At 39.2% G+C, this 128,843-nt stretch overlaps 1 protein-coding gene across 2 annotated transcripts; it reads left to right on the forward strand.

Annotated features, from left to right (window-relative positions):
* Positions 1-38,797: 38,797 nt before the first annotated feature.
* On the forward strand, positions 38,798-121,639 carry GADL1 (glutamate decarboxylase like 1). 2 transcript variants are annotated; one of them, XM_040083078.2, is made up of 15 exons: positions 38,798-38,877; positions 50,059-50,228; positions 51,032-51,158; positions 52,838-52,928; positions 53,531-53,637; positions 55,081-55,196; positions 61,965-62,044; positions 62,168-62,222; positions 65,602-65,718; positions 71,716-71,780; positions 72,017-72,098; positions 79,042-79,241; positions 83,477-83,528; positions 86,560-86,649; positions 118,878-121,639. In XM_040083078.2, the coding sequence occupies exons 1-15, from the start codon at positions 38,871-38,873 to the stop codon at positions 119,049-119,051; spliced, it is 1,533 nt and encodes a 510-aa protein (XP_039939012.1). In that variant the 5' UTR covers positions 38,798-38,870; the 3' UTR covers positions 119,052-121,639. The 2 variants fall into 2 exon arrangements, with proteins under 2 accessions (XP_039939012.1, XP_039939021.1); XM_040083087.2 differs by lacking the exon at positions 118,878-121,639 and adding an exon at positions 89,933-90,034.
* Positions 121,640-128,843: the final 7,204 nt, after the last annotated feature.

Below are 128,843 nucleotides of genomic sequence, written 5' to 3' on the forward strand. Positions count from 1 at the left end.
GGAACAGAGCCCCTCTGGATCTCACACAAGTTAAACAATGCAAACCTCGGTAGGCTGGCTTTATTGTTCCTGGAAAATGAGGACTATTTTGATTGTGCTTGACAACTCATCTTTTTCTAGTGTGAAATAAAGGAATCAGTCTTGTTTTTAAAACAGATTGCTCTGAATTTTGAGTATCTGAGCAGGTTAAAAAATACTGGTAAGTGGGAAGGAGCTGAGGAAGAGTAATACTTGGTTTAAAAGTAAATTTCATTGTGACTATTTGCTAATTTCCTATCACATGAATGCTTAAGAAGTCTGTGGGGAAACGGGATGAATAAATGTGAGTGTTGGAGTTTATTAATACTATATCTGCCTGGGATAAAAGAAGTGATTTTTATAATTTTCCTGATTTGGAAACCTGATCCAAATGGCTATTTTTTAATTTTTTTTTAATTATATTTTTTTTTTAAATTCCCCTTCGCACAACCCTGTGCCTCTCTGATCCAAAGCAGAGGCTGATTGTCAGCAGTGTCAGTGAAGGAATGACAGTATCCCTTTAGCTGGCCATTGAGTGAGAAGAGGTTCAGCAAAGGGGAAGTGAACCTTGCAGTTTTCCAACACATTCAAGGTTCCCTATTACAGTAGCATCAACCAAGGATGAACAGGGAAGTTTTTGGCTCACTGTTGGACATTTTCTTTCTCAGATTTGATCTTTCTCTATGGATGACTTTTACTTCTAAGAATGTTTTTTTGGGTTTTTTCAGATTTTAAAACCAGAAAGACAAATAATGCTCAAGAATTTTAAGTCTGGTGAAAGGTAGGATGGTAATTTTCAGTATTAATGTGGTACCTGAAAACATTTTAATTTCTGTTTGGTACTAGAAGATAGGCTCTGGCATGGACTGGTGGAAGCTTGCATATCTTTCCTGCAGTCTATGCTGGGAATTAAAATTGGCAGATAATTTGGCTGAATAGCTCTGCAAACTGTTGCAATGTGATGTAATATTCACATGTACATTGTTCCTTAGTGTTGTGTTTTGGCTCATAAGAGCATTCCTCAAAAGCAGCATACTCAAAATCTGTTCACATCTGTCCCCATCACTTGAATCACCCCTTCTCCCTGTGGATGTTCTGTACATTTTTACTTGTTAGCCCTTCCTTGGTGCTCAAGTGTTGTGTGTAGCTTTGTCTCATTTTGTGAGTAATTGTTGGTTAAAAATAAAATCAAACCTAGTTCAGTCACTATGTTTTAGAAAGAAGAATATATCCTAAGAATGCTCCTTAGAACAGAAGGAGCATTTTTTCATGAAAGAAAAAGATTGTAGCAACTGATTTCACATATCCAGTTCAGACACTAGGTATAAATACAAGTTATAAGCTGTGTGACTATCTGTTCTGTCCAGTACCTTGTATCAGTTGTTTTTCCTGCTCTAGCTTTAATTTTGCTCCTGGAAGGATCAAAAAAAAAGATAATTTTGCAGTATTTATTCATGATGGTGGATACTGCGATTCAGAGAAATAAGTTACACCTTTCTAACAAGGAGGATAATTATTCACTGGATTAATTATCCTATTAATCTACATAATTTATGTAGAATATTGTTGGGTTCTTGAAAATTTATAATGTAGAAAATCAGAATTCAACACTTTCTTTTGAAAGATTTGTTCATTTTCAATTGCACACAATCATTGGTCTTGGTGCAGGAATTAGTAAATGGAAATCCTATGGCTTTTAATATTTTGAAGTTCATTAATCATTAATCCAAAATAATTGGTTTATTGCTAAGAGGAAATAGTCTAATAACAGTGTCAGAATACAGTCCTTGCCTCTCAAAGCCAAAACCTTAAACTAAAAGGTATTAACAGGATCAGAGATGTATTGATTAATTCTATACTATTCTTTTAAATGAGAACCTTTCTCTATGTAGATTGTGTTCTATTTATAGTATTTCACTGCTGTATGACTCTTGCAAAGAGGCTTATTTTCTCAAAGTAAGACTACTTTTATCAGTTATCCATCATGACCACATCTTTTTAGACAGGACCTTTTGGGGATACATCTTGGTGTGTCAGTGCAGTCATGGGCTTAGAGTACTTTCATGTCCTGAACCAGCAGAGGAACTCTGCAAGCTGAGTGACTGCACTAGTAAACGCCTAGTTATACATTCTGCAGGGGTACATGTAGCTTTACATCATGAATCAGACAGAATGAAGCTGGTCATTAGAGTGCACTTGATGTTAATTGAAGCCATGACTCATTCATTTGCATTTTTCCTTCCCACAAAGAATATTTAAGTAAGACTCTTTGCTCCTTAAAGTCTGTGTCTAGCCACATATCTGAGAAGCTACTGATCCCTGTGGTTGATCAGAAGATCTGGTATCATGGGCATGTACAGAAATTTGAAATCCAGTTCGAAAGCTGAGCAGGATTTTTGGGCAGCCTGCCTTTCTGTAGCACAGTTGTGGGATATTATGGCTGCTGGTTACTCCGATTCTCTTTGCCCAAGACCTGCTCCTCAGTCAAGTTACTCATCAGGAACCCACATTGCTGAAGTAATAGGCAACCAAAGAGTTTTTCACATTTCTCCTTTTTTTTTCCCCTGCTGAAAATGAATTAAAGAACAAGTTGCAATGAGCACACCACTTGCCTTGTTACTGTAAATACCTGCAGTAAGTGACTGTTCTGGGATCATTTTCAATTTGAATTGACTAGGTATCTGAAGGACAGACAGGAAAACATTGCAGACAGTGGCAGAATTAGTTGTATGTTACCCAGCAGGCAGGCTCCAAATAAAGATCCTGTCTCCACAAGGCAGGAATGGGTTGGCTAGAATTCCCTAAATATGAAAGCCTTGCAACAACTGAATGTTGTTATAAAATGTATCCTTTTTTTTTTTTTTTTTTTTTTTTTTTTTTTTTTTTTTAAACCCTAAGAATAAAAAATCCTGTGGTGTTGTGTAGTAAGGACATAATTTTCAACCAAACTATGCAGTTTGCTTAAAGGTTCTTCACAACATTTTTTCCACTTTTCTATTAGATTCTAATGGACTATAAAAACTGGGGATTAATTTGGCCCATTAAATGCTAAAAGATTAACACTTTTGTAATTTTTCTAACAATTTAGAAGTGAATTATATAGTTGCACTGCAGTCATTCCACTTAATTTTACTTTACATGTCATTTTTCTCCCAGAATTAATTTTGTCCCTGTTGCAGCATTCAGCCCAGGATATGTCTCACTGCAGTCCATTATCTGACCAGTCGAGCCTGCAGAAATGGGGCATCTTACTTAATTGGGAAAATGCACTGATGCAGAAAAGGTACATGTAACTTCTTGCACCAGCTATACCTTTTAAAAATGCAACATGACAAAGATGACAAACTGCCATTGGTTCTTTGATCTGAAAGATTTTTGGGAGCTGCTGGAGTCAGAAAGTAGAAGGACTGAAGCCGAAAATTCCTTTCATGTCATATTATGGAACAGATGTACAAAGAATGACTGTACTGGGAAGCACCAGGTGAGAATTTTTAGAAGCTCTTCAAAGCCATCAGTGAAATCTGCTTTAAGAGTCCTACTTCATTCTCCACTTACTAGTGTTCTCCAGGTAGACTCTATTCCAGTGTGCTTCACAGAGTTAAATGATATAGCTACCTGGATAAATAACAGTAGGAGTAGTCAGCCACAGCAAATTATAGACTTGGGAAACAGCTGTTTTTCACCTGAGATTTAAAATTAATTTGGCAAAATTGCAGTGCATTATTCTACTCCACAGCAGCCAGTGGATTTTAGCAAACTCCACCACACTTCAAAGATATCAAATATAAAGCAAAATTAATCAAGAAGATAAGAGGAGTGGCTGAAAGAATTCAATGACCTGAGCCCTACTGACACGACCTCTGTGGAAAATGAACCTCGCTGACACCAGATCAAATGTAACGTGACATTAATTTTCTTCTTTCTGACCTTGCTTGACTGAACGTGCTGGAGCATTTAATTATTTATGCTCGCATTAGAAGGACCTAATGGGAGAGTGCAGTGGTAGCCAAGCCCTTCAGTGGCCTGTCCAGTAGCGCAATGTGTGAGCTTTGGCAGTTCACTCCTGGAGTAGGGTCCAAAGTTTGCCAGTCCTTGGTGGTTGGAAATTGTGAACTGTTTTCCTTGATTCTGATTTCTGAGCATGTTTCCAAGTCACCAGCTGCAAAACCAGTGTTCTTCTGGAGGTGAAAAGAGCAAACCTCAACCTGAAAAATACAGTAGAAATATCTCAATTTACACTTGTGAGAAGTATGATAAAGCAGCTGTAGCTGATCAGCTTCTGTATTCATAGCTCAGACACAAATCATAATCAGAGACAGTTTTAACATTTTGAATAGTGTGGGGAGAAAAAGATGGAGATACATACCATAATATATTATCTGTAAAGGTCTTGTAGGCACAGCCATCAGCTGCTTAAAGATTTCACCATTCATATATCTTTTTTTTAACAGTCTATTTCTTTCAGAACCTGTACATTTTAGATTTGACACACTTCAGGCAGAGAGGTGATACCACTACAATACCGTATCCCAGGCTAAAGAAACACAAATAATGCTATAAATGTTGCACACATTCTACCACTGGCTCATTTTTTTTACTGCAGAAATGTTGATTTAGTTAGATCCTTAACTGTCTTTTCCCTGTAGTACCCTAGCATCCCAGTAACAAAAAGCCATCTGCTTTTTCCAACCTCCATTTAACACCCGAGCAGGAGGAGTCATGCTGTGCCCAGCATTATTTGCACTCATGAGGAAGAAATTGAAATATGGGTTTGCCTAACAGCTTTGGAAATCAGTGGCAAGATTCACCCTGATGCTAGGAGCTTGTACATATATATATTGTTCATCTAAAACACCATATATAAGGTGCTCCCCATAGATTTCTCCTTGCACCACAATAAAACTCACAAGATGCACTTCGCAGAAATTTGGAGGAGTAAAGTCTCACTCTAGGTATGCTCTGTCCTAATTTTAGAGCCTGATAAATGTTCAACAATGCAAATGAATCTGCAGTTATTTTGTGGGAATAGTTATTGTGTTAATACTAAAGACTCATATGGGTGAAGGATATTAATGTATTAATGTTACATTTGATGAGAATTTTACGAGAACACCTATCTTTGTTAAACTTAGTGAGTTGGTGTTGTTAATGTTATTCTGGGACTCAGAATTTGTAGGGAAAAAAAAATCATCTCTATCTGTACCCTCTGCATCTGTAAATGTTCACTTGTAAGGAACACGTTCAACATTTGAGCTGCTCTGCTTTGTCATTCCTGCAGTAGAGCTTTACATACTTAGGCCTAATTAATTTTTGGTTTAATCTTTCTGAGCTTGAAGATACATGGACTAAATTTTGCTCATCATCCCACCCACTTATGCCACTTGTGTCAGGTTTGAATATGAAAAAGAAATCAGTGTTGTACAAAATGGATACAGCATGACAAAAAATACTGTGCAGCAAAGGATTTTTTTTTTTTTTTTTTTTTAATATTAGGGCTAAAAGGACGTCTGTTTTGCAGAAACATGTTTAAAATTATTACAAGATGAATGCTCTGCTCAGGAAAATGGTAGAATGCAATTGGAATCAAAAATATAATTTCAAGGGGATAAAAATCACAGCAATGCTTAATGGAAATGCCTGATGAATTACAAGGAGACTAATTAGCCATATACTATCTGACATTGCTTCTCATTGCCCACTATCTCAGAGTCTAACATTAGAAAGGTGTGAAGAAGTGGAGAAGATTTCTAATGCTACATTGTGAGGATCCAGTGGGTCTACCACAGGAGAAGGAAAACTGATGTATTGTAGGTAAGTGTTCTACAGAACTGGTAGCTGAAAACAAGGTTTTAATCACCATCTGCCAGCAAGCACAATGTTGAAATACACATGGTGGTAAACAATTTGGAATCCATAAGTCTTTCTGGGCTGCCTTCCTAAAAAATAAGGAAAACAATTTTGATGTATGTTTAGCTGGTGAGCATTTGGTCACCCACAAAGTCATCTGCTTAAAAATGTTGTCTTTGCCATTGCTAAGTGTCTATGGGAAGTGAATCTAGTATGGAAGTGCGTAGAGGAAGAGAGATATAGATGTCGAACCAAACTTAACATTTATAAGTAAGTCATGCGTAACGCCTAAATTTTCTGTAACATTGCCCTGCACTTTCTTTGAGGTGAGTAATGAAATGTAGGTGAGATTGGCTTTTTCCAACTGTGAAGCTTGCAGGAGAGTGACTGTGAGAACAATAAGACCCCTTTTTTGTGTCAATGTTGGTGGTAACAGGGGGAGGATATATCTTCAACAGGCCGTGACACTGTACATAATGGAGCTGAACACAGTGCTCATTGAAGCTTATCCAAAAGCCCTGTTTGCCAAAAACAGCCTTTATGTAAATATTAAATGCATATTGAAAATATGGTTGTGATAAATCTGTATTTTTAGCAATGGGAAAGCAGAATAGAGAACTGTGTTGACAAGATATATGTACTATATACTTTTGGAATGGATTATTATCTTCTGAAACTACTGCAGAAATTTTATGTTCCCATGACTGAAAAGAGAGCACTTTTTAGAATGTTTACATTGGGAGATAAAAGTTCTGGTCCCAGCTTTTGCATGAAATTAAAATAATCTTAGTTCCAGTAGTTCTTAACCTACCCATCAACATCAAATTGGCTCTTAGACTGCTTTTCCCTCCTTTAAAATTGATAGCCTAAAAAGATCAAAGTGTTCTGCAGGAGTTCAGGAAATAGACATCTACCTTTATTTCTTTATTTTTACTTCTGTGAAAACTGAGTCACATGAGTATGATAGTCTGATTTTCCAAGGACTCCACTCAGTAAGATGGATGTCAGCATCCAGACGGAAAAAAAAAAAAAAAAAAAAACCAAACCAAAAACGACCCCAAAAGTATTCTATGACACCAATAAGCTATGTTTCTGGGTTTGCATTAGAATATCAAAGTTGTTTTCACCTATTATTTTATTCTCCTCTGTACATTGCCCTCAGCAAGAAAATGGCATCCTGTGGTATATACAGAAACAACTAAACCAAAGATCTGCTGTGAATTGTTAAAAGTTCTCAGCTCTGATTTCACAGTTACCAGGTATGGGTAATTTTGTGGCCATTTGAACGCTGAGTATGCAATGTGCAATCTGGATATATGGGTGCTGAGGTAACACAGACATTAACTGGTGAATGTGTTGCCAATGCAAGCTTGAGTTTTCATAATGGTGATAAAATCCAGGCTCAGGGAGGAGGAACACTCATGAAACCAAACTGAGAGTGCGTAAGAAACCCCACATCATCAAGAAAAGCTGCTGTAGCAGAGCAAGCAGGCCAACACGATTCCAGCTCCTAGTGCTGCTCACTGGTGTCCGCTGGAATGTGTCAAACGACTGAATATGAATGGGCTCCAGTGGGAGGGATGGCCTTTTCCGTGCAAATATTTCTTCAGCTCTTAAGTTGCCCCGCAGCAATAATGCTTGGCTTTTTATAGAACACTGCCTGATTCATTGGCAACCTTTAGCTATTTTATTGATTTAGCATTTCTTCAGAGATGCAGTGAAATATATGACCCGTGGACAATGTGGTTTTTTTTGAAAGCCGATGCTGATGTCAGGGGTATGTTGTCTGGTTCAAGCTCTGCTGCCTCTGGAGTTCATTAGAAGTTGTTTTAAGTATGCTTTCTACCCTGTTTATGAACTATATTTCTTTTTCCACACTTGGTAAGGGTGCTGTTTTACACTGCCTTTGGTGTGTATTTCAAATCCTCTTGGCTGAATTGAGTCATTTCACGGTGAAGTAAGCGGAATGTAAGAGAAATATGCCATGGTTAGGACACTGTGGCTTAGTATATCAAAAACATTAAAGAACGAGGAAGAGACTGGGAGGGCTTCTAGAATCCATTTTATTTATTCGTTAGAAGTAATGAAGCAAAATGTTTATTGTTTGTGTCCTCTGAATGTTAAACTGCTCAGCGGTTGAAATCACAGCGAGAGGTGATAGCAGGCTCTGATGGAATTGTGTGTAGCTCATCTGAACACAAGGCTAGTTGGCAGGTTGCTGAATCAGAAGCTAATGAGCAGGCAGGGCTGGGGTTTGGGCTGTGGTGAAAGTGGGTCCACCGCACGAGGGTTTTAGGAGTAGAAGCACAGGCCTGAGCAGCTAGGTTTGTGTTGAGACATGGGCAGGTTAACTGTGAAAACTTCTGAATCTGTAACAGCCGCCACTCACCATTTGATGCCAAAGTCTAAATGTAGCTCTAACTTCCGGTTTCTATTTCTGAAAACTGACCTACGTCTTTGAGAGTTTGTAACTGTTGCACAACAGAGATAATAATGTTCATTGTCCTTTGGCAGATGCTTTGTAATACCAACATGTCAGGCTGAGCATACTTCAGCTCCTCTACCTCTGTGCGTATCAAAAGATGATTCGATTGAAGGAACTCCTATTTTCTCCGTCCTCCCTCTTCCTTATACTCGCTTTATCTCTCCAGGAATCCCCAAAGGTATTATGACTGCAGCTGCTGCTGCTCAGCTGCTATTGCTGCACAGTTTGCATTTCTCTTTTCTGCTGCAGAGATGGAGCAAGAAGACCCTTGATAAGCTTAAAGTTGCTTCTAGTCCACTGAAAGCTTGATCCAAGAAGCTCAAAGACAACGCAATATGGCAGCACCACTCCACACCATGCAGGGCATAGCTCAGTGACAACACTGAATAGGCAGGAGAGAAGCCTGGAGTTGATGCATCTGGATTTGGTGGCACAGGCAGTAGTTGCTGTTGCTACACGTGACCAGCAAGATGTGAAAATAGCCTCATCTAGAAACAGAGGGATTTCCAGAACTCATGGATCAGGCTCATGCTGGAGCCAGCAATAGTGTAATACAGAGTGAAGGCAGCTGGTCTTTCCAAATTCTGTCATGAGCTGTAAATCACGATGTCCCTCTTCTCCTGTAAACAGACCTACTGTAAACAGACTGATTGTAACAGACCTACAGCTCATCTCTGTGAAACTTTAAATAGCCAGGCTGAAATAACTTCTGTGTCACTCCAGGTTTGCGCTGATGCATAAAATTACACTGGGATGGAAATACCATGGTGAACCAGACAGGAGCACAAATGGTTGTGACTTTTTCATGTTTCCCAAAAGCCAGGTGATAGCTGGTTCTCCAGAAAAACAGAGTATAAGTGCCATATTCTTCACCTGGCTTTCTGCAGTGGCCAGCTTTTATGGCTGGTGAGGACTGCTACATTGAATAGTTGGTGGGTGGATTACATTTCCCAAAAGAAGGTCTGATGAAACCAAAACTGCAATCCCTCCCCATCCCTTCCACCAGCAGAGGCCACAAAACTCAGGGTTTGGTGATTGTGATTGGCAGCAGGTGTTACAGGCTCCCAGGAGTGGCTCAGAATTTGTCTGAGGAACTCTGCTGACACAGGTATCCCCTTTCCCTTCCTAAAAATATGGTGTCTTAGAATTCATTCTGATGTTTTAATCCTTAAAGCAGGAAGCAGTGAGAGCAATAAAATTTAATCAACAGAGCACTTGTTTTATCAAGTAAATGGATAATTGTGACATTTGACATTCTTACGAGGCTCTGTCTCTTGAACATTTGCCTAATTATCTCCCCCCTTTAAAGATTCTGTTCAGGTTCCTGCTTAGCAGTTCACTGCATAATCAGATTCAGCTTTTCTGAAGCATTTTGTTGTTGTTTTTGTTATTGGTTTATAGTGCATTCTCTTGGAAATGTCAAGTATGTTGTCAAATATTGTACTAATTTCAGTTTTCTTTGTGTCAGAGCCCTGGACTTTATTAAGGAAACACATACTGTGAGTAGGTCATTCCAGTAACTAGCTCCATCCGAAAGAGCAGTGGCATCACTCAGCTGAGATGATGAGAGAATCTCTGTGTAGTTGAAGGGGCCCTCTCAAGATCTCTTTTAACCATATTTTCTGTGTTCCTTGGATCACCCATTTAGAGCAAAGGTGTCTTTGCATTCCAGAAGCATGATTTTGGCAATGCAACTGTGTCACCTAGCTATAGGTGTCAGAAGTGAGGCTTTCATTAAGCTCCCTTTAAGTTAATGGAGGAAAGAACATCTCCATGAAGTAACTCATCCCCAGCATCTGCAGTAACTAATCTTATGATGAATGGAATTTCCCTCTGAAAACCCTGCTTCTCCCAACTGATAGACAAGCTGTAGAAAATGGCCCAGACCAGACATTCAAGACCTATACAGCAACAGTTAGATAAAAATTAGGTCTGCCTGGGTGAAATCTGACAAGTTTGTGCGAGTTTCAAAAGTGACAAATGCATGGACTAAAAAATAAAAACACATCATCAATAGTTCAGGAAGCTGTATAGTGCTAGTGGTTTCCATCCACTTTTGGATGGCTTCTCTACATGTTAATGCTGTTCTGTTGTCTTCCTTAAACATCCAGTTCTGGCCCCTGTCAGAGGGGATTCCAGCAGGAAGGACCTCTGGACACAGCTGCCGTCAGCTGCTACTACATTCCTGAGCTCCACCTACATGGAACATTTCTTAGTGTTTCCTCAGGTGTAGGTACAAGGGATAGATGTTGTGTGTGTTTGGAGCAATAGTGCAAGAACTCTGTATGATCTGAGCTCCCTTCCTGCTTCAAATAGTCCACAGACCATGTGCCAGCCCTCGATGTGAAGTTGGCATTGAGTCCACAAAGTGAGCTGGTTTCCTGAATAGATGAGAAGGCAGGTGGCAGGCCAAAAAAAGCTAGTTTAAAAGCCTGTGAATGGAGAAAGAAAGGCACAGATGTGTAAAGGAATACTCATATTATAGCTCTAGACAGACTTTAATGACATTAATGTGTACCCTAACTATCATACCAAGGTTATTAGCCCTTGCTTGCATGCAAGACAGATCTAGTTTGTCCGGCAGTTCAAACTTTCTATTAATTACAAGATTGATGCCATTGCCTTTGTCCAAAGAAATGAGAGTTGTTCATTATCTCAAGTTCTGTTATTTTTTGTTCTCATTACTGTAAAGGTAAAGGTGCCAGTTAGAGTTGGTTAGAGTTCGTTTTTATAATTAAAGCTTTAAAATTTAATAGTGAAGTCGATGTTTTACACTTTGGCACTTCTGGTTGCTCCATCAAATATTTTGTGTGATCTTCATATGAGTATGAATACAGTGGGGTGCTGAAATACTTCAAATAATTTGTCCTCGAGATCTCCTTCTCTTGATCTCTGTTTTTGTTTTTAAAAAAAGTTGTCCTGTGAGGGAATGGTTTATGAAGTTTCAGCAGTGTCACCCAGTAGTGCAGAGATTAGTCCTGAGTCCTCCACAGGATAATGAGTCACAGGTGTATGTTATATGTGGCTGGCACTCTGAATCTGCCAGCATGTCTGTCAACTGTCCCAGGGCAGAGAGTAAGGATGAGTGGAGAGTAAGGATGGCTCATTTAGTGTATTGATGGCAGGTCAGCTGGAGCTTTTCACTCATTCAGAACATGATTTTCCTTCTTGTACAGCTCACTGGTCTATCAGAGCAATTTCATGTTGAGGTTTTTCTCACAGCTTCCAATTTATTCGAATTTATCTCTAAAAACACCAGGAAACATTTTGGTCCTGCTGGTTTTGGTGGGAAGAATCACAAAGGTACTCCAAGTGAAGGTACAAACATCTCTTCTCTTGCACCTCTGACCTGGTAGATGACCTTGTCCTTTCTCCTCTTCCTCCTCCTCCCTCCTTTTCACATGCACTCATGTTTTCTTGCCGGTGTTTCTTCTCCCCAGCATTCCCACAGATGCCTTTCATGCAATAAGTGCCCACCTGGTGGTGGTTTGTGTCAGAGGTGTTTGCTCGCTGCCCGGTGTGTCCTGGCAGGTGGAGCTCCTTCTTCAGAGGGGGGTGAGGAAGCACTGCTGTCCCTGCACACAGAGATCAGTAGTTTCCTTACCAGAGGAGCAGTGGCTTTAGTGCTCCTTCATTGCCTGCCTGCTGAGACCAACAGTTCAGGTTATTGTGTACTTTCAGGGAGACATGGGAAGAACATTACAAGTTCCTTGTGCTTTGGAAGTTACTCCGTTTACAACTCTGCTTCTTCCAGATAGGCATGACTGTTTATATGAAGAGAATAAATAAATATGTGTTTGTTTTGAGAAACATGTTTATTTTGAGAATACAACATCGCCGAATAGATTTAATTTCATTGTAACATTATCAACATTGATAGCAAATATCTTTAAGGGAGAACAAAAGGGTAATGTATTTCTTCTTTTCTTCTTATCACCTTTGTATTGTTTTTCCTTCAATTTGATCCTGCTGCTGCAGTCTGAGAACCTTTATGCAAAGCACAGAGACAGCTTAGGCTCTCATCAAATTACTCATTGCCTTGCAAAACTGGATTTTAATGGGTACTTGATGTCATTGGAAAAATATTCTTTTGGGCTGCTCCATGACATTATTTTGATATTCAAATCCTTGAAAAAAAAAAAAGGTGCTTGCATGCTGATCGGGTTAAAAACTGGATCTCACGTTTAGAGGATCTATGATTCTTTTTAGAATGCCCCACTGAAAGCATTGATTATATGTCCAGCAAAATTAGCATAACTTTTTAACCAAAAGAGGAATCTCTGTTTAACTGCCCTTTTTTTGAAATAGCACCAGTAACACATGATGCTTTTGGTGATTGTGTTTCTGTTTTGTTCTACTTAAGCAGTGAAATGGAATAAAAAGGAGTAAATACTAAAAAATCCACGTGGCTTTTATGGCTGTGCCTACCAAGCAGTGAAGTGGCACAGCATGAACACACTTACCAGGAAGTATCACGTACACTAAGGGCACTTCTGCAAGAGTGCAGGAATTCACAACACCTCTCTGTTTCACTAAAAACCTTCATAAAAACAACATTTTGTTTTGCTTACCTGTGGCATTTCTGTGGTTTTTCAGAAGAGTATTCATATTTATCCTAAACCTTTGGGAGGAAATTTGGCTCCATTCATGAGGCAGAAAAAGGTATATATGACCATTATCCTTCACTTATAGCCTTGTTTTGAAGGCTTAAGTGCAATTTTCTGCACAGAGATGAATTTCATTCTCCAGTAGTTCTAAGGATGCTGTTAAAATTTGCTATATGTCACACTAAAAGGACAGCTCATCTCATGATCCCCATCCTTAACCTTTTTTTACACATACACAACCTATAAAATATCTTTACCCAAAGCAGAATTGCATCCTGCCTGCTTCCTACCTTCCTTACTTCAATAATAAATAGGTCGTATTTGGTTGGTCAGAATAATATTTGAATTCGATATTAATTCAGCAAATACTGTTGGCTGCAACAGCAGCAGCAACAACAAAAACAACAACAAGAATGAGATGGAAACGTTGACAAGAATAGTTCTAGTATTTTCCAAACATGAGTATTTTCAGGATTAGAATCACAGAATCATTAAGATTGAGAAAATCTCCAAGATCATCAAGCCAAACCATCAGAGACTTAATTCAGAAGGAAAATTACAATAAAGAAAGGGAAGGTATCATCCCATTCTCCATTAATAGCCTAAAATCCAGTGGTTCTTGCTTGGACTTTGTATGAGGAAGTGTTAAATCTAGGCTCAACCCAAATTACAACAGTGGTTCTCACATTTTGGAATGGCACTTGTTGTCTAACTCAAGGATGGTGTGTATTGACTCTTTTTGACATAGTATTTTTAAGGTGCATAATAAAGAAGCATTTATTGCAGCAGATGAGACAGGCCAGAAAGGTTCCTTTATAAAAGGCCTGAAGCTATCCAGAGTGTTTTTCACTGTCCCTCTCTGGTCAAGCAAATATTTGGATATGGTTTATGCTGAAGATAATACTCAAATTGAAAACAAGTAGGTTAGTGTTAAAATATTTTTCCATTTTGTGGTTTGGTGTGTGAACCAGAAAAATTGGATTTTCTTTCAGTTTTACTCATAACTGGGAAAAGCTTCAAAAGAATATGCTTTGAGTAATGTACACATTAATTATTATATGCACGGTTAAGTGTTAGAGCAGGAAGCTTTAAGCAAGTCAAACAGATGATATTATACAAACATGGCTGTTGCAGTTGCAAACTCCTACCAAAGGTAAAACTGAGTAAAATCTTATAGATATTTTATTAATATGACATAGCTGAATCACCTTAATGAATTGCAGGGGTAATCTGGCCTGTAAAAATTTGCTGTGAATCTTTTCCCAGTTTCCAGGAACCTGATTGCTGGAAACAAACCAATAAGTAGGCCTGTTAAAATGCTTAATCTGACTAAGTCTGAACACCCCTCAGCTCAAGAGTCTGTGAAAATTGTGTTGCTAAAACAACAGGCTGGAGGAATGACCATTAATTTAATAACTGATCATTCTCTGTTGAGCTTTAGCCTCTTTCATGGTTTGTCAAGGATAAGATTGAATTCAGTGGCCAAGAAATGGAACTGGCGATGATAATATTTGAAAAACAGCATTGCTGTTTCCTTTGCAACAATCCTGCTATGGGGTAATGTTTTTCAGGTCCCCCAGAAGTATTCCTTTTCATATAGAACTTATTTTTGGTGCAGAATCTATATTTTTCATATTGTGGCTATGGAAGTTTGTTGAAGTAGGACAAGTTACATGGCTTTTTAATTTTTTTGTTGCTGGAGGAATGTGTCCTGGAAGATCCTCGAAAGGGTGTTCCTTAATATAGGCTAAATTTCCTTCTATCTCTGGCATTTACAACACTATATCCAGCCAATTTATTATGTTTAAAATTAGACTTCTTCTATAGTTTTGGTAGCATGACCCAGTTCTCTTATAAGATTTCCCCACATATAAGGCATCCTCTTATTAACAGATGTATCAACTATCTTACACCAGCTTCTCCTTCCCTGCCTGACACCCTCAGGAAACAACACTAAGGGTTTCTGCTTGAATTGTTACCGTTTCTGTTGGGTTGCTAAGCACATTTTACATTTAGGCTGTCATATTTTAGTTTGCTTGCTTTTTTCCTCCTCTCTTTTCCCCCCCCCTTTGTCTCCAAGTCCATTTGTGATATATTTGTGGAGTTGCCCTTCAGCTTCATTAAAGCATTGATTTTTTTTGGTTAATTTGTCTAATTCCCAGTCAAATGAGGACATGGTACTTGTAAATCATTTAGTTCCTCATTAATCTTTTCCAGTGCTGGTTCCATTTTTCAGCTGTCTTCCAATTTACTATCTCTAGCGAAAAATATCCACTGTTCCCATCACTTGTCACAAGTAATGTCACGGTTGCTGTGGATCCATTGGCCTGAATAATCAACATGATTTTTTTTATTAGAAATCAAAATATTTGCTGCGGCTGTAGAAAGCCGAATCTTTAATCCCATGCAAGGAAGTTCACTAAATGAAATGCAATAAACAGAAGATCTAAAGCTTGCCCTGTTACTTTGTGCCAAGTCTTATTCGTTAGTTTTTTTTAACAATAGCTGTAGAATTTTAAGATGCAGCTGAGAACAGCAGAAACCCCAAGAACTGCATCCTTATGCTTTGATACGTCACTGGCAGAAATCCTGTTGAGACAAGAGGAATAAGGACTTCAGCATTCACTTGAGAGTAGCAAGTATCAGCTTAGTCAGAAACCCACAGATAAAGAATTCTCTGCTCCAATCCCCGACTATAAAACACTGGTATCACATCACATCACAAGCTGCTTATAGGTAGATTGGCAGGACAGGCAGGGTGCCTGCTCCTACAGCAAACTGGCAAGAAAATAATTTTCTTCTGAAATGGAACAGTGCTTTTAAGGGCAGTAGGTGATACTCTCCCTTCCTGGTCAGCACCAAACACTGCCCTAGCAGAGTAAGAAAGAGAATTAGACTGAATTCCCTGCTGAAGGGAAGGGCTGTCATTGCCCATAACTGTTACATCAATTTTATTGTTGAGGCAGAACAGACCTCACCTTTAATGCTCTCTGGCCAGATCTATCCTTCAGCTGTATAAGACTTGACTCATGTACCCTAACACTGCTCTGTACTGTATGACAGCTTTACAAAGTGGCTTTCCCTGCATTTTGGATATTTGCAGTGTACTTTGGTGTGAGCATATATATATACTTTGTGTTCTTTACGACATTAATCTCAACCACTGTTATTATCTTATTTTGAAAAGAGGCAGTACACTCTTGATGTCACTCATCCTGACTTTTTTCAGAGTCTTTGTGCAACAGTGACTGAAAACAACTTCAATGCCATGATTATTTTAGTTGCCATCCAGTGACTCATCTTCCTGTGGCTGTAATGGGATTTAAGGAGCATTTAATGTTCTTTGCCATATATGGGGTAATTGCCTGGTCAATAGAATGATAAGCATCTTCAGCTTACTATAGCTAGAGATGTTAGACTGATGGGAAGAATTAAAATATGCAGGCATTTTGTATTTGAGACATCAAATAAAAAGCACTGCCTTTCCAAGAACAGAAGTTCTGCATAGGGAAAATCAGGCCACAGTGTTTCTTCATATGGCAAAAAAATACCAGAGGAAGAAATCGGTGTAGCTTTGTTTGTAAAGTATGTACTGGTTAAATTGCTGCCCCTTGCTGATCTGTCTAATCCTTTTAATGAGGCCAGGTAAGCAAAAAGGAGGCAGTAATGATGCTGATGACTCAGAGATTTCTCCGTGTGGAAGAAAACAAGCAGAAGATGATTGTCTAAACAGAACAGCACAGTGACTCTCCAGGTGTCCTTTGCACCTGTAAAATGGTTGCTGGCTGGCAAACTAACCAAGCTCAGAGGCTCCCAGTGTTCCTGGGTACAAATGCTAGAATACAAATTTGTACATTGTGAGAGTGTGAGATTTGCTGTGTTTCAGCCACCTTTCAGCTTGCAGGATGCATTGTTTCTTAAGCCTAGATTTGTGTTGGTCCTTTATCTTTGAAGAATGAAACAGCAGCAAAACAGCTCAGAGGCAACAACAAGCACACAGAGACACTGGGGCACTTTGTTCTGCTCTGATGAGTGGAATTTAACCCAACTTTCTCACTGAAACTGCCTTTATCTGAGGATAAGGGATGGTACTTCCTTTACACTCCCTCATTCGTGGTTTTTTTTTGTTTGTTTGTTTGTTTGTTTGTTTGTTTGTTTTTGGTTGGGATTTTTTGGTGGTAGTTTTTTGTTGTTTGTTTAAATAATGAAAGATTTAAGGGGTAAGCCTTGATTCCTCCATGTGAACTTCTGGGACATCATCCCTTCTGTTGACCTGTTTATTGCAACTTTTCATTGCAAAATTTGTAATAACTCCTGTTGGCCAGGGGCTGCAAACTCCATGGAGAGAATCCTGACCACTAGGTGACAGAGTTAAGTTACTTTCCTTCACTCAACGAGCTTTTAATTTATCATGCAAATTGAAGCTAACTCAGCCAGAGAGATTGTAAGGGCTTCTGCCCCATAAAACAGGCAAGCACTTGTGGTAAGAGAAGTTTTTGAGGGGCCAGTTGAATCCCATCAGACAGAAGACGACTATAAATTTGTGTTTTCACTTGCTGAATTTACCACTAGATTGTGGTACAAAAAAGGGGAGCCGTGGTTTGTCTGCTAGCTGTGCTTCCAAAGGCAGGAATAACACTCCTCCTTTAGACAGTCCACCAGCTGGATCACCCCTCAGATGGAACAACAACTGGTGGAACCCAGCAGGGCTTGGCACTCCAGGTGATGTTAAGTATCTGTGTGCATGGCCAGAAGGATTCCAGAGACTCAAGGAACACTCACATTTACGCTTGAGTCCCTTGAGGGAATTCAGGGTTTATATGCCAAGAGGGGAAGGAGACAGCCAGCACTTTTACGTATCCAAACTTCAGGGTAGGGTGGTAAATACAGAGAGAAGTGAAATGTATATGCCCTAGCCCTTCTGTGCATCTGGTGCTTAGTATCTATTTCACTTGAACAACATGGCCTTCTGCCATTGAAGCCTCGTGCCAAGGAAACCACAGTAATATATGTTTGGTGCCAGCTGTACAAGTTACACAAAGAAAACTAGTTAGAGGAAAGTTTAGAAAGTTTAGAAAATCTGAATGATTTCTGCGGGGGATTATTTTTTTCAGCTGCAAGGCTTAATTAGTAGGATTCCAGATTGTAACCATGCAGTGCTTGAAAACATGTTGGATTGCATTGAGACAGGTGTTTTTTTTTAATGGGATGCAAATTTTGATGATATAGTGAATTGTTGAAATATCCAGCAGCACTTCCTCAGACAGCTCCAGCTCATGCACAGTGCTTTGGATATTGGAACCCATTTTGTTGCAGGCCAGAAAGTTTCACATTTGACTTATTTTTCTTCACACATTTCTTACATCAGTTTTATTTTTGAACTTATCACTATAGAAATCTACATGATCTTTACCGTAATCTTGAATAGTTGTAGCAGGGTCAGTACAACGCATGCTCAAATGTACAAGGTACATGAGAATGTCAGAGGCAGCACTGAACATCCCCGTGCTTTGCCTGGGGAGCTGTTACCCTGCTATGCACAAGAGAACAGAACAGACCACAGTGCATTTCACAGTGCAGAAGGCTAACCGAGCACTGCCTAGTATTTTTCACTTTCTAGCCATACACTATAAAGCAAAAATGTTGGTATACATATTTCTAGCAACTGTGAGTTTTTACACATTGGTAAATACCATATTTCTCTTCTGCTTGTCAAGATGTGCTACTTTCGAGTGTGGGGCTTCAAAGGAGGCCATTTAGAAACATGATTTTCCAATTTGGATTGGCAGTTACATGCCCCCCTAAAAGCGAGTCACTGAGACTGCAGTTTTGAAATCCTGCTAAAAAAAGTGCAGTATCTCTCTCTTGACATGTCTGTGCACTTACTCCTGGAAAACAGTTAAATCAAGGGAATATTTATAGCACCAGTGGGAGAATAAAGTTGGTCCCTTAACTGTGACAGAGCCCATTTCAGTCCTGTCAGCTGTCTCTGTTCTTAGCTGAACATCAGAAAGCAAGTTCCATCCAATGGTGGCTTCATGCTGCTCTCTGCTGCAAGCTGAAACTTCTGTCAGTGTTAGTGTGAGCCTCTTATTAGACCCTTCTGTCTGTACTGGCTGCAGATTCCTGCTTTTGATCCCTGGTCTCCTGAATCTAGCATCCACTTGTCCTCTTGATTGTGTAATGCTTCATGGAAGTTTTCCAGTCCATCTGTGTGTTGGAGATTTTAAGTATATGCTAATTTAATTGTAAATTATTGACAAGATGAATACGGAAAGATCTGTTTGTATGCTTTTGATACTGGAGAAATCTGATCAGAAATTTTCCATCAAAGAAGCCTCTTGTCCTGGTTTCCCCTCTTTGTATGCTTCATTGAGACTTTCTCCTGCCTGGCAAATGGTCTGAGAAACTGAGAGCTAGTCCCCACAATATCCATAGCTGCACATACATGAGGGGTGCAGTCAAGTTTAGGCAGCTCAGGCAGACTCATTATGTTGGTGTTTGTACTTTTAGCTCTTCAGTTGCAATCATAAATTCCTTCCCTACAGTTTAGGATACAGAGGCTCAGTGAATGTGTGGTGAGACAATGCTCAAAAGAGCCCAAATAGCAGTTTTTAAGCCAGTTGGATATGATTAATTAAAACCACAAGTGAATTTCCTTAGCTAAACCTAGCAGCAATCCTTCTTTGACTTTTCAGTTATTGTGGGTTGTAATTAGGATTATTTTTAGGATGTTATTAGGATGATTGTCACTACGAGTAACGGCCCGAAGCTTTATTCCTCCTAAAAGGATAACATGCTCTTTTTATTTTAGATTAGGGAAATAACAGTCATGTCAAACTTGAAATTGCCCAAAGGCTCCTGCCTGCTCCTGCCATAGCACTGCATCTTATTTTTCTCACCTGACTGTCCTTTGCCTTAGCCATTCACTAGAAACACCCTGTCCTTTCTCCTGCTTTGTGGAGGCTGATGCTGAAGGATGTGCATGATGCATGTGACCTGTGATGTGCCTGTTGTGGCACCTGATGCATGGGCAGGTAGAGAGGCAAGGCCACAGCACTACATGGAGCACAGATATGCCCTCTCATCAGATCCAGTATTCAGGAGCCTTTTGCCAGGATATTTCCCTAATGTGCTTTGTACATATCCCTGCTAATTGTCTCTGTTGTAGAGAATATAGTTTATATTTCCATCCTGCAAACTGATCTTGTACAGACTTTTCTGACATAAGAAGGTCCAAAAAATATTTTTTTTCAGGTTCAGAGACTGTAGTGCTGAGACCCTGAGTTCCTCCAGTTAGCTGCCAGAAATTAAATCCAGGCTCTTTGATTCATGACCATGTCTCTTTCCTATTATACCTGAGCACTGATACCCTAAACACTGAATTCTGGAAATTTGATTCTGAGCTTCACAGTCTTGGCCTCTCCATCTGTTTGCACATACCCAATGTCCTTATATGCTCTGAACTGGTATCTTGGTTTGGGGATTGCTGTCTAATATTTCTGGGACTTGGAATTTGCTCTTTTAGATTCTTGGCAGAGAGACCCAAAGCTGTCCCTTTACTTTATTATTTTGGCCTTTAGCCTTTGTCGGGATATGTTCTTCTTTCCTGAGACTTGCATTTAGTTCAGCAACCTGTGAGAACTCTGTGATTTTCTCATCTTTTGTCCTCTAGTTTTGTAGGGACTCTGACCTAGTTGTGATCTGCACAGGTCACTGATATTGCAGGGAAGGGGATCTCTGAGAAATTTTGGTCTTGATCTTCTTTTTTTCCATTTCCTTTCCCAAGTACTCAGCATCTTTCTTTTTCTCTTAGCCTTAATTTAATATCTCATGCACTTCACACTTTGCCCACTTCACAGCATTTTATCTACTTGATGATATTGAACCAATTCAAAATGTCTTGCAGGTCCTTGGTTCAGTTGCAGCATTACGTAAATATCATTTCCTGAAGAGGAATCAAAACAAGATAGTGACATACTGTCTTATTATTGTTTTTGAAAGCACTATATATTTGGATCCATTGTCCTTGTTGGAGTAAACATTGTGGAAAAAAATCATGTGAGATCATTAATGGTTCCAAAATGCAACAGCTCTTTTTATTTACCTTCCTCCCCGGGGGGGGCGGGGGGGGGGGAAGTGATTTGGTGACTAAACTTTGATGATCTGAGCTCTTCCAGTGAAAGTTTTACAGATTTTCTGAGTAGTGTCAAATGACCTCTATTGTTGAAAAGATGTTCTAGTTTTATCACATCTAAATATATTCTATTTCAGAGAACTTTTTTTAAAATAGCCCCTCTTGGCCACATGTCGATGATTAAAATTGCTTTAGTCTCACTGAGGAGACTCAGTGAGCTCAGAGTGAGATCAGAGCCTTTCTTCTGGTAGATAAGCACACCTGTAAGTGTACTACAAAGCCTACAATGCATCTGAGATCAGCTTCCCTCTCTGTCTGTCATTGGATTCAACACCAACAAATGTAGAGGGCTTTCTAGGTGGCAATTTGGCCTTAAGACGGGCCTCTGCTGCACAGTACAGTGAATTTTGTGTAGCAGCAGTGTCTCTAAAACTAGGCAAAGCTGGGGCCAGTTACTGTAGCTTAGTTCATTTTCACATGGCTAAATTCTCTTTCCACCTTTGAACGTGATGACTAAGCCCAAATGCCTTACGAAGAACATGCCAATGCTGTTCCACCCCAAAATGGGGCCCAAAATGGGAGAGTGGGAGTCTGGATGGGTGAGACTGGGCTGGGAGCATGCTAACACATAAATGGCATCAATGCTCACAGTCCAGACCTCAGGGTAGCACACAACTGTGCTTATTTCATAGAATCACAGAATCATCAAATGGCTTGGGTTGGAAAAGACCTTAAAGATCATCTTTTTCTAACCCCTTGCCATCAGCAGGGACACTGCCCACTAGACTGGTTTGCTCTATGCCCCATCCAACCTGGCCTTGAACATTTCCAGGAATGGGGCATCCACAGCTTCTCTGGTAAATGTGTCCAGTGCCAGGCCAGCTTCAAAAGTAAGATCTTTCTTCTGTATATATATTACAGTATTTCATTATTATGATTTAACTTCTTGAGTGTTTTATGTTCCACTGCAACACATTATAATGATGACACCTGTGATGGTCGTGCCATAATGAGGCCAATTAGCAACAAAGCTGACCAACAAGGAAAAGAACCTTTGCTATGAATGCCTAACAATTTCCAGCAACAAGAGAGAAACTTTGAAAGTGCGAATACTAGTCCACTTACAAAGTCCATTGTGTTTGAAATGGCTACATATTCTGTGACTATGCATGTTCTGTTACTATGCATGAGTAAGATTGTTCCTTCAAGGGAGAAAAAACTTTGACCACATGGTCCTTTTGCCTTAGAAGTGTTGCCCCACTTTGAATTCCAAGTAGCTTCTTTTTGGACCAAAATAGTTTATTCCCATGGAAACTCCGCATTTGCACATCACTGCTGTGAGCCAAGTCCTTTCAGGCTTTTTTCTCGAGGTACTCTGTCCTGTGCAATTCTGATCATGTAGTCATAATCCTGTGCTTTGGTACATGCTTTCCCTTTCATCCCTAAAAATGCATGGGTTTCATCTCAGTTAAAGGGTGACCTAACAAAAACCTGTCCTGTCACCTCATTTATTTGTTTAACGGTCAGTGCAGCCCGGCAACAAATGTCAGACCTTTCACTCTTTGGCTTTTGGCTGCAGGTGGAAGAAGCAGAAGTTCAACCTGTGGCGTGTCAGGGATGGACAGAGAAGCATAGGCCTAATTAGAATTCTGTAGCTGATTTTCATCCTGTTCACTTTTTAAATCTTGACAGGACAGTACTGTTTTCATAGGTCTCTGATCTGCAAGTCATAAGTGTCAAAATGTATCAGTGTTCTCTTCCTCTGTGTTGTGACTGTTAATTTACTTTTCTGCTTTTAGAAGAATAATGGCCGTCCACTCAGTTTGGTTAAAATATAAAGTCATCTGGGAATCCCAGGTAATTTTTTTTTTCTGGAAAACTCCAGTTAAAAGGCTTTCTGATAAAGAATGAAGTTGATAATATATTTGAAATATATAGGGGTGTTTTTATTTATTTTTAAATTTTTTTCATGATAATGAAATAAAATATCATAAAATGATATTTTATCATTTGGAGGTTAAGTTTTATTTATCCAGAATAAGGTATGAGAAAAGAGCTTATTATGGCATCACGTACTGGGCAATTGTCTTCTGGCCCCTGCAAGTTGATCTTGGCAGAGGGATTTATCTGAGTACTGTACAGAGGCACTTGAGGTCATGGGGGATGTTTGTGTATTAAGTAATGAAACTCAACACTTGGACCTCTGGGCTATCTCTGGTCTGCACTCCCACATGCAGATGATGCAGAAATGCTCACTCAGTGTTCTGCAGAGTCCTCCACCAATCTACTATGCCAAAAAGCTTCTGGCTATGACTGATGGCAAAAGGGGTCACTGGAGTGAGGCTTGGACTAAAAAGGTTGGTAGGCAGTGGTCTGCAATGTGTCACCCTGAAGACTTATTCCCAGCTGAGTTGCTCACAGGAATGGCTGATGGTGTCAGATGCATGGGGATAGTCCTGCATAGAGGTTTGGCAGGACTTGTTTAGTAACAATTAGCAATAATTCCTTCTGACAGTGGGGAGGCTCCTGACAGGCTTGGTCAGAGACTGATGAATTGGTTATTCAGCCTGTCCCTAGGAGAGAAGAGGACAGGAAGGTGTCCCACTGGGAAACCACACAGCTCAGTCCTGGTGGTGAACCTGAGCTGGATGCAGCCTTTTGACACAGATACCTCTACTCAGACCATGGCCAAGCAAGGGAATATGACAAGGGATAACAGCTTATCAGCCCATTTGGTGAGGCTAATAGAACTGTGTATTTGCAGTTAAGGCTAAGTTGGCTGCTAAGAAAACAGCTGCACAGGTTTAAGATCTTATAGTCTCCTTGCTGACTGCTAATCTGCCAGTAGTTACTACTGCAGTGGGAAACCTGGCAAAAAGAAATGTGTACCCATGCCTCTGCCATTTCCATCCTCAGTCTGTCATCTTATACATGTCCTTTGGTAGTGCCAACTGTCAGGTGCCTTGGGACATCATGGGGTTTTGTTTTAAACTTTTTGAAACTAACACTTCATGCTGAAATTAAATTAATTGAAAATCATGTAAAATAATGCTCTTTCATTGTCAGATTAAATCCTCAGATTCATATCTATATGCTCAGAAATGTGAGCAGTTGTGCAGTTTTTGTTTTTTTTTTCTTTATCATGGAATTATAAATTTGTTGCAGACTGAAATAATGGATTTTGGTACTTTGCCATCATAGATGCATGCTACTTGAATCTTTATTGCAGCAGATCAAATTCTTCTATGCAAATGGCAAAAATGAAATCCAAGAAAACTGCCTTCATTAAGGTATAAATGATACCATTTGCCATACTTACAAAGACATTCCCAACCTGCTTTTGGCGTAAAATGTGTCTTTTACAGCTTATCTTGGCACACACATCTTCTGCTCCTAATTATGAATGCCTTGGGGTGACACCAAATAAGCAATAATTCCAGCTGCTTCTGACAAAAGAAGACACTGCTGCACTGCATTATTTCTCTGATGAATGTATCTTCTCAATAAGCTGAAGCAGACTTTGCATCAGCAACATCTGCAACAACAGGGAACTAGAAAGTGGGTCAGGTATATTGATAGTTTGGAGAAGGAGAATGGATGAAGGAGGGTGTGTATGAACGTGTATCTGCTTTTGCCTTCATATTTTCCCACAAATACTTTGTTAATTTGTTTAGGTCCTCTGGTAGCAGCCATTGGGGAAGCTTTCCATATAAAGTGCTTTACTTGGAGCTTCAGTAACCACAGCTGAAAAATCTGACTTTGTTATAGTTAGTAGCAATTCATTTTCTTGATGCATATGGGGACAGCATTTCTCCTTGTAATTCCTAAACAGGTTGAGGACAGGATCTAGGTAGCACATTGATTATGCTGATTGCCCCCAGCAGTGCTCATTACTACTGGCTCTGGAATTCCGTATGTGACAATGACAGCTTGAGGTGAAAAAAAGTCTAAAATAAGATGACAAATTTCATAAGGGAAGGGATTAATATCTGCAGCCAAAGGGTTACAATCACCCAAAGAAAAAGGTAGATGAAGACCATGTATTGTTTTGAGCCTTGTGTTAACATACCAGACGGCTGGGGTGGAGGATGTATTGTGGAAATATCTGCAGTGCAAATTTTGGTGCCCTGGGGTAAGAAAGGAGATGGTGAAAGCAGCAACAGCTGCAGTCAGACTGATAAATCTCTGCTTTTGCTGTTTATTTTAACAGCAATATTGGGTTTATGTTGTGTTGATGGCTCTGGAGAGGGTCTAGCTTTCTTTGTGCTGACTGAGCAGGTCGAGTTTGGAGCACGCTGCCTTTGAGCTGCACATTAAGTTGCCTAATGCATAATCTGTAAAGACCACCTAGAAAGAAAAAGAATCTTGAAGGAATCACCTCAGCCATCAAATATAGTCTTTTGCAGTAGCAGATATCCCTGTGATAAATGTTTAATTCAGGTAAGTCAACAGAAATGCTACTCTGTGTATACCCTGGGAGCCATAGAACTTCCCCCAAACTCATAATAACAAAAGGCTATAATACAAAAGGCAGAAACACAAAAGCACACCACATGACAGGAAAAAATCAGAAGAGACTGGGGCAATAGCAGTGTGCTCAGACTTTAAAGTACCAGGAGAATTTGTCCTTTAAAGAAGTCTAGAAGGTCCTGCAAAGTAAACAATCCATCATGTTATTGATAGATACCAAAACCTTCCAAGCCTTTCCTTCCAATCTAGTTTGGAAGAATATTTTGGCTTCATTCCTGGGATCAGCTTAACCCTTGGTGCCTGAGCAAGATGCGTCTTGATTTGGACAATTGTTCATCCTCCATGTCCGTTCTGGTTTTTACTGGCCTCTGTCTTCTGAGACAGCTAATTAGATTCTGTGTTAGTATTGATGATCCCAGATATAGTGATAGTGAGACACACCAGATACTGCACACAGACTTTCAGATGCATCTTACGTTGACCGTTAAACCACTGTTAGAGAGATTGTGTCAAATCTTGTAAAAACAATATTCTGAAAAAAGGTAACTATTGTTTTTTTAATGTTTACTTGTTTTTCTTTTAGACCTTTCTGCAGGGTGAGGGAGAAGGAGCTCATTAGAGACTAGCACAGGAGTCTTGTAGGCTTGTCTTCCTATGTTGTCACTCTATGTGTCTTTCTTATTTTTCTCTGTTGTTGTCTGTAGTAGCACACATCAGATGGAAAATCTGTCTTTTCCTATACATTTTTTATAAATTAAACTCCTTCAGGTGGGACTGCTGTCAAACTAGGTTAACTTTTAGAGTCTCTATCATACACAATGTCTGTTAAGATTACCCTTTGGGGTTTCAAGGCCACTAAGGGCCATATGCTTCTAGCCTTTAAACAAAAGAGAAGAAAGCAGAAGTGTTGACATTGTAAACAGGAAATCAAATGAAAGCTTCAGCACATTCTTTACACCAAGAGGTTGGATATTGCACTCTGGAGCAGGACGCAGAGAAGAGGAGACTGTGAAAGAGGCTTTAGTAGTTATGCCATCCTTAGACAGAAAATGGCACTGCAGCAAACAAATACCAGATAGTTCCCAAACAGACAAACTCAACTCTGAGTTGCAAACCTTTGAAAAGTCTCATGCATAGTTCCCAACAGATGGGAAAGATTTGATTTATGATGCCTTAATATACTGAAAGTTTCCTATTCCTTTTAGTGCTGACTGGAATCTGGAAACTCCCTGAATGGGGTTCTGTTATTTATCATTTTGCTGCAACATATTTATTGAATAGAATTTTTTCTTGGACTGGTAAGGGAGAAATACTAATTAACTATCTCCATTTTTGATAGCTTGCCTAATTATGAAACTAATTAGTGTCTAATTTTTATTGTGAGAATTAGAATACTGAAAAAAGCCTTAGAGTAACAAAATGATAAATACAGGTTTTTCCTAATGATTCTGGACTGGGTCAGACATTTAGGTATTTCTTCCAACAAACTTATATATGCTTAAGAAAGAAAAAGAGGGTATTCTTTGGGATATTTCTCTTATTATTTCTTAAAAATTAGCCTCTGAGAAAATGAGAGCAATAAAGTGTGCAAGATACTCAGGGCTGGGATTGTCAAGCAAAAAGTCCTGTTTGCTGTCGAGAGAGGTTTTCCTTGAAAACTCTAATGGCACAGTTACTACATCCATTCTAGTACTAGGAATAGTCAGGAATGTGTTTGACATCTGTAAAGATGGCAAAGGCATCCAAAATAGAACAAAAGCCTTTATTGTCACTCTGCCCCTGTAAATGAACTGAGTTAAAAGAAGCTAGGATTAAAGAGTATATTCATGAATTTACAGAGAAGGGTCAAAAATAGTAGCAGAGTTGTCTTATGATGGCTAAATACTGTAAGAAAAAGCAAATGGCCTTAAAGAGTCATCTTGTAAAAGTGGAAGTAATCTGAGATACCTAATTTTGCTACAGTAAGTCAATTTATATTAGGGAGCTATACTATTTATTGAGAAGTTCTAAACTATAGGGATTGACCTTTGAAGTGAAATCAAATATCTACACGATTAAGAAGAATTATCTGTGTCAATATATGTAGCTCTATTTTAAAAGACAATGTGCTGGTTTAATCTAGTGATTTAACACTTTTAAATACCAGTGGTAAGAGAATCCGTTTCAGTGGTTGTGCTGGTTTTTCTATATCTGAACTGATGCACTGATACCTTTCAAAATGGGTTGCTTATGTGCAGGATGCAGCACAGAGGAAATAAAAAGACAAATTTTGGTTTTAAGTTGCTCTTTGCATTAAATGTTTGAAGACAGTTATCATTCAGAAGGGAATACAATCGGGTTTAATGTACTATAGTTGGTTGTGAAGTACATAACTTAATGGCGTCCTTCTAAATGTGTTATATATTTCTCTGTACTGCTTTAATGTAAATAGGTACTGAAAGAATATGTTGAAGTGATGCATTTTCTCTTTATTTAATTCTTAATAGTATGTGTGTTCATACATCTTGGTTTATATATTTGTCAGATATTCTCTATAGTTCAGTTTATTTGTAAAATATTACCAGGGTCTTTTCTAAAACAAGGTGGAAGTTCATTTTACTTTCTTTCCATTTCACTGCTGACAAGACTTGTATTTTATGACTCATTTGGCTCCATTCCTTCTGGTGTGCTTGTAGAGTAAGTCTTTGTATTCTTCCATTTTGTCAAGTAAAGAAGACTGTGCAGTGTTGTCATCCCTACTATTTTTAGTATAACTGGTTGAGTGACCAGTCACAGTTGGCATTTTTATACCTGTGAAATCCAGAGAGATGCCAAGAGAAAAGATGTCTTGGCAAATAATGCAATTAAAGTTTGAATGGATGATGTCTCAGGAGAAAATCAGTTCTAAATTATTGTCTTGGTTTTGAAAGACAGTTGTCTGCCAGGGAAAACTAGCGCTTCCCTTTGAAATGGAGAATGTAAACCCCTTTCCCTCCAAATTATTATAATTTTGCAAGTAGGGGCTTTCAGGCAAAGATATGGGAATAGGAGTAACAGTTCTTTATAAGGAATATTAAAACAACAAAAAACTTACAAATGTAGTAGTACAAAAAAACCCCAAGTAAGCAAGCAAACAAAAATCCTGGAAAAACCCTGACAGAGTCAGGGATACAACCTGGCACCCTGTTGGTGAGGGTGTTGGAAGCAGTCAAAAAAAATCTTCCTGGAGTAACAGATGTGGTTCTGTGGAGTAGAGATGGTCCTGTAGAAAGTCCAGCGGTGACGAGATGGGTCTGGTCTTCCTCCAGGAATCCAGTGGAAAAACTGGATCCCATGTGTCCTTCAGTCCCAGTTTTTATCTAGCTAGGAACAGTTGGTTCCTCCCCCACTGTGTGGAGCATCTCACAATGGGATGATGGAATGTGTCATGTCATTGGTGGGCCCTAATGGCCCATTATCAGAAGATGTCCCCTGGAGGATGGAGGGGTGGTGAAAGAGATAAGAAACACTGCCCCACTTGGATTTAATGGCTGGGCCATTATCAGAAGGCATCCGCCCCTCTCCCCACTGGAGTCACAAAAGATAAGGAAAAAACATCTCCCCAGCGGCTTTTAAGAGATAAATAGAATACACATTTTTTGGTTACATAACCCAAGATAATAATTAAATTAAAAAAAATAAAAGTAATGGGAATAATGATTCCTCTTTCCTGCCTGAGCAGCCCAATACCAGAACATCCCATGAAGGAGTCTGCATAACTGAAAGATCCAGGACTTTAAAACACTTCCCTCAAGTTGCAATTGTTGGTTTTCAGCTAAGTTTATATCTATTTTTCTCCCTAAAATTTCTCAAAACCACTGTGCGGATTGCTGTTTTCAGGAGACCAATTCACACAATCCTAATATCTAATAGTGCTCCAAAAGCATTTGATGGCAAAAGAAATAGTGCACAGCTCCAGTTTAGCCCTTCAGCTGTGAGTGTCTTTGCCAAATTGGAAATGTAGCTGAAAACAGTGAAAACAACATTTTATATATAATTTTTCTATTTTCTCATGTTTACACACTGCCATTTCTACCTAGAAACTCCAGGTGTTTTTTTTTTTTTTTTTTTTGTTGGTGGTGTTGTTGTTGTTTTTTTGTTTTGTTTTGTTTTGTTTTGTTTATATAATGGTGATGTTACAAAAGGTCTCCAAAGGTATCCATGTCAAAAGGATAGAGTCGAGGAATGAAGTTGTGCTATACTCATCAGATGCCAGATCTTGTATCAGTACCTTCCTCAGGTAAGCTTGTCCTAGGTTTGCCTCAGCTCAATCAGCAGAAACATCTGGCACTTTTCATGGTGTTTTCTTTGGAGGAAGTGGTCTTCTGAGTCCTTGAGAAGCAGAAAGAGGGATTAGAGTATTTCAGCAACAAGAATTTGGCTTTTCTCCTAGTTAAGGGCTGGGACTTCCACTTCTTTTTTGCCTTGTCATAATTTAAATTCACTGGCTCATTCCCAAGCTCGAAGTGTGAAATGTGCTCCATGTACAGGGATGCAGGAGGTGAGAGTTCAGATCCTTGACCTCTCAGGAGTATAGTAGCTAACTTTCAGCAACACCTTGGTGTTGCTTTGACCTTCCTGTCCCCTATATTGGATGCATGCAAGGCTGTTTTCTTTAATCTAACAAAGGGGACATTTAAAGTTATATAAGAGCTTAGAATGCTAAGAGGAGTGAGCTGCTTAGCATAATTCTTGGCCTGAGAGGTGCTTTTATTTCTTGTTTATCTCCTTTGATCTCAGAAAAGATGCTTTGTCAACCAAAGCAAAGATGCTTTCTTTGCTAGAAAAAGGCTGCCGGAGAAATAACAACCAAAAGAAACAAAGAAGATTTGCAAATATTACTGATATGCACTGCACAGTGTCCAGCTTCCAGTCATTTCTTTCCTGGTCTTAAGCTTGATTTTGTAAGGTCAGCTTGTCACATATGCTGCCTGTTTGCACCAGGGGTACAGCGCAGTCTTGTGAAAGCTATGTGGAAACCAGATGCAGCAGGGCAGACTGGAATCGCAGTTGAATGTGTGTCCACTGGAAATAAGTGGTCACTTCCCTTTCTGCATGGGGACTTGGATATCAGAACCACTTTTAGTTATCACAATCACAGTGTTTGGTGTAGCTGTGCTTTTTAGTGAAGTGTATACTCACACAAAAACGGGAGCCATTGAAGTACTTGACTTCTGCCTGTGCTAGCATGAGAAAGCAGACATAGGCCAAAAGTCCCTTCATGGTTTCACATAGCTAATACTATGCTGAAGTGATGCCTTTCCCTATTGCTGCTCCATTTCTCCTGGAAGGCTGAAAAGTAGTAAGTTACTTCACTGAAACCAGGTCTCTAATCTACATGCAGTATTTACATCACCTAAACATGCTACCATTAAAAAACCCCTTTGTTCTGGGTGTGGGAGGATGACAGCTAAACAGCTTCTTGTCTGTTCCTAAACTTTGCATCCCAGCCATGACATCAACTGTTATAATCCCTGTGTGCAGCAATTTCATTTTACCTCAGATTTCTTTATTCATAACAGGTGTTCACACAAAGAGAAGAAATTGTGCTCACTGCAGTGAAATTGTCGAAGGTCAAATCAGGTTTGAAGATGGCTCAAAGAAGCTTTTTTTTCTGTCCTCAAATGTAGTTTCATGCTGCTTGGTGTACATTGTTTGTACGCGGAATTCTACATTTTCCATGGAAGTGAGTGTTGGGAGTAATTTCATTTGCAGAACCCACAGGCTAGTTTTTTTGCTAAATAACATTGCTCAGTGTGGTTCTGAAATCGCCTGCTGCTTTGCATCCTTTTTAAATGTTATGTGGTCTGTGACTCTTGTTTTACAACAGGAAAGAATTCATGTAAAATCTGTCTTGAATTGATATAAACTTTGTTCTTTCCTGAAGTTTACAGAGATGGGAAGCTGAAGCATTAACTCTCCTTAGCATGGGTACGTGCTCTGGAAGACAATGGAGATTTCTTTCACTTACAATCCGGTGTCTCTATCTGCTTCCAAATGGTTCCACACAATGAGCTGCACTGGATGGAGTGCTAGACCTGTTTGCTAGCCTTCTGGGGGCTGCCTGTTACCAAGGACATAAAGCTTGATTCTAGAAACAATATTCATGCCTTTTCTTTGATGGCTTGCTAATGTGAAAATTACAGCCTTTGCTGCAAAGGTATTCCAGGGTGGCATAGACTTAGCCTGCTCGAAATTTCCCTGTTTTATTTTCTTGGAAAACCGCAAAAGATTTTTTTTTTTTTTTAAGGTATGGAATAAACATGTGAATTACTTTATGGGAAAAAACTAGTTATCTAGAATTTTCTCAAGATTCTTGACACTTCAAAATGTAAAAATGAAGAGTTTACCCATTCTCTGCTTTGTCATGTCTACTCTTGTGTCCTTCAGTCTCAGGAATATCCAGTGAAACCTGATTCAACAGGATCTCTCAAGTTTTAGGGAAAGAGTCATTGTGGGAGAATCTAATTGATGAAGATAATTGAAGAAAGAAACCCTGTCTTTTCTAATTTAATCTTCAACTTTCATAATATTCCTATATGGATTTTATCTCCTAACTTCCAAGATAACCTAAGGACTGATCTTAGATCTGTTCAGTCAGCACAATCATTTGCTACCTTCCTGTGCAAGACAGCGCTCCAGTTGAAGCACCGTGTGGCTCCAAGTGGGCCACGGTCCAAATACCCAGCCTTGAGCAGGAGTCTGCAGCTTGCCCTGAGCATTGTGTTACTTTTGGTACCTCTTTAGCAATATCTAACCCTGCTGATTCAGAGATAACTCGTACATGCCCACACTAGCTGCAGTCGAGTGGTATCTACTGTTTCTCTAATTTTTTTCTATCCCTCTCTGTGATTCCTTTGGCTTAAAATAGGTTAAGATCCTTGCATTAAAAATAGAAAGACAAAAGCTATGTTCATATCTGTGTATTTTTGTTGATTAAAATAAATCAAATACAGACACATAATGAGGGTGAAAACACCTTGCTTTTTTTAGCCATTTCCACCTAAGCTTCTGTTTCTAAAACACAATGAAATAGCCAAATAGGGGTTATATATCTATGAAAATATTTTGGTAATATTGTAAACCGTAGCAATAAAGCTTGTCTAGACTTCTTCTTTATAATCAATGAGATTTTGAGATAAAATTAGGGTCTTAGATTTTAAGCATCCTCATTTTCACTGCAATTTTTTCAACACTATTTCCTTATTGTGCCTGTCCTCTCTTTGTCTGATTCAAGTGGCACACAGAAGCCTTGCTCTAATTGGTTGTTTGTCCTTTTTTTAATTTGCTGGAGTGATTTAATCCTTCTGAATTACAGAAGGGGCAAGCAACTCCATAAACCTGAGTAATGAGATTTGTTAAGCATTATTTCACCATGAGGATATTTCCTAGAACACACATCTTTTCCAGAAAAATGTTTGATTAAAACATAATGGGTGAAACAGGATGCTGATTCCCAAATCTCGAGAGGTTCCTCCCCCTATGAGATTTTAAATTCTTTCACCTCCCACCAAAATCAGCATTAGAAAAGGGATATGACATGACTCGGTTTGCCAGCATTGGTCAAAGGACAATATACAAGACACACTAGTTATTCAAAAATAGTATTACAATTGTGAGATCAGGCAGTCTACTGTTTAATAATATATCTTGCATGGCTGCTTTTATTAAACAAGGGAATAATAACAGTTAGATCTGTAATTCTCATTATTGACTTGAATGAACAACAGTCAGTCTTGAAAGGTTATAAACAGACCTATTTGGATTACTTTTTTTTTTTTTTTTTCCTTCTTCTTCTTTTCTCCAACAAAATACAGATGCAATTTAGAAGATTTCAATATGCAACATGGGTATCCAAGCTGGGTCTATGAAATCATAAAAGACTTGCCAGCAAGTGGAGTAAATTTCCATTTGAGCAGCAAGTGGAGATAAAACTAGCAGCATGAGGTTGCCACAGTCCTGAGCTGGATGTCCAGCCAAGGCCTGCAGTGGAATGCTGAGAAGTCCTTTTGGTGCCTCTGGCTCTTTCAGGCTGATGTTTCCTGCTCATCCTGCCCCTGGCACCACCAGCAGGGACAGCACTGAGTCCTTGCATTTGTCATGTCCTTGCCCTGCCTCGTAATGATCCAGGAGATTTTGTCTGTGAACTGCTCCCTGTCTTTCCTTCACCCAGTCTTTATTATATATGTGACCTCTGGGCAGCTGCAGATGTGCTGTCCAAAAGAACATGTGGCCTATTTGTGTGTCAAGGGAATGACATTTGTTCACCTCTGATTTGCAAAATATCTTCTCCAGAAACTGTCCCGTACTCAAATTCCTGCTGGCTTTGTTGTCTTTGCTGATGCCTTGAGGGTTCAAACCTTGGCAGCTGATGATTTGTTGCTTTGATGTCCTGAACAACACGTTTTGCCAGCCATCTAATGCCATATTGTTCCTTTGAAGGCATCAGATGCTGCAACTCGAGAACCTAACTACTTCTTCACTTTACTGTGTAGAATGATCAGTCTTCACCTTTGGGTGGCCTCCACTAGCAAGGCAACATTATTCCTCTAGGCATCAAAAAGGTAATGAATGCCCTTCAACTCCTTAATGCTTTTTCTTCCCTGTCTCAGTTACCTGCACCAGACTGCTAATGTTTGACTTTCGTAGGTGATGTTGACACCAGTGGAGCTAACCATGACACTTCAATTATTAATGCCTCAGGATCTGGATCTGATTGTCATGGGCTCTGGGATCCTGCAGCTTTTTGATTATCATTTTTTTAAAATCCATTTGTGAATTCTTTTTCATTCGAAAAATGGAGCCCACATCTTCCAGGGAAAAGACAGAGGAAGAGCTGAGGCCCTAATTTATACACCTTCCAGGTTAGATTTGTATATGGTAATTTTAAAAGCTTCCATCTTTAAGACCACCTAAGGCCCCTGGCATTTTTCTAAACAATTTCTAAAAATCAGGACAAATCACATGGTATTAGAGTTTGCATACCAATATTAGACATTACCAAATTTTTGAGCCTCTTTTGGATAAAATTAAGGGGGGTTTTTTGTTTGGCAAATACCCTTGTTCTGAATTTTGGAGTAGTGGATTTGAAAGAAACTTTACATCTTATCTCTGAAATGAACTTTCCCTCTTCAATTCTTTCTTACGTCAGTAAAGAATGAATTGTTATTCTAATTTTCTGTGTTAACTATTTGCTTACAGCACTGGTGTTCTGCATAGTTTAGAGGAGGTTCCTGACTTGTTGAAAAGGTTTTGTGCTCAGAGAATAAACTTCAGGCAGGGGGACAGGTAATGAGATCAGAAAGGCTACTGAGACCTTTCAGCTTTGTAATATCAGCAAGTGTATGTTGTAACTTTGCTGTATCAGCTTGGTAAGCAGCAGAGAGAAGATGCAAGTTCACATCCTGGCAAATACAACAATTTAAGAAGAATGTTAGTTCATTAATATTTTAATGCAGTTCTCAATAGTTTATGTGCAACACAATTCAGTTGTGTGGTCCTGGCTGCTTTCAGAGAGGTAGGCATTACTCGTCATGTCAAACCTTTTAGTCATCACTGAATAATAGAGCTCATTATGGGGGATCATAGCTTCAGGTGAGGTAACTTGATTCATTTCTGCACAAACCGGGCAAGAAATTAATAAATATTTAGAAATGATGTATATTTACCAGTGTAATATTGCATATTGAATAAGTTGTCTGGTTTGCCTGCCAGCATATCAAAGTTTGTGTTTAATTATCACGTTACCTAAATCTGATGGCCAGTGTTTTTAATGGATTCATACTGCTACCCTTTCCTTCAGCTCCTCCTTAAGCTCTTCTGAGCTCCTTTTTGACACAAATAAATTGAAATCTTGTCAGCTTAGTGCACTGACAAATGAAAATAGGTGACTAATGTTGATTGTCTTTTGGTATTTCATATTGTGCTTGCCAAGAGTATGTCTTATGTACTGATAATTTAGAATCCTACACACTCAGGGTAGTCATTTTTTTCAGACTGATTGCAGTCAGTTGACAAAGAGTATCATCTTGAGCAGATGCTCACCAGTAGCCAACCCTTCTTATAATTACTTAGCATAAGAAGAAAGAAAAAAAAAAATAAATAAGACACAGAGGACCATTTAGTGATATGGTCTGATTTCTTCTGTATCACGTGTCATTAAAATTTGCAGATGTACAAGCAGTGACAGCAGTAGCAGTAGCCTGCATTTGGCTGAAACCTGTCTTCCAGAAAGGCATCTTGTCCTGGCTGAGGGGCATAAAACCATTAAAAATTTCTTGGTGCCTTAATTAGCTGCTCCAGTGATGTGCTGTCACCTTAAAAGGAAAAATTTTGTGCTACATTTGAATTTGTCTGACTTCAGTTTCTACCACAGCTTCTTGTTATGCCATTCTCCACTAGATTAAAGAGCCCTTCAGAATCCAGTATTTTTTTTCTGCATCAAGGTACTTATATGCTGTAATCAAGTCAATCTTTTTGATACGATAAACAGATTGTGCTCTTTACGTCTCACTTAGCAGCATTTTTCTTCAACTCTCAAATCACATTTTCAGCTCTTAATCTGCCCCCTCTGCTTAATGCTTTTTCTTCCCTGTCTCAGGACAGGGAAGAACGTTTTTTTCAAGACATGGGCAGGAACACAGTATGCAAGATTGGTATAATCAGCCATAAATCCAGAGAGAAAACTATGTTCCCTATTTCCTACTCCCTCGATGCAGGTTAATCCTTCCGTTTAGGAACATCACAGTCAGTGTTTGGGATGAGTTGGTGACTACAGCCCCTAAATCACTTCCAGCGTGTGCCATCACCTGCTCAGTACACAACGCCTACAATCCTTCAAGCTTATTACAGGGATTTAGCTATAGTAGATGTATTTTGTTTGACAAGGTCCAGTTTGCCACTCAATTCAGACTACTTCACTTGGCTGCTTGGTACCTTTGCCATTTTTCTCCTTTTGGGCTCATTTTCAGGGAAACATACCCATTCAAAGAAGGTTCTTGCAGTTTTTGTTGCTTTTTGTCATCAGTCATTTAGGCAAGGCCTAGTCAATTTAACATCTGCTTTAATGATATCATGGGGTACCATGTTTTCTTTCAGACTTAAAATCTGAACCATCAGTATGCATGTAACCAAACAAGCAATCTCTTTGAAGAATGAATTTAGAGAAGTTTGATTAGACCTTATCTTCATAAAAAAGACTGGAATTATTTCTATTAATCACTTTGAAATATTTTTAAATTAAATGTTTCTCCATTTATTATTTAGGTTGCCAGTGTTGGCTTCTATTTTCTTCTCATTGCACTTGCTCATTTTTTGACTACTGGTATTAAATTAACAACACCCCTTTGGAATTTCACAAATAATGATTCTTATCTTTCTTAATTACTAGCAGGTTGGAGCAGTTCTTCATAATCCCTTTGAGATACATCTACTTGTTTCTTTTGTAGCACAGAAGTACTTATAGAACATGTTTACATTTTACACATCAGCACAAAACAACTTATGAACTACATTTACTACGTGGGCCAGTATCATCACTTGGTTTTCTTTTGTTCCTAACCCACTTTAAATGTCCTGTTTGACCTTAGCAATAACAACCATGGAAATTTTTTCTTCCCCATTAAATTATTGATTTCTGATATTGTAACCTGCAATTTATAACAACTGTAATTTGTATAATTCCTCTTTTTTCCATTTGCTTTCTGACTGCCACCTTTGAGTTTTTATCATAGAGTTACTGCTCTCTGTGATTACAAAGTCACAGTCTTTTGACCATTTAATAGAGGCTTTATGAGAGCCCCTCTTTTGATGTTCAAATGAAATATGTTTTTCCTTGTCAGCTGTCCCTTACTGTTTTTCTCAGTTTGGGGAAATTAGCTCTTTGAAGCAGCAGAAATGCATAGTTTTGATTGGGGCTGTCTTTCATTTACCCATGATTAATACAATCAGACCACAATTGCTTGTTCCTAGGCAACTACAAACTCTTAATTTAGTGATACCAATCCCTTTTATCTATCAAAATGAGGTTCAAATACTTATCTCTTGCAGAGTAGGATATCTATTGGGCTACAAAATGACCTTCTCCAATTGTACAAATTATTATTGCCTTGGTAGAATCTGCTGTTAAGCTACAAAAGGGCTACACTTGTTTCCCCCCAGTAAGAAAAATTAGGATACTACTGTGGATAGATGTTTAATTCACATGTGAATAGTTCAATACTTCCAAACATCTCTGTCACATCTTAACCAGGATTGAATTTTAAGGGGAGACATAAAATTTTGGGGGCATTGGTAGTTAATTTTTGGACATGTACAGACCTTCCTGCAACAACAGCGCTCAAAACCAAAGCTTGTTTACCTTTTTCTTTTAAATGGTAGCAATTAGGAGGAAATTTATTTTAAGAGGTAGTAATTAGGAGGAAATCAAGGGATGAGGATTAAGAAGGCCTATGTTGCTCTGAATGGGGCAGATGTCTTGGAATGAACTGGAACAGGAATGTCAGTTTGGAGAAGTAGAATGAGGGGTGACCTCGTTGCAGTTGACAGCTTATTCGTGGGGGGAAGCAGAGGGGAAGGCACTGATCTCTTTGTGGTGACCAGTGAGAGAACCCGAGGGAATGGCCAGAAGTTGTGTCAAGGGAGGCTTAGATTGGGTGTTGGAAAGAAATTCTTCCCTCAGAGGGTGGTTGGGCACTGGAAGAGGTTCCCCAGGGAAGTGGTCACAGCACCGAGCCTGACAGAGCTCAAGAAGCGTTTGGACAGTGCTCCTGGGCACATGGTGTGATTCTTGGGGATGTCCTTTGCAGCGATAAGAGTTGGACTTTATGACCCTTGTGGATCCCTTCCAGCTCAGAATCAGTCCTCTGTGATTCTGTGAAAGTTGCCCTCGGCGGGCGGCGGTGCCCGGCCGGGCCGCTGGCAGGGACCGGGACGAGCCGCGCTCAGGGCTGCCCATCGGCAGGGGAGCCCCGCAGCCCCGGCGAGGGCTTTCAGGCACCGGGTCAGGCTTTAGGGGCAGCGAAACAAACCCGTTGGCACGGGCAGTGACCGCCGCAGCCCCCGGGTTTGGCGGCGAGGGCAGCGCCGGGCATCGCGCCGTACGGCAGCCCGGGGCCCCGGCTGGCAGCCGGGCCGGCCGTGCCGTGTGGCCCTGCCCCGCGGGAGGGGCGGCGGCGGCCCGGCGGTGCCGAGGGTATTTATAGCGGGCCCGGCGGCTCGGAGGCTGCGGCAGCGGCCAGGGCACAGCGGGAGCGGCCCCGCTCCTCTCCGGTCCCAGCGCGACGCCGAGATGGAGGGTAAACGCTGAGGGGCACGGCCGCCCTGTCCCTCCTGCCTGCCCGCTTCGGCCGGGCTGCGGGCGGAGGGGCTCGGGACGGGCCGGGAGGAGGGAGGCGGCTTCGCTCTCTGCCCCGCTCGGGGCTTTTAACGCTTTCCTCGCCTTGCGGAGGCTCCTGCAGCCTCCCCACCGCGGGTATTGGCCGGGAGAGGGGCCTCGGGGCAAGAGGAAAAGAGGTCGGTGTAGGGCAGGTGTAGGGCTGCCTGCTGGGGATCCACCTGTGACCCGCTTTTGTTACAGAGCAGCAGTAGCGTAGCCAGGATTGCTTAATAAGGTACAGACTTTGCAACAGTTGTCATAAAAACATTGCAGAGCCGTATTTTTTTTGTTGAAATAAGTCATCTTTAAAGAGGGGTGCCTTTAATTTTTTTTTTTTTTTTTAATATTTTTAAATCAGGCGCTGGAATCACATAGTGATAAATAGCAATATAGTGATTTGCTTTGGAACAAAAAGTCTCAGTAAGAGAGAAGTTAATCCTGTTTTAGAAAGGTGTCGTCAAGTTCTTTACCCGCCTGATGAGGAAGGCTTTGCATCATTAATGAAAAGGGAAAGTTGACCCTATGTTAGTGAAAGTTGGGACTGTGGATGAACTGTGGCTAATACAATAATGACACTGCCAGAGGAGCTTAGAAAATGCAGAGATTAAATTTGCAAAGTTAAGAAATGAGGAAGTCCTTAGTGTTGTGAATGGAAGCTGATTGCTAAGTCAGAAAATAGTCAAAGTGTTTGCAGATGGCTCTCCCCATCTCCCACAAGATCAATATTCTTGATAACAATTACTTCACTTATCTCAAATTGTGACCCTCTTATGAACACTATCAGAAGACTTGAGGCCTAATAAGTTTCTTTTATATTTTACCCTAAACATGGATGAAACAGTGAAAAAGCTTTTATTCCCAGGTTGAGAAGTCTCTTCTTACATCCTTGTGAGTGATCCAAATCATTAGCACTATATTGGTTAAAAAATCTCTCAACAAAATGATATATTTGAAAGAAATCTTCAGAAACGTAATATTTTAAAAACAGTGGATCCCTTTTTCTTTATTTGATGTAGACTGAATGAGCATTGCAAAGTTACATGGCAGTTCTGGTGTGTAGTAAATATGTTCTGGTGCCCGTAGTAGTTTCAGGTTGTACTGTAAGGACAGCTGTACTACGTGAGTAGCAGGGACAGTATTGTATGAGTGACAGCAGCTCTCAAAGTCATTTGCTTAAGATGCAGCTTATATTTACATCCCCTGCCAAAACAACACCAAAGACACACTGCCAGCAGTCACTGAGACAGGGATCTGGTGGTTTAGCTGCATAGTAGTGTTCTTGTTCAGGTATCACCTGTTGTATGCTACCAAAAGTCCTAATTTCCTTCCAAAAACATTGGCTCATGCTGGTAAATCAGAATGTGTCTAAGGTAATGTGATCTCCACCCTTGTTGCTGCAGGTTTCCCAGTCTCTCTACCGTATTCATGAGTAGCATATGTTATTTCTTTGCACTTTCCCTCTTGTGAAGAATTCTTTACTCTCACAGACCTCTTTTATTAATTTTTTTTTTTTAATTTGCTGTGTTTTCTGCCAGGTTCTTTCTGGTGAATGATCTTCTCTTACAGGGGATGGTGAATGAAGTTAGGCTACATTGCAGCCTTCTCTATAAGCTCAGGTTATTGTAGAAATTTGGCTCTATGGTCCTTGAGGTTGTACAACTTTGCTGCCTGCTGAAATATTTATTATTTTTATAAGCAAGTGTGAGTCCAGTGTTAAAACTAAACCTTCTGGGCTGATCAGTGCAGTTCTCATTTCAGTACTGATATTATAGGTATTTATCTTTTAGAGTCCTATTGGAAAGCATCTGGGAGAGAGACTAAAGGCACCTGCCTGTTGCAGCACTAGCATTGTGTTTGCTTTGCACAGCTGGAACAGCTTGCAAAGTGGAGTGAAGATTTGAATGTGGTGATCACAGTGGGAGCACTCTGAGGGGTGACACTGGTGTGTTTTCTGTTGTTGTTGTTTGGTTTTTTTTTTTTTTTTTATTTTTTTGTTCTTTTGTTTTTTTTTTTTTTTTTTTTTTTTTTTAACCCCTTCAATATGTCCGAAAGCAACCACTTGAATTTCATCTTGTGATTCCTAGTTGAGGCTCATTTCTCTCAGACATCACCACTGTCCACAAGGGAAGCCTTAATGCCTATGCAGGGATGAGTCAGAGGATTTTTGGTTTTGGTTATGCTTCCATTCACACAAAAGACAGCAAAATCCCATTAATGAGAGGGGGCCAAGTTGTAAATTCATGCTTCTAGCTGCAGAAAGGGTTCTTCACTGCATATATATTTCAGTCATTAGACATCAGGGTGGTTTTCCAAGGTTGATTTGGCATGGAGAAAGCTTGGCAAATTCTGTATTTGGAGGAAAAAAAAATAGGTGAGCTGTTTTCTTGTGGGGCATAAATCTGAGTGTGTTAAGCAGAGTTTCAAGCACGTTGCTAGCTCATCAACAGAGCCAGAGCTGGCAATCATGGGAGCAGCCAGCATTTGTGCAATATGCTGCTTTTTAACTTCTGAATTGCTGGTGGTTCAGTGTGTATTAGGTATGGGGAATTACGTGGTTTTATGCCACCAGCAGATTGGGGAGATGAGCTAGCAAACATTTCACGTGAGGTGTGTTGCCGTGTTGCTATCTCAAACAGCTGTAATGTGAAGCGTGGTAAAGCACCCTGGAAGCTAGGGAGACTTTAAGGCACTGGTAATGTGACACTCAGGTTAGTATTTTGGTCAGAGCAGGGGGATAGGATCTCTCCTGTGTCTTAAAATCTGATCTGATAAAAGAGGTACTCAGATCTTTTCTAATATCACTTCATCAGAGGAAGGGAGGCATCGTTTTGCAAGAAACGAAGCTTGCGTCAAATAAAACTGTTCTGTGTGAGTGCATTAATGGTGCTTTAGAATTAATAAGAATTTCTTGGCAGTTAATGAACATTTAGTGAAGAAGCTTAATTTGACATTTGAGAAGTTCAATAAATAATTTTTCATTCTTGATTAAGGCATCTTTTAAACTGTCACTTACACAACCAAGAGTTGTCACTTTTTAATGCATTATGAGATCTTGTTGCATACTGATTCAGCTATCATTGCCTATGAAACAGTTTAGGTTTAATGTGCCTTTATTTCCCTGCTCTTGACTATTTTAAGCTGCCTGCTTCTTTAAAGATCATTTATATTTGCATAAGCATTTATTATGTATTCAAGACAGAAAAAATGGACACACTGAAGTACGTGTCTTTGAATTTCTGACTTCCTCCCACTTTGTGGAACAATTTGAGATAGTTTTTTATGCTCATCCCAGATGTTTATGGAAACTACCTCTTCAAGCTTAGCAAAAATCAGAAATTAAACTTCTTATGGCGTTTTTTGCTTTGTCTTGTGTCACGAACTGCAGAGGTTGTAGGAGGTAGTTGTTGGTAAAGCATCAATAAGTCCAGGATACTCAGCAGGACGTGGCTAAATTTGGGCTGTTTCCTCCCTTTTCTTCTCCCATCTGTGCACACAAGTAATCTTATTTTAGCATTACTGGTGTTTATACATGTGCAATGAGGGAATAATAAATTGAAAAGGCAAACTGTTGTTGCTTTGTAGTGTGTCAGTAGTGGTTGTTTCTGTTGATAATTATTGCCAGGCCTCATGTAAGTGTAACAAAAGGTATCTTTGACCTTATTCAAATGTATTTATGTCCATCTCTGTTACCATTTCTTGACTATATGTGATCTTTATTTTTTTAATGAAAAACTTGTCAAGTGTCAGCAAATAGAATTGTCTTTCAGAGTAAAAGCCACTGGACCAGAAGCTTTTCAGTATCACGAATGTTGTGAGAAAGGTGGCTCTTAGTGACCGTGGTCTTTTGTCAGCAAAGTAGCAATGACTCTACAAAGTAGTTGGTTAAATCTAGATAACTTGGAAAAGCTTGTGTCTCTAAAGCTTAGTTATCTCTGCCCTTTTTCACATTTCATCTTATGTATGCTGATAAGCCTTATAAATATGATGTTATCCATTGGCAAATGTCAGGGTTTCAACAAGAAAGATTGTCTTTAAGTGGCTTGGCATCCCTCTGCTGGTTACGCTGCAAGACAGCTTGCAGGGTCTCATTGAGCTGCTTAACCTAATTTTTTGCCAGCAGCCCTATTCCATTGTTCAGGGATTACGGAGCCCTCTTTGGGGCCAATATATCATGTTAAAAAGCTCTGGCACTAGCCTGAAGTGGAGAGAGCAAGTGACAAATGCTGTATGTACCTGATATCTGATTGCAGTGCTAGTGCTGAGGTCAAGTGACTGATTCAAGTTTTGGCATGGTCCAAACAAACAAACCCCAAACGAAATAAGGTGTCCATTTTCTGCCTTCGATAGAGGAAAATGGAAGACCTGGGTGCAGTCAGATTACAGGCAGTGTGGTGGCTCTCTTTGGGTCTCTTTCAGCTTGCCATTGCTGAGCCTTAGCATGCACAGTAGGATCAGATCTGTGCTTCCACCAGGCACCATCCAAACTGATGCTCTAGAAAAGGACTTCTAGGGTCTTCTGCTGGCACCTGCCAGTGTCATGCAGCAGCCTGGCTTCTTGCAGCTCAGGAGTGGTTTCCCAAAATCAGGTAGTAAACCCATGGCAGGCATAACTTGAAATGGTGTGTCCAGAGTCCTGCTGAGTCCCTCAACTGTGTCACTGATCTCGGCTGATGTGACCACCAGTGTTACAATAGCCTGGGCAAGGCAACTTGCTCCGTTTTGAAAGTGCATTGAGCTGCTTTAAACTCTTTTACATTGAACTGATAGGCTAATAAATTATGAATATCTATGTAGGAACTAGTTCAGAGAACCTAGTGGGCTGGAAAGTTACATCCTGATTAGCTATGCAATAGCTTCCCCATGTTAGTAAATAAGGGTGTATCTCGGAGTTGTGTTGTGGACATGAGTTGTTGAATAGCAGTTGGAAATCCTTTGTAGGAAGCAGAAAATATGGAAGTGTTTATGATATGAAAAAAATGAGAGGACTTGTTTTGACTATAACTTGAATGTGCAGGTAAAACTTCCTAAAATGAAATTTAGACTTTTTACCTATTTCTACATTTTAACTTGCATTAAATCACACAAAACTCAGTTTTAGTAAACTACTATGTGCTTAGTTGATTTTTGAAAGACTGGAGCTAAAATTTGATTTTATATTATGATAAAATATAGAGTTCTTGCAGGAAATTGCAGACTGTCATGAACCCTTTTAAAAAAATTTGCAGAACTTCCATTTGGGAAAAAAACTCTTTGTGTTTTCATTTAAACTTTTTTTTTTTTTCCACTAGGAACCAGAAAAATCTCAAGGATTCTGTATGTTCTGTGTGGGACACACCTATATTCATAATTTCTGTTTGAACTCAGCCTCCTGTAGTTAACTTTGCTATCCCATGCACAGTGTGTTGATTGACTTGAATGTTGCAGATCCAGTCACTTTCCCACTGAAAAAAGAACATTTATTAGATGTTCATCATCAATACTTTTAATTAAAATGAGAAGAGTTTTGTTTCTTAGATACGTCTTACACTGTTAGCAGGTGTTAAGAATTAGAACATCTAAGAAAGAATCTCACTGGGGTCACGGAGTTGGGATTTCTATTTCATAGTTCGCATTTGCCATTTCTCAGTTTTGCATCAAGGTGAATTCCGATTCTCCACAGCCCTTCTTCCTAATTGGAAATGTTACAGCCCGAATCATTCCTGCACTTACTTGGTTAGGGCATTGCAGATTTGTTACAAAAAATTAACATCAGCTCCTGAGGATTGGCTGCATAAAAATGTCTGAATCTTATTTGATTTTACCCTTTTTTTTTTTTTAAGCGAGTTCTGCCTACAACCATACAGCATGACATGTTATGAGCAGTCAGCTAGAAAGAGCGCCCCTTCAGAATTCAGGAAATACCTCTGAAAGCGGGACCTCTGTCCTAGTGTGGTCCTCACATTCCGTAGCATGGTCAGATATTCATCCTCTCCTCGTTTCATTCTCCCAACCTTTCCTTTAGGAAAGGGAAATTCAGGTGTGGGATGGAGAATAGGACCCATTTGTTGTGCTGCTTCTGTTCAGTGCTAGCAGTGTGCTCAATGAGTCTATTCAGGGGTTTTGGAGCCCAGACACAAGCACTTTTGTTTTTCTTGGGTCCTTCTCCATAAAGGTCGCATTTTCCTTTTCGCAGTCGGAGGATTCCTGTGTGGGGGTGGCTGTTCCAGACCTTCTGGGGGGAAAGCACCCGGCTTGCTCTTTATCCACAGGAGTGGTCCATAAATCTGCAACACAAGAATATGAAATATAAGGGGAATTGCCTAAGCCCTACCATACCCATGCCTACTTATTTTTTTCATATGGATACCTTTTCCAGGATAACAAGTAATTTTATGTACTGGATTTAAAGAAAACCGCCTCTCCTTTACTTGGTGACAGGCCTGGGAGATCATTTTATGAAGAAACAATGTATTTTTGCCTTAAACCTGGAGTGGCTTTACTATATTCATACGTACCAAAAGCAGTGATTAAAGAAACAGAAGCGGCTTTAAAGACTATGTATATCAAAGGACTCAAATATCTGCATAGTGTGGAACAAGTATGTGTTTTAATGCTTTGATGCATGATATGGCACCACAGTAATTCATTAAACATGGTTGTGTGGAGTCTTGACACTGAAGGCATGTATTTTCTTTTGCTGGACACACTGAAAGAAGACCCATGACTAAATCATACAAAATGATTTTTTTTTTTTTTTTTTCCCCTGATTAATGCTGGCAATTACTACTGCATTTGTTACAAAGCAGAAATATGTCTTAGGTCAAAGCCAGCTTTTTGCATTCCCTTGAATAGTCAGTGGTGCTAGTAGAGTATAGACTGAACAGGATTTGGCTTTGGCATTCAAGCACAAGCTTGAATTCTTTCACAAGAACTCCCTTCTGTTTCCTCATTTGCCTTGGAAGCAGTAAATCTTTCTGGTCATGCTACTTTCCCAAATATTGTTAGAATGGGCCAAGTACAATGTTTCAGTTTCTTTTTGTAGTGCAAGGATTTAGCAGTCAAATGTTGAAACACAGACAAAGCTTCTAAAATATATGGTAGTACTTACATAAAGATATAGAAACATCTGAAAAAATGTTGGTTTTTTTTCTGTACATTATTCCAACTCCAATTAATTTATATTTGCTGCTGGGAAAATAATATTGATCATAAAAATGAAATGCTGGTTGGAAATAGTTAGGCTTCTGTAATAGAATATTTCTTTCAGGATGAAATATGAGAATTATGTACTCGATTTTGCTGCTGCTGAAGCCTGTGGCTGAATGCCCAATTGCCTTCAACTGGAGCAGAATTGAGTCCTCTCTTTTGTGGAAGGATATCTTAAACAGTCAGTAATTCTTAATCTCTGTGTTAAAGCACTTCCATTTGCTAAATTTTTAGTTCTGTTTCAAGCCTGGAGCCATTTGGCTGAAATTGTATTTGATGTATTTTCTGGATGTCTGTTTTCTGAGTCTGCTTCAGAGTGTGTTTTTGTATTCTCAAATAGGAAAGAACATATTTATTACAGTCACAATTCTAGATGGTTTCCCTATCATATTTGGAAACAAAAGAGGTGTATGTGACAAGATGCTGTTTCTATGAAGTGGGCTTTCCCACTTCAAAGAAAGTGGTGTTCCTTTAGTGCAATCAAGTGTGTTTGAGACAAATAAAAGGCCCCAAATATTTGTAAAATAATGTTGTGACATTTGATGAATGATTTTATTCTTTTTATAAGAGACAACATGTATCAGCATAGTGAGCTTTGAGAATGTGTTAAAGGCATATATTTAACTGTGACATGGAAAGTGAACTTGGAATCTTCCTGGAGGTTCACCTCTAAAGCAGAGTAAATTGGTCATTGGCCTCTTTTAAAAAATGTGATAAAAAGAAAAAATTGTGTAGAATTTCAGAGGTTTATCATCTACTTAGTTTTCCTCTTCAGTGTTTTACTACAACCAAGAGGAAACACATTTATTTTTTGGTAGAGAAGAGTTTGATCATCTTATAAGAACTCCAGAAGTCAGACAATTACAAGCAGAAGATTAACTGTTGTCGGCTGCAGAAAGATCATGAGGGATGAGAAGAGTGTGTGCATCCAGTAGTGGTTTCCAAAAGCTGAAGACTACCTCAGAAAAATGTGTGTGTTTGGGGCTTGATTTAGCTCCGGATTGTGAAATAACTGTGTCTGCTAATTCCAAGTAATGGTCTTATGGTATATTCCAGGGCAGAATTTACAACAAATTCAGATTGAAATTGAAAGTTATAACCAAAGATTTATTGAGGAAGTGGTAAATAATTGCAAGGAGTATTATTCTATGAAATAAAATATGGGCAAAGTTATGAACTCTTTGCTGGAGCTTTACACAGGTAAAATGCTGTTGAAATGAAATCTGTCTTCCATCCTTTCCTTCCTTTCATCCCTTCTTTCCATCTGTCCTCCATCCTCTCTGCTTTGCCTCTCTTTCATAGACTGTGTGCAAGCTCCAAAACAGATGTGGGGAGTAGGGGTAAACTATCACCCATTTTCCAGATCATATCTTCTTCCTCAGGATCCACAAAGCATCCTAGGGAGACTGTAGAACTGTGTGTAGAGGTGAACAGACCTGCTTCAAACAGGAAGGTCTTAGGCCCATGGCTCAATTCCCTAAAGACCTGGTAGAAGAAGTAATGTAACGTTCTGCTTTTGCAGAATTCCTGTAAAAAGATCATTGTAAAGTCATGGAAATACCAGAATCTTACCTCTGTGCAAAAGTGACAGGAATAGGGCTAAGGGAGTTACCAATAGAAACCTTTTTCTCAACTCTGCTTCTAGCAGACACCCGAGAAGTTGGAGAACAAAAAACCCCAAACCAATCCACCAAGCAACAACAAAAATAACCCAAACAAACAAACAAAAAAGGAGTTGAAGAATTAGTGAATTCTCTTGCTCCACCATCTATTCTGTTTGTAACCAAAGGAAGAAGTATCAATATCTGTGCACTGCAATAGATATTAAGCTCCCACATAGTTTTTTTCAGATCCTGCCCTCTTTTTCATAGAAACAAAATACCTTTGGCATACATAGAGATCATAGACTCTCCAGGTGATGTTAAGGTTGAAATTCTTTTTTATGTTTATGTTAAACTCTGAATAGTACTTAAGGTAGCTACTTATGCATCAAATAACTAAGTCTCAATACAAAATTAGTCTCTCTTCTCTCTGTCCAAAGTCCTGATGCCTCCCATTTCCTGGTGATACCCAGGGTTTTAAATCTTGTAAAGCTGACCTACTAGCTTGTGTTTCCAGAGATAAACATCTAAGACTTTTTCAAAGCTGCAGTTTCTTTACAGTGCCTCTGCTATGGTGTGCTGGAAAACATGAGGAGAAATGACATTTCTGATGTCTGTGATTTTCCCTTTTTGCCTGTTGAAGATTTAATACTGTTTGCCTACTTATTCTCCATCTTTCCAGTAAGAACATTTATGCTTTCCCTATAACAATGGGATGAAGGCTACTCTGTTCAGAAAAATTTAGTATGCTGCCCATTTGGATTAAAAATAGAAGTAATTTCAGAAATGTGTGTGTGGGGGTGCTTGATTTTTTTTGGCAGCATTATGAGAAGTGTGAGGTCCCATCTCATGTTAGAATTTCTTTCTTTTTTTTTTTTTTTTTTGTCATATCTCTCCTGATAAGTGAAAGTGAACTGAATTGCTTCTCTGAGTCACCAGAAAATAAAAGCTCATGGGATAAGCAGGGTTTCTTTCAATCAATATACCTTGAAGTGATGCACATTTCTAAGCAGCACTGTTGTTCTTCTGTGTCCTCCTGTGCATGAGGAGCTGTAATTATGATAAGCATGATGAATGTGTCAGACTGCAGTGCCTGGCAGTCCTCTGGAAATTCAGTTGTTTAGACCTGTGAAAGAGCCACCTGTCTTCTCTACTTTGTAAGTGGAGCCAAAAGCGAAGCAATTAGATAAAGCTGGTTTGGGCATACAGCTTTCTCCATGTGCCCCAGCCTTGCACCATCCCCACTGCAAATGAAGAAAACCCATGGTGGCAGTCCAGCCTGGCTTTATAGATGTTAGCTATTCTAGAGCAGGATCAGTGAACAGATACTGCCTGTAACCCAGATGATTTGGCTGCAGTAGTTACCGCTTCTCCTTTCAGCATGATATTGTTTCAAATATCTATTCCCTTGATATCTCCAAGTGTCTCAATTTCATCTTCATCCTCATGCTGATGAAAACCAAGTCCTGATCTTGCCATTAGAAATCAATACATGAAAGAGATACAGAGTTGCCAGTATTGGCTAGTGTCTTACAAGCATCCTGGATGAGCTCTCAGGGGTAGTGTAAAGGAGGAAGTAAAAATGTGTTCATGGAACACAGCAGGAGAGTATGTCTCCTGGGTAAAGGTGAGGGAGGGCAAAGAGATCATCACTGGAGGAAGGAATAAACAAGATAATCTGCCCAGCAGACTGTTGTAATTAGTGACTGAGGACACTTAATAGGATAAGGGCAGAAAAAAGTACAGGTATGTGACATCAGAAGGTTTTATTTTCATGGAGTGTGGGTCGGTGAAGCATTCTGCAAATAATGCAGAAGACTGAGCAAGAGGACTGCCTGGTGGGAAGGAGCAGCATAAAGATACAGGAAAAAAAAGCTGAAAGTTATTTCATGAAAAAGTGGGAACAGAGGGATGGCTTGTGGAGGGAAACTTTCAGCTAAGAAAAATGCCCATTATCGGTACAAATACTGTATTTGTATTTATACAGCTGTAACAGGTTCTAAGCCAGAACCGTATTTTCCTCTGTGTTTGGAAGGTCCCTTGCATGCTTTCTTATGTTAGAGAGAGCAGTAGATGCAGTACAAGGGGAGGTATTATTGCCTACAGAATAACACAGAATTGCCTTCTGTGTTTGAAGTAATGAGGTCTGGGTTTTTTTGTCTGCAGATTCTTCAGCCAAAATCTAGGATTTTTGTACAGGCAAAAAGTCCGTGTGAGTTTTTTCTTAGGTTGACCAAATCTCCAGCAGTGAAAGAATATTTTTTAGTTTATTATTTATTTATCCTTGCTTTAATGATGAGTTATTTCTCTTACAGTTGGTGTTTGCAAGCAGGAGATGCTCCAGAAGAAGAGTGCTGTTTTGGTGGATGGGGTCATCCTAAATGGTCCAATAATGGACTCAAAAGCAGGAGAGAAGTTTGTGGAAGAGGCCTGTAAGATTATAATGGAAGAAGTTGTCCAGAAAGCGGATGATGTAACAGAAAAGGTAAAGCCATAGAGTGTCGTTGAAACTTTGTAGTGAAGATAATGAACAATAAATCAAATTTTTATAAGCTGTATTTTATTGCACTCTGAGTAGCCTCAAAATTGCTTCTAGTCTGTGCTTGGCTCCAAAATAAAATACAGCCTTACAAATTAATAAAGAATGTATTATAAAACCTTCCCATAACATAATTAGCATACATAGCTACCAGAAAATGACAGTGTTTTTTAATCTCAGAATACAAAGGTCATTTTCTTTGAGATCACAAATGGCTGTAGTGTTTTTCATGTTTGGAGCGGGGTTGAGTTATTGTTTGCTCCTCAGGGTCACTGGTGTTGGGGAAGGAGGAAAGTGGGTGTGGTACCACTGTGAAAGGACAACATTATAAGATTGCTGTGGGTTCTGCCAGACCTGCCTAAGAGGCTGTATGGGAAGAGGTCCTGCAAATAAAGCATGCTTGCCTTTGGGCATGCACTGCTTGCTCCCACCCCTTGGCAGTACAGCACCTGAAAATGCTGTGATTACAAATCCTTAGCTAAGGATAGAATTTGAGCTGCGGGCCTCTTTCTTTTCTGCCTTTCAGCATTTTCCACTCTAATGTTTATGCTTGAGTGTTGCCTGAGACATGATAAAACCAACATCCCATGAGGCCAGTTTACTGCATATATTTTCTGGTGGCACGGTGCCCCGGCATGGGAAATTTTGGGAAAGCAGTGCTGAATGGGGTGATTACTTTGTACCTCTACAACCTCTCAATCCTGGCTAAGTTGTTCAATGATGGTGTCTGCACTGCTCCCCATCACTAGGTCTGTGAATGGCAAGCACCTGAAAAGCTTAAGCAGATTCTTGACCTGGAAATGAGGGACACCGGAGAATGTCATCAGAAGATCCTGCAGCTCTGCCGTGATGTTATAAAATACAGCGTCAAAACCAGTAGGAATGGGATTTTAAGCACAGTTGCTCTGCATGCTAACTTAGACAGGATAATGTTTACAAAGCTCTGTCACCTTTCAGGGAACTGAGTGCAAATGTTTGTTTCATTCCTGCCTGTATAAGTGCGCAAACAGTTTGACTGAATTCTGGTCGCCATAGGTTTGACGAAAATATGTAATAATGGAAAATTAATAAAAAATATACAATTAATGCAATGCCATTTGCATTAATAATAGATTCTGTCATTTTGAAATCTTGAGAAAGTCATCTAGGCAAATGATATAACAGTCTAGCAAAATAGGCAGGAGAAGGACCTTTTTATGTGATTTCCTGCTGTCTGAGTGATGAGATTTGGAGTCACCATCATTGCCCTCATATGTTCTTTGTGATGTTTACCCTCCATTTATTATTGTTCTATTTGAGCAATAGTCTTGTAGGGTGTTAATTTGCTGATAGGCAATAACTCCTGTTCCAGACACCATGAGAAGAGAGCCTGCAGTGTTTTGGAGACAGTATGCCACAGCTCTGCAGGATTAGTTCTCTACAGCTAACTTTTCTGCAGCATGTGCAGGGTAATTCAATCTCGGTGAAAAGGGATGGACAACATCTGTTCAGGAAACAGCACTGTGAATCAGTAGCTCAGGATTTCAGATGTTGTATGGCTTAGGCTGTATTTTGGTACGTTAGAAAGACATTTGATATAGTCAGTTGTGCATTTCTGGGCTGCATTCCCTGCTATAGTCACTGTTGCTGCAGAGTAAAACTGTAAAATAATTTTGAGAGGGAATTTATGCCTTTGAAAACCATAAAGATTAGTGATACTGATCTGGAGGGGTAGTGTACTAATAATATACAGATATAATAACTGAGTTAGTGAAAGATGTTCTGTTAATCTTACTTTTGCAAATTACCTTTAGATTATAATTTGTTACACTATCTCATGTTAGAAAGGACATCATACATAAATACATGCTGTGCAAGTAGTCTTTGAGTAAAGACATTTATTGAAGCCCCAGATATAATATAAATGGAGACGTACTGTTTACCTGGTTTTTCATGTAAAAATGCTGTGCTATGGATTAAAATTTAGGTGGTGGCCACACTTTTGAACTGAGTTGTTTTTATAGGCAGCAATAGTATAGAATTTTGTCAAAATTAGTTCTATATCTTAGTGTTTCAAGACAGATAAACAAATTCTCTTAATTTCTCATTGATTTTAATATGCAGAAAATTTTTCCAAGTTGTTAGACTGCCTCTCTCTCTGTGTTGAGACTTTGGTGGGAGAAAAAGCACAGCTGCTTGCGATCAGCAGGTTCCTGTATTCTACTGCTTAGCAAAATTTGGCCAAGCATCTACTGTGGCCTCTCAAAACCCCTGTTTAAAGCTACTATGTATACTCAATTGTCAATCCCTTTTATTTTTTGATTTATAAAACTCGTGAGCTCACATTTATTCTGTGCACCACTTGCATTTCTCAAGATATGATTTGAGGTTTGAAAGTGCTTATTACATTTACTTTCAAAGGAATGTCTAACTTTAGGAAAGGACAGCAAATCCAGAGAATACTGAGAGAATCGAGTCAACTGTGGTTTGCAATGATCAGCGTTCAACGGAGACAGAGTGTGATGTAATCTCTTTCCTGGTACATCCCATCACTTGCTTTCCATCTGTGTTTTCAGATCATCCAAGATTTTTCAATCAGCTGTATGCTGGAATAGATTATTACTCGTTAGTGGCTCGTTTCATTACAGAAGCACTGAACCCCAGTGTGTAAGTGTGGTCCTTTGTCTTCTTGGTGATGAATTAACATGGTTTTGGGAATAACAGCTCTTTTTGCTCCCTTGCTTCTGATTTCTGTTTTCAGTGTTACAGAAGAGGTAGGAATTGTGCAAGCCTTTGGTAGAGAAAACGGGCTTGATTCTGATTTTCTGAAGATGGGGTTTAAGAGGGGATTTTGTTTTTCAATGCTATTAAACCTAGACTTTTACCTTACTTAGTACATAAAAATGAATTAATCAGGCTTAACTTAGTTGTTCATTCCTTTGAGGCATTCTGCACAGAGTTAAATGCAACCTGTCTGCAGTTTACTTGCAAATGCAAAGCTGAAATTCAAGTATGTGATCTACATTAAGAGCAAACTCTGGTCTATTACTTTGAGAGTTGAAGTGTCAATGAGATGCTGCCAGAAACTAAGCAACTGCTCTACTGGATCAGATCCATAATGTTTTTAGTTTAGAGTCCTACTGCTGCTGGTGATCAGCTGCTGATAGATTAGGGAAAGTTGCAAGAAGCATTTATGTTGTTCTAGCCATGCTCTGTGCTATGAGTTCTGTGGTTTTAATATCAATTATCATGCTATTATTTCTCTTTAGATACACGTATGAAGTATCCCCTGTGTTTCTGTTGGTGGAAGAAGCAGTCATCAAGAAAATGATTGAATTCATAGGCTGGGAAGAAGGGGATGGTATATTTAATCCAGGTAGGAACAGTTCAGACCTCAATCTGAGTCATTATAAACTGCCTATTACCATTAGTTCTATGAATATTAGAGTCACATAGAATATTTGAAAATGCATGCAGAAGTGTAGTGGTAGACAAAACTATTTAATCTAGGCTTATCTTATGTGTTTCTACTAATAATTCAGTGATTCTGACCAGTGAATGAATGAAAACACTTCTACATTAAATATAATTATATGGAATTATTTGAAATTAATTGTTTCTAGCTGATGCCCTTCCTGACCTTATTAACAATACCAACAGCCTCATTGGAAGGAGTCAACTTAGCTGACAGACAGGGAGCCGATTTATGTGCTGGATGCCAACCCATGGTGCCTGAGGGCATAGATCTGTGTATCCTGCCCATGAACTGTGGGAGCAAGAGTTTACGTGATCTTAACTCCTTTGAATTTTTATAATTTTATTAAATGTTATGATAAGGCAGGCCAAACATATATTTCTTAAGCTGCTTGATAAACCATGTTTTTCATATGTTCTGTAAGGCAGTGTTTCAGCCCACTGCACTGAAATAATGAAGCATAATGGTGGTATTTCACATATTATTCAGATAACAAATAATTGGGCTAGATGTGAAGCTTTTATATCTGTTTTGGGGTTGAGAAGAGAAATTAAATGAGTACATGAGTTTCAACTCCCCCTCCCAAACTGAAAGTCAGTAATTCTAGCCTACACATAAGTAGCAGAAAAATAAATATGCTAAAAATCCCTATTTTTAAAATATATTGCTGGTATGGATTTTTTTCACATCAAATTTGATGTGTATTTTTGGTAGAAGCCTTACTTTTACAGAAGAATTTCTAGCTTAAAACTTAGTGATCTACTGAGAGAAGATAAATTATTTGTAATTTTTTTTGGTTCTAGTTTTACAAAATGTTTAATAGTTTTTCTTACTGCTTTGGTTTTGTCCTTCTAGGGAAATAAAACCTGTCCTGAGTGAATAAAGCTTGTCCAGATCTTACCTTGCAGATCTTTCAGTTCCCACTCACTGTGTTTGGTTTTGGGATTTTTTTTTTTTTTTTTTCCCAAAGACCTTTTCCTCCTATGGTCCTCTGAGGCCTGGTTTCCCAAGAGATCTCCAAGGCTCTGAGCTTGGTGCAGGCAGCTGAGCTTGCTCTGTTTCAGTGTAGAAGGTGCTGTGGCAGGGTTTTCTCTGTTGGGAAGGTCTGCTTGGGCACAGCTCTTATTCCTCAAGAAATATCCCCAAAGAGCATCCAAACAAGCTCCGCTGCAGAGCCCAAGGTTCATTTTATGTATGTAGCCTTCAGGGAAGGAAATAAACTGTGATGGATGCATCACTAGGAGGCCTGTGGGGCTTATTTTTCCCTTCATAGGTCAAGCACTCAGATGCAGGAAAGGTACTCATACTGTGGCTAATACAATATTTGTATCTCTCTTTTTGCAGGTGGCTCTGTTTCTAATATGTATGCTATGAATTTAGCAAGGTACAAATTTTGCCCTGAGATAAAGGAGAAAGGGCTTTCAGGTCTGCCAAGACTAGTTCTGTTCGCTTCGGAAGAGGTAAAATGAAAACAAAGAAAAGCTTTTTGAACTTCATTTTTTCAGTAACTGCAAAATTGTATCATTTGCATACCTGATGGGGCACTGGTACAGTAATTCTGACATCAGTGTATGATGGGGAATATTGGAGCTAAGTAGAGAAGTCTGATGGTAAATTTCCCTGCAGAAGCTTTCTTGCTTTCAGAAAACAAACACAGATGTTCCTGCTTTGAAAACTGCTGATGTAAGAATAGGTTAGTACATGGGGCAAGCCTGAAGCAGAATGCATGTGCTATATGGTGGAAGTCTGCAGCATTTGATTTCCCACAACATAAAGTCTAGCAGGAACCGTAGGTAGGTTGTGGATGTCAAAGGTGTTCTTCTGCATGTTTAATTTGTACTAAACTGAGTACTTGTGGACCTGTGAGATGGCTCTCTGCAACTCCCATTTTGCCCTATTTCTGAATACGGCTTGGTTGTGGTATAAAGTCAAACCCACCATATGCCTCTCAGGAAAAAAAAAAAAAAAAAGCCGGACCTTTAGACATTTTTTGTTTAAATAATTGAAAATATGTGGCTAGTTTTTAAACTTTTTGAATAATATCTGTCCAAAATGCCTGTGGGAAATTGAGTTACATTTATACATTTATTCTGAAGGTAGTTTTTGGAGGTTTTTTTCTCTTTCCTGTCCCTTCAGTTTTAAGAGTTTATAATTTGATTAGTGCAGAGTTGTTATTAATTCTGACTCTACTACATAAGGGCCCCAGTGGAAGCCTGCACAGAACCTTGTTCTATTAGAAAATATGACTTACCAGGGTAATTTTAGCTCAGATGTTTATGCTCCAAACAGTTCACAGTGTAAATAGATGAGAGGCTTATTTTGAAGAAACCTGAGGGATGAAGGCATTGTATAAGCTTTCCAAGATAACACATGTCTTTTGGAACTGAGCCCACATGTCCTAAATAAAGGTGGTTTGGGTTTTTCCCCCCTCAACAAAATATATTTTCTTGTTTGTTTTCTTTTAATTTTTTTCCTGAAAAGTGTGTGTATGAAATGACATGCCAGTTTATACTTAATCCATCATGTTAGATCTTCAAAATAGTTAAGGAGGAAAAAATGAGTTTGAAGCAAGTTCCATAAATGCTTTTGAAGTGAAGCACATGAAACTCTTATCATGAAGTAACGTTTTATTTCATTGCACAGTTTAACTGCAACATATTTTCTTACTCTGAAATGAGCAAACAATTAATTTCATATCAAAAGAAATTTTGATTGGCTGCCAGAATAAATTTATTTTTATCTCTTTGCTTCACCAGGAAGACTAAAACCATAAAAACCATCGAGCTGATCAGGAAAAATAAATGGTAGATTATTTGCAAGGTCATGCTTTTGATCTCTAATACGTTGTTTGCTTCACACAACTATGTAGTCTTTAGTACTCAATAATCATTTGCTGTAAAACTGATGCTTTTGATAGCTAGATAATGTGACTATTTTCTAAGATCACTAGTGTTTATTTGGTGCTATGAGGGTGGAAATGGGCATATTTATTTATATTTATTTTAGATCCACCTGTACGGAGTCCAAGCTACATGACCTTTTGGAAACTTTTGTTCAGACATGTCTTATTGAGAATATATGTAATCAGTAGCCCACCCTTGAGACAAGTACAGAAGTGCTGGTGTCATACAGTCTTAGGGTTTTATTATTGTTTTTATTTTGAGCCTTACCTAACATTTTGCACCTTTGACTCAGAACTGAGGAATCATTTAGGTTGGGCAAGACTCTAAGATCATCACGTTCAATCTTTGACTGATTACCACCTTGTCAACAGGACCATGGCACTAAATGCCACATCTGGTTGTTTCTTGAACACCTCCAGGGATGGTGACTCTGTCACCTCCCTGGGCAAACTTCCAATGGTTAACCTTTCCTGTGACAAAATTGTTACTGTCCAAATTGAACCTCCGCTGGCACAGCTTGAGGCTACGTCCTCTAATCCTGTCAGTGGTTGCCTCGGAGAAGAGCCCGGCTCCATCTGGCCACACTCTCCTTCCAGGCAGTTGTAGAGAGCAACTAGGTCAGTCCCCTCTGAGCCTCCTTTTCTCTGGGCTAAACACCCCCAGCTCCCTCACCCACTTCTCACAGGACTCACTGTCTAGACCCTTCACCAGCTCCGTTGCCCTTCTCTGGACCCACTCCAGCCCCTCAGTGTCTTTCTTGCAGTGAGGGCCCAAAACTGAACACAGGATTTGAGGTGTGGCCTCACCAGTGCTGAGTGCAGGGGGACAATCCCTGCCCTGATCCTGCTGGCCACACTATTGCTGATACTGGCCAGGATGCCATGGGCCTGCTTGGCCACCTGGGCACACGCTGGCTCATGTTCAGCTGGATGTCAAACAGCACCCGCAGGTTCTTGTCCACTTGACCACTTTCCAACAAGTCATTCCCCAGCCTGTAGTGCTGCCTGGGGTTGTTGTGACCCAAGGGTAGAACTGGGCACTTTGACTTGCTGAATGTCACACTCTTGGCCTTGTCCATCAATCCAGCCTGTTCAGATCCCTCTGCAAATCCTTTCTACCCTCCAGCAGATTGATCTTCCACCCAGCTTGATGTCATCTGTGAGCTTCCTGAGGGTACACTCAATCCCAAACACCCTTTGTTTTGGTTGGATTTTTGTTGTTGTTGTTGTTGGTTTTGTTTTAACTGAAGAGGTACCTGGAGAAGTAAATTGTCAACCCCCACGACAAAACAAGCAAACAAATGAAAAGTAAAACAAAACTTGGAGAAATTAACAACCTGGGTTTATCTTTGTCATGAATCAGGCAAGAACACTGGCATGGAGGAGCCATGAGGCTATAATGAACTGAGTCAAATAAGGAGTCAAAAGACATGAGTGTTCAAGCCCCCTGTCCCATTTTAGGGTTTGGCTGCAGTGGTGTGCTGAAATAAAATAATTTTTGCCTTGATTTGCTAAGTCTCTGAGTTTCAGTTTGGCACTTGTCAGGTTGAAAGAGCTGCCCTGCTGCAGAACCAGGGAATGCAGTCTTTCAATGACTTGTGTGATCCGGGGCTATGTATTTTTTGTATGTTCTTGGATAACACAAAGACATATATTTAATGCATGGCCCACCCAAGGTCCTCACGTATTCTGCTAGGCCTTCAGGAATAAAAAGGCTCCTTATTCCTGCAAGTAAATACTTAGATATTAAAAACTGTGGTGATACACAGTGAACACTGTTTATGCTGCTACTCTGTAATACTTTTGCTGGACCATTACAGAGTGATTCCTCTTGAGACAGTAGCAGTAGAGAGTAATTATTACATCCCATTTTCTGGAGGCATGATTTGTGGCTCTATAGGAGATTAATACAGTTCTTAGATAGTTATAGGTGTCAGCCCACCTTTTTATTCCCATTTTGTTATTTGAGTCCCATCTAAACTTTATTCTGGCACAAGTATGTGTTACATTGATCTGAAAGGTAGAAATCTGATATGTTTGAGGTAAGTAAGGGTAGAAGAGGATGTGTTATCAGTTGAAATGTACATGCTGATATGAGCAGTCTTTTTAGTTGAAATGAAACTAAATTCCTCCCCAGTGCAACTTGATCGTGAAAGTAATAAAATGAGAGAACACAACGTTATCTTATCATGTTGTCCCCTGTTGAAATTACAACAGAGAAAAATGGGTAATAAAACAATCTCATAAGAATGTAATTGCTTTATGCAATCATGTCTCTAGGAAACTTTTTAAAAACAAGAAAATACAAATTTTCTTCTGTTTTAATGAACACAGGTAGAAAGTACCTTGTCTTTGCAAACATTATTAGGAAATGAAAACTATGTCTAGATACACGTAAAATAGTACAGCAGCACATCTTAAATGCACCAATGTTCCAGTCTGATCTCATGCTCAAAGATGGTAATTTCTTACTACAAATGGCTACATATTTAATAATTTGTTCAAACAGACTAAACTGTGAAAAACATGGCAAGAGTAATCTGAACTCACAGTATTTAAAATAATACTTTTAATCTGGACATTTCTTTCTCCTTTTTTGGAAAGGGAACTATGAAAAGTGAATTAGTTGGCACTCTTGTGACTGTAGCTGCTAAATGTTCTTTGGTATATTTTTTTTTCTTAAAATGATGCAATGTAATTTAGCATAATGGCTTCTAGTAATGAAGGGGGGAAGAAATTCTTACGTGTTTCCAGTCAATGGAACTGAAAGACCTCTCTTTTCACCAAAGGAAGCATATTCCAAGTCTATGTAGTATTACAAGTCTTGTTCTTTTTCTGTCCTACAGAAAGGACAGAATTTTCTAAGAAGCCCAGGAGTACATCTGGGGGAAAAATATGGGGGAAAAATAATATATCTTACACCCTGCTGGTTTTTGTATTCCCTCTATTCTTCTCTTTTCCTCTGCTTTTTGGTATAGTCTCTCAGGTACTCAAGCCTCTTTTATCTTCCTTTCCATCTCTCATACCATTGTTTATAATAAAAGATATAATTTACTGATTGTCTGCTTACTAATATACTGGATTTGTAGGTCTGCTGCTTACTCAGTTTGGAACAATCTGATTATTCTTGGTGATTCATACCTTTCGTTTGAAAGCAATGGCTAGAAGTCAGTGATGGAGGCAGCTTGTACTTTAAGTGATTCACTAGTCAGTCAAAAACATCTCCAAACTTATGCTGAACAACACACAGCCAGCCACTTACAATAATTATTACCTTTATTGATGCAATTTGATGTAATGTAAGACTAATTATCCACCTATGTATGTTATTATTCTTGTAACAGTTTAAATGACTGAGCCCTAAAGGCCTTGTGCATGTGTCGTGTTACAAATTAAGCTTTCTTAAAACTGCTCAGTAGCATCAGGTAGTGTCTTTGTATTCCTTTGCTTAAAAGGTGGGTGATGGTGGGGGAAACCTCTTCATCAAAAAGAAAAAGAGCCCTCTGAGATCATCCATCTCATCAAAATAAGTGTGACAAGCTTTAATACCCTTAATATATTCATGCCCACACTTTAAAATATTGTACATTTTTCATAATTATGTTCTGCAATAACTGCATTTGTGTGAACTCTCAGGAAGAAAATGGAATTAATTAACCACCTGGCTTCACCTCCTGTATGAAAAGCAACAATTCTCGACGTCTTTGTATTCCTGGAGTACGCATTATTTTAACCCTTCAGTAATAATGTGTAAAAGGGAAAATTTTGTTTTGTGAGAAGGGCGGTGATTATCCAAGGGTTGGATGATCTTGGTTCTGAGAAGAACTGTGTAGTCCTATGGGATGTGGTGTACTCTCAAAAGTGACTCCACTGCTCTAAGTGGGTAGTTTTGACATCTAAATATCTTTGGGTTAAGAAGGTTACTGTGTCTTGAATTCCCAGGCTATAATCTTGAAGACAAATTAAGCAGAGATCAGTGTACTCTTGTTCTGGAATAAGACAAAGTGTTCTTGTGCTGGAACAACAGTATCCACAGTAGAGCAGGTCCTTGTAAAGGTCAGTGTTGGAAATATGGTTAGATAAACCATTAATATTTGTTGAAAAGAAATAAGTTTGTGAAAATATATAGTTGTTTGTGGGCTTGAATAGCATTCTCACCTTAGTCATTTTACCACACTCTGATTAAATAAACACCCATTTCTCAAATTCTCTCTTTTACAGTCACTTCACAGGCTTCATAGACTGATGCCCTTTAATCAGTGCAAAGTGAGAAGTGGGCTGCATGTTCCTGTGTACTCATTCAAATATGTCTCAGTGATGAGACCTAGATAAAATTCTTTGCTAAAATAGTAACTTAATTTTCTGAAAAATGCGGACTGGCTCACACTGGAACCCTTTGCAAAATCCACAGTAAAGTCTGAAGATGTACTGAGTCTAAAGTCTGCCTGCTTTCATAGTAGTTTCTAAGGTTCACATTCATGTGAACTATCTTCACACCCCCATGATTTCCAGATATTTTTGCAGAGATAGGACATTGAAAGCCTTGCAAATCCCCATTTTACCACATCTGAAATTTTGGTAGGTCTTGGGACTTGAGTTTCTTGATCCCATGAACATGGGTTGCTGAATTAGGCCATGGGTAAGTTTAGCAGAGTATCCTGTCTCTGGAGTATCTTGTCTCTGGCAGAGGCCAGCAGCTGAGGATGAGAGAAAGCATACATAATTGTAACAAGCATAAAGTAGAGGCTTCAAATATACATCCTAAGTAAGGGTCCAATTTCCAAGGAGTGGACTTTTGGACTTTCAGACCTAATTAATTGATTTCAGGCTGTTGAGTTAGACCCAGTGTTTAGATCCTTTTCCTCATGCATTTCCTAACTCTTACACTCATTGATACTTTTGACTTAGTTCTATTAAAAGTTTTTGAAACAATTAATAATTCTTCCCTGATGACACTTCAAAGCATCTACTTTTCATTCTAATGCAGAACCAGCTCTAAAGAAAATTGTATGAAATAGAGCTTCTAATTTATTTTCTTAAGCTTGAATTTTATACATGGTACACAACCTTTTTTGTCTTATTTTCCCCAGTTTTCTGTGTGTGTTAAGTACAAGACGGGCTTTGTGATATGTACCTTATCAGTTTGCTTTTTGTGTTGGAATATGCTTTTGTCATGGCTGTTAGGTGCTGTTGTACTTGTCGCTGTTCTCTATGTTAAAGAGTTTTACTTTGTTTCTCTTGTTTAATTGTGAGTGTACTTTTTTTTTTTTTTTTTTTTTTTTTTTTTTTTTTTTTTTTTTTTTTTTGTGCCTCTCTCAACTTACAGTGCCATTACTCCATGAAGAAGGCAGCCTCTTTCCTGGGTATTGGTACAGAGAATGTGTACTTCATCAAAACAGATGAAAGGTAAGAAAGCAAACAAGCAAACACCATGACTCTGATCTCTGAGCCTTTTTAAAATGCAGTAGTGCTGTACATAACTAACCTATTTGAATGTAACTGAAAAAGTTTTAAATCTGTGTCCCTTAGAGGTAAGATGATACCTGAGGAACTGGAGAAACAAGTCCAGCGGGCCAGGAACGAGGTGAGAGGGGGAGAGAGAGTGTGAAGGAGAGAGGAGTGTATGCAGACTGTGTGTGTCTGAGTGGAAGGAAGGAAAACTAAGAGTGGCCAAAGTCTTAAAAATAGGGCAGTTAATGTAACAATGTCTTTCTTACAGGTGCAATCTATTTGCCACCAACTCGTGGAACAAGCCAAGGCTTATGGGTTCTACACTCTTAGAAGGGAGGAAAATTCCACAGGGTGTTTACTGCTAATGAAAGTCCCAAGTACAATGCTGCTCTGAAGTATTTAACACATTTCTTGTAGGATTTCTTTTGCCCTTGATCCTTTTTTCAAATGGATGCAGTATGTTTTCCTAAAATGTTTTTTCAGTTAATTGCAGCAGCGATTGCTCTGTTGCCTCTGCAGTGAGCAAGAACAGTAATGTGCGGCTTAGTCGCTAAAACTGTTTTACAAGCTTCAAATGCTAAATTTCATCCTTTCTCTTATCCTAGTGGGAGTCCAGAGATGTGCCTCTTTTCCCCTAGGGGCTTTGCCAAGTAGAAAGTTGAAGGCAAGAATTTGGAAAGGCACCAATGTGTGTATTTGAACAACATTAACATACATTCCCACAATCTGTAAGACAGCCCTTACCTATAGCCAACATAATCTGTTTTAGAGAGCTTGAGGAACTAAATGTGACTTCCAAGAGGATCTTCCTTTGGCTTGGTTACCTCACCATTTTTCTCACTTCTAGTTTGTGCACCAGAGCAGTAGAATTCAGGGTTCAGCCTGTAGTCCATGATGAGTGAATGCAAAGCAACTAGTGCAATGTCCATGGCATGGAATCCTTTCTTGGGAAATCTGCTTGGGAAATCTTCTTGAGAAATTTGTGGCCAAGGCAGTCCTGTCCTGTCCTGAACTGCTATGGCCATAACAGCTTTCAGTAAGTTCTGATTTGGATACATTTTCTGACAAACAACCATCTCTTATTTGAGATTTCTGCTGGATACCATAGCTGTTAATACATGGGGGCCCTAATGATCTAGCAAGCTCTCTTGCTTGCCTCTTTCTGCACTTCATATTTTCTGAGAAAGATAGCATGTACTTTAGTCATTTGAGCAAGCTGGGGGGAAAAAAGAGACTGAAATAAAATAAAGCAAGGGGAAACAGGCTTGCAGGACAATCAACTCTGCTTTTGCAAAAACAGTATTCTTGTTTGTTTTTGTAACAATACGTGTAATGGTCATTTGAAAGAAATCATCTGGAATTTATGATTTTTTTCAAAAAGTTCAACCTCAGTATGGTACTTCCCAACTTAAAAACAAATGTTCTATATTAAAATGCTTTGCCTACAGGAAAACATGATTTCACTTGAGTTTTAAAGGAAGTTATAGGTGTATTGGAAGGCTTTCATTTTATCAGAGCTTCAGTGTGTCTCTCCTTGGCAAAGTGCTTCTTTACAACTTTTACAGAAAGATGCTTCAGTGAATTGCAGTAAATATTCTAATGACTCTAGACAACAGAGGATGTATTTGCTAGTGATTGAAACACAAAATGATCGCTGAATATGAATGGCAAGAGTCTTCTCTTTTTAGAGAATTTAGGCAGGATGATTAGTTTAATTATATTGTCAAGAGTAATAAAAATTTAATTCCCTTCTTTGTGGGAAAAGTATAATGGTAGCAATTATTGGAATTTGTAGAGACCTGAGACTTGTCCCTGTATTCAGTTGTGCTACTGATTGGCTGCTTGAGAACCTTTGACTTTGATGTAGCTGTGGGAGAAAATTGCTGGGAAGAACACTAACAGAAAACAGATGCATTGGATACATCTTTGCCTTACTTGCAAGTGTTCTATACTCAAGCTTCAGGCTGATTTGTAAGTTTGATTAACTATTGTGGTAGCTTGTACTCAGAATAAATGACAAAGAAGTGAATTAAAGGCTGCTAAGTCTTTGTGAATCTATGGGATTAATTTGAGTTCATTCCAATGTTACTTTTCATTGCTTTAGCCATTTATAAAGAAAATCTAGAATACAAATAAATTATAATTACATATCATTCTAACAGTCTTCTGCACTGTAAAGAAGTATAAAACTGTCAGAGTGTAAACGTGCATCAAGCCTGTCTGTCTCTGTAGATGTTTAAAGTAGCAACACTTAAAAGAAAGAAAAAAAAAAAAATTGAATTTCAGCTAGGTGGAGATACATGAAAGACTTGTGTGGAGTTTGATTTTTCAGCTGATGTCTGATTTCACTAAAGCTCCATTGAGTTACCTCTGCAGACACACTTATATCATCTGAGAGATATAATTCACTGCAAATGAACTTCAACAATCCCAGTTTGTACAATTTAATAACAACTTTAGTGCCTCTTCAGTAAGTGCGTTGTCTTTCTGTAGGCCAGATGCTGAACCATGCAGAGCAGTTCTTTCAGCGTGCGTTTACCAGCAAGTGGGACTGCACAGTCACTGCTAGGGCCCATAGCCTCCATTTCATGGAGTTGTTACAGACTCCAACAATTCTTTTCTTTGTTGCAGTTTCTGCTCCTAAGTAGACCAGGCACATAGGTCTATCTGCAAGGGTAGGTGAGCTGGTCTGCTAGTAGCTGAGGAAAAGCAAAGATGGACAGCTGTCAATGACTGTCTGAGACTGCAGCCTGACAAAAATTTTCCTTATCCCATCTGATTGACCTTAACACTGTCTGAGATTTCCAGCAGTCTCTCTCCTAACATTCAGTTACCATCTACAGCCCTTCTTCTTTCCTAGACAGGAGCTGGAGCAAGGGAATAGCAGTGAGCTTTAGGTCAGGCGTGGGATCAGACAGCGGTGACTGTTCCTGTCATGGTATGCAGCAACGTGGCTGAAAGCAAACCGTGTTTCCTAGCTGAAGTTTCCTCTTCAACAAGCAGAGAGCAGGGGTGTTGTAGAGACAGTGCAGGTGGAAATCCTAAAGGGATGAGCCCTTTCCTTGCATGAGTAGTCTACTGGCTGAGCTAATAGCTTTATTTCATCAGTCAGAATGACAGCAAATATGGTAGTGAAATGTGAAAGACTGAGAAATGGAAATCAGTGTATAAAGAGAGATGTCAAATATCTGGTATGTTTTGATTTTGACAAAACTAGCGTCTGTCAAAACAGTCTGAATCTTCAGAAGTCTGCCCTGGGATGGTGTTAACTAGAAAAGGAAAAAAAAAAAAAAAAAAAAAAAAAAAAAAAAAAAAAAAAAAAAAAAAAAAAAAAAAAAAGATTCAGCACTATTAAATACAGTACCTTCTGCTGGGAAACTAAAATGTAGATTGTCACATACTTGTCCTACATTCCTAGATCTTTTTATATGTTAGCTCTACAGATAAACAAGGAAGAGATTAGCAGTGCAAATGTTAATTTTTTTGTTTGTTTGTTTTGCATCCTATTGCAGGGGTCAGCACCATTTCTTGTCTGTGCTACAGCAGGTACAACTGTACTGGGAGCATTTGATCCTCTGGATAAAATTGCTGATATCTGTGAAATTCATGGCCTCTGGCTTCATGTTGATGTGAGTTTGTGTACTGTGTGGTTTTGTTTAGCACTACTTTTTTTATAATTGCTCTTTTACTTTGACTGTAGATATTTCTTTTTAGAAGTTGGGCTTTAATAACATTTCTTTTTCCTTGCATAGGAACCAGGAATATGTTCAGATTTGACTCTTTTACATATGCTGCAAAACAGAAAAATAACTTGGTTCAGACAAGCAGCCAAAGCCATTTTGTTATTGTCAGGTTATATTTCAAAATTATTTTACAATCAATTTCTTCTTCTTTCTACCTCCTAAAAATGCTTCAAGAGTGGTTATATACAAACATAAGTTTTGATTCTCCCCAATTTCTGTCGGGGAATAGACACATTAGAACTGTGGTGTGAGGCTCGTATAGGTTAAAATAAAGGTGTGTTTCTAGCTCAACCAGTCATAATTTTTTCTGTTTCATTTTTACAGATTTGAATTTCCTGTTCTTACATTTTCTTAAACTGTTAAGATTTTTTTTTTCATTGTAATTTTAGGTTTAGATAATAATCTAGCCATTCTGGATTAATGAATGGATTTTAAAAATCATGGAGCAATAAGGGAATCTGGAGCAATATTTGTGGAGATTTCCAGACCTGCTCTAAATTTCAGAAGTGTTTGTTTAATGTTCAGTATCTAAAGAAAGATCACGCAGGCAGTGATGCATGTTTCAAATAAATGTCTCGCAGACATCAAAAAAGTCACTGTATGTGAGCGCCAAAAGAGTTTTCTTATAGTCTTGGAGTCAAAAATACAGAATTTAGGCCTAATATTTAAAATGTCTGCCAAGCCTCCTCGCTGCTGTGAAGGACTCATCAGATTTTCAGAAGCGCAGCACTCTTGTTACACAACTCTCTTGTGTGTCTGTATGTAGCTGGAGGAAAGAGAAATGTAGCTGGAATCTGTGTTGGACTTTAGGTGAGTGAAACAGATGTGGCTGGAGCCATCTCCAGTGGCTGTAGGAGAACAGTGAGTAGTTTCCCTGTAGCTGAACTAAAACATGGTGAGATAAGTCTGGGTCCTGTTCTGAACCTTAGTGATTCTTTAGTGTTTGGAAAAGAACTAACTTTATTCTTCCAATTTTGCCTCATGTTAAATTAAGGTGAAAATGTACAGGAATATCTTTAAGTTATTTTCTGTTTTGAAATGACTGTAGCTGTCAGATGTTAATCGTTTCCCAGTAGGTGGACAAATGTCCAGTAATAAGTTTCGTTTACAGTCTGGAAGACCAACTATTCTCTTAATATAATATGTGATTCATGTTATGAGTCTCTCAGTGGTTCTCAGAAGTTCTACCAGTATTTTCTCTATCTTTCACACTCTTTGAAGGGTTGAGTGGAAGGCTGTTTCTCTATTTTTTCCTTAAAAGTTTCTAGGTATATTTATAAGAGAACAGGATATGGGGAAAGACTAAAAATGTTCCACAGAAGTGACATCAAACGCACATGTGTATATACAAGTGTGCTATGGTAAAATGAGCAGACTATGATTGTTAGAGTGATATTTTTTCTCACACAGCACCACTAGAAATAGATTTACTGAAACTGTATGTGAGCAGGTAGAGTGAGACTGGATCTCTGCCATTCAGAAAGACTAAGAAACACAGAGAAGAGTTTTTTTTTTTTTTTTGTTTGTTTTTTTTTTTTTTTTTAAGTAAGCATACCTCCTATCACTATAGGATGGAATGTAATATTTTTGAAATCTCTGAGAATCTACACTCTGCTGAAATGCCTGGTTTCTTGTTGAATGATTTACACATTATACAGTCTAACAAGTGTGTACTGCTGTTTAAGCCTACTGTAACTTTGAAGGAAAAAAGGTACAGTGCAATTAAAACAAAGAGTAAAACCCAGGTAAAGTTCTGTCTAATTTAGGACTTTTCATGTATCATTGATAGGCATCAGGACTATCTACTGTAAGTGCTCTCACAAGCTGTTACTAAGAATATCTTATATGAATGTCAGTGGTATTGTTTCCAGATTTACAATGATTTATCTCATTTCAGAATATTTTCTGATCCCAAAAATTGATGTGCTTGCCTTAGGGAGACTCTTTTCATTAAATATGAAATTATAAAGTTTGTGATTCTCAGGAAGGTCAAAAGGGAAAATGTCAACAAAAATTCAGTAAGCTTCAGGAAGGTAAATTTCAATAAAGTCAGAAATAGTAGATAAGCTCTTACATGAAGACAAGCCAGAGAGGAAAAGCGAGTTAAGGAAAATGTTTTAAGAAGATAATACCAGTAGGTCCAAACTACCCTAGCAGCCAAGCTGTTCAGTCAAGCCTAAGAGCAGAGGCTATACCATGCTTATTTTGTTCACATTACAGCATTCCAGTTGCTTATTGTATTTTAACCTCCATCTCTGATGCCTTTCTTAATAACCTTTTTTGTATCATCAATATGCCCCCTAGCATTTGTGTATGTCATGTATTGTCTTCATGTAGCTTTAAATGCCATGTATTTCTTCCCTGATGGTCCTGACTTTGACTATTTTTTTTTCCTCCCATTATTAGGCCAGTAGAGAAAATCAGGCTTGACCTATTAGCCCATGCTTAGGTAATCAGGCAGTGCATGCTGTGATTCCCATCATTCAGTTGTAAGTGATTTGTGGCATATGAAATAGTAATTTTCTCATACCTTGTTACCAATTACATTGTGCAGGACACAGGTTGATAACAGTGGTGTTTTGACCTACCCTGCGTTGCTGTCAGCTGGATTTGTCTTAAAATGTATCATTCTAGTTTAATCAATCTGCCCTCCTTCTATAGTCTCATGGACGGAGGAGAAGCAGTCAGCTTTACTCTGTCTTTGCAATAGCTCATCAAAAAGCCAAAGAAACCTGCCAAGCTGCAGGTCCAGTAGTGAGTGAAAACCTGGCTGGAAAACCATTCCCACAGAACCATCCTACCAGTGATTCCCTGAAAGGGGAAAAAAAAAAAAAAAAATTGGAGGGGGATTCCTTACAGGTCTGCCTTAGGGTAGAAATTATCTGGTATTTTCATTAAATAACTTGGATGAAAAAGAATATGCTGACAAATTTGAAAATGACATAAGACTTCTGAAAAAAGGCGGTTGGAGGACAGGATTAGAACTCAAAGGGATTTTGACAATTTGGAGGGAAAAAAAAAAATGGAAAAACTAGGCTGCAGTTCAATAAAGATAGAATTCTAAGCTGCAGTAAACAAGTACACAAACACAGGCTGGGGATTGCTGGCTAGATAGCAGATCTTTACTGTAAAGCCCAGATATTTTTCTAGTTCACAAATCAGTGATATTTTCAAATAGAATTAAATTCCTTTCAGAATTGAATAAAGGAGATACATAAAATGATTCTTTCTTTCTGCTTCACATGCCTTCTGCTTTATCCAAATTTTGTCCAAAATAAAAAAGATGCAGTTCAAGAAGGCTCTAAAGGAGAAAGATTAGAAAATGAGAAAGCAATGTAGATAAACAGAATCATATCTGGAAATTCTGACCAATGAGGAAAGATGGAAAACACTGATGTTATTTAAACTAGAAAAGACAAAGAAACAGAACGTAATAGTCTACAGAAACTTTAAAAGGTGCTGCTAAAAGAAAAGGACTAATCTGGTCTCCTGACCACTGGAGGTGTGACAAATGGTAACATTGTTTAGGACTGACACTTTAAATTAAAAGCTGATATTCCTGTTACACACAAATTAAGTGGTTAAGTTGTGCAGCCTCCATCATTAGAGACGCCTTTAAAACCAGACAAAGCCATTGATTCTTGGTCTTCTTAAGTGCCTTCTCATTCATGGTGTTTTGTTTTGGTTGTTTTTGTGGTTCTTTTTTGGTATTTTTGTTGGGTATTTTGTTTGTTTGGGATTTTGTTTGTTTGGTTTTTTCCCACCCCTGGGTCCTTAAGCACTTGCTCTTTGAATTGGGTAAAGAAACATGGATCACAAATTCATCTTGTATTACGGTGGCTCAAGGAGAGTAATATCATTTCTCTCACCTAGATCTCCAGTAGTAGTTCCTTTAAAAAAGGCAGAAAGTAGGGCAAAAAATGCTGTGGAGGCAGCAATTGCTGGTCTCTCTCTGCATTTTGTTTTTCACTTCAGTGCTAATTACAAGTATGATTGATTTGTTGATTAATAACCTGTAGAAAAGATGTGGTTGAGAGAAATGAGATGAGTATGGCTAATCTTGCCTTTGGGGGTGACACACTGTTGAAATGACCTCTCAAATGCCTTTCTAGTCCTGTTTTTCACAAACAGTGTGAGAATGTCGACTTTTTCAAACACAGAAATGTTGGATGCAAATTTTGTAAAAATTTATTGTATTTTAATGGGTTATTTATAAATTCTGAAAATCAGGAAATAACTTAGTGACTGTTTTATTGAATCATAGAATGAGAGGAGTAAAATTTGTCTCTGAATAGGAAGTTCAGTTTGATTGTCGTCACATAGCATGGCAAATTTGGACTAGCTGGAGAAAAGAAGTTGCAAGTCATGGTTCTGCAGGATTACCATGAAGTTTGAGGCAAAAATATTTCCTACCTTAGGTCCCACCTGTAGTGTGTGCAGCAGCACTTGTCTCAGCAAGGATGTTGTGAGCATGACAATGTGAAATATGATGTGATCTGTTAATGTGTGTGGCACTAATGAGAATGACTTTTTAAGACAAGTTAATAACTTTCATCTCCCTTATGAGCCTTTGCCATCCTGTCTCCCAGAGATAGCATATCTCATTCCTAATGTGTGACCTGTGAAGCAAATACTGATGATAAATTCATATATCAGCTATCACATATTTTTATTTCAAGGAAAGAAAAAAAGAACAAAACCCAAACCAGCATATATTTTCTATGCTTAGGTCAGGAATCTTTACATCAGTGATTTTCTTTTCCTTTACTTTTTTTTTTTTTTTTTTTTTTTTTTTTTTTTTTTTTTTTTTTTTTTTTTTTTTTAATAAATTGAGTCCAAATGTTTTGTGGACTGACGTATTTTGTGTCTCTGAAGAGCTTTGTGTGCTTCACAGGTAGTTTGCTTAAGTGCATTCTGCCTGCATGAATATTGAAAATCGTTTTATATATTTATTTGTTTAGCAGTAACTTCTCAAATGCACTGTGTGACATGTCTGGTGTTTACATTATCTCCTCACCTTTCCACTGTGGATAAATGTTGTTTGAGAGCTGAAGGTTCACAGCACCTGATGATCCTTGCAGAATTCATGAAAAATAATCACATTCCCTGATTCAGGTTGTCCAGAAATTAAACTTAGGTAATAAAAAATTGTTGTCTGAGTTCTTTCTATAGTCTCTGGAGAGACATATCTGCCAAAGGTGTCACCCAAATATGGGTGTCTGGAGTAGATGGAACTAAATAAGGAGTTTCAGTGGAGAGCTCCTCACTACAGAGAAGATCTAAGTGGCTCTCAGAGCACACACTTAGTTCTTAGGTGAGCTGAGGGAATCTTAAGTCAGTTTAAGGTCAGTTCAGTTGCTGGTTACAGAAATGCTGCTACTGCCCACTGACAGACTTTACTTTTCATATCTGTGCAAAACCTGAGCCTGGCCTTTGCAGTTGCCAGAGATTATCACTGTCCACTGTTCCCCCAGTGGAATTCTCAGAAGGGCATTGGCTAGCAGGAAGAAGATGTGCAAAGTGGGACTTTCTGCTGTCACTGATAGTTTAAGGCTGGGGGAAAGGAAGCAACTCTGTTTGGTATCAGCAATAAGTCTGATTATGCAAGGACATATCAGTTCATTGCCCTTGCTTACACAGAAGGGCCGCTCTGGTTTGTGGCTCATGTAGTGGCACAGACCACAGCCACCTGTATTTCAGGCATAGCCCCAGGCTGCCATCTTCTTTTCAGGAGATGAAACTAAAGGCAAAATTTAGCCAACTAACCATGTAGTAAACTAAGTTTTAAATGAGGTAAGACATCTTTAGAAATTACTAGTTGAAGTATTATCAAAATAACTTTATACAAATAATATTTTCTTGGCTCTGTAAATGTTCCAACAGGCTTCTTGGGGTGGCTCAGCTTTGATATCAAGGAAGCATCGCAGACTTCTTCATGGTATCCACAGGTAAGTCTATATTCCATGGGCTCACTTACTAAGGATTGAGGTGGAAGTTATGTGACCTGTTGGCTTCCATAAGTGCTGCATTTTAAAAAACAGTAGGAGAGATTTCTGAACCTGGGGTGGGAGTATGGAAAATCTGATTTGTCCACTTGGATTGTGTTTGGTCTTTTTTGATTCTTTAATACCCATGATTATGGATGCAATTTTCAACTCCCTTTCTCCATTAATGATTTTTGCAGGGCTGATTCTGTTGCCTGGAATCCCCATAAAATGCTGTTGGCAGGAATCCAGTGCTGTGCTCTTCTGGTGAAAGACAACTCTGTAAGCTGTCCTGACCTATTTTATAATTTTTGTTGTTGTTGTATTATAGTAGGCTGTCATGGCTGTAATATGAAAGTGGAAATAGAAAACAGCTGAAAGTCAGTTTTACTATACTGCAGTACAAAGGCTGAATTATATTATTTTGAATTTCACCACTTAATCAATTAATAAAGGGTGAATAAAAGAGCAGGGTGAAAATGATCCAAGTACTCACAAGTGGTCAAATTTTGCGGCTAGTGCCCTTGCTAGTTAACTTCTGCCCATGATTTGCATTCAGAATGGAGTATTTTGTCACCTGGACCGGGCACACTTTAACACCAAGCTCATCAAAGCCCTCAGAATAGCTGCTATCCATGGGGACTGCAGCAGTGCTGCATCTGTTTAGAGCAGGCAGAGCTTGTCTTCACATCCCCTTGTATGGGAGGGAGCACCAGAGTGGGAGAGGGATGGGAGTCAGCGCACACAGGTAAAGGTGCTGAGCCTTCTCTCCACACTCTACCCGTTCTTCCCCGTCAGCAGGGTGATTTAGACTTCCCAAAAGCTGTGACTAATTTAAAGGTCTAGGAAGAAAACAACAGAGCTCTGGTCTCAAGATGACTCTGTGCAATGTAGCAAAAATCCCTTCTCGTGTCTTTGTGGCATTCTTTTATCCTAAAAGAAAAAACAAACCAAACAGGAAGTTTATTACTTGAAGCTTCATTTAAAAATCAGATCTGCTAAAAATTATTCCAAATGCCCACCATTATGGGTGATTTTTACCTTTTGCTCCATAGGTTATAAATGACTGACTATCACAAAGATATTGAGCCCCTAAGGTTTGCATCACTGTTTTGTGGCCATGGTTTATGAATTGTTTTTATAAATCTCTGTCAAAACAACTGATATTTTCTATTCAGCTGCGGGAGTTACCTATCCATGTAATTTGTTGCTAACTTCTGTTAGTAAGAACTAATGAGGACCAAAGAGCACAGTTGCTAATCAGCACTCTCTTGGAGCTGATTGCTCTCGGTCAGGGGTGAGACATGGCAGGACAGCAAGGAGAAGTGTGGCACCTTGTTTCCTTAGATTTACAGCCTGGGGGATTGAAGAGGATTAGATTTCAGGGTTACCATCCATCACATTATCTTTATTCTGAGCTAAAAAACAAACAGAATAAAGCTATTGACTAAGATTAATATGGTGTCTTAATTGCAGGCTTGGGAAGATTTCAGTGCTGTAGTTTTAACTAATTAGGCCCAGTAAGTACATAGATATCACCCCAGGTAATGATTAGGCTACTTGGACTGAATAGTGTAAATTTCTCAGGAAGAAAAAGGAAAGAAATGTAGAGGATTTAAATGTTCTAGCTGCTCTAGCCTTTCAAGTCACTTTATGTACACTGTTTCAACTTCAGCATTTTTGTGGTTCCTTTCTGTGCACTGTAAGGTTTGGTAGAGCTATCCTATTCCACTTTTAAACCACAGCTAGGCAATATTGTGTTAGAAATACTTGTAAAGCTGAATCTTAGGTTTTTGAAGGGTGAAAACAGAAGTATTATGGATCACAGCATCAGATCCTGTTGTACAGTGAGACGTTCTGGAATGCAGAAGATTTGTCTGCATTGGGAAGAAACTCTGCTTTACTCTGTGTCTAATTCCTGAAAAATCAGCTCTTATTTGTTCTGTGTGTGTGCCAGTGAAGTCTTTATACACAAACAGACACGCATACAGATTTGAGTACTTTCTTATTAACTAGCTGGAATATAAATCCTTAAGAAAAAAAGATCAAATGCATATTTAAGACACTGTGACAGGAAAGTGTTGCTTCACTTTGATCCTTTCCATACCAGAACAGGCGGCTGAATCCAGTTTCCCATTAAAGATGCTATTTTTGCACCACTATTTTCCCAAGAGAAGGGAAAAGTACATGTATCAGTTTCTCACTTGGGAGCATGTTCTCCTAAAGCACATAAATACCTATGGCTAAGATGAAGCCCACTTTTATATGTGAACACAATTCCTTCACACTGTGGTTCGGATGCATCAGTGGGAGCTGGATGCTGAGATGTGAGTTGGAAGAGTCTGACACACATTGCTCTGCTAGTGAGTGTTCAAGGAACCTCAGGTAGATTCTGAAGAATTCTGCAAGAAATCAAAGCAGCAAAATGTTAATCATGAATGTTAAGTCCAATTTATGAATTGCCCTATCTCTCATTAAAAGACTGGATAAGGAAGTTTTGTTAGCCCATCTTCTCATTTGCTTTGAGGTCTGTTTGGAAATTGTGGAATACCTCAGAATTAGGCTTAGTTGATTATAAGAGAGCAAATCAATCCCCTTCAGTTTTTATTTTTCTCTTCCATGCTTTCTGTATGAAAGACAGTCTTTGGAAGATGTCATCACATTTCAGTTGTAGTGGTAACACTGTAATTTTCCATTAACAAATGTAATAACTTTTTTGGGGGGGGCTTTTTCTTTTGTCATATCGCTTCAATGGGGTTTAGCAGTGTTAATATATTTAAGCCACTGCAACTGACTTGTTAGAATGAAACATTGTAATTAAATATTTTCTTGTACAGATTAAAAAAAAAAAAAAACTGTGATGAAATGTTGATAAAAGAGTATCTTCTAGTGAAACAAAATTGGAATATTTCCAAGGAAGGTAGAGATAGAAAAGAGACATACGTGTTTGACTTGATTAGAAGAGAGAAGCAATTTCACCAAAGGGAAAGAAAGATTGGTTAATCCTTTGTAAAAGCCCAGATCAATGACTGTATTTCTCCAGTGTTTAAAGCACTGAAGAAATGCTCAGCTATTCCTTTTTCACTGCCATGCCCTGAGTAACTTTCATCACTTCTCCAACAACATAGTCTTACTCGGAAAACATTGGTATTGCAGGGACATGAATTGCAGTTAAACACAAAGCTAAATGGACCAATAATCTCAAAACATTGGTGAAGTCAGTTTTGGTCTTATGTGTTCTTAAAAGGCTAGGAATCAGTGTTGGGTTGTACATACTCCCTTAAAACCACAGAGCTACTACAACTTGTCCTTACTGTCTCCCATATCTGTGTGAATATTATCTACATATAAGCAGAGAACTCCTGTTTATCACCAGTGCCAAAGTTCTGTGACTCAGGAGAGTGAAGCACTAGTTTAGGTAATTAAGAATCAGTTCTAGGTAATAAGCAGATTTTTTACTTATTATTTAAGAATAAAGTCTCAATGAAGCTAATGAATCTCATTTTAGTACAGAATATGATTGATCAAGATGATGATGGTAGCCATCCACATGTAATCTCTTCCTCATCATCAATATCACAGAGATATCTACTTTCCTGATTCCCCTCCAGGACAGCTACAGGAAATGCTCTAATCTCATTGCTTTTACTTGGGTTTAATACAACTGAGAGATCCTTCTCACCTCTTGAATTGCTATAGTGTCCTTTCACACTGCACTGCTTTTGACAATTTTCAAGTATGCTGTTCAAAAGATTGTCCTTATTGCCTCTGAAAAGGCAAATTAGGGAGAAGCTTGTCTCGGGGAAAAAGATATTTTATTAATGAAATTGAAATGGAAAGAGATCAGAAGACTTGCTGTAGGTAAGTCTGTTCAATGAGAAAAATTATGTTGACTTATGAAACAGGAGCTCTTGCTTTCAGTATCAATATTTTTTCATCACTTTGCCATTAATTAAAACACACAAAAACTCTACATAGACTTCATCAAAAGCTCTTTGAAACTTCATGGTGGACTGGGGCCTCTGTGAAAATAGTATTTCCATTTCCTAAACTTTAACAGACTGACTATAATGCTGAGAACTTGCATTAAAAGGATAGAAAGATAAAAGATGCTGAAGACTGAAACTCAAAGCTGTCCAATGGGGCAGTTCTAATGAAACTTTTGCAATTCTTCTGAGCAGATGTAGCAGCTCATTTACTGTGTGAAAAACTGTTGGGATCTTCTTGGGACTGAGAACACTGAGTTAGAAAGCATATTTAAAGCATATTTATTTCCTTTCTTTTTTCCTTCTACTGTTTCATCATTTGACTAGGAAAATTGAGGTGACTTTTTTGTTTTTCATTCCCTTTCTTTTCCCTTCTCTTTCTCCTCCACTCTTCTACTGGAATATTTCTCTCTTTCTCACAAAGGATGGTTTTTGTTTCTTTTCCTCTCTGCTCTAGTGACATGCAGGAGGATGTCACTGTACTTGCCTCTGGAGATTGATAGTATCAGTATCTTCAGCAGGATTTCTTGAGCATGTTGCATTCTTAGTAAGATAAGCACGTGGAAATGGATCATCAAGCCAACATGTATTGTCAGCTTCAGATGCACCAGGAGATTGGCAGTACTTGCCTTTTTTTTTTTTTTTTTTTTTTTTTTTTTTTTTTTTTTTTTTTTAATTGCATTACCAACAATACAAGCTGACTCAGGGCTCTGGAAATATTTGTGGCATTTTCACTCTAGAGCATTTTTGTAAAACTATGTAACTCTGCAATTGTCCAACTGTCCTGTGATCTTAAGTGAACTTCTCAGTCTTTTGTAATATTGCCAACTGTGTTTAGGTTTCTTGTGACAAACAGTGGTTACTATTTATCAGATAACAGGCATGAGAGGAACTATTATTCTGTGACATCCTCTATTGTGCAGCTGCATTGCATTCTGAGGAGGCAGAAGATGTGCCACATTGACCAACCCTGCTGTACTGTACACTCACTGCAGATACATCATTCAACATTTTAAGTCAATGAGACAAAGCAATTAGCTTAAATTTGTCAATGTTGCTGCCTCTTTTCTTGTTTTTTTCTTTTTTTCTTTTTTTATTTTTCTTTTTTTATTTTTCTTTTTTCTTTTTTTTGTTTTTCTTTTTTTTTATTTTTTTTATTTTTTCTTCTTTCTTTTTTTTCATTTTTTCTTTTTTTCTTTTTTTCTTTTTTCTTCTTTTTTTTTTTTTCTTTTTTTTAACACTATGTCTAGTAAACTTATTATTCTCCTGAAAGTAAAGGTATGAAGGTCTAACTGAGTAGAGCACAGTGTCTTGACAGAATGACTCCTGTTTCTTGTTGTGCAGCTGCTAGCCAGAGGGAAAAAAAAGCTGTAAAAACCCCTCCAAAGTATGGATGCCTCAGTGCTGGACTATTACGTCATTTCTAATGTCGTTTCTTGCCTTTCTTTATTTGAGAAAATTGGAAAGTAGGTGTTGGAATCTTATATGATGCAAAACACTGCATCCATTGTTGCCTTTCCAGCTGTGGCTAGCCTGTGCGGCAGCTGCACGTTATCACTCTGCAAAGGGAGAGCAGACACCAGCCCTTTTTTCCCCCAAGCTGTCATATAAACTGTATTTTACAAGGCTGAACGTGCTGCTTCTCTGACCAGAGTTCAGACCAAATTTGCTGTACTTTTACCAAACAAATATTACAATGGGATTGTCAAACCTGTACAGAAATTGTGGAGAAACCTTGGTAGTGTTCTCCTTTTGTGCTCTAGTGGGCAAGGCTACAGGTGGGAGTTTTTATTTGCTTTGCTTTTTTGGAGGGAATTGAAAAGTCTAAGAGAGAAGCAGAGTTATTCTATGTATGCCAGTTCATTAATTATCTTTCTTTTTTTTTTTTTTTTTTTTTTGTCTTGACCTTTTTACTCCATTTATTGCCAGTCCCAAAGTCATAAGTAGGGTATTGGAATGTAGATCAATCCCATCAATGTTATTGGAATATGACACTTTGATTAAGAGTGATATCAGACACTGTGCCATTTCAAGATCAGACTTGCTGTAGATGCAGAGAAAAGGGCAAAATGAGAAATGCTTGTTTTGTTGGTTCAAATTGAGGAGTGATACTGAATTGGAAAATGAGTTGTGCTCTTCCTAGCACTGACAGATCCAGATTTTTGGTCTCCTGGGCCCCTCACAGGGCCACCGTCATCTCTGCTCTGGTAACCTGCTTTTTGCCAGCCCTTCTCTCTACTTCATAGTTTACCAAAGTATATTTTGATACTTCATTTTTCAGTCCTATGTCTCTTCTCTTCCTCTGTACCTTTAAACCTGTAACAGCCTCTGTGCTTTCTGTTTCCCAGCCTTGTTCTCTGCTGGAACGTGCCACATCACTCATTAATCTTTGTCTGTTCTGTGCTGCTCATCTCTGCCCTCAGAAGCTGAGGCTTGGAGATTGCTGAATAAAAATAATTTTATTTAGAAATCATGATTAGCATATGTGAAAGTATTTTTTCTTAAGTTTATTTTCAAATGTTACATTTATCTGAAATGTGAAAGAGAAAAAAATTGTGATATACTAATCTCCTTGTGGTTTTTCTGCTCAGTCAGCCTAAACCCACAGTGACTATTTGGCAGTAAGGGCTAAACATTTATTTCTTTTTCTGAAATCTTCCCTACCTGCAACTACACAAAGCAGGAATGGATTGAGCCATTTGTGAACATGTAGAAAGTTCCTCAGGGACTGTTCTTGATCACGGTGCTTATAATGACAAGACTGGGTTCAGTTCCTATATGGGCCATTCACTTGGATTGGACTCAATGATGCTTCTGGATGCCTTCCAACTTAAAATATTCTGTGATTCTGCGATCTAAAGACTGAAGCAGTGGACATAGGTGTCTCCTTTTTCTCTCTCATTTACATCCATATATGTTTTAGGGCAACTGTTTTTCTGGTATCCACTCCCATGATTTATTGAGATCTGAGTCAAAATTCCTCTTCAGCCTGCCGCTCTTCCATGACATTATGAAGAAAATCATCATAAAAAAAATGTTTGCTGGTTGTCAGTGTGAATTCACTGACTTTAGGCTCATCCAGGGTTCTTGAACCACACGATAAACTTCTGATGATTTTCTGCCTCTCCAGATCTGTTTTAATAAGCATTTGATGCAGGCAACAAAAGAAAGGCTTTGGCTTGTGAGGAGGTTTGAAATTGCTTATCACCAATCAAAATCTCCATCGTATTTCCTCATAGGGCCTCCTGAAGAAGTGTTACTCTGCCGAGGCTGCGTACCTGTTCCAGCAGGACAAGTTCTATGATGTCAGCTACGACACCGGTGACAAGTCCATTCAGTGCAGCAGGCGCCCGGATGCATTCAAATTCTGGCTGATGTGGAAAGCATTGGGAACTACGGGCCTTGAGGAGAGAGTAAACAGGGCACTGGCTTTGGCGAGGTACCGCCTCACAGTTTTGAGTATGTCTAGTCTGGTTGGTTGGCTGAAATGTTGGCGCTGCTGATACTCCATATCCTGGAACAGAGCCCAGTGTTACATTTTGCCTCTATCCTTTTTTTTGTGTATAACGGGTGGAACTAATAACAATAATAATTAGTGTTATTACATTTGCTACAATATTTAATAGTAATTACTGCTTTTAGCAATAAGCAAAATTGTTGGTAAACGTGGAAGTCAGAATTAGGCTATCAGTCTGTATTATGGAACATTTATGTTATCTGAACTAAACATAGGACAGAATTACCAAAACACTTTCTTTTAGCTCAACTGTGTGTTATGGTGTTGGTGTAAAAGAAGTTATGTGTGCCTGAATCCAAGCTGTGTCTGGCAAGAACCAAGTTTTCCTGTTCACGTCATTCGTTCTGAAAGAGGAAATGCAGAAAACTGATCATGGAAAACTCATATGAGGACATTGTGTTAATATTAGGATCTAGCAGAAGTGTATGAAAGCAATATTGTTCTGACATACTGAGTGCTTTTTCTCAAGTTTGCTGAGGTTCTCAATGCTTACAGTATGTTCTGTTAGGGACTGAAACACCTTTTTCTTGTGTTCTTCCCCATACCTGTCCTCTTCAATTTCATTAAGTTTTTGGTCTTGCAGAACTGAGTTTCACAAGTGAATTCAGCAAAATTCTTGATAGAAGGTATTTATAAAGTGATGGTGATGTCCTGGCTTCTGGGAAGAGACTTCTATACACAGGTGGTTTTCTCTTCTCCTAGAAGAAATTATTTTGAAATAAGATAATGGCCCATTAAAAGAAGTTCACTTTAAGTAAAATGTATGTTCAGAATTTATAGAAGACAAAGCACAATGTAAACTGCAGCAAACTAGCTACACACTGCCTTAAATCAAATAATTGGTATTGACATATTACTTTTTATATGAAATAACAAGTAGAAAAGAATTGAATGTTTACTTCAATCAAAATTAAAGCAATAGTTTGACTCAAATGAAGCTACCTAAAGAAAAAATAAAAATGCTCCTGACCTAAACCCAGAGTGGATTTGAAAGGAATAAAACAAAAGAACCCAAACCAGAAAAGCTGAAAAAAGCTGTGACTTTTTTTCTCTATTTTATTTCTTTAAATCCACTCAGTTATTTGTCTGGTTATGTGTTTTTTAATATGTTCTGGTTAAATTACACCTTGTTTTTGTTGCAAAGCATTGTACCATTCTTTGTCTGCTCAGAGTAAGTAATCCTTTCCACTATCAGTGGGAGAATTCAGTCTTATCAAGATCACTGGCCAAGGTCATTTGACTGACTGTGTAGTGATTAATGACATTTCTGGGATCGATATTTCTGTTTAACATTAGGATTCAGATGGTAGCACTTCTCAGGAGTGACTGGCTGGTCTCTTCTGGTTTTTGTTTTGTTTTTCCATTAGGAAGAAATTTAATTTTTAGACTGATGAAATAGATTCTTCACGATGGCATTGCCATCTTGAATTTGCATGGACATGGGCACTGTACCACATTTACCAACTACCCAGCTATGCAGCCTTTCTCCTCTTTTGTTACATTAGATGTTACTTCAATTGCAAGGGTATTATTTCAATGTTCCTGAACACAGGCCTGGATTAATTCCAGAATTAGTCCATTGACTATAGAATTTAAGGGCAAGATTGCTTTTTCTTTTTTGCTTGTAGTCAAGCAGAGCTGAAAAGGTAATTAGGGTAATTGCTGGCAGGTATTTCTGATGCAGCAAACTTTGCCTATTGGCTATTTCAATAATATCTTCTTGTTCTGGAGATGAATCATGCCTTCATCAGGTTATTTAATATCCAAGGATCACTGTGATGGTATCTATTTAGAAAGACTTACTTTTTATGTGTGTAGAGTAGAGCATCCAGCTGATCATTTCAGAATTTTTTTGCGTATTTTCTTCCCCTCAATTATTTTTGATGTAGGGATGTTGTTTTATAAAGTACACTAAAAAGAAAATAGAAGTAAACTGCTTTTAGAATACAACTATAGTTACTATATAAGCATCTCTGCATTTTATGCTTTGTCTTATTTGGAATTTTTCTGCCTGTTTCCTCTTTGACACTCACTGTTAGCAGGCATATGTCTACTTTCACAGCAGATCTCCACCTCTCATTTTCTGCAAGGCTTAATCATAGCAAATGACATTTCTCTGTGTACTTTGGTCTTCACTAAGACTCAAGCCCTTCTAACATACTACAACTGTGACATGATAATAAAACTTCACTGTCAACTGTGGAAAGATGCACAAAGTAAATTGCTCCACTGCCATCAAATGATCCTGGCAAGATAAATCATGGGCAATGGATTTTCTAATGGCTGCCTTCTTAAGTTATTGGCAGTGTAGTTAAGAACATGATTAACAGTGTTTTGAACTTGATCAACATCAGGTAGCCTATGTCAGAATTTTTACCTAGGTGATCTAAAATAAAGGCACTTGAGGAAAGAGGGAAAGGTATTAAGCATTGAAAAATTGCTCTAACAATTCAAGACTTAAAAAAAAGAAAAAGGCAAGTGATTATGCATAGGTTTCATTTTCATAATTTATTAAAAGAAAAAAAATAAATTGAAGGCCACTGTCATATGAACAGTCTGCTGATGTTGCTGAATGTTGGTTTTATGGCACAGACAAGTATCTGCTAATAAACAGGACAGAAGCAGCAAGCTTGTTTGACATAAGATAATTACCCTACAGATAATCATGTCTCTCTTTCAACCCAAGCAGTAGTGTGGACATGAACAGCCAGATAACAAACAAATGCATGCGGGAGGATCTGAACGGTCGTGGCAGAAATGACCAGAACAGTGACTTGTTCCAGCAAGAGGCAACACCTCACCAGTGCGCAGCACAGCTCCTGAGCTGCGTGTGGTGGGCACTGGCTCTTCACCGCAGCGGTGGCTTTGCTGGGATGTGTGCTGGGAGGCAGTGAGTCACAGGCACAGCACTTGTTCATGATAAACAGCGTGACAACTCCCCAGGCACTGTTTGGAAAAATGTGTGCCATCTAGGGTATTGTTTATTGCTTCCCCAGCCAGCCTGTTTCTGCAGCAGGTCTGCTGAGGAGAAGGCATTGCAGAGACAGCTGTGCTAGAGGTGTCCCTGCTGGGGGGAAGTTTCAGGCATGTGGGTAGGACCAAGGGAGGTTATTTTCACAATATTTCTCTTTCTCACCAAAAAGAATTACTAGTGTGATGACCAGTAAGTCAGCTTCAGACAGGAAAATGTCAAATAGTGAATGCAGGAGATGAACAGATTTGTGAACAATCAGTAGTTTAACTGTGTCAGGCTTATTAATGTTAGGCAGCAATATCTTCACGTAGAAGACTAAAATTTTGTTGGAATGGAAAAGCAGTGTGAATTTGCTGTGTATTTGTTGAAATTTTTCTTTGTAAGGCTTTGAAAGGGGGAGAAGAAAGAATTCCCATCTATGTCCTCCTTGCTTCAGAATTCCTGTGTGATACATGCCATGGCAAAGTTGTGGTCATGTTTTAAAAATTTCTGTAAATTGAAGCTGTTTGTATCCAAAATTTAGGTTCAAACCCATCTTTTCATTGAAGGCTTCTGTGTTTTTCACACGTGATAGGTGAGAAAGAAAAGAAATTCCCATTTTAATACACTGCTAGCATAGGAGATCCAGGGATTGTTGTACGTAAGCAGTGGCCCACTGAATGGGAGGTTGCACTATGGACAGTGTAGAATGTGGGCAGTACTGGGAAAATCACTGAGCTTGAAGTATGTTCAAATTTTTAAATGCTGAGCTAAGCTAAGAGATCCTGGTGATAGCAGAATGCAAGAGGTGTCAGAGTGACCGTGAAATAACATGGAAGCCCAGCACTGGAACTTGAGAACAAGGGATGGAGGTATTAATTTGCATTGGAAAAGTTCACCGCCTGATGCAAATAGGATCAATTTGTGCCATGTGGCTCTGCTGAAAATCTGTGCCTGAGGACATAATTTGGCTTCTCCTCAGTGCTCCTTGGCTGGCTGTGTCCTTTTGTTTCTAGGAACTGATAGCTATTGCATTTTCACAGCAGGTAGAAATGAGGTTTAACTCTGTTGTTTTCTTAGTGTGGGAAAAAAAAAAGAAAGGAAAAAGAAATTCATGTTTAAGATCCTCTTTTTTGTTGTTGTTTTTGTTGTCTGTGTGTACTATTTTGTTCTGTGCTTGAAACCCCTGATTTTTTAATTACAGATATCTAGTGGAGGAAATTAAAAAAAGAGAGGGATTCCAGCTTCTTTTGGAGGTAAGTGAAAGAGAACTGAACTGTTGTTGTTTTTGTTAGGAAGTGTCCATTGTCTGATTTTGTTCTTTTTAGTCAATTACCAATTTGTATTTAAAGTATCTAACCTAGTAAGTTTATGTATTGGAGATCCACGGATATGACTGAACACATATAACATGTGCTGTGTTCCCTACCGTCATTCTGTCTAATTTCCTAGCTTCAGGTCCCATATTGCCTCAGGGAGTATAGAAGGAGCACTTCTCTGTGAGAGCAAAGAGGCTGGCTGTAAAAAAAGCAGTGTTTGCCAGAACTACAGATAAGACTGTGTGCTGGATGGAAAAATAGTTTCATCCTTAATATGGGCTTTTCATTTTTTAAGTCCATTTTTTTTTCACTAGTTCTATTTCAACTCCCATTTCCTAAAAACTACCCAAAAGTTGTGTGTTTCACTTGTTTTACTAAACCTGTCAGCTTATTTCCTGTTTGGTGATCTTGCTTGGGGGAGAGGGAGTGAAGGGAGTAGAGCTTAAGTACTGTTTTTCCACCTGTCCTCAGCTCTTTAATAAGAATGATATCTGAGGATGTTGCAAAGACCTGTCATTTTTATAAAAACTTTTTGAATTGTCAGAAATGTACTTGTATGAAAGACAGCCTGCTTTGTGGGACCAGGAAGAAAAGAGTACATAGAGGAGGACGGGAAATGGACTAAGTGTCACCATGAGCATTCCAGGTTAGGCTAGACAAATAAAAAATATGAAAAATATTTTTTGCTATTCATATTATGTAAACTTTTCTTTTTAACTTTGAAAACTGCTGCTCAGTTGAAGAATTTTATGCCAGCAGCACACAATGGGTTTAGTAAAGTGGCAAGTCTGTTAAAAAGCTGTCCATTTCTTTTTATTGTAGACCTTAGAGAGCCCAGATCCACTGTAGATGTGAAAACTCTTGGTAAGAGCAGAGGTTGTTGTGTAGTTCCTGCAGGAATGGGACACCTGGATTTAAAGTGGGTTTGAAGGGAGTTTTGTAGCATGGACTATGAGAAAGAAGTTGAGCTCCTTGAGTTCTATGTGTTTTTCTGTGAGTCGAGAAGTTGAAAGGGCTAAGAAAGTTTTCAGGAGTGCAGGGGGATAAGCAATGAGAATTCAAAGAAAAGCTGCTATGAGGCAGCGAGGCCCAGCTGTGCAAGGCCTCTCTGAAGGGAAGATGGACTTCAGAGAAGAATCTTAGGAAGATGATCCTCTGATACATGCAGTGAGGAAAAACCTGTAAAGAGAATTGCTCTACAGCCTGGAAATGCCACTTATGCTTGAGTCATCTTGAGCTCTTCTGTGGTATAATTGCTTACCTGCTGGAGTAAGACCTGTGACAAGATAACCAGAAACAGAGTGTGAGGCATGGCTGGGGGTAGTTTTCTAGGATGAATGGTATTTTCAGAAGGCAATGATATATTTGATGTGTGAAAGGAAACTGAGATAATCAAGAAGGCAATATAAGCAGTGGCAATATGGTAATGTATGCCATCTGTCTGCTCCTGCCATCTGATTCTAGATAGTTTTGCAATAAACTCTGTAACACTGAGCTAGTGCTTGTTCTTATGGGGAAGGCGCTGCCTTTTCAGGGTGTGTGTTTACATGTGTACTCAAAGCAAGCTCTTTGGGGAAAGAAATGGGACTTGAAGGACTGATCTTTAATCCATTCAGCGGCAGCACATGGCAGGTTAGCGGCTCAGTTCCCGCTGACAATGACAATTCTTCTTGATGATTAAATTGTATTTAATGCGTTCTTTGAAGTGAAGCGGAAAATGATATGAGCAGCTCTCAGTGGCTTTTCATGGAAGAACATGTCTCAGCTGGTGGGCTCTCCTCGTTCAGGAGACTGCCTGGGATTATAATAGCAGTCACATCCACAGTGGGGCAAGGAGATGGTGTGACTCAGCTACCAAGCTCCCTTTTAACACTGTTTTTATTTTTTCTTTCAGCTAGTACTGATGAGGATAGCATGTGGGAGAGGAGTGGGGTGTATGAGTTCACAATCCAAATTATCATAATCCATATTATAATCTAGTTGCCATCTGAATGCTGTGCTGCAAATAGTGGAGGTCAAGATTGACTTAGTGATTTATGGGTTGTGTGGGATGGGATCAGAAGATGTATCTATGCCTCATAATATTGTTCTCTATGCAGGTAAACAAAAAAAAGTTAGTCCCAAATTAGCAGAAAATGTATAGAGATCCTGGACTGGCCTGCTGGGAACATTTTCTCAATCATATATGATACAGAAACCTCATAAGCACAAAATGCCTTATTTTATAATGCAGGGTGAACAGCCACTTCTGCTGGGAGCCTTGCAGCTAAATCTGCTGAGTTTAAAGGCAAAATTTCCCAGGAGAAAAGCAGATGTGGGGTTTTGGTCTGCTCAAAAGGCCTGCTTAGATACTAGACAGGATACATTCAGGATATGGTGCACACCCTGTAAGGAGCAATCTAAGGATTCTTATAAAACGTTGAAATTGAGAAATTCAGCATTAACTCCAGCACTGTATAGTGTGCTCTATGATATGAGAGGAGATTAGCATTGTTCAGTGGAAAAGTGATGAAGTATGCAAGTGTTAAATGGTCACAAAAACTGAGTTTTTGTGTTTTGTATAAAAGGCATCATTGGAAATTTCCATTTAAAAACCCCTAAACACTAAAAAGAAAATGTATTCTTTAAAGTTGCTTAAAATATGAATTCTGTAAGCTACCTTTCTGTGCCTCTCTTCTACTTTTTCTAGCCATAGTGTTTTACTGAGTAAAACAGAGTTAAAGATGGATATAGTAAGAAGAAATTAAAAAGGAACCCCTAGCAGCAAGAAGAGGAATGGATGAGATGAAAAATTATTTCTAGTGTCAAAAAAAAGGAAACAAAAGGTGGCTTGGAAAAGGAAGCTTTAAAGGAAAGGGTATAAACTCAACCTTCCCAAAAAATAAAGCAGAACTCTTTGAAAAGCTGTAATATGTATCCCTGTCCCATCTATTGCATCTTACAATCAGTCGCTTGTTCTCTTGTTTAGCCCGAGTATGCAAACGTCTGCTTTTGGTACATTCCACCGAGCTTAAGAAAAATGGAGGATGGACCTGAATTTTGGCAAAAGCTGCACCAGGTGAGTGTCATGTGTTGCCTGAGGCTTACTGATTTATCTGTGTGCCAGATAAGAACGTGAAATAGCCCTTTGGCCTTTGCTCACCATTATAGCCTTTCAGTAGACTAGGTATTTAATCCTTAAATAGATGGTGGTTTAAGATTTAAGTTTTTTCTTGGTTTAGACAAATCTAAATTTTTTTTTTCTTAATATAAGAGGTGTAAGCATTAACAAATATTCAGCTTGTTATCCAAGCTGTTAGTAGCTGGCAGAACTGAGAAGAGGAACAGTGTTGGTGCATTTCTTGTCTAGACAGATTATTCATTACCTGTTTGACATACTTAGTGCTGTCCTTGGAACTTGGCTTGCATTATCTGTGACAATCTATGATAATGCAAGCAAGGAAGTGCTTAAGAATATATTTCTGATGTTAAACATAAATGACAACAGGAATATAATGCGAAAAGACTGTGGGAAAAATCTTCACAGATGAGTGTTTTGGTAACTCTTTGCCCTCCTGATAGAAAGTCATGAACATCTTAGAAAAAAAGCAGCGGTAAAATTTTGAATTTATTAGTGGAAAATCAATAATTAAGACTTAATTAAGAAGCCACTAGACATTATGGTATTATGTTTTACTGAGTAAGTTATTCTGTGAGGAATTGAATTTAATTCATTGTTTGCTCATGTCTGGAAGAGCTTTTGTGTTCTGTATTTATTTTTTCATAGAATTTGCTACTAGAAATTTAAACTAGAACATAGATGTGTATATCATCTGCATACTATGTAAACAAGCTTACATAGTTTATATACATGCTTCCTGTAACATCTGTTCTCATTTCAGCAGCTTTCAATTTTACAGGAACTGCTTTCAGTTTTTGCTGGAGGCTGGTGTCTTTAGGAGAAGGATCTTCCTTAACCCCACCTGTATTGTTTTGGAAAGTACACTTTTGTAGTACAGATCCGTGCATGGCCACAATATGGATGCAAGGGCTCAGTATTTACCATGCTTTCACAGTCATGTTCCTTTCATTTGGGGCATCCTGTCCTCTCCTTAGAGTGGAAGGCTTATATATGAATATGTGTGTATATATATACATATATATGTGTGTGTGTGTATGTATGTAAGTATATAGAGCTGTGTAACAGCTCATCTGCTCATGGAGGAGTGAGGATTTGGGAAGGAGAAACCAGAAGGCATAGAAGGAACAATGCTGCAACTGTCACTGTTTGATTTATGTGGCTACAGGTGGGACCAAGGAGGGAAGGGATGGAGCACAACAAATGGCTTTGAGCAGATATATTTGAGTGGTTTATGGAGTGTAACTTACTGGTTCTTTGCTCTGTTACTCTATGGTGCTTCCAGTCAGGGTAGGGAATAGATACCTGCCTTTATTTTATGTACCAGTGTAGGTAGATTGATGCTGGAAATACAGATTTCCTAGGCAGTGTTTTTGGAGAAGAACTTGGAGGGAAAGAAGCTTGCATGCAATTTCTTCCAAGAACTGACCACTGCTGCAGGTCTCAACCACTCTTCATGGGCAAGGTGACATTTTCTTGATTCTTATATCTTATCTGATGAAAAACGAAAAAATCCCAAATCCTAAGACATAAACTATTTCATTCTTTTCCACAAAAGCCTAGGGAAAAAAAAAAATTCTAGCACTGAACAGACCAGAGCTCCCTAGAAAATGGCACAAATTTCTCTCCTGGAGGAAAAAAAAATGATGATTGTTAGTTGAGTTATTTTAGACACTGCTGGGAAGTAGTATGACACTACAGAAGTGAGCCTGTTTCACAGTGAACACATGTTATTTCACCTCCCTGATTCTCTACAGGGATAGGTCTGGGGTAACCCTGCTTTTTGGATGCTGAGGGCCACTTTGGGGCACAACATGTATCAGCGAGCAGATGAGATGACAGCACTGGGTCAGAAAAAATAAGAGCGACTTGACTTTTTCACCTAAGATCGATTTGTTTTACCATTGCTGATGTAACCAGCATGGTCATTATATTACATTAATCAATACAAATATACTGCTGGACAAGAAGGAATGCATCCTGATCAGCAAGGTGTAAATTATAAGAGCTGGACAGGTTGTTACATGGTACCATTGATAGACAGATGGGGCCGTGATAGTTTCTCGATTGCAAGCAGTTTTTGCATATTCCTGTAGTATCACTAAAATGAGCATTAAAATGCTTCCATTCACAGTTTCCCTTTTCACACCACATTTTAACCACACAGTTATTCTGTTTATCCAGAAATCAGTCTTCCTTTTTGTTGACCTGCATAACTGATAATAATTAAGGAAACATATGTCTTAAAAATCCCTAGGGCAAGTAATTGATTTTATTTAACTACTTGTTCAGCAATACTGTTCAGAATAACATGCTGTCTTCTAAGGCTAGTTATATGAGTTTTAGTGCTGGTGAAAGTTGATAAGCAAATTGTTTAGATGTAAAGTCTTCAGCTTCGTGAAGAATTTGCATAGACCTGTGCAAAATAACCCTGGAGGTTTTCTGCTGTACTGGCGCTTCTCCAGTTTCCATGGCCCACTTTACATGGAAATGTGTCAGAACTGAGTGGATGGTAGTGTGATACCTGATTCTGATGTCAGCCTTCTTGTTGTCCTACATAGAGTGTGTCTCTCAGAAGTTGGAAGTTGGTGGTCTTTTTTAATTTTTTTTTTTTTTTTTTTGGTGGGTTTTTTTTGGTGGTAGGCTGTTTGTTTTAAATTCTGGAACCTTCAGTTTTAGGTCTGAAATTTGCACTCTTTTGAGTCTACTACATTCGAAACAGAAAGGTGATAGAAGCCTGAAGGATTTGGAATATTAGTGGCTACTAACTGGTCATTTGATTCATCACCTGAACAATTTAGGGAGTGAGAAAAAACCATGATGATGGGGGAAGTAACGGACAGCATGAATGGTACATTCCTCTGTTATGCGCGAAAGTGGGAATTCTGTGCACATCCACAGTCTGACGCCACTTTGATCTTTTGGGATTACAGCAGGAGTTGGCTGTGTAGTGAAACTAGTTCTATAAACAGTGCAGCAAGGCTTTGGATGCAGTTAGATGGTCCAAGACAGTCCGTGCCCTGAACACTGAGCGGCGCACTGAGCAGGTGGTATAGCCTATAAACGATCCGGCCGTGCAAGGTGTTTTCCAGTGCCGTTCTTCACAAGTGAGGAGAGATTTCTTCTTGTAGAAACCATGCAAACGGGCCCCCTGTGCTAATTGAGGAGTTGCTGGTAGATCTAGCTAGAAGTATCTGTAAGTGGTGTTGTTTTGTCATTGCAGACTGGGGGCTGCTGTCTCTGACCTGGAACTGACATAACTGCCGGGATGAAGGAGTAATGGTTTTGCTAGTGCTGTATGCGCCCCCCAGTGGGAATTTCGCTCCTTTTCCTTTGGTGACCCACTGTAGAATTTGTTTTGTTTAGTGCTGCGAATGGTCGTTGTGTCACATGGTCACGGTGAGAAAAACTGAACTGGAAATTACAAGCCAGAAATCTGAGTGAGGGAAGAAGTAAAGACACATAAGCAGATATAATTTCAATTTTCCTATTTTCTCCATACCTACAAATATCTATGCATATTCTTTCCTGTAACGATCTTCTCTTTAGAAAAGTCATCTTTCTCAGCTTATACTGAAATGCCTGCAGATGATGTAGAATTGGCTGGTTGTTAGTGACAGCATCTCTGGAAAGCCTCCTGGCAGCACAGAGGGTGCTAGGCACAAGGAAGAGTTTGGAGGGATACATTTGGAACTATTGCCATGCTACTGCTAGCCCAGCCAGACACGCCTTGCTCATTCTGGATCACTTTGTAGTTTGCAGAAACTCAGACTTTAGTCTTACTACCCAGAAGTAATTGTCTTTAACAGACTCCTCCTCCTGCAGGAGCTTGGCCTTGCCAAAGGATCCTGGAGCATAACTGTAGGTAGAGTACTATGTAATGAATACTGCTCTGCAAAGAAGGGTAGTGGTTTATTTCTAAGTACCACTTTAGACCTCAAAATCTAGGTTCAAAAAAAGCAGCAGTTGGTTCCTAGTAAGTCTTTGGTGATTTACTAAACTTTGCCTGCTTTGTAGTTGTAAAAAACATATACTGGAATTTTAGATGTCCAGTGGTTCAGTAAAGCTTTTATACACAGTTGTTTCAATAACACAAAATTCTAGCATCTCAGTCTTAGACTCTACTTATGTGGTGCAGTTGGTGTTTTTCGGTTGTGTTTTATTTCTTTCCTTTCCTTTTGAGGATTTTTGGCCAAGTAATACAAAATTTATTGGCTGTAATAGAAAGCTCAAGGTGCAAAGTCATATTAAAGTAGTAATGTCCTACTAAAGCCTGTATAGCTTGGAATGTTATTTTGCCCCTCCTCTCTTCACCTCAGTAAAAGGTAAACTTATTCCAGCTTTTCTCTCTTATTTAAGAGAAGAATATATCTGTTTTCTGAAGGCATATTTGTAAAATAGCGTGTCACGCTGTATAGTGTAGTGATACATTTGTATAATGAGAGATTTCATATCAAAGCATAAATGTAAGGAGGTTGAAGAGGTGTTGCCTTGGCAACCCCTGAATCTTGTGTTTTTTGTTGTATAAATAAAAAAAACACCAAGGACTAGATTCAGCACTATTTATATATTCAAAATACCCTCTGGTTATGGTATAAGACTTGAATGGGAAGGGAAAACAAGACCTCCAGTTGGTTTTTTTAACAAAGTTTGTCCTCTGCATTTTGGAAGAACAAGAGAAAAACTACATAAGTTATAACCACAGTATTAAATGCAGTGAAATCAGCTTTATGCATAAGAAAGGCCCCAAATATGTCACTACAAGTATATTTCTACTTGGGATTTGTATTTGTGTGGAAAAATACACCATTCTTTGAGTTTTTCTTACACTTGAACAAGGAAACAATTAAACTATACTTTAATGTGTGTGTTTGAAGAGTAATGACAGAGACAGGCTTCTGTGAACTTTCCTTACATAATTAACTTTTATGATAGCAAGTACCCTACTGCCTCTAGCATCTAGCTCAGTTTGACGTGAGTTTCGGTGGAGGGCCACAACAAGTGGCAGGAAAACAAATGGTAGGATTTGCACAGAAATATGTGGGAGTTAGACTGGACAAATCATTGGCTTCCAAGACAAAGTGACCAGCTAATTGGTGAAGGAAAGGCTGTCATGGTTGTGCCTTCCATAGTGCCATCCCTCAATGTCTTTGCTTTCTCTTAAAGCACCCTTCAAATCTGTTGTGGACTTCAACAAACAAAAATCTACAAGAGGAAGAGATTGCTTTGGCAATCTTTCTTTTAGATCTTCCAGGGGCAGGTGGATTGTCATTTCAGTATGTCAGATGGGACCTCTGGTGTGGCTGTTTGAAGAAATAGGTCAGGGAAATCAAGGTCAACAGAAGCTTCAGATTCACCCTATAAAACTCAAGGCTGTTACCCAAGGAAGCCATTTGAGGAATTGTCCGGTTTTCCACCATCTTTCATATGGAGAACAAGAAAGGCAGCTTTCAGATCATGACTTAGGCAATCTGCAGTCAGAAGGACCCTTGGGAAAGGCTTCATTATTCAGAAGGGGAACCTAAGAGGTGCCATGATTCTTGACTGGCTGCATTATTTATAAATACAGGTAAAAAGAACCTAACATGAAATCCTCAGCTGTTTTAGATTTCTATTTCACAGACTTCTGGAGAGAAGGGCTGCAACATCTCCTCCTGACAGAATGGGCCTAGCTGCACTCTCAGTATTGTGCTCAAGAGGGGCAGAAATGCAGCATTCAAGGATAGGGGAGATCAGGAGGCCCTGTGGAGGCAGGGCTGCAGGCAAGGACCTTAGGGGAGAGAGGCACAACAAGCACTCAAGCCACAAAATGAGTAACATGACAATAATCAGGATTTACGTTGTAGTGTGACCATCCCTCAGCAGAAAATGATGCTCAGAAGTTTAATAATAAAATAAGCATTAATTTTTTTAAAGTAACAACATCTCTTATTTTGCAACTAATACTGGATAATATACAGCAGCAGATGAATAAAATTTTTGTAGTTTGGCTGCATATAAATGACTGTTATTGTTAAGAAGAAAGGTCTAAGCTTTGATAAATGAGAAGAAACAGTACAGTATAATACAATAGCAGAGAAAAATTATAGCAGTGTTTCAGTACCTTGTTAATGAGGGATTTGCACACTTTCCCTTTTAATATGTCTTTATGCAGTTCTATATAACTCATCAGTACAAAAGTGACTGTAGTTAATTAAACAAGGTATTTAACATTATTTTAAACCTATCCTCCATAGAAGTGGATTATAAAAAATAACAAAAGTAACATACTTTTAAAAAAAATTGTTAAAGTAGAATATTTTGGTTTCTGACTGTGTATCTGCTTATAACTGGAAACTATGTTTTTGTTCTCTTTTATATTTGTTCTTGCATGATTACTGAAGTAGTAGTGTTAATCTAAGGGCCTGAATTGGCTGGGAAAAGTCTTCATCAGGAGAAGTAGGAATCAATGCATGAATCAATGCGCTTGACAGTGTCCATTTCACCTTAGCACTCAGCCCAGGTATTCGGGGCACTTCAGTGTATATTTTACATTGGTGAGGTTGTACACCTACCTAGTTTTCAGCCACATATAATGGTGTGTGAGAGTGACCTGATCTCACACTTGCTCTTTTGTGGGATGTCTGGTATATCAGGTGTGTGTATGGGGCTAGAACAGAGGTATGTTTGTATGACTGTATTGTAACTACAGTAGATGTAATAAGACAAGGGTGTAAACTGCTTCCAGCCCGTGCTTTCTATAAGAGTCCTAAGTGATGCTGTAGTAATTCATGACATGAGAGTCATAGATAGTTCTGTTCTAGCTTTCTACTTAGCCCCTTATTCCAGATTGACTTTTCAGGGGTGTGTAGTATCAGTTGGGCTCCAGTTAAAGGCAGTCCCATTCATGCAGAAATCCTTACATATGTTAGGTCAGTGGCACCTGTCTCAGTTGATACAAATAGGCAACAATCAACATTGCTAAATAATACATCTGGCAGCAAAACAACTCTGTTTTAAAAGCACTGCTGCACAGCTGCTAAAACTACACCTCAATTCTTGGGATTAAAAAAAACAAAGAGAAGAGACCCCAATGATTTTGATGCTGAATGGTTTACTAGATGAGAGTGCAGGGCAACTTTTGTCAGAGACTTAACATTGAGCTGTGCGTGTTCAAGGCACACTGGGGACTGAGGTCTATTGATCCCTGGTGTTCAGCCTACTGAAACGATCAAAGCTGGGGGGAGGGAGTCTGCTGCAGCTCCATATGTTGCATTCAAGCTGAACAAGGATTTCATCTTCCCCAAGCCACCTGCAGAGCAAGATTGCTCAGATTTCCAGAGATGAAGTAGATTTCACACTAGTTGTTTCTTGCTTGAAATCCTTTTAAGGATAATGGAGTGCCCAATAATTTCTCCATGTGGTAATACACATAATGGCATGAAATGAAGCTGGGGGCGATAGACAAAGTGGAGAGGAGTATTGTTAGGAAATAAAATCACAAGAGACCCACAGATTCAAAGTAAAGGACCAGTCCTTCCAGGGAGATTACTGCAAGTTGTGTTTCCATCATGGTATGTAATGCTCTGCGACAATACCTTAGCTGGCTCAGGTACTAGGAGCCATATGGCCACAGGCTAAATACGGTACTTCAGGTTTAAAAGGAACAGTTGACATGACTGTGTTTTCAGGACCAAAACAAATCACCTGTGGTGGTGGTATATATTTTGTGTAGGTGTACTCCTTTCTGACAGGGAAAGCATGGGTTCCACTTGTCCAGTATCTTAAAATTTTCGCATGCTACCTCCTTAGACCTGAGGGTCATTCTAACTTTCAGTTCAGATATAGAAAATAACATATTTTCAAATCTTTGCACTGTTAAAAGCTTCACATATAATGAATTTTCCTGTTTGTATACAGAAAGCTTCTAAAAAGTCTTATTTAGTAACTGATAGGTCAACAGGGGTAGTGGGGATTCAGTGGAACTGCATTCTCTGCTTTATTGCACAGACTCAATTGACTAAAGGGCACTTAAGCACTGCATAAGAGCTCCTTGCTATTTCTGTGTGAACAAAGACAGTACTTTTTAATTTGTATGGATTTCAAATAGATACAACCTGTTACCCAGAGCAGCAGATGCTTTTCACCCGTTGTTAAGCATCTCTTAAACTGTGAAAAGACCAAGAGGGTAAAACAACCCCATTTCTTTTCCAGAAAGGTGGATGTTTGGGGGGACTATGTGAAAATGGTGCAATTCATAGAAATTAAACAGGCAGTTGGCAAAATGCCTCTGAAAATTGTTTTCTCTGTGTTTGGGCAGAATAGAAAAAGCTAATCTGAAAACTATGTCAACTATGACAGTTTTTTAAAAGCAAATACTGAACTATTTTCTGAGTATTGAAAACAAAAGGGAGTTAGTAATGAATGTAAGAGTTTCATCTCTGTTTGTTTGTTTGCATTAAGAGCACTTCAATGTCATCCTTGTTTGTACCTTTCATCACTTTCCAATAGCATAACTAAAATAACTTACTTGGAGCCATGTTGCCCCACAGAACAGTATTGCATTTCTGTTCATTACTGCTATAGAAATGAGAAAAAATCGTATTTTGTAATGCAACACTGTGACACCCTTTAGAACTGTCCATATGCAGTGTTCCAACGTAAATCCATGTGTGTTCCTATGCATATACATGTATGTGGGTGTGTGTTTATCCCCCAGGATTATATAGAAGAAAACTATTATAGAAAGGGAGAGGATGGAATAACATATAGTGTTACTCAAGTAACTCCATTGTAAAAAAACAACTTGTAAAAGGAATCACAGAACAGTTGATGTTTGAAGGGAGCATTGCAGGTCTTTGAGCTCCCTGCTTAATCAGGAATACCTAGAGCTGGTTGTCCAGGACAATGTGCAGGTGACTTTTGAATATCTCCAAGGATGAGACACTCTATAACCTCCCTGGGCAGGTGTTTGGTCACCCTGATGATGAAAAATTGCATTCAGATTCCTGACTACATAGCACTTGTTTGCCCAATCAGCATGTATTTTCCTCTGCTTAAATGGGACTAATTACCTTTGCTTCATTTTGGAGTTAGAACATATTGGCTAATATTTTAAATGGCCTTTTGTGCCTGTCTGTGAAGAGAACTGCTTTTAACAAGAAAGCAGAGTTTGAAGACACTCAGCACAGTTTGTTCTGTCTGACCTTATGCACTTTGTTCTCCTAAAGCAGCGCTGTGCCCCTGAACACCTGTGCACCCCTTCATTCTGCTCTCTCAGTGCTGTATGCACATTAATAACCTATGATAGAAGAAAAAATATGAGTTACAGGTTGAACTCCAAACTAGTGCTTTTCTGAAAGTATCATAGATCATGTTTAATAGCCTGTGGATCAAAATGAAACCCAGTATATATCACAGGGGAACTCAATAATTGAAGCATTCTGGGAATGTCTAAGTACTGGAGTGCTGAGTTCCCTAGAAGCTTCCTTCTGTGCTAAGTTTTTACCTGAATAAAAGCACTATAATCTATTTTTTTATAACAATTGTAATCATATTTTAATGCACTGACTTAAATTATTTTATCTTATGTTCAGGGGAACAATAAGCTCCCTTTTCTGCCCCTTCCACCTCTTAATTTTCTGCCAATGAGAAAAACAGTCCTTGAGAGACATTAGCATTTCAGAGTATCTCTAGTACACTTGACTCATGGCTATCTCAACTCCGTCCTGCGTGTCTGCAGAATGGTCCCTTAGGAGCACTGAACAGTTTCTCTGGGTCTGTGAAGCTGATCTATCTGTCTGCCAGCTCTGAATTTACACCTTTCATATGAGAAACCGCAGGGTCTCTCTGAAGGATCCTAACTGGTCTCCTGGTGATGGGAAAGCAATAATTTGCAAGCCTGAAGCTGCACAGGTGGTACTGTGTGGGTATGGGGAGGATGCATAGTTTTGTCTCAGAAAAACAACAGTAACAGAAAGGTTTTTTGGATTTGCTGCTCTGTGGTTTGCACAAGGGATAAATTCTTTTCCTATTTAAATGTGGTAGAAGGAAGGTTGACTTTTGCAGTGGCCTGACAGAGAAGAAGGCTTGGAATGAAATTGTAGGAATCCTGGCAAGACTGAGACCCTTGAACTTTTCTTGACTGAGTATTACAGGGCTGTTGTGCCAGGGCTGCATTATGTGACTGTGGCAGAACTGGGCTGGTGCAGGTTGTGCTGGCCGATCTGGAGCCCTCGGTCTTGGGGAAGTGAGGCAGCCCTTCAGCCCAGGTCAGTCCCCTCCATGGTGTTTAATGGTGCTCCTCCAGGACTATCATGTTTTCACTGCATTGTTTCACCTCGTGCCTGTCAGCTGCTCCTAGAGCTGCCTTCCTGCAGCTGCCCAAGCTGTGGCTCCCTGGCCCTGGGAGGGTTTTGGTATGCAGTTCAAAGGATCTGTTTTACAACGGGAGTTTGAACTGAATGGGGTTGATGACTGAGGTGATTTTTAGGTGAGCATTTGCAGTGAACATTTTAGGGTGCACTAGGGAACTGCCCACCAGAGCCACTGGCTTGATACGTGATGGCTATACGTATTCCTTTATGATGGTTATATATATATTCATTAACCTTGCTAATAATTGGTATTTCAGTGCTGAAGGGTATATGGAGGATAACAGCACGATCTATCCCTCCCCTTGCTCCTGTGCATAGGATGAATCTCACTGAGAGTGAAAGTAAGGAGCATGGTCAAGCAAAAATCATTCTTAGCAGTTATGTAATTGTTAATGCATGATTTGTCTTGCTTTTGCACTAGTTAAACTGCAATGTGGAATGGAAGGCACCACTTCTTGGCACCTTCTTAAGTGCTGCCTTTCCCTCTGCAAGGATGTGGTAACAGGACCTTCTCTTAGTGCTCGAGATGTAAAAGTACTTGAATACCATGAGTTGCAGGTGGATGAACAGCGAGTAGTAGTGTGGTCTGTTAGTGGTGGTTTAATACATAACAGCAATGAATTGACCATAATGCAATAATAGTGATCATGAGATAGTATAGTAGTTTTTTTGGGTCATTTTATAGTGAGTTGGACAGAAGGAAAATAAAATCTCTGAGTTTCACCTTTAATTAAGGGACTGCTACAACATGAGTTACCATGTGTTTGATGGAAAATAAAATATTTTTTTTCTTCTTTACCAGCCAGAGAAAGCAGCTGTTGAGCAGAATAAGTCTTTATTTTGCCTTAGAGGAAAGGTAAACTTCCACTGTAGTCTGAAACATGGGTGACAATTTCAACACTGGCTTGGCCTATCTGGGGAAATATTTAACTGTATTTGTTATATCAGGCCTTAGTGGGGAACTCCCATGTCAGTGGAGTTTCAAAGGATGTGAGCAGTTGGGCAAATGCAGCATTTCTAAAAAAGAATTGCAATCATAATTCAAACATAGTTCACAAATATTCAAAGATGTGTTTAGAGGTTGTTTTAGGGTACTGTCATTGTCCACTTTGCTGGCTCTGTATTTTGGGGACTCCTCTCTGGGTAGACCAGTGACTTTTGTATAAGCACATATTCTATAAAGGCATCTATTCTTGACTGGAATACAACAAGGAATGGTAAAATGATCACTTTCTTTGGTACCTCCTTTCAATAGATAATTAGCTTTCCTGTATAAAATGGTGGTGAAAAAATGCTTATCCACACTAAAATAGACTTCTCTAACATTTTGCTCATAAGTTATCATCAAGTCACTTCTCATTCTTCTATTTATAAACGAAATAGATTCACATCTTTAGGTCTTCATTAGACATTGAGTTATTTCTGTGGCTGTCATCATCATCCTTCTCATTTTTCATTATTGTAAAGAACCCCAACAAACATCTGAACTACTTATTGCTTGCCAGCACCTGTGTTTGTTAGCATCTGTGTTTCCACTACAGTATGTGGAGATAAAATTGTCTCCCTAATGCCTGTGCACTTGCTTATAAAATTGTGGATCATATCACATTTTTTCTTCTACTGTATTTCTTCGGGAGGCTCTGTAATACATACATATATACATGTAATGTGTATGTGTATATATATGTATATATGATGAATACTGAAATGAAAAGTTTTCTTGTGTGTATAAATTACTATTTGAGAACAAAATAAATTGTCCAGATGTCTTGGGTGGTTTGGGTTATTTTTTCCCATTGGCTTGTGGAAAACAAATTGACATCCCAGATAAACGAGTGGTCTGATGATATGGGAATCTCTGAATTTAAGAGCAGTCTTGACTGTTTTAAAGTATTCACATAAATGACCTAATTACAAAACTTTGTAGTCTGCCTCTTGACAGAACTTTTAAAAGCTGATTTTGGCTTGGGTGTAGAGTGAAAACAATTACAGAGAAGTCAGTGGCTTGCCAGGAAGGATTTTTGGCTTCTGATGTGTGACCTGGAAGCTCACATGAATTATGTTTTATTGTTGACTGCTACAGTCTTTTCAGGGTCACTATTTTTAAGGTAGTCATCCATTTTGAGCTCTCTCTGGTTTTTTCTCTGCATGCATAACTCACCTTTTGAGTGAGTTTGAGCAGGTCAGGTCTGTGCAATGGCTTGTCTTCCTCGTATTTCTCCCTTTGTGAGTCTCTCACTTGCACATGGTATCTGCTGTCATTTATTGACTTTCAGAAAACCAACAGTGAGGATCAGCATCAAGGTTAATCCTGGTCTCTGTGGAGCCTCACTAGCAGCAATGTTTGATTGATGCTCTGTTTTTCCTGCATGGGGAGATATGCTAGTTATTAAAATCTTGCTTAGTTCTACTGCATTCCTATTGTGTGGTCCTAATTTTTTTGTGCTGTTCCTGTGTGAATTTTTCCTGCTATTTTTCATTTAAATGGCTTGTGTAAGGCTTTCCTATTAATGCTCTAAGTGCAAATAAATCATCAAGAAAACTTGGAATATCAGCAAAATAATGAAGGTGGGCTGACCGCCCCCCCCCCCCCCAAAAAAAAAAAAAAGGTACTTGGCAAGGATATAAATATAACTGAAAACAAACCCCTGCATTTTGAATCTGTTTCTATAAATTTTAGAATTTCTATGTATTCTTACCCTTTAACTCATAAATTAAATCCAGCATGAGCTTTTATTTTTTTAACTTTAGGTTCACATTGACTTAAGCATCCTTATTTCACTAGGTCTATCTCCTTACCACTTCTAATACTGGTGCTTTTTTTCTGAAATTTCCACAATATCCTCAAAAACTATCCACAGCTTCAGTGAGTTGTTTTTAATCTTAGCCATCCAGGCCTATAGACCTAAAAATTTTTAACATCCCAAAGGCTGCTGATGGCTTGGAAAGCTCATCAGATTTGTGGTAGGAATCCCTCCCAGCAGAAGAAGAAAGCTTATTGAACATTTCTGGATTGCCTGCATTTTTAATGATTTAACAATGGATAGGGCTTCAGTCATCCCTAATGTACCCTACTAAACTGCTTCTTCTTTCCTTAGTCCTGTCAATCAAGGTTTTCTTTTCCTTCTGATAAATTTTCTTTGTGTCACATTTGTATTGATTGCTATCTGATCTGCTTCCCTCTTTCAACTTGTTAAATATTGCTTTGCTATCTTCCCTTTGCCAATAAATCGGGATGGGCCTTTAGATAAAGCTGTCTTCTTTCTTGATTGAAGGATTGCAGCTTTTGGTCATCTAATCTCTTCTTAAAGAGCTTTAAGCCTTCATCTATCTTTTCCACCTGAAGTTTTTTGGAAATTAATCATTTTAAAACAGTCTTTGTGATTGTGGCCATCCTTTTCCTTAGGCTTCACTGAGTATAGTCAGGTTGTGATGAGTTCACAGGGGGAAGTGTTGATTTATAGACCAGTGAATAATTTCTTTGGGCCACAATACGGTTGGAAATGAAGATGTATGATACTGAGTCTGCAGCACCCCTCTGGTGAGTTGGGACAGGGTGTGCAAATCCAATTGTTGCATGAATTGGAGTCTGTGGATGTGATGGGTCAACGTGTGGCAGCAGGCTGTTGTGGCTGCTGGGGAAGGAAGGTGAGACAAGGCCAGTGCTGGGTGTCTTGGCTGCTTGCATGATACCTCAGTTTGATTAATATAATGTAGATTCCTGCAGATACACCATCCCTGGAAAGATTCAGGGTTGTAGGGCTGCTTGTTGCAGTGTTGCAGGACCAGATGACCTTGAAAGGTCAACGCAAACTATTCTGTGTAGCGTCTGTGCTTGTGAATCAGGTTGTTTTTCACAATCAACAGTAGCTATGAGGCAGTTGTGTTGAGGACTCCCTGCCGAAGCTGCCAAAGGGCTCTGCTGGAAGTGGTTAGGGATGGTGGTTAGGACCTGACTGGAGGACCTGCCCTGGCTGCCCTGCTCTGGATCCCAAGGATGGGAATTCTGCTGCGTCCGTAGCTGCGTCAGGGCTCAGCGCTCGGGTCCAGCCGGCTGAAGAGCTACGCATGCGGTTGGGGGTCCCCTCTGGAGCACGGCTTTTCCAAGAGGATTTGCGGCCGCAGGTAGTAGTGGGGCCCGCTGGCCATCGGGGGGCACCAGAACGACAGCAATGCCTCGGAACTGCTAATTAGCGCTCAGGCTGTTCATGTCTATGGTGCAGTCGCGGAAAAAACCCCTGCCTTCAAGGGGGGAAAGAAATCTCTTCCACTTCTTAAATCAACATAATCTCCTCAGTAATACTGCAAACTCTATTTTAAAGGCATGAGCTGTTAAAGAATAAACCAGCAAGCATGACTTATCTCCTACTTTCCTGGCAGCATGAGCTTTTCCTTTCTTTTCTTTTTTCTCCTTTTTTTATTTTTTTAAATTTTCTTTTCCTCCCTTTCAATCCTTTGTTTAAAGTTATATATTGATATGCAAGGTTTAGGCTAAGAAGTTCCCTTGAATAAGATGTTTTGAACAATTATCATCGAGAGATCAGTGTCTAATAAAACATGAAACTTGTAAGGATTTTACCGTTCTTCCTAGGCATCTGAGTGTCTTATATGGAGTCTGAACGCTCCATATAGGACACTCAAATATAATATTTGAGGAGTTAGTATATTTATTTGTTTGTTTTCCCTGAGAATTCAGCTTATGGTCTGAATTTCAGATGTGAAGGGATACCTATAGGCATTATTTCTGGCTTGTTGCTGTATGAGGTTATTAGCATGGGTGGATATTGTATACCAGTGACTACAGGCTACTGGTAAGTCAAGGTGTTGAAGCATCTTTGACTGCTCCTTCACCTGGCCTCATAAGAAAATGGGAGGAAGGAAGCATTTTTTTCCCTTAAAAAGCAGGCTGTTCTACTGTCTACAGGCAAAGCCTTCTTCCCAATGTCTCCTGAAACTCCTGCTAATCTTTGATGGAAATTCACAGTATTAATATTTAATATTGAAGGTATAAGGCTATTTTAGTAAAGACATATTTTCTGGTATGTTTTGGTCTTTTAAAGTAAGTTCCTGAGGATGAAGATACTGAGTTTCTCTGGGTGGAGCCACAGTATGACTTCTGAAAATCGAGTCTGTTATCCAACAATTGGCCTTGGTTGGCCAGTACTGTTGAAAAGTGTAGTTCACATTGTCCTGGGTCATCAGCAATGGTCAACACCTAAAGCTACCAGAGGCTTTTGTCCCTGGTGGTACTGATAGTCTTGCTCTGCCCAGTTATCCTACTGATTTACCAGCCTTGAAGTCCCCATTGCACGGGTAAATGTTGAAGCACAGTCAGAATGTGGCTTTTAGTTATAACAACGCACACAATTAATTTTTGTAAGTGAAGAATTTTGCAAATAGTGTTTCTGACTTGACAAAAAAATCAGAAAACAATGAAATGAATGTAGCATTTAAACACATGGAAGAGGCTTAGTGAAAGGACTCTTTGCTTGAAACTGTGTTGGTCCTTCTCACTAACTGGACTAAAAAAGACACTATTTCACTATGCAGGTCTTGCTTTCTTTCATAGTCAAGACTACCAGAAAACAGTGTTTTCATGAAACCTCTGACTTTCATCAGGCAGCTAGGGGCATCTGGAAATTCCTGCTTTGTCAAGTTAAGTAAGCCTGTTTGAGGTCTTCTGTAAATGATGAAAAGAATTGTTAATCCTGCTGATGCTCAACTTTAAATTGGTCAGTCCTTAAACCTGTGCAGTTCTTTAATTCATGCACTAGATGGTGATCAAAAGCAGCCCAAGTTGTCTTCTCTTCCCAAAATCACAGCTGGCATTGGAAAATGAAAGCACAAGACTGTCAGTTTTTCCTGCCAAGCTTTTAAACTTTCCTCACTGTCCATTAATGATTAATCTATTTAGTAGAGTCATCTTAGAGATGAAGGTAGAGGTGCTGCTAAATTCATATATCCTGTTCTGATTTTTTTTTTTTTTTTTTTTTAAATCAGTTCTTGGATAAAATTGTAGGAAGTGCTTTTCTCTGTCCGATATTAAAACATTCATCAAATATTCCATAACTTCAAGCTGGAGTTAGGATTGTTTCCACAATAAAGAAATTAAAATATACTAGTTCTCTACATAATTGCTATGGACTGAAATGTAAGTCTCTGAATTTACAGATTGATTACTGGTATTACAAGGTAATAATGAAAAAGTGTGTGGGAGGCATTACTCTGAAAACATGAGTACAGGTTTTTATAAGATAAAAAATCAAGGAAAAAACATTTCTGTACTGCCCACCCTGAAATTATAAAACTTGCTCTAGTCCTATAGTTTCAGATTACTACTTGCTTCAAGGGGAAAGATTTTGAGATGTGCTTTGGATTCTGTAACTGGAAAAAATGCATTCCACTGAAGAGAATAAGTCAAAAATATTCTTTTACTGAAAAAGTCAAGGTTTAATATTCCAGAATGGAGGCTAATAGGTGGACCTAGACAGATCTGTGACAAGGGGATATCTAGTACAGTACTGTGCTGAGTGACTGTATGTAGAAAATATCAATGGTGCAGTGTTTAGATAGCAAGAGGGAAATGTACAAAACACAGGTCTGTAAGACAATGATGTACAACACACTGGACTGTACTACAGGTATTATAGGCCAAATAAATACAGTTCAAATAAACAGCTAAAAGGAGCATGTCACATGAACAGTAAAAGATAATAGCAGGGAAAAGTCTTTGTTCTCTGTGTAAATCTGCTTCTGTAGGGAAGGAGAAGCCTCTCTTGTGACTAGTGCTCAGAGGCACTGACATGCATACATCCTTCCCCTGGCAAGGTTAAAAGCTGCTGGAAACAACCCTCATTCTGCTCCAGTTTGGGAGGAGGTGCCATGGGTGATGGCTATGGAAAAAGATGCAGTGCTCTGGAGCCACCTCCATGTATGGAAAGATGGATGAGATCTGATGGTGCATGGAGCAATGGCATGGCTTAAATTAGGCTTAAACTGAACATCTGTGGTTTGTTGTTGTTGTTGTGGTGGTGGTTTTTTTTTTGGTGGTTTTTTTTTTTTTTTTTTTTTTTTTTTTTTTTTTTTTTTTTTTTTTTCCTCCCTGAGCAGAACACAGGCACTCAGTGCAGAGGCTTTATCCCAGAAGCTGGATAAAGAGATATCCCTTGGATTTAACCTCGGTGTAAATATTTGTGACTCTCTGTGACTTCTCTGAGGCAAGCAGGGAAGGCACAGATCATCAGCGGTTAGGAAGCTGGATAACAGCTAATACATATCTGCTCACAGGCAATTGTAGGGTTAAAAGAGCAAAAGGAAATTTGATGCAGCTACAATGTGTTTTACACTGATGATCCATGTAGCAACGAGGAAATGCATGGAAAAGCAAAATTCCAGACAACTGAGTTGATGAAATGATTCATGCATTGACTTTTTAACTCAGCACTCATCCCAGTTATAATGAGAATCATCTGAGTGAAGTAAAATAACAACAGTTTGAAGTCTATAGCCAGGCTAGATGTGAGAGTCATTTGCTCTGTAGCCTGTTGGAGGGCTGTGCCAGGTACCAGATGGAGCTTTTCCTTTGGCTTGTTTTTTGTGTTTGTGTTTTTTGGAGGTGTCCACGGCAGCCCTGACTTTCATTCTAAATTGGTCCTACATAGCTGCATGTATACATATATGTAACATATGCATGCAAATAATCTGTGCTTACAGGAAAAATTGATCTTTGTGTGTACACATGGCCAGCTTGGCAGCAGTGCAGCCAAGGAATTTACATGTGCTAAATTTATAAAAACTGTCTCCAAACATAGAAGGGAAATTGTGTCAAGAGAGTTGAGGCACGCCCTTAGGATGGTGTTAGCACGTATTCTCACAACTGTTCTTGGTTAAAACGGCTCTTGCTCAAACAGCATCAGAAATGCAAGCCTCACATTGCCTCATTCTGTGCAGTTTAAGTTTTTGATCTTAGAGAATTTATCATATGATAAAATAATGAGGTAAAAACATATGTAGATTTAATCCTAGTCCGAAGTTCCATTTCAAGTTCATGCCAGATGAAGTTCCACCCCCGAGTTTTCTAATGATCCATGTACATTTGTGGGACCAGTGGGATGCTCCTGGGATAAAATGCAAATGATTTTATACATAGAAAATTATTCAAAGCACAGATCCCTACCATTTCAGTGAAAACCACAGAATCATAGAAGGATTGGGTTGGGTTATCAACCACAGAAAAAACTTCAGAGCAGTGGCAATTCAGTACAATGTCAGAAGGTGGCTGGCCTTGGGATCCAGCAACATTCCTCCTTCTCAATCTCAATAGGTGTGAGACCACTGTGGTTCCCTGTCTTCAAGTCCAGTGAGTACACAAATTCCAAGCGGTGCACATGTGCACGTGCGTACCTGCACATGCACACACAATACATGATATACACACAGTTGGCTGCAGAGATCAACACAGAGAGAGCAGTGCCTTTACTGGCATCCCCATGAACACATCTAAAATCATATCATACAGACATGGAAACCACAAACAATCATATTCTCTCCAGCTGGTAGGGACTGAAGTCTTGAGGTGTATGCACATTCCTGTTTCTCCAGTAGTTGGTTTTGAAAAGTGAGTCTATCCAGTTGCTGACACCTTCGTTGCAGGTATTCAGACCTCCTGTCCTGCTATCCGGCTTATCCATCTAGGAGTTTATTAATGTTCACACATTCACACAGAAGAAAGAAATCTGATTTAATAAGAATATAGGATAATCTGCAGTGATTAAGTGCAGAATTGAGATAGGTAAGGGTGCTGGCCATCTGGCTGTTTGTATCTGCCCTGTTAATCTTATTTTCCTTGTATTTTAGCACAAAATCACTTAGGTTGGAAAAGACCTCCAAGATCTAGTCTAATCTTACAATGACCACCACCTTGTTACCGCCATGGAACTGAGTGTCATATTCAGTTGTTCCTTGAAAACCTTCAGGGATGGTGACCCCACCACCTCCCTGGGCAATCCATTCCAATGTTTAATAACCTTTTTTGTAAAGTAATTCCCCCTGAAGTCCAACCTGAGCCTCCCCTTGTGCAGTTTGAGGCCATTTCCTCTTGTGTTGTCAGTGGCTGCCTGGGGGAAGAGGCTGCTCCTTATCTGACTACATCCTCCTTTCAGGTACTTATGGAGGGTAAGATGGTGCTCTCTGAGTCTCCTTTTCTTCGCACTAAACAACCCCAGCTGCCTAGCACCTCCTCATTGAACTTACTTTCCAGACCTTTCCCTATCTCTGTTGCCCTTCTCTGGGCTCTCTCCAGCACCTCAATGTCTTTCTTGTAGTGAGGGGCCAAAACACAACACAGGACTTGACGTGTGCCTTCATGCCTGCTGAGCATAGGGTGACAATCACTGCTCTGGTCCTGCTGGCCACGCTATTTTTGATGAAGGCCAGGATGCCATTGGCCTTTTTGGCTACCTGGGCACACTGCTGGCTGGCAACCAGCAACCCCAAGTCCTTTCCCACTGAGCCATTTTCCAGCCACTCTGCCCCAAGCCTGTACTGCGGCATGGGGTTTTCCTCACCTTCCCCCATCCTCCTGACCTCTCCCTGTCCACACCTTCGGTTCTTCACCTAAGCGTCACATAATGCATTTTCCACACTCGGTTCCCCTTGAATCTTCTAATACTTTGGATATCCTCCCTCTGTATTTCATCCAGTGCAGCTTTTGGGTCAGTCCACTAGTTAGAAACAGGAGAGGAGCATGGGGTTAAGATAGCTTTGATTCAAGATAAACTGTCTGCATGGGCTTCATCTTACCTTGTGTTAGCCAACTAAAACTTAGGCACAGGTCTTCCACTGAAGCCCATGTAGAAGGAGAGAAGCTTTTTCAAACTGAGCCTGTCTAATTCTAGGATGAGACGAATCACTCTCTAGTAGTGCATCTTTTTCTGCCTTAAATAAAGCCGAAGTCTAGATGGCTAGAATAGGGTAGATGTCTAACCTTTAGACTGCCAAAATGATGGGAATGGAATCCTGCTTCCACATTTTATCCTCAGTGCTGAAGGCTGTGTCTCTGGGTAACATGTTGTACAGTTCAATGTACCTAACACTTCCTCTCAAGCTGTTGCTCCCTTTATGTGAGAAAGACTTACAAAAATAACCAACTAGAATATGTAAACAGCGTGGGTCCTGAAGCAAAAATATTGTCAAAGTTCAATCCAAGTCAATATACAGAGCTGGAACCTGGGAAATGGTAGTCTGTGTTTGTGATAAGTAAGGTGTAAAGAAGATGAAGTGACCATGATTTAATTTTCTGTGATCCCTCACTAAGCCTTCACTAAGAGTGATGCTCACACCAGTCAGCAGCCCTGGGTGTGTGCTGTGGAGCGCTACCACTGCAGGAGCTGGAATCTGCACTGCAAGGGAGCACTCTGCATTGCATCCTGCTGCTGCTGTTCAGCTGAGGTTCCTCCAGGAAGGAATCCTTTTTGACCCAAATGGGATGAGTTTGTGTGTATTCTGCAAGAGCATTTGCAAGGCAAATTTGCACTAAAAATACCCTGTCCTGCTCACTAATGTACCTGAGTGATGTCTAGCGTTGGCTGGAGAGTTGTGATTAAGATCTCAGTCATTATTTCCTTTCTGTGTGACTCAGTTCCTTTCAGAGATTAAGGTGGAGATAATAGTATTTCTTCTTATCTAAGAAGTACATTGAAATGTGAGGATGGAAAGCACTGTAATACTCCAAAATAGAAGGAATTTTTCAGTTATACTTAGGAGTAAGGCTCTTTTTCCTTTTCTCTTTTTCTTTTCCCTAACAGCAGCTACTTACTGATTTGTGTCTCTCCTTCTGACCTGCCTAGAGCATGACAAGTAGATGGATGTGGCTTTAAGAGCATCAGGTTTTTAAGGCAAATGAAAAAAGTTTAAAAAATTGTGCGGTTTAAACAGAGCTTTTGATTCCTTAGCTGTGCTGGTCCTGGCAAAAGAATGTAAGAAAGGTCTATAGCAGCATGAAGAAGAACCTAATGAAATGCACTTAATATAGTCATGCTAGAGAAAAATAAACATTTCTATCCCCATATATTTAATTTTATTGAATATTATATGATTTAGTTATCAAAACATAGTAATAATGACCCAGGCAATACTGATGACCATTGGCAACAATGCTCATGAGGACACACAGCCTAATTAGCTTTAATAGGATGGATTTAATAATACATTGGATTAACATCTGTTAGAACGAAGTATAAAGATTTATTGTTCTCTGAATACATATTGACCTCTTGCTCTCAGGTCAATAAATCTTAAGCTTGTGTCCACTTAAATTAGTATCTACTTATTATGTTAGCATTCTTCTGTTTCCTATCACCAACTTCAGTAGGAGAGAGGAGGGGAGCAGCACTTCTCTTCTGCTGCATCTAACACTTCTTTCAGAAACTGAAGGTAAATATTGTATTTGTAGATAGAGAAAAAAATGTCTGGGCCCTAAATTGTCCTTCCTTCACATAAAACTTGCTTTCCTTTCTGTTGCTTGATAAGAAATTTCAGAAATGTTCAGAAAAAAATCAATTGCTATTAATGCCACAGAAAATGCATAGCTTGCATCATTTGCACAATGAAGTAGTCTTTATATTTGTGTGATGTGAGTGGTGTCAAAAATGTTTTTGGGGATGAGTGGGAGGAAATCCTGCTCCTTCCTGTGTAATGAGATACACCGTTCTTTCTAGGACTTCAGATTTCATTTTGTGCTTCAGATATTTATGCACAGATTCATTTCTAGCTAAGTAAGAGTTTCAAGAGGAATGAGATGGAATATATTTCTTTTTCATGCCTACAAGGGAGGGAGGGAGGGATTTCTTGTTACTCTCCAAAGGGGTCAGTATGGTTAGAAATATCTACGAGTCTAAAAAAATGTATTATATCTGAGAAGCATTCCCCTAGAAGCAGTAGCAAATCCTTAAGATTTATATTGAGGAGATATTTAGACCTTTTAAAATTTAATAGATAATTTAATTACAGATAATTTAACAGATAATATTTATAAGGAAACATGGGTTAATCTAGCTCTGCCACAGATGAATTTAGCTATAAAACTCCCTGTGACTTCAATGGCAGAATTCTGTAGGTGAATGGTGATTAATCTAGAGAATCCTTTCCAGACACATTGACCAATCAGAAAATTTATAAATTTTTGTAGGAAGATTATTTGTATTTATTGAGTTCTGGAGAACTTTTTCAATAAAAGAAGTGAAATCTATCAGACTTAATGGATGAGTTTTGTATAGCAGATCACAATTGCTTTCAAAGCTCAAAATATTGTTCTTGTTCTCTCTCCTTCTCTGTAAAAATAGCTATGCTGATGCAGAACCCTGACAAAAACATGCAAGTACTTTAGCTTGCTTTTATTTTCTTTCTGATTGTGTGTGATTTATAGGTAGATGCGGCACTAAGGGAAATTGTGGCATTAACCATGGTCCATAGGGAATATCTGGTCAGACTGCTGAAAGAAAAAGGTCCTCAGAGCAATTTGGTGTACAGGATTAGAAAATTTCATCTGTGCCTCTGAACACTGAGCCATATCTATGTCTCTAATGGTTTAAGCCCAAGGTTAGCAGATCTTTTATTTTGTATGTTCCTTTGAGGTTACAAATCCTTGCAAAATGGATTCTAAATTTTGTGCCCAGTCTGCTGTTCCCCCTTCAACTGACCTTATATTATCTAGGGATTGACTGCAGTCTAGTTCTACTTACCTCAGACTGTTATTAATCATCATTACCTGTAGTTTGGCTCTTTAGTTTGCAAATACTCATAGGTGCAAATCATTATTTTCCTTTCATTTCTCACCCTTTCAGACTGCAATAGAATTGCACATTTTGACACCCTAGAGATCCTGCTTTGTTCTTTCAGTTTCCTGGTTGTCCATGCATTAATCACAGAGGTTTGTAACATATGTTGGATTTAGGCTGGGAATAAAAAAAAGATAAAACACCTCACTGGGAATGAAGAGAGGAGCAAGGCTGAGCTGGAATGAACATTCTCTCTGGGGGAAAGCTGTACATGGGAAAATGTTGTGTTGACTTTGATAGGGCTTGGAGGCCTTTGTTTCATAGCCATATCAGGCTTTACAAAAAGGAGTCTCAGGTAGAAAAACTATTTTGAAAACTGACAATTATTGGTCTTATATTTCACTGTATGGAGGGGCAGATGAGATTAATTTACTTTGTTAAATTGGGTAATCAAATTAGACAACTGCATTGCTTTTGTGCTAGCATTTTGGGTCATGGTAGACACCATCTCCTCATGCTCCCCAAGGAATTGTATGCAGCCTCTGAGAGAGCCAGTATGATGACTTTAAGAAGAAAAAACAAGGCATGAAAGTTGCCTAGTTTTGTTGAAATACCTATTTTTCTTTAGATCTGGTTAAAGAATATGTGTTGCTCTGTAGTTCTTAATATAATGCAAATAGAGAAGGTGCTGATATCTTGTAACAGAACCTGACTTGTGCAAATAGTAAATAAGATCTTAGCAGTGGGGAATATTTCCGAGTTTCTGAAGTGACATTGCTTTTTCTACACTAGGAGCATGTTGAGTTTTGAACTTGTGTCACCACATAATGCAACCATCTCCTGTTGTAAAGTGTTCCTCCCAGCCCCAGACATTCATGGTGCACTGTAATTTCTTTATTCCCTCAATGGAGTAGAATGGAATCACAGCCCTGTGCGTGCAAACCAAAAAGGAGAGAAATTTTTGTTACTCTTGCTTTTAAGATGACATGCTACCTTTCATCCTGGATGGAGAAGGGAAGATTTAGTAGGGTTGAAAGACTGGAAATCCTAGTCACTAAAATGGGAACTTAATAAAATTGTGCACAGAAGAGCCTTGTGTATGCTGCAAAAGCTTTTAAAATTACTTTTGTAAAACCAGTAGTGCTCAACTCTTTTGAACAAATCAGAACACTGGAATCATAGTGTTGTGTGTTAGCCTCTGGAGTTTTCTTAATGCCTGAACTTTCTACATGGCTTGTTCATAAGATCTTGGTAAAGCAACACAGAAATGACAGAAAAATAATAAGAATTCCACGTGAATGGTCTTGAAAAACCACGTGTGGTCTGACAGAAACAGACATGTGACTGTGCACCTGGAAAACTATGTTGTTCACCAATGTGCTTTTTAGCTCTAAGTAAAAATGCACACAAACTTGTTCAAGTGCTGATTCTGTTCTGGAGGCTGTTTTTCCTGGTTCCTCCTTTTCAGAGGCCAATGCCATTAGTGTGAAAGCCTTTGTCTGAAGGCTATTTTCTCTTGCATAAATGACCAGCCTAAAGAAGTCATTGATGACAATCAAAATCTGAAGCCAGCCCACCATCTCCTATTATTCAGGTAACTTTCAGGGATTTGTGGGATTCATAACATGTCCTCTAGCAAAAAGCAGTGGATGGGAAGATGATGTGCAATATGTGGTAGTGTGGACATATTGCGCAGCCCTGAGAATGAGTTGAAGGTGCACAGGGAATGTTGGTACTGGGAAAAAAATACAGCAACATCTGTTCTTCTTTTGATATGTTAGTTGCTCAAAGAACGTGGAAGTGGTTACTGCTATTTTGACAAATACACTTATTTCTGCTTTAGTTGCGTGGTGTGGCACAAGGGGAACACTGGCGCAATAGTGTAAGGCAGTAATTTATTAGTGGTTTAGGGATGTGGGCCCAGAACAAATTCTAGACAAAAGAAAAACATGTTTGGGTTTTACAGAGAGCCTTGGCTACAGGAACAAAGCTGTGATTGGGTGTGCAAATATTTGGTATTTCGATTGTCCTGGTTGCTGTGACAGCTGACAAATGCTCTGAGTTTGTTTTTAATTATCACCAAGAGGGGAAAATCCTGTTTTAAAGCCAGGAACCAATGTTGCAGCAAAAGGCAAGAAAAGATATTTAACAGTGGGGAATATACTTTCTCGGTGTTAAAATATGATGAAAGCACTATTACTTCCAAATATTTATAGTATTTAGCTAGTTTTGTGATTACAGCCAACAAAGGAAAGTGTTTCATTCATTTGCATTACATGCAGTGATGGATATTAAGATGTCAGCTACTGTTCTTACTTGATACTGACTGGTATAATTAAAATCAACCTTATCTTCTTCAGCCACACTGGGAAATGCAGCAAGCATGTTGTGGCAGGTGTTTGTGAGACCTACTTCACACAGAAGTTATAAAATACATGCGTCATACCTTGTGGATGCTCTGCCCACTTGTACCAGGGTGTCGTGGGTTGGATAATAGAGTCATAGAATCATGGAATCATTTAGGTTGGAAAAGACCTTTTAGGTCATTGAGTTCAACCATTAACCCAACACTTCCAAGTCCATCACTAAACCATCGACATGGCCTTTGAATATACTCAGGGATAGTGATTCAACCATTCCCCTGGGCAGACTCCTCCAGTGCCTGGCAGCCCTTTCAGTGAAGAAATTTTCCAGTATATCCCATCTTAACCTCCTTCAGTAAAACTTGAGGCTATTTCCTCTTGTCCTATTGCTTGTTACTTGAGAGAAGAGACCAACCCTCACCAATGTATGAACACATAAAGACCTCACTGTTCTGAAGGGTTATAAAGGGAAAAAGAAGCATGTTACCCAAAAGAGATGCAGTGATTTTGTCCAAATAGCCTCTGGCAGGGTTTGGGACCAATCCTATTTGTGGAGTCTGTATCCAGCACTGTTCTATCATTTACGCAAGATAAGAAACTCTATTGTGAGAACCCCCTGAAATTATTACATCATTATGTAAAAATTTAAGATTGTGTCCAAATACTTCATAAATTGGGGGTTTATTGACTTTTTTTTTTTTTTTTTTTTTTTTTTTTTTTTTTTTTTTTTTTGGTAGCAATTGCTGTTCAATAGTTGTTTTGTTAAATATGCATGAATTCAAAGTGGTCACTTCTAGCAGGAAGAATAACTAATCAGACTTTGAACAACCAATAATTGCCTTTCAAGTGAAAATCATGAACTTCCAAATGAAAATTTGCCCCTTCTGGGAGAGACAAAATAGATTTTTGTGGTCAGATGATGGGGGCTGTTCTGTATAAACTTGTCTTCCATTGCAAAGGACAATTCAGACAAGGACACAAAATGCATTTTCCCATATCTGTGAAATCGTGAGAATGTGATCTTCCCATTTTGTTAAAAGGGCAGCTTTTTTGTCTTTTAGCTACGAATCATCAGCCAGTTCCTCATGTGGTATTCTGTACCTTGGAAAATTTAATCAAGGATGTATTTGAGGAAGAGAAATAGTTTGAACTGCTAATATTCTCCTGTTCTTCCAATGCTGTCTCGCCTGCTTTTATGGATCCCTAGAAAGGTTATTGATTTACTGCAAATGTGGCTTTCTGTAGTAAAAGCTGGAGGCTGTTTGCAAACTGCCACCTGAAGCAGAGGCTTAAGCAGGAAATTTAGAATATTGCATTCTGCTTCCATTGAAGTCCATCGCAATTTGGAAATTAATATCAGAAGCAGAATGGGATCCTGTGACTGGGAGTTACTGCTGCCAGCAACTGGAATAACTCTTCAGCTTTATGTTGCAGAGATGCTCAGCCACCTGGGAACTGTTCAAAAGATTTGGAAAAATGTTTCTTATAGCAGTTGCCAATATTAACACTAGTTTTTGTAGGCATTCTCTCTTTGTAGTACTTGCTGGGTTAGCACATTTAGACTCATCCGCACTGCTCAAAGCTGTTCACGTGGGATGTACAGATGTGTTGCCGACAGAATGGGCAGACCCATGAGTTTTCTCATACTTTCTATCTTTTCTGAGGGACAAAAATTCTACAGATGTTTTATTTCAGCAGTGTCAGCACTTTTGATCCCATACTAATGGTTGCACAAATAATGATTTTTTTTTTTTTTTTTCTTGGACATTGAATTGAGAAACTGGAGGAAATTTTTGGTTTTAGTTGACCAGAAAGTTGTTTTCAGGCAAGCTAAAATGAAGCAATTTGTATAGTGTCAATTTTATCCTTTGTCCTTTTCTACAGGCTTTAATAAAAATGGGTCAATTTCCAGTTGAATTTAAGTTTTAATTGAAAACAGTATTTTGAAACAAATACTCCAAATATGTTTGTTTCCAACGTTTAGAAAAAGTTTAGTATTTTCTGTTTTCTTTATTTTTCTGGCTGATGATATCTTAGGCTATTTTTCAAATTCACATTTTTCTCCCGCCTGCAGCAATATATTCTCATAAACTCATTGCTTAGCAGAATATTTTTACCCAGCACTGTTAGCAATTTTGCAACTCACTCCTTTTGCCTTAGTGTTTAAATAAAAAAAAATAACATAATGTTGCATTTAAAGCTTATAGACTTTAGCCTACAGTTTGGAAAAATTGTTGTGATATGTAACATCAGGCATGACTACAGAAATCTGCCTGGAGCCTGTGAGAATGAGGGCAGTACAGGTGGCATCCAGGTTGCAAAGGTACAGTGTGAGGGAATATAATTTGTGTTGCGACAGTTTGAAAATACTAAGTTAGGTCTAAAATGAGATCAGTCACAGACTAAAGGAGGGTACTAGAGAAAGAAATTTATAATCAAGGTTGACCTGGTCTTCCATTATCAGCAAGCCAGTCTGCAGTTTTCCAGCCTGAGCTTTCTTGTACTCTCAGCATATCTGTTAATTGCAATTGTCGGGGACAACATTAGCGCAGAAAAGTAAGGGATCAATTAATACCAGTAGGTGTCGATTCCTTAGTTTCAGAAAAAAAGAACAAGACAGCATATTGTTTGGGGAAATTCTGCTTCTCTTTAGGACAACTGATTTGACTATCCATACCCAGCTGTGCCAGTGTGGATGGGGCTGGGGACTCAATGCATTTACCTCGTATGAACAAAGGAGCCAGATTACTCTGTTCTGTTCTTTTGGATTAGAAGGTATCTGCTATTTTGCACTAAGTGTACAACTTGAGCTACAAACCGGTGATAATGGGATATGCATTTTAGAAGTCAATGAGATTATGTGCTTTGAACAAATTAAGCATTTTTTATCTTATTGCAATTTTTCTTTTTTGTTTTGTTATTAGAATAAAATTTACAAACCAGTTATTCTGAAAAATATCTATAATGTTTACCAAAAGGCAGCTAATGAATTCCAAAGTATGATACCATGCCATGACTGATGGAGTAAGAACATTACCTGTTTAACAGAGCTGCTCTGAAGGTTTCCCTTTGCACAGCAATCCCATGTGCTAGGAGGTTGTTCGTGGCCTAAGAACAAGGCTTGCATAGCTTGACCAAGGTGAGAATGGTTATGGAGGCCTTGGTATTTGGAAGAAGAAATTTACTCAAATACGGGTTTCATCAAGTGCTCTGAATCGATTTTTATTGTCCAAATTTGGGAACTAACTCTTGGAGACACTGGGTATGGGATTCTCCTGTTGTGAATGTGCTCAATCCTTTTGTTGAGTCAGTCTGTAATGGTGGTTGCTGAAGTGTGTTATGCTGTTATAACTTGAGCCTGATGAAGATTCTTGAAGTGTTGGAGAAATTTGGATTGAATGTCATTGATGAGTCAATTAATAGGACACAGTGGTTTAAAGGTAAATGTTGCCCTGTGGTGTGACTGAACACAATCACTTTTCTCAAGGGTACTTGAGATATAGAGAAGGAGATATGTTGCTCTTCTGATTCCCCTGGTGCACTAGATACTTCAGCTGTAGTGTCTAAGCTGATCCCAGCTACTTATACTGCTCTGTGTGTCTATGTGCTGGGAAGAAGCATTGGCATCTTCCATGTAAATATGTATGAGGATCAGCTGTGGTCTGGACTCTTAATAGAAGCAGCTTAAAGTTTAAGGCTAAAACTTTTTATTGTTGGTAGGGCAGCTGAGTGCTGGCTGTGAGTGGGAAAAGAGATTACCCTGTCACTCAAGTAGGTAGAGAAGGAGCTAAACTACTCTGCCATCTTTGGTCTATTTTTAAAAGCTCTGCTATCAGTAGTAAGGGAAGCATGAGCTGTTGCAGCTGCTGTGTAGTTCTGCACAGGCAGACTGTGATGCACCCATCAATCCTCAGGAAAAGCTCCCTGGGCTCTTGCTGCACAGGGCAATGTGGGAAACTCTGGTGTGACACCTCCTCCCCACATTCCTAGGTGGAAGAAGAACCTGTCTGATAGCTTTTATGCTGCTGTAGTGAGTGTTTGAAACAAATCTCCTGGGTGGATTAGCACGGGAGGCCAGCAGTGGGAAGGAAGAGGTGAAGGGAGCAAAGGAGAGAAGACACCTTCAGGTTTATGTTATACTACACTTAAAATTCTGAGACTGCTCCATGGATGGGCCACATAAAGAATTAGATTTACAATTTGAACTAAGTTCCGTAGGAAAATAATTGGACTGGTGAAGCAATCTCACTCTCACTAAATTGCTTTCCAAGGAGCCTATCCTGAATGGGACTGTGCAGCTCTTTCTGATATTTGAGCATCCTGATTTCTCATTGACTTCAGTGAGAATTAAACTCATTGAACTCCTCACTAGGCAATTAGTTTCCTATAGGTCTAAGTTTTTTGCTGCAAAGTGGTAGCTGCCTTCCCCTTCTGTTAGCAGTCATACCCTGTGCCACTCAAGTCCACGCCTCAGCATGCAGGTATCATTTAACGGTTCTTTTGTGAGACATGTCCTTAAGCATTTGAACATGGATTCTGTTCCTTACTATTTTCTGTGGATAGGATCCTTGACAGTTTTGTTACATTGACTGCACCGCTGTAGCAAAAAGAACATGCAAAATATGTGATGGAAAGCCTTTCCAAAACTAACCCCGTTAAAAACTTATAAATCAGTATTTTGTTTTGTTTTATTTGTGTAGGAAGAGTTTCTTTTGCTTTCAAAAAGGGATGAACACACTTTGGATTAAGAGGACAGCTTCATTAGCTTGGAGGATGAATGAGATAATAAATGAGATCATGAAAGTGAGGTTTTTCTACCTTTCCTTTCCACGAGAGAAGAGCTACTGAAATGCAGTCTATTTATAGTCCTCAGATTACTGAAGCTGTAAATGTTTTTGCTTTCATGGCCTCTGTTTGTGCTACTGCACATTTTGGGATGATGGATTATGGAGCGCCAGGTGTTGGGATGAAGAGAATCAATAGTGTGATACAAAAGATGAAATAACTGTGATGGAACATCAATAAAAGCTAAAAGCTGCCATAGGGACTAAAAGCTGCCATAGCGATTTGAATCTTAAAGAGCCTGAGAAAGTGTATTAAGAAGAATTCACTTCTCCCCTTGCACTTCCATGAGCTGAAGTCACTTGGGGGCTTTGTCAAGGACAGAGGTGGAGGAATGTTTTCTTTTCTGTATGTACACGGTGCCCAGCACAACACCTCTGGGGCACAGTGTCAGAGTGTCAAGGTAATGTCAGGACACAGCTGGTGTGGGTGCAGTTTGGGGTGTTTGGTCTGAAATGGAGAGGATTTTATTTTAATTTTCAAGAAATAAATCAAATTTGTTATTAATTTGCATGCTACTCCCACAAGTAAACTAGATGAATACATTTGGAAGTAACTAGTTGCAGTTCAAGTCTGTGCTGTTGGGTTGTTGTTCTGAGGAAATGGCAGCTGCTCCTCGGCTGCTGTGACCCATTCTCAGGGGACTTGGCCACTAAAGAAGCACAGTAAAACTAGGCTGTTAGCGTTGAGAACCTTGTCTGTTTCTATCTAAGCAAAAAAGACTACTGAAATATGTCATGTATAAATAAATCTATTAGGTAAGTTTGGCTTTTTTTTTTTTTTTTTTTTTTTTTTCCCCTGGAAAACCAGGCAGAAAGTTTTAGAGCTGAAATTAATGCAGAAACCAAGGTTAGGTCACACACCTATTTTCTTTGTTCAAAGTCAAACCATCACAAAGAGAAGGAGAGGAACACACTCTTCTGAAATACCTTGGTGTTATTACTAATATATTAACATGCAAGACCTTTTAAAAAATACTCCTGTCAAAATACTTATTTCTGCCTTCCAAGGAATAGTCCAGCAATGCATTTAAACTTATGATCTATTTCAAGCATGACAATGCAGAACTACTCACATGCTTTAAGCTATGCACGAGATGAATTGGGCAAAATTAAGAACCGTGCTGGGATGAGATCAAATGCTCTGCTATAAGGACCTGACTCTGCCAGTCTCACTCATGGTGAGTGAGTGATTTTCTGCAGTAAGACAGCTATGAGATTTCATCCCATGCAACACAAGACTGGTGTAGCCAAAAGCTGCTCATGTCTTAAATCTACAAGACGAAATGTTAAGCGCCAGGATCAGGCCTTGTCCTTTAATATTGCATCACACTGACTTCTTTTGCAACTTGAGTCTCACAGGGGTTCATGCAGAATGTCCTCTAGGGACAGCTGCTTTGCAGATGTGGTGGAGAAGGGTCAGCAAGGGCAAGAAGTTATGCTTAGCCTAGTTAGCACAAGGAGACAAGCCCTGCCTTTAACCAGCTGCAGCTGATGTTCTTCCTGAGTTCAAACCTTTGATCTAAAGCAGGAGGACTAGGGACCTTAACCCAGCCTTTTCCATGTCACTGATGAATTCCTCAAACACCGGGGTTTAGATCTTGCTCCATTTCTTTCAGGAACTACAGAACACAAAGGTCTCAGTGCTTTAAACCTGCGGGTCTGAGCTTGGCTTTCCTTGGGGCAGGCAGTGGGGAAGACAGGCGAGGAGTGCAAAACTCAGACAGTTCAGAAAAACTTTTTAAGTCACAAAATACACTTCCTCCCCAAACTTGCTATATTTCTGAGTGTGACATCAAACCTTTTTTTTTTCCTTTTGGTCTATACTTTCAGGTTGCTCCTGTAATTAAGGAGAGGATGATGAAGAAGGGCAGCATGATGCTTGGGTACCAGCCTCACTGGGGCAAAGTCAACTTCTTCCGCCAGGTGGTTATCAGCCCACAAGTCAGCCGAGAGGACATGGACTTCCTGCTGGATGAAATCGAGCTTCTTGCTAAGGACTTGTAGCTGTAGCTCCACAGCATCAGGTGCTGCTCATCTGCGATATTTATGGAGAGAGAGTGGCAGCAGCATTCTGGTGCTGTTTTGTGAAAGGTAGTAAAAAGCTTGATATATAGTTTGGAAACTGTCATTTTACAGATTAGTGTTGAGAACTTTGCAGGTAGAACACCCCTTCACAGGAAAGTATTTGCTGATGGGGGCTGGGGGGCAGGCTGGTACTTCCAGCACTATTGCTGCCATTTTGGGAAGTGTTTCCTCAAGAAGGGAGCACTTCTGAAAATGGTGCCTATGTCCCAGGAAAGGCAGCTATTTGCTGGGTACCTGTGCACAGTGTAGCTCAAACTTGTCACTTAGGCATGCAGGCAAGATTCCTCTGAAGTTGCTGTTATGGGTGAATTTGTCAGTGAGCCTTAATATGCTAGTTAATTCTCTTATCTACTCTGTCAATATTTTAGCTTGGTAATTAACATGATACGACTGGAAATTGTGAATGCATGTGAAATGAGCTCCTCAAGGCCACCAAACTATGTGGATTTGCCCAGGTTTTCTGCTGTGAGCACAGGCAGACAGTACAATGAGGCTTCGTGCAGTCATCACAGTGGGAGGTTTGCAGGAACCTCCTGCACAAAGCCCTGAGTAATCAGTATAGACCCTGCTGGGAGAAGGTTGAACAGCTGCCCTTTTAATGTCCCTTCCAACCCACAGGATTGTGTGATTCTATGAAACACAGTCATTTGGTCCAGTCAGTGTTTGCCAGTGTTGCCCACCCAAAATATCACCACTTTAGGAGAAGTGAAAATACTGGAATAACATTTATAACTTCTTACTTATTTATTAACAGGAGTTACCTATCATTTCTGAATTGCTGTTCACCTTCATCTATTTTTAAAGTGTAAAGATTTATTTAGAAGCTTTTAGATGCACTTTAAAATTTTAACAGAGAAAAATATATATTTACCCAGAAGTTACCTATTTTTTATGCATGGTGACTTTATATTAATAATATAGCAAAATTGCTTATTTATCATTGTTTGTTTGTATTTTCCTACAGATTTGAGGTGACTCGATTTTATGTTCTCAGTGTATAATTTGTAATTTTACTCTGAAATTACAGTAGTGGTGATCAGAGAAGGTCTTCCTGTGATTTTAGGAAATGAAAAGTTTGAACTTTTTTGGTCAATGTTAAGTTTCAAAATTAAGTTCTGCACTTTGTTTCTGTGTTAAGAATTAGACTATATTTTTCAACTGATTTTTATTCCAGAAAAATTATGCATTTTATAAAGATAGAAATGTATTTCTTTTGATGAAGTTGTTGCAGTAAACTAATGGAAATAGCCATGTCTTCCACCTTGTAATCAACATCTACTCAACGTTAATGTTTTGCTGTTTGTTCCTTATTCTGTAATTGAGGTAGCACTAACCAGTATGAACCTTTCTGCTGTAATGTTTTCTGTCCTCCTGAAAGCTGTTTTTAAACACAAAGCTTCCATTTTCACTTCCTACATTGTACTAGGATCCAACGTGGCAGGAAATCCCTACTTCCAGTCTCTAGGATAATGGTGTGCAAAGCTTAACAAGGTCATGATAACCAAGGAGGTCACACTGTCAGAGCAGTAGTTAAAGAGCAAGGGTCACCTGCAGCCCTTGACAGGTGCCTTTAACAGTGTCCTGGAAGTGGGTATACTTGTGCTGTAACAGTGATCCACTGCAAAAACCCACAGCATGAGTTTTAAGCAAAACCCATGCTGATAATAATAAAATGAATATCACAATGCAGTCCCTGGATTTTGCTCTTCAATGCCCACAAATCACTTCATCATTTATTGAATGATTATATCTGGCTATACCAGTTATCCTGAGCTTGGAAAGCCTAAATTCAGGGCCTAGTCATTCAGGGTGCAGTGCAGAGTGCGCAAGGAATGCTGCATGAAGAGGACAACTTTGCTCTTTCTTCTTGACTTAGACAGGACCATTACCCCTCCTCCTCTTTTACTGACCTTGAAGGGAAAGACCGTGTCAGGGTGTTTTATTTATGTTTTGTTTTGTTTTGTTTATGGTCCAGATTCTTGGTGAGTACTTGATTTTTTGATTCATGGAGATGTTATGACACCTTTTATCACCTAAGAATTTGGTCTGTAGTGTTTTGTGACACCACCATGATCAAAAAAGTAATACTGTCTTGTTTCGCTTCATGTTCTTAGTGTGATCCTCTGCATCTAGACAGAGGCTGTGACACTTACGGCACATGTCAGATGGAAGTAACATAGTTCCTTTCTGTAGCAGTAGTGGATATAGTATTTTTAAGTGAGAGTAAACTGGATCTTTTTTCATAGTTGCAGAAAATAAGTCTCTGATCAAAAGTGCACTTATTTCTTTGAAGCCATAGGTTAACCTTCCAGTGTGATGTGAGTACCTTATCCAGTCTCCATATATTTTCCATTGTTTCTGACCCCTTACCATGTCCCAGGTGCACAATATAATGGTTTCATTTCAGGACTAATGTAATTTTCTCATAGTTGCTTATGTAGCAGTACTATGTACAAAATGTCTATTTTGTAGCTGGTGATTTTAATAAAAAGTGAAGTAAATGACACCCTTATGGATGCAGGCCATCTTTGTCATTTGTCAATCTAAAACTGCATATACAAACATAGAAGGTACCTCTAAGCACTCCAGATAAATAGCACTTCAGCTTTAGAATGTGAAGCTTAACCCTGCTTCAGGATGTGGTTTAGCTGTGTGCTAAGCCCACATCATCTTTAATAAACATTTTGGGTGAAAACATGTAATGATTTATCCTACTCCTGCTTCCAAATGCAGAAGCTAAATTGCCTGTGCAGAAAGACATTTAATTTTTATTATTTTTTTACTAGTCTAGCTAGTTGGGATTTGCCCATGAGCTCCCTCTTCTAGTTACTGGCAAGCTCCATCAGGACGCTAAACAAAGTTTGGGAAGTAGTGAGGTACATGCATAAATCAGTGTAGAAGCTGATCCGTTTGTTCCCTGTAATTTCTTGTGTCTACCTCTAATAATTTTTTCAATAGAAAAGGAAAGAAATATTTAGACAGAAGGGATATGGAGGAAGACTTTACTCTTAGTTGCGTGGCTGCATCTTGTGAGAACTTCGGGCATTTTGTGATGGGTCCATGTGCAAAATCACCCACATAAATCATTGTGCCTAGAGCCAACAGTCTCTGTCTCAGAATTTCTATTATGATTTTCTGTGATAAATGAGCACTAATCATCAGAGTCTGGTTACATATGATTTTAGTGCTTCTAACTCACAGTGATTTAACTGGAAGCCCTTGCTGGACTGGACCCTGAGTCTTATCACTGGGATCTCTCATTTCAGCACCAGTGAGGAGCAGATAAACTGAGGTGTTCAGTGTGCCAATGTTCCTGCCTAGAGATTCAGATTTATCTTTATTTTTATGTGACTGAATTGAGATGTACTTTCATTTGTATCCTTCAGTGATGCATTAAGATGCTTTTCAAATATCATTTGACCTGTCCTTAAAGGACAAGAGATGACCTTTAAGAAAAGCCTAGTAGAACTGGTAGAGTTGCCTTCCCAGAATGCCAAGTAAGAGTATGTAAAAACCTGCCTAAGGCTTCCTCATACACACAGCCTACAGCACTGATTCATGCGCAAATAATTTTTATTTTTGAATCTCAGGTATCGTGATAGGTTTTACCAAACTGATAAGAAATGTTGAAGGCAGAGGCGAATAATTCAGAATTACTAAAAGTTGAGTTTGCTCTCTTCTGTTATGTCACACTTGAGCTCTGTGGCAAGCCAAAAAAGTGAGCTAAAAGTGACATTTGAGTCCCATATTTTTAACAGTGCCAAATCTGCTCAGCCTCTCTTCCTCGTTGGCTACTTCTGTGGTTTTTCAGTGGCCGAGTGACATGTGGAAAATCAATTGTTGGAAATCAGATGTTGCAGGTACGGCCCACTCATTCCTGTCCTCCTTTCTGTGGTGTAAATGGTAAATCCTGGTAAAATTTGAGCTTATGAGCACTGTATCAACTACAGTAACTCCTAAATATTGCTACTGTTACTTAACAATAATGCAATTGCACACGTTAATTTTGTCTTAATTGCTCATGCTAATTGCAGGTTAGATGCAATCAAAGCCACAGTGCCTGACAAATGCACTGTGTACACCACAAGAAACCCTGGTGGAGGGGTTTTCTTTCTTTGGATTGTACCTAGTTTCTCACAATTACATGTTTTTTCTTCAGATGTACAGTTAGATGTTATTACTCTAATTCTGTAAATACACAATAATCAACCAAAAAATTACTTTTGAGAAATAAAACAAAACAAGGAAATTTGCTCTGCAAGAGGAACAAAAAACAGAATGTCAAAGGTTTCAAGGCAAGCCCACAGAAGGAAACAATGGCTGGGTGAATGATTCACCTCTGCTAAGTGAATTGCTTTGTGCCTGTGCTGCAGAGGTGGAGCAGGGAAGCTGTTCCAATCACGGAGTTATCAAAGAACTTGTACATGTTCTGGCACTGCAGCAATCTGTCCCAGCATGCCATGGCCCATCCACTGTCCTAGAGAAGCCCTTCCAGAGGTCTGGACACTCTGCAGTGCATTGATGATTTTTGTGTGTATCAAGGTAAAGTTTGTTTTAAAGTAGTCCCAGTAAGAAAAGTGACACTGAAGGGGTAATCTTTAAAAAGTCCACTTTCAGCCTTGGTAGCTCATGTACAACTAAAGGACAATAGATCACATTTCTAAAATTCATTAAAGAAATCTTGTAAAATCTTTATTTTATCAAGGATGAGAGCAAATAATAAAATGTGAAAGATATGGACTCTTAATAATTCTGTCAAACACAGATGTTCTGTTTTGATGAAGTAATTTCTTCCTTGTAACTTGCACAAAGCTGTTTAAAAATGGAAAGTCTGATGAAAACACTTGCCATGAATTAGCACAGACCCATGGAAAGTAACATTTTTCTTTAGCACTGTGCACAACACCATTCTTCCAAGAAACTCTCACCCAGCTTGTCATTCTGGGAAGTGACTCCTTAAATCTGTCAGGCACTGACACTGGTGCCTTTATCCATCCTTTCATTTCATGTCAGTTGATATGGATTTTTATTCTTTCCCTGTTTCTGTACCCTCTCTCATGCCTGAATTATTATTTTTTTTTTTTTTCAGAGGGATATTTTCAGTATTTGGAGCTATAGGAAAAATGTCAAAATAGCATAAGGGATAAGATTGAAAGCTGAAGCAAACATAGTGCTCATGTTATCTTGATGGGATGTTTTGCCTGCCTTTTTCCAGTAATGGATTTGTCCAGATGCTCAGATGATGAGCAGTCACTGCTTCTGCCAGAACTATGGTGACACCAAAATCAGGACTTCACATGGGAGACCAGTTTGGCCTTGAGAAACTGAATAAGACAAAGAGTGGCAGAGAGAAACGTTACTTGTTCTTTTTACAGATGAATGATACACAAGGGACTTAAAACTTCTATTTTTGTGAAAACTTGTACCATAGCTTTAGAAAAATTGTGGAAGGAGTCACTAACAGGAGAGAGCAGTGAGTGAAAAATGGGGCATACTCTGATAACAGGCCTAGCAGAGGGAGGGCTATTAGACTACCCAGAGAGCTTTATTCAAACTTGAATACAATACAATATACAAACTTGATTTTCTAGACTGGACTCTTCAAGTATTTGCTGTTTTATCATTTGGGAAAACCTACGTAAGATGGGAAGCAGGACCGAAAATGCAAAGTGAATAGGACTACTAGTGAAAGATGAAAATGAGTAATTGGGACAGGATGATACTTTGGTATTGATTCTGAGCTAATCTAACTTCATACTGTCGTGACCAACCCTTCCAGAAGGATCAGATATATGTTCATGAAGTTTGCTGATGAACTTTTCTTGGAAATTTTAGAGTCTGACGTACATGGAGATCTAGGTGATTTCTAAGTATGCGTGATGAAGGAGACAGTAAAAAATGTGCAAAATCCTTGGGGACTTGCAAAAAGAAGAAAGCAATTTTTTGTTTGCGGTAGGACAAACTAAGCACTTGCGAACCAGAAAATTACGAGGATAAGTAAAATGATGGCATAAAAAACAGTGTATGAGGTAAGCCTAAATGACATGTAAATAAAATCACCCAGCCAAGAAATTCAGTGGTTATCAAAGCAGACCTAGCCTCTCATCTGGAGCACAGCAGCAAGGAAACTCTAGCTGGGCAGCAGGCTCAGTGGCTGGTCCAGCTCTGTTGTACCACAAGATGTGAGCAGTGAACAGTGAAAATATTAATTGGTGCTACAGAGCCAAAGCATAGCGCTGCAGAGTGGTGTGCTCCATCTACTGGTGTATCCTCTGGTAACCCACTTGTACCACACTCCGTGGCTCTGTTCCATAGAGCACTCCTGGACCTCTCACATGTGGCAGAGGAGGGATCTGGAAGTGAAAGATCTTGGGATTTTTTTGGCAAAAAATGATTTGTCAGAAAATGTTACTTTGATTTTGGCAGTCTCCTTTGAAAACGTTGGATTTCGATGGACTTCATGGAAAAATATGCAGACCTGTGATTATTTGTTTTTATCCTGCCTAAATAGTGACTAGAATATGTTTCCATGCTGTGTAGCCCATTATGACACTGGTGTGTTTTAGGCATCCAAGATGAGCAATGGAGAACTCATGGCAACATGAAAAATTCACTTCCCTAATTCTGAGCCACTCAGCCGAGCAGTAATTCCTTACCCTTGCTTTTTACCAAGGTAAAAAAAATGGAGTTCAGGAGTGTGAAGCCTCTTAAGTTTTATGGCTTCAGAATGCTCAATTTCCTGGCTTGATTTCATCACAGAATCATAAAATAAGCTGAGTTGGAAAGGTCATCAGGATCATCAAGTCCAACTCCTGGACCTTCACAGGACACTCCAAGTGTAACACCATGTGCCTGAGAACATTGTCCAAATACTTCTTGATCTCTGTCAGGCTTGTGCTGTGACCACTTCCCTGAGGAGCCAGTTCCAGTGCCCAGCCACCTTCTGGGTGAAAAAGCTTTCCCTGGTACCAAACCTGAACCTCTCCTGACCCAGCTTCATGCTGCTTCCTTGAGTTCCATCACTGGTCATGAGAGCAAAGAGATCTGTAGCTCCTCTCCTTTTCCCCTCATGAGGAAGTTGCAGACTGCAGTGAGGTCTCCCCTCAGTCTCCTCTTCTCCTGGCTGAACAAACCAAGTGACCTGAGGCACTCCTCACCAGGCTTCTCCTACAAAGGCTTCACCATCCTTGTGGGCCTCCTCTGCACACTCTCTAATAGTTTAATATCTTCTTTATAGTGGGTGCCCAAAACTGCACCCATGACTCCAGATGATTCTGAACCAGTGCAGAGTAGAGCAGGACCTTTATTCTGAAGCAATCCAAATGTCAGGTTTTGGGGTTTTTTAATATTTTCCTTTCTGTGAGATATATCAATGTTCTATAGGGAGTTGCAAAAGAGGATGTCCTGCCCCCATGCTCCAGCTCATTTTGCAATTTACCACAGAACAAAAATTCCAGCTTCTTGGCTACTCTGAACTCAGACATTGGAGGCATTGATTGAACACAGCCCTGCAACTTCTGTGGCAGGAAAAGATCTCAAGATCTCATTGAGAAAATATGACCTCCATCCTGAAATAAGATCAGAGATATCAGAGAACTAGTGTCCAAACTTTCCCTAGTCCATAATTCATGACCAAAAATTCTGGAAAATCTGCAGCCTTTCCATGAGGTTTTTGTAATGGATGTTTCCAATTTTCTCTTATGTCCTTTTTCTCCACCATGGTTAGGGCCAACAAGTATTTTCCCCCTTTGTGTTTTTTACTTCTTCAAAGATTATAATCTTATTCCCCCTTAATTATCTTCTTGTCTATTCCTGCATTGCATTCATTCCTCCTGTGTTTCCTCAAGAGGCCATGTTTTAAAATCTTATGATTATCCTGTCCAAAACAAGACAGAGCAGTCCTCTGGGATCTTACTCGGCTTTAAAAGAGTGGCAAGATCACTCTGTACATCTCTCAGCTACCGCTGCTGTTTATCCATCACAGTGCGATGTTCACCTTTTTTGTAAAAGCAAGACATGATTAATTCTTGCCAGGTTTGTAATCCCCCCAGGGCATTAGAACTTACTTGGCCAACTGCTCTAAGTGGCTTTTCCCCATTAGATATCTGTACATTTAATTAGTCCTTAGTAAGTGTTTCCACTAAAGAGAATAATGTTTTTTCAAAATATTTATTTAATCTGCCAAGAGCAATTTGAATTGTTCAATCTGTCTGTCCTGCAGCACACTTGCAGCATCCCACAGTGTGATGCAGTTTGCAGATTTAATAAGCAGATATTTTTGTCCATCACCTAGGCTATTACTTAAAACACTGGATAGGAACTAGGGTCGCTGTGGAACCATAGACAAATGCTGCCTAAATCCATGTTGGCTCCTATTCTTCTCTCATTGATTTCCAGTTGTCTTCAAACAGTTTGATTCTTTCTATCCCTTGTAATTATCTGAGATCCAAGGGACTGAATGGGTTCTCCAGCTCCTCTTGCACCCTCTCAAATGACGAGTTCCAGCTCTGCCCCTTGGACAGCATGGGAGCAGGATGTGCAGCTGCAGAAATCCTCTTGGGGGCATGTTGCGGCTTGGAAAGTTTGGTCCTGCAGTGGTTGGACCTCAGGCTGGATGTGGATGGAGCCGAGGCTGGCAGGTGCAGGGAGGCCTGTGGAGGCCATGTTCCTGGCTGCTGGCTCCATGGGAAAGCAAGGACATGGCAAGGGGAAGATGAGGGAGCACTGGAGTCTCGCCTTGGTGCAGAGTCATGATGTGGCTGGGATCTGCATCTGTATTTGGAGCCAGACACACACTCTCATTTTATGCGGGAAAGTCAGAGTAGTCAAAGACAAGCATGGCTATGTATGAGATTGTGAGGATGAATCTCACCCAGATCAGTCAGGCTGAAACAACACAGCACACTAAGCATTCTTCACCCTCTTGTTATCCTGTGCTATTTTGAAAATTAATCTTTTGTTGTCTGATTGTAGCTAGAAAGAAGACTAATATAGCCAAACAAGTACAAAGCAGTTTGACCTTTCCAGATACCTTTCTCTTTTTCAGTTCTTTCTGGTGACTTTTATTTTCTGGTTGTGTTTTTTTTTTTTTTTTTAAATTTTTTTTTCCATAAAGCATTTCGTTTGCTAGGTTTGCTCTGGACCCAGAGTGTTGAACCTAATGAGAGAACCATGTAGGAGATACGGCATTAAAAAAAAAAAAAAAACTTCCCCTTACCAATTAAGAGCTTTTCCCCCATAATTACTGTCTTAATGAAAGCACAGCATGCAGCTCACAATACCTATGATTTCATTTTAATTACTGCTGAAAGACAATTAAAGCAGTCATTTAAAAATGCAATTCTTCACGCCATGGATGGGATCCATGGTGGAGCAGTTTGTGAAGAATTGCAGCGCATAGGAAGGACTCAGGTTGAAGAAATTGATGCTGGAACAGGAGAAGGATTCGTTTCCCTGAGCAGTGGCAGGAACAACCTGTGGTGAACTGACTGTAACGCCCATTCCCTGCGCTGCTGCGGGGGAGGAGGCAAGGCCTGTCAAGGAGGGACAAGTAGGCAAAAGGTGTCTTAAGATTTGGTTTACTTCTCATTATGCTGCTCTTATTTTTATAAGTAATAAATTAAGTTAATTTTCCCACCTCAAGTCTCTTTTGCCTGTGATAATAGTTGATTAATGGTCTCTCCTGGTCGTTATCTCAACTGATGAACCTTT

The sequence above is a fragment of the Hirundo rustica genome, chromosome 1 (assembly GCF_015227805.2).
Source record: "Hirundo rustica isolate bHirRus1 chromosome 1, bHirRus1.pri.v3, whole genome shotgun sequence".
Taxonomy (NCBI): domain Eukaryota; kingdom Metazoa; phylum Chordata; class Aves; order Passeriformes; family Hirundinidae; genus Hirundo; species Hirundo rustica.

Coding starts and splice junctions, on each gene's coding strand:
- GADL1 (XM_040083078.2), top strand. Junction 50,229..51,031: donor CGGATGATGTAACAGAAAAG/GTAAAGCCATAG, acceptor CCCCATCACTAG/GTCTGTGAATGGCAAGCACC. Junction 79,242..83,476: donor AGGGCACTGGCTTTGGCGAG/GTACCGCCTCAC, acceptor TTTTAATTACAG/ATATCTAGTGGAGGAAATTA.